Genomic DNA, 144,179 nt, shown 5'->3' with positions numbered 1-144,179 from the left:
GCTTCTGTGAAGGAAAATTTGAGCAATGGGCCTCCCACCCAAGAACAGTCACACAGGTACAGACTAGACTCTGTGTCTTATAAGGTCAGAAAGGACCTGAAATTATTTTTTTTTCAAGGAAAAATATGGCTTTGCAAAGTCTCCAGGAGCCAGGCTTGGTGATACATAACATTTAATCCCAGCACTCAGGAGGCAGAGGCAAGCAGATCTCTGTGAATTCTAGCCGACCTGACCTACATATGAGTTCCAGGTCACCCAGAGCTAGAGCTACATAGTGAGATCCCATCTTTTTAAAAAGTCTTCAGGGACTCATTTCCTAGGTTAAGAAAATCCTGCAGGGTTTTCTATTCATGTACACACTCTCAAGACTAAGTTTGTGCATGTTAGTGAAAAGCTTGTTGTATTTCATTCTGATTTTAGAACAGTCTTCATGAAAGGCATGTTTATTGGGAGAGAGTATAAGAAAATATGCAAAGTAAGGAAAGCAAGAAATCTGAAGCAGGACAGGAAGGCTGAGATGTAAAAGCCCAAACCGTTAGTGTAAATAATGTCAGAATAGTACTATTCCTTGGGGACCCTGGCCCAGATTAGAGTAAACAGGAAGCCAATTCAATAGATATGAACCCATTGATCTGTGCTTCAACTTAAATTTCAAAAAAAAAAAAAATTAAAGAGCTTAAAAAATGAGAGCATGTAGGAGGGTTAAATTAAACACAAGCCAGAGGAAGCGTATCTTCCAGGATTCTGTCCACCAATCCCCTGGGAAGTTTGAATGATGGTGATCAGACTAGTTGTCTATATTTTACAACCCCTAATGTAATAAAAATGTGGCAATAGACATCAATAACTTGCCTAAACCATTACTTAAACACAGATGTAATGGATGGGATTAGCTAACACCACCTGAACTCAATCTTGACATCACACCAGAAGAGACACCCAACCAGTGTAGACTTCCTGGTATGACATAGCAGGAAGGGTATAGCACTGTGACCTAGGAAATAATCTTACAACATATGAAACTGGAATATGACCCAGCCTTAAGGATCTGCCTACTGGAAAACCCAGATTAATCTTACAAAATATGAAAATGGAATATGACCCAGCCTTAAGGATCTGCCTACTGGAAAGCCCAGATTAATCTTACAAAATATGAAACTGGAATATGACCTAGCCTTAATAATCTGCCTACTGGAAAACCCAGGATAAAGAGAAACATGCTGGATGCTATCTTGGGGGTAATCAGCAAAATTGGGATTTAATGAGTCAGTATGAGTAGCCTCACATAAAGGAAACTTACCACCTAGCTTAGGTTCCTTAACCAAATTTAAAAACAAAAACCAGTTATATCTATGAGATCCAAAAGGAAATTTCGACATTAAAATATTGGTTTTATGACCTTAGTTTAAGCAATAACTTTTAAAATATGATACCAAAAAAACAAGAAAAAGAAAATATAGGGCTAGGGAGGTGGCTTGGCTAGTAAAGTGCTTGCTAGAGACATGAGCTGAATCACAAGACCCCACACAAAGGCAGAAGGAGAGGACCGACTCTACAAGATTGCCTTCTCACCTCCACACATGTATGTGCTGTGACACACACACACACACACACACACACACACACACAATTTTTTTAAAATACTTTAAAGAAGGTATGAATTAGAGTTCATCAATATTAAAACTTGATGCATTAAAATATTAGCACACATCTTGGAAGTGAAATAAATCCACAGAATAGGATAAAATATTTTCAAATCATATCTGACAGGGCTGTGAATCCAAAATGTATAAAGAACCTTAAAATAAAAAGTAAAAGTATAGTTCAATAAAAATAAGCAATAAAAATGGACAGCAGAGTTCTTTTTAAAATGCTTATATAAATGGATAATAAACACCCAAAAGATATGCCTGCATATGCAGTAGTGGCATAGATACTATATGAGTAACCAACCACTTTCTGATTGGGTTGAGGGCCTACTACAGGAGTAAACTCATGCTTTGTATTGTAAGCTCTTGTGACTAGGTATTGTATAATATTAGTTAAAGATGTGTTACATTTGTTTATGTTATGGAATATTTGTTTAACGATGCAAAGATGTGTTGCATTCTTTTGTGTTGCATTTGTTTAACTCTGTGAAGCTGTGTTACCTTGCCTGCCTAAAACACTTGACTGGTCTAATAAAGTGCTGAATGGCCAATAGCTAGGCAAGAGAAAGGATAGGTGGGGCTGGCAGGCAGAGAGAATAAATAGGAAGAGAAGAAGAGTAGAAGAAAGGAGCAAGAAAAGGAGAGGAGGAAGTAGGGAGCCAGCCACCTAGTCCCACAGCCAGACACAGAATAAGAAGGAACCAATAGATATATGGAGATAGAGAAAGGTAAAAGCCCAGAGGCAAAAGGGATGATTTAAGCTAAGGAAAGCTGGCTAGAAACAAGCCAAGCTAAGGCCAGGCATTCATAAGAAAGAATAAATCTCCATGTGATATTTAGGAACTGGGTGGCAGGCCCCCCAAAGAGTAAAGAGTAAAAACAAACAAACAAACAAACAAACAAAAAAACCAAAACCTCAACTACAACTAGGGAGCTCATAGGCCACAGTAGTGAATCTACTACTAATATTTTGCTAACTGGACATAGTTCAAATGGCCTTTAAAATGCATAGATTAGTAGAGCTTTCAATTGTCATCAGAGAAGCTTCAAAGTGCAGAGGATGACTGTCTGTGGAGTGCTGAGCCATAAACAGGACATCTATTTCATAGTCGCCCCTCAGTGTTCAGGGAATATCATGGAAGAGGGGGTGGAAAGATCTGAAGAGCCAGAGGTCAGGGAAGACTGGGCAAAATAGTGTCTTCTGGACATGACAGAACCTCTGCACTTATGAACTCATGGCAGCTGTGGTTGCCTGCACAAGGCCTGAGTGTATGTGCTCAGAGCCCAATAAAAGCCAGGAGTGGCAGCACTGGAGAAGAGCAGACAGAAGCAGTGAAGCTCACTGGCCAGCTAGTCTAGCTGACCATTGGTCTCTAGTTTGGTGAGACAATGAGCCTCATAAATTAAGGTGTGGGGCAGTTGAGGAATATGTCAACCTCCTTTAGTCTCTCAGTGAACTTGTACACAGGTCTACACACATGAACATGTAGGTACACATGCAGCAGCAACACACACACACACACACACACACACACACACACACACACACACGAGCCATCATCTCTTGGGGAGAGATATACTGTATTTGAGATGACATGATGGTGAGCTCCAACCTCTCAAAGTGTGTCTGTTACAGTTTTCTCAGAGTTCTGCATCCTGAATAGCTTCAAGGCTGCTGGTTGAGATGGTCCAGCCTCACAGACTATTTTAGCCAGGACTTGGCTATTTTCCTAATTTTCTCAGGGTGCTCCAAAAATTTCAGCACCCCCGGACAACAGGAAGCAATCTAGAGAACATAATACCCACATTCCCCAGAGGTAGGTTGGGTGGTTTTTGGTCATTCTGTAGGTTATGGATATTTGTCATCATTTAGGGGGGTGGTTACAAGTTGTTTTTAATAATGGTCAGGAAAAAAAGCTGAACAAAGATTAGATTCAGGGATCTTGTTCTGAAAAGAAAAAGGAGGAATATAGAAACAATAGGCTAAAAGCGTAGGTTATTGAATCTACTTTTAAACTAAAAAAGCAACTACTAGCCTTAAATATTTTACACTGGTATGGATTTTTGTATATTGATACAAATTTAAGGTTATTTTTGTTAGAGAATACTATACATATGTTTCTGTTCTTGTTTAAGATATTGTACCTCAACAGCTCATTTAAAAATGTAATGTAAAGTTTTAGTCCTTGAAAGCTATTTAGGATAATAAAGAAATTTATCTATAATAATCAAACTTGTAGTCATATTAGAAATGTTTTCAAGATTAAATACATAGATAGATAGATAGATAGATAGATAGATAGATAGATAGATAGATGGTCATTAAACACTTCAAAGACCTACATAATGTGGCATTTAAGATGTTTTAATAAGCTAACACTTTTCATGACCGTGAGACACATCTGCTCCTGACAGCACCAATTTATTTCAGAAAGGATGATGGGCATCAAAGAAACTCCATATGGAGTTTGCTTTTAATGTGGCAAAACTAGCCATTTGGGCAAAAAACTCTTCATGTCTTGAATGCTCACCATATGTTGTCCAAACTGGACAAGGAGGACACAAAGGAAAGATGCTGTTGAATTTTGCCAAGATAATGTGGGACAGTCCTTCAAATCTCTTGATTCATAGAAAAGTCTGTCAGATATTATAGGCCTATAGGCCAAAGATGGATGCCCCAACATTGCAGAGGAATCTTGGGGTGTCTGTCAGGGAAGCCAAATGTCTCTGTCATTTCTTAGTTTTGAAAGGTGCTTGCAATGCACTTCCTACTTACTCAGGTAATATTATATTCTTCTGAGGTCTTTGATGGAGTTGAAGACTAGATAGTTATAGTTATACTTTTCCTTAGTTATGACAGAAGATAAATTAAGTACAAAACTTTGGACTCATCAAGAGAAGATAAAAATGGAGTATTTTCTTTGAATTTGCCAAATACATTATATTGTAAGTGTAATTCTTATGTGATCTTTGTTCCTATTGTATGTAGTTGTACTATGTCAGAGTTAAAAATCCTTTCCTTTTTATTTAAACAAAAAGGGGAAAATGTTGCAAGACTTTTGAGTACACTGTGTAATGATATGTCACTATGATTGGTTTAATAAAAAGCAGAGCAGCCAATAGCTAGGCAGGATTTCCAGGCACAGAGGATGTTGGGAAGAAGGGCAGAGTTACCAGGACTGGGAGGAAGGAGTATGAGCAATACAGAGTAAATGTAACCAAGCCAAATAAAAGAGCATAGATTAAAAGATATGGGTTTATTGATGAAATTATTAAGGCCACTCCACACAGTTAAAAGGGAGGTTTCTTTTGAGGGGTAACTTACAAGTGAAGGGATAGGTAACAGGGTCTGGGAAAGGTGTGGCGCAGTCCAGCAGTGTTCTCTGGAGAACTCTGCTCAGTCTAACTCCAGCATGCAGGGTCCAGGAACCAAGAGAACTGGCACATCCAGATCTCGGGTCTTCAGGGTCCTCTCTTGGTCCCGCCTTGTAGGCATGACCATTACCAAAGCCTCAATACGAGTTGGAACTTCCAGATCAAAGATCAAAGCTGGAATGGCTACCCACTACATGGGTTAATATAAGTTAGTTAGAAACAAGACTAAGCTATCAGCTAAGCTTTCATAATTAATAAGAAGTCTCTGTGTTGTAATTTGGGAGCTGGATGGTGGGCCAGAGAAAGACTCACTATAACACCCAGTGTCTCAGTTGACTTCCTTTTGCCTTCAAATCAAGATGTAGCCAGCACCATGTCTGCCTACATGCTGCCATGTCCCATGATGATGATAATGGACTAAACCCCTGAAACTGTAAGCCACCTCAGTTAAATGCCTGTCTTTATAAGAGTTGCCAAGATCACAATATTTCTTCACAGCAATAGAAACCCTAACTAAGACACTTCCTTTGGATTGTCCTTTTATAAGCTAAGAGTATTTTTATATTTAATTTTGAGAAAACCACCAAACTATCTTTCAAAAAAGGTTATTCTATTTTGTATTCCCATTAGCTCTGAATAAGATTGCAGTTGTCCAGGTCCTTACAGCATCTGGTATCATCAGTGTTCTGGAGTCTTGCCATTGTCATATGTGTGTAGTGAATCTCAGTGCTATTTAAATTTCCATTTCTTTAACAACAGATGATGTATCTTATTGTTGATATGTGTACCATATGCACACCTGGTGCCTGCAGAGGTCAGACAAGGGTGTTGATCCCCTGGGACTGGAGTTACAGGCAGGTGTGAGCTGACATATGGGTGCTGGGACTCAAAACTAGGTCCTCTGCAAGAGCCATAAGAGAGCTCTTTGTGTGTTTTGAATAGCTCATGTCATTTGCACACACACACACACACACAAAGAATAGAGCAAAACAATGCAGTGCAGGAAGAGACCAGATGCGCTAGGGTGAACAGACATTCTCATAGACCAGTGACCTGCTTTACGGGAAACAAAACCTTGCCTTGAAATTTACACAGTGAGACTGTACATAATTGCATGAAAAGATCTGTTTTTTTTCCTGAGACATTTTTCATTCATTAGTATTTTCAAGTTTTTCATACTGTACACATTTCTTAAGATACATGATACCAGCAGCAACTGAAAACGAATGCCGAATTTGGTGCACATGTCTTATCTACCTCAAAGTAACAAAAGTATGTGGCAAAACACAAACCACCCATAGTGCTCCACGGCATCTGCACTCTGTCTAGCCAGCGTTTACCATAGTAAACTCTTGAGACCCGTTTATAAATGTCCTGGTATTCATTCTTTATAGTGAAGTGTTAAATACATCACATCTTATTTATTTTTAACGAATCAGTGTATTTTCTGTATTTAATTATAAAAGTTAACTTAGTTTTAAGTTTATTTGCAACTGCCCTTTTTTCCATTTGGCACTATGGTTTGTTGCCTGCCAAGCTGATGACGTCAGCTTGCTCTGAGGCTGTCCATGTACGTTAAGTAAAGTACTCACTGTGTATAGGAATCTGTATTTTGGAGGTGCTTGATCTATCTACAAAGAAAAATTAGGAATTTTTATTATAAAATGCTCCTAGAAGTCTTAATTGTGTTTATTTTTTAAAAACTTGTAATGTTAGACTTGTGTGCATGGAAGTAATTAAGGTACATCATTATTGTAGTTTAAACATTGTACATGATAAGCTTCCCCCTACCCCCGGTTTTTACTGTATGTTTTTATTGATCTATTCCCCATCCCTAGGCAAGCATGAATAAAATTAGGTTAAATGTAAAAAGAGAGAGAGCGAGAGAGAGCTCTTTGTGTGTTTTGAATAGCTCTTTTCCCAGATAAATCTTCTGTTACTCATCTCCTTCTCTACAGTGTTTCCCCCTCTACCCCCAAGCAGAATTCTTTGAAAGTTAATGAAATTTGGCTCACTGGTTCTCTCCTTCACGGACCTCATCTTCAGCGTTCATCAAGGAAAAGAGTCATCAGCAAACAGAAGACCACTAGCTGCTCCCCCTAGTGGCTCTTAGGAGCTTTATCATTTTGCACTTTACGATGAGGTTTGTGGTCTATCTGTAGTTGTTTTTGTGGAATACAATGTCTATGTATAGGTTTAGTTTTTCATGTTTGGATATTCAGTTATTTTGCTTTGCTAAGGTGAGAAAACCAGGCACCAGAGAGGTTAAGCATTTAGTTGGTTAAGCATTTGGCTGGTTTAGCGTTCAGGCTTTGGAGCAGCACAGTTCAGCTGAGAGCCATTGGGATGAGGACTCAGAAGCTTCCAGCCTGAGGAAACAGGATCACCGGAGGAACTAGCAAGGTGAGGAAGCTGTGGCTTGTTCTGTGTCTCTGATCTTCCAGCGTTCACCCCAATAACTGGCCTCAGGTTTGATTTTATTAACAAGTACCTTTAAGATTCCTACTTCACTTTGCTCCTGTATAAAAACAAACAAACAAACAAACATAAAACTATTGGCTTTATTTCACGGGCCTGTTTCTGAACTGTATCTACTGTATGCATTGTTCCACATGGTCTTGATTATTATTGTCTTCATGTGTCCGGTGGCTAGGTAATGTCAACCTTACTTCAATACTGCATTGTTCTTCTGCGTTGGGACTCTATTGGTTGCTCTTAGGCCTTTTCCTTCTCCACATAAACTTTATGACCAATTGTTGATATCTACAAAATGACCTACTTGGATTTTGATTGAGATTGCACTGCCTCTATAAGTCAAATTTGGAGTATGATATCCTCTTCCTAGCCATGAAATATCTCTTCATGGATTGTCTCTTCATTTATTTAGTTCTCTAGTTTCTTTCCTTTGATCTTACAGCCTTCGCATATAGATCTTATGTGTGTTTTCAAGATTTGTACTTAAGTATTTTATATCACAGGGTACCAAGACAGATGGTATTTTGTGTTAAGTTCTAATTCCACCTGTTCATTGTTGTAATATAGGAAAGTGGCAGTCTTTTGTACGTCACCCGCCAACATTAGCTTTATTGGTTATTAATTCCAGGGTGGTCTTTGCTGTTGATGATTGTTTAGAATTTTCTGCAGAGAAGTCTTTTATAAAGATTCATGTAGAAATTGTTTTAGGGGCTGGAGAGATGGCTCAGAGGTCAAGAGCACTGACTGCTCTTCCAGAGGTCCTGAGTTCAATTCCCAGCAACCACATGGTGGCTCACAACCATCTGTAATGAGATCTGGTGCCCTCTTCTGGCCTGCAGTCATACATGCTGTATACACAATAAATAAATCTTTTTAAAAAAAAAAAAGAAAAAAAAGAAATCATTTTAGATTACTTGGGTCAGCTTCGGTTGCAACTAGTAAACTATATTGCTATAGCAGGAAAACAGCCATGTGCAATATGTAAATAAAGGAGTATGCCTCTGTTTCAATAAAACTTTATTTCAGTATATATTTATTACATCACTACTTTACATATTTAGTTTCAGAGAGTAGGTAGATTGATGATTTTGACTCGTGAGCTGTGGTCTGCTGGCCCCTGATCTAGAACAACTGACCCTTTGGAACCTAGTTCCAGTTCTCTTTTCACTGGCCCAAGTCCCAAACACAACAAAAGTTCAGGAGCTTGCCACTGACTGGCTCTTTCTCATTTGTGAGCACTTAGAAGAAACAAAAATAGCATCCTTGAACTGAGACTTCCTGTCCATGAACTCCTCTCAGCTCAACCTCTATCTACAAATGACAGTTTGGTGGCCTCTTCAAATCTCTTTGTTCTAAAACCTGAAGAATCTCACCACCAGTAGTCAGGCTACCACGGAAGGGGAAATCTCATAAGATCCCCCCCCTCCAATAAACAAAAAAACTATAGGATGCCCAGGACAGCTGAGAGTAGGAGGAGCAGTCTTCCTAAGGGATGGTTTCCCTCATTGGCTAGCCAATACCAAGTGGTCAGCCCTGAAATCATATACATATAATTAACAGTAAATGGACTGTGGGAGTGCATTTTCAGGTTCCTTGTGGCTTTGCCCAGCAGGTCTGCATAGAGATGATGATTGGACCACGGGCCTGAGTGCAGGTGTCTGAGATGGTCGGCCCTGGGCTGTGCTGGGAGGAAGTCTTTTGCTCCACTCTTTGGCATTTCTATAAATACCCTGGGGCAGAGGCAGTCAGGGCCCATTGGAAAAGGTTCCAGGCCCTCTTGAAGCTATCCTGTATTTTCTATCTGTTTATCTCCACATTCTAAATCCTTCTATCTAATATTTCCTGCTGCTCTCACTCAAGAAAACTCTGGGAGCTGTGGGGTTGGTGGGTAACTGCCCCGCAATGGACTGAGCTGGTTGTATTGATTTATTTAGGCATGTGTGTATATACATGCAGCAACAAAAGTTAAAGGAAAAGGGGCCATGAGTCTGAGAGGGAGCAAGGGGAGGGTGTACATGAGAGGAATTGGAGGGAAGAAAAGGGGTAAATGATGTAATTATATCCTATTTTTTAAGGTTTATATAGTGATATTTTATTTGTATTGAAATGTGATTTTATTTGTATGTTAATGAAGTTGCCCTGAGGTCAGAGCAAGCCAGAGCAGAAGCTGGGCAGTAGTGGTGCATGCCTTTAATCCCAGCACTTGGGAGGCAGAGCTAGGTAGATCTCTGTGTGTTCAAGGACACAGCCAGCATGACAGACACACTCCTTTAATCTCAATACCAACCATGGAACACCTGGAGGTCTGTACAGACAGGCAGTGACGAGGAGGTCATGTGGCTGGGTTTACAACCAATGAGAAAACAGAACAGAAAGTCTATAAAAAAGGCAGGACACAGAAGTAGGTCTCTTGTGGAGAGGAAGGACAGCAGAAGCAGTGAAGGGTAAGGCTCTCAACTATTGCTCTGACCTCGTGGCTTTTAACTCTGCAACTGGCTCTGTGTTTCTTATTTAACAAGACGGTTACATCTACAGGTTTATTTATTTATTATGTGTACAGTGTTCTGTCTGCATGTATCCCTGCAGGCCAGAAGAGGGCACCAGATCTCATTGCAGATGGTTGTGAGCCACCATGTGGTTGCTGGGAATTGAACTAGGACCTCTGGAAGAGTAGTCAGTGCTCTTAACTGCTGAGCCATCTCTCCAGCCCCCTATATCCTAATTTTTAAAAATAAAGAAATTGAAAATCCTCTTTGTCCTGTGACATAAATAGCATTAAAACAGAACACACGGACTAGAGCTTTAGATGAAGTTCCAAAGGAGGAAGTGTTTCAGCACTAGTTCTGGGCATAACTGTCCTTGAGTCGGTCAGGTCTTAAATACTTCAATAAAACGTGAATTAATCTGGTGCCAGAATCATTAAACAAAGTAACTGAGTGGGTAAAAACATTGTCTAATATTTAAAGATCTTTCTGTTTCTCTCGGGCACATGGGTGCAATATCACACTGAATCTTACAAAGGCTCAGAGAGTTTCCCCACTACAGACCTTAGGCACACTGTTATGGGCTGTGGAAGACTAGAAGGTAAAGGATAGTGGGCAGACAAGAGACGACCAAAATCCCACACTGCAGTGCTTACCGGCTTTTGTTTTTGTTTTTCCTGTCTGCTATTTCCCAGGCTGAACTTAAGAAAGTTCTGAACAACTGAGGAGTAAGCCCTGGATGACCAGAGAGAGCTAAAAACAAAAACAACCCAAAAAGCCTTATATGCTTAGCCCAGAAACAGAAAAGGGAACTGCCACCTCCTTCCTCCCCTCTCTGTTTTCTCACACCTGCAATACCATGCAGTAATGATGGAGGCTGTGGCCACAGAACTGAACCTTCTTTTGCAGTCCAGGGAGATGGGGTTCCAAGAGGATGAGGCAATCGATGACACCCTCTGTCTCTCTTTCTCTTTGCCCCCAGTTGGTCCCATGGGCAGTGGAGTCAGATAACTAAAGCCTCAGCATCCTGGCAGATGATGATATAAGAAGAATTCAAGAAAATAGAGTTTAGGAAAATGATGCCCCCACCACCACCACTCCCATGCTGTTTTTGAAACACTGGGGTAACTGCCTAGCTGCAAATGCATGGAACTGATCCTCATCAACCTTCCAAAGACATGGGGGGCAGATGGGATGATGGATGGCTACCTAGACTACAGACTGACCACAAGGAGACCCATGCAGGAGAGCCAGCAGACTGACTCAGAAGAGATCACAGGAGGGAGTTGGCCAATCACATAACTGTTCCACACACAGAGCACGAAGCAGCCAGATGGTAAAGCTCCTGAAATGTCCTCAAAAAGAACTTATTTTCTGTGTAGTAATTTTAAAACAAAACAAACAGCAACAGAATGGCCAAGAGCCAGTGTTATTTCTTAAGGTCTTTGGGCGCAAGCGTCAGAAATACCCCAGTTCACTCAGGCAGAAAACCATTTTGTGTGAAGACTACTTATTGGCTCAGGGAATTGACAAGAACAGAGAAGAACTAGAACAGCAAGGTGATGAAAGGTCCTGAGGAGAACCTCTCACTGGCCTTGTCATCAGGGCCACTCAGTTCCAAAGGGCTGCTCAGGCTTGGCCTCTCAGGGCGGGAGGGTTGCTGGATGTTTTGGATTTCCATGGGGATGTCCAGAAGGACTAGGGGACAAGTGCAAACTGGAGAGATGTTCACTTGTCAGCTGTCAAAAAATAGGTAAAATACAACCATCGCCCTGTCCTACAGATGAGAAAAGCAGAGTGTAAGAGGCCTAGAACATGTGCTCCCGACTGCCAAGGAATTGCTGGAAGAGGCTCTGGCCTCCAGGGAGCTTTGTACAAGCCATGGTGCCTGCCTGAAACAAAGAAGAGAAGTAATTTGAAGCAGAAGTTCCCATTTGTGCCTGACTCTGCAGTTAAGACGAATGATAACCCAGTTTTGTTTTTCCGTTTGTTGTTGTTGTTTTTAACAGTTTGGAGTTTTATTTTGCCTTGGAAATATGAACAGTAATTTCTTTTTCAGTCTATACTGCCTCTGATATATCCCTAAGGAAGCAGTAATTGAAGCTTTTGGCCACATATCCATTAGCAATATTCTTGAGGCTTGGTCCTTGTGTGTCTGTGTTCTCGTGTAAACTATGTCTACCGCAATATTCATTCATTGTGTGTGCTCAGCAACATGTTAGCAAACTGCTAACGAGTCAGTTGATGAATGTGCGTCACATATCTGGTCCTACGTTCAAATGATTTTTAGACTTGATGTTAATAGCTGCTTTAATTAGAAAAAATAAAAAGATATGTAAACCCAAATGTGAAACTTCATCTTTGGCTATGTTCATTAAATTACAACTATGGGTCTTGTGTTTGTAAATCCCACTTATGCAAATGCCAAGGGTTTGGGCGGTGGGAGTGCAGCGGAGAACTGAGTAACTTTCCATTTATGCTGCTGTTAGGCAAAGGAGAAGATGTTACGTTGTTTTATTTTTAGCAGATGGTTTCAAGACTCCTGTAACTTTTTTTTTCAGTTAGAAAACTTGAATATATTAGAAAGCTATGAGTCCTACTGTTTAAGGGTTGTGCCGATAGAAGAGTTTATTGGAACTAGCCTGGCATGGGAGAGTTCATCGGGGCTAGGCAGGCATGGGAGGGGTTGGAGAATGTCTTAGTTAGGGTTTTTATTGCTGTAAAGAGACACCATGACCACGGCAACTCTTAGAAAGAAAATATTTAATTAGGGTGGCTCACTTAAAGTTTCAGAGGCTCAGTCTATTATCATCACAAAGGGGAACATGGCAGCATGCAGGCAGATGTGGTGCTGGAGCTGACAGTGTTACATCTTATAGGCAACAGGAAGTCAGCTGATACACTAGATGGTATCCTGAGCATAGGAAACTTCAAAACCAGCCCCCACAGTGACACACTTCCTCCAACAAGGCCATATCTACTCCAACAAGGCCATACCTCCTAATAGTGCCACTCCCTGAAAGACCCCCGGAGAGGTCTCCCTTCAGGAGAGACCCCCGGCTCAATGAGCACGCAGCGACCACCGATCAGATGCAACAGCACGAGGTTTATTCAAACACAGGTACCTGGGGCAACAAAGCCTCTCGGAAGACCAGCGCGCCTCTGGGTTGGTGGGATGGGTTTTTATAGCAAGAAGCGCGGGAAAGCATTAGTCAAAGGGTTCTGATTGGATAGTTTAAACAAGGCGCGAATGGTTACAAAGCTCTGATTGGACAATTCAAGTGAGGCCCGGATAGTCAAAGGGTTCTGATTGGATAGTTTAAACAAGGCGCGAATGGTTCTGATTGGACAATTCAAGTGAGGCGCGAATATATAAGCATAAATCAAATGGGGCGTGGATTCAGGCTCAGGGCGGTTTGTAGGTTTCCTTGGTAACCAGATATGTGTGTCGACTCAACCCCTATCTAGAATTCCAGCTGCTCTGGTTGCCTTCTAGCTGAATTCCTTTGTTCCCCTACGTGCCTCGCAAGCTAGGGGGTTTGCACAACAGGGCAATGCTTATCGGCTATCTGGGCTGCGGTGGGGCCATTCTATTTCCTGGAACTGTCTTTTGTTCCCTTATAAGCCTTGCAAACATAGCATTCCTATAGGGGTGCCGGGGGGTCTTTCATCCCTATGAGATTATGGGGGGTCAATTACATTCAAATTATCACAGAGAAGCTAGCCTGGAATGGGAGGTTTCATAGGAGCTAGCCTGGGATAGGAGACTAGGGGCTAGCCCACCATGGAAGAGTTTATAAGAGCTAGCCTGGAATAGGAGGATTCATGGGCGCTATCCCAGCATCCTCTGCAACAGTGAAACCATGACAGGATGGAAATGCATTGGATGGAAGGCCTTTGCAGGTTGAGAAGTGCCTCAGCAGGGCAAGTTCTGGCTGCACAAGCATGGGGACCCACACTGGAATTCTCAGCCACCACCTAGACATGGGTGTGGTTGTCCCCACATCTATACTCCAGCACTGGAGAGTAGAGATGGGAAGATTCTGGAACTCACTGGCCAAGCAATCTATCCAATAGGTGAATGTCAAGTTCAGTGAGAAACCTTACCTCAAACAAACAAACAAACAAACAAAAAATGAAGTGGAGAAGAAATCCAGTAGGAACTCATCTTCAGTCCTGCCCTTCATGTGTATGCAATGTACGTCTACACAGACACGTAAATACACAGAAACATGTATGCACACATACAGCACCTATGCTCCTTTGCAAATTTCTTTCTCCATAGCACTTCAAAAAAAGGGGGGGCTCCTGTCTCTCTAGTAGACTTCACTTTTTCCTTAAAACAGTAGATTCAGAATGTTCTTTAACAATCTGCAAGGGAGCATACTATCAATAAGTATATGACAAGGAAAATGGCAAACGTAGTAAGTGTATTTTTTTTTTAAGATTTATTTATTTATTATGTATACAGTGTTCAATCTGCAGGCCAGAAGAGGGCACCAGATCTTATTATAGATGGTTGTGAGTCATCATGTGGTTGCTGGGAATTGAACTCAGGACCTCTGAAGGAGCAGGCAGTGCTCTTAACCCCTAAGCTGTCTCTCCAGCCCCTTTATCTTTTATAAAATAAAAACATTCATACTTTATCTCCTCAGTGAAGCTTTCCTTCCAGCTTTTTTGGATGGGTTGCATCAGAAGTATTTTCCTCTGTAACTGTTTAAAGAAAAAAAGTAAAATAAATTTCAACCTGAAGGCATCAAGAAGTTCATTAAAAATGGGGATGGGGGACCAGGCAGTGCAGTTAGACCTGCTTCTCTCTCTAAGAAGAACCAGGCTGAAAGGGTCAACAAGCTCTCAGCTCTGCTGACCATCGTATTTGGGGCAATGGAGCCTAGGGGTAAGCTGGTGGCTTATGTACACATATATTCCCACACACATATATACTCGCAGAATGAGAATATATGTATGTGGGAATATATATGTACATATGTGTATATACATACATATATAACATGTATATGTATATATACATACACATATACTCATTCTGTGAGTTCTGTTTCTTTAGAGAACCCTTACTAATGCAGTTACTTTTCTGTTGCTGTGATAAAATATCAAACAAAAGCAACTTAGGAGAAGGAAGGTTTATTTTGGCTCACAGTTCCAGGATACTGTCCCTCACTGTAGGGAAGGCATGGCAAACAGAGCTCAAAGCTGCCATCACATCATCACCAGTCTTGAATCTGAGATGGGTGAATGTGTGGTGCAGCTGACCTCCTCTTTCTTCCTATTTGTTCTGTTCAGGGCCACAGTGGGTAGGTCTTCCCACATTAAATAACTTAATCAACATAATCCTCCATAGGCATGTCCAGAGGTTCATCTTTCCAGTGACTCTCCATGCTGTCTCACAGACAACAATAACTATCATGGCTGGATTAGCCTTCTCAATAACTCAAGTCCAGCTCCCAATCTTTCCAAACTCTATGTGAATCAAGGTAATCTCTAACTACTACCCTTCCTTGCTTCCACTTCTACTTAAGCAAAGGCTACCTTGTTGGAAGAGGGGCACATAAGCCAGAGATTAAGACAATCTGATCAATGTCAGTCTCATTAAAGAATTATTAGGTCCTCAAGAGCAGAAAACATCGTCAAATATAGAATGTAGGCAGAATATTTTGTCCCACCAGTCAGCTGTTTCACCAGCCAGCTCCCAAATAACCACACAGAGACTTATTTTTAATTATAAATGCTCAGACAACAGCCTAGGCTTAGTAACAAGCTCTGACAATTTAAATTAACCTATATTTCTTATCTATGTTCTACCATGTGGTGGTACCTTTCTTCAGCGTGGCATGTTCATCTTGCTTCTCCCCATATCTTCTGGCGACTCTGCCCTTCTTCTTCCCAACATTTTCTCAGTTTGGCTCTCTTGCCTAACCTCTTCCTGCCTAGCTATTGGCCAGCTGGCCCTTTATTAAATCAATGAGACCAACACATCTTCACAGTGTACAGAAGGATTATTCCACAGCAGAAGAAAGAACACATGACAAGGGATCCAAATAATGTGGTTATTAGCTATGAACTTAAAATACATATGACTAACATGCCCAAGTCATTAAAAGACAACTCTGAGGATATTGGCAGAGATTCAGGAAGCATAAAATAATCACAATCAGGGCGGGGAGGGGGGACACACAAGTAAGACTTCAATGAATGGACTGGACACCAAATTAGGCACAGCTTCAAAAACTGTGTCAGCCAGATGTAGATCAGAGGGAAATGTTTAGACCGAAGTATGAAGAGATGGCCGGAGACACAGAGTGGAGAAGAACAAAGGGGAAAGGAGCAGAGAAAATAGGTAGAGGAAGACACATTTGCAAAGAGAATGAGCTTCTGCATGCTGGTGACAGAGGCGAGACTTCACGTTCAAGCTGCCTAAGACATCCTGTGCAGGCTGACGCATCTCTCAACAGGGTCCACCGTCACAAAACTAACCTCACCAGTGGCAGCTGGTGGTCTCTGTAGAGGTCTGCCTCGCCTATCTTTAGAGAAGCCTGTGAGTGTTGTGTGGAATGTGTTTCAAACGTCTGATTGTGCTTTCGAGTCCTGAAGCTTTTCTCTCCTCATTTGGGTCACAACGACCAACTCCTGTCCTGTCCATAGTGCCTGCCTGCATAGAGACTTTGTATTCACCTACAGTTTCTTTTAGCTCTCAGTTGCTCACTATTGAAATCTAATATCCTCTAAGCACTTACACATAAAGATTCACACAAACAGACTTTGTACATTTCATTATTAAAACATTCCAGGGCAAAAACAAATGTACTTGAATCTGCTAATTCAGAGCGAGCGCAGCAAACCCTTCTATAAAATGACAGAGTAAATATTTGAGCTTCCTAGGGCACTTACAATCTCTCTTGTACCTTTAAAGCAACACCATCATGGCGCAAAGTAACCTCAGGCAGTCCATTAGCTACAGGCATGGCTGTGTCCCAAGCTTCATTACAGCCAGTATTACAGATGGGCTATAGTTTACCTGCCTTTAATTTAAGTGAATAGCAACTTCCCACTCTCTAGAATTTTTTTTTTTTTTTTTTAGATCTTCACTGTAATGGTTAATTTTTCTTGTGGATTGGATGCATGTAAGATCACCCAGAGGAGGAATCTCAATGAGAAACTGTCTAGATTGGCCTGTGAACAGATCTGTGAGTGACTGTTCTTAGTTGGGTTAGCTGAAGTTGGAAGACCTGCTGTGAATATGAATGGCATCATTTCCTAGGCTGAGCCTGAAGAGGAAGAGACCACACTGAGCTGAGCCCAGGCAGGCAGGCAGGCAGGCAGGCAGCAGTCCACTGCTCTCTGCTCTTGACTGGGGAATAGGATGTGACCAGGTGTTTCAAGTTCCTGCCACCTCGTTCTCCCTGAAATGATGGGCTGTCGCCTGGAATTGTGAACCCTTCCTTTCTTAGGCCACTTTCGTTGGGGGCAAATTACTACAGCGGCAGAAAGGAAGCTAAGACATTCATATGGCCGGCAATATCTTCTAACATCACAACACAGATTAGGCCATTGCCAGGCTAGTCTCTAGGAATCATTTCTAACATATTAATATAGCAAAAGTTTTCCAGTGACAATTTTTTAAATATTCTATTAATAGAGAAGCATATTTTATATGTTCTTTGGGTTTAGAGATACTGAATATGCTGCTGAATTGTGCATTTCAGAATATAAATTTAAACACAGCTGGAAAGAATGTAAAGGTTTCTCATTATGTTGGATTGCTAGTTTTTATAGCTTAGTCATGTTGGCAATATTTGAAATAGCAGTGCAGGGTGGAGTCATTACTGAGGATGGAGAACACATTCATACATGAAATGAGTTTTTAGTCTTTAGGTCTTTGGGTTGACTTTAAGGTACTCTGTAACATTATTGAATGAAAACATGTAGTGACATCCAGTATAGTCTTTTATCTTCAATTTCTTTACAGATGTCTGCAAAGCTCTTTTGCACATTTCATCAAAGCTTAGGTTTTTAAAAGCTGAATAATACTGTCTGTTAGCTTGGTTCCTATGTAATGTGACCAACTTTCCTGCAGACCTCACTGTCAGTAAATATTTGGAGCACATGATTTTTCCAGTTTTCCAATTTAAAAAAAGGTACATGAATGTTCCATTATTTTCTTCTCTCTCCAAGCCAGTTTACTTTTACTGTCTGGATGGCTAGTCTTCCATGCCAACCACAGTCCTTCAGAGCAGCAGGCCCCTGCTCTTAACAGACAACCCCTAACTTACATTGTTACAAGGGCTGAGTACATTCAGTAGAAATGCAAAGTGTTTTGAATGTTAGGGAATGGGAAGAATAAGATGTATCTGGTATCCCTGGGGGTGTCAGAGGACTGTGTTTGAAAATTATGGCAGTGAGAGCAGTGTGATGGTGGGCAGAGGGCCACAGGAGTTGAGTGGGATGGAGGAAGACAGAGTGCATGAGAATGCAATGTAAATCTCTCACTGCTAAAGGACAGGTATAAACAAAAGGGGAGGCTGGAACCCTCCATGGCAGACTGGAGAAGAGTTGGTGAGTGGCTCAGCAGGTAAAGGCACTCACTGTGCAAGCCTGATGACCTGAGTTCAATTCCTGGATCTCAGATTGGAGAGAGAACAGACTTCAGAAAACTGTCCTCTGATCTCTGATCTCCACTTGTTCTCTGTGGCATTAAACACACACACACACACACACACACACACACACACACACACACACACCAATAATAATAATAATAATAGCAATAATAATAAACAAGACTAAAATAAATAAAAAAGGATGAGCTTGTGCTTTTTTAATTGTGTGTTTTTAAAATAGGTAGACAGATAGATCTAAAGATAATAGATATTCACCCAAACTGACAGACGGATGTTAATGCATGAGCATGTGTGTATGCATATGTACACACCTGTGCAGGGCAAAGGCAGACAGCTGCAATACCTCAGTAGCAGCCCACATCTAGTGCCTTTTCTAATAGTGTCCTTCACTGAAGCAAATTGGAGACTGGGATGGGAAACAAGCCTGGAATATCTATGGTGCCAGATAGTAAGAAAGTGCTCAGAGAATGGAGGGCATGTGATCACTGATCGGCCTGTGATGGGAGCTATTGGCACAGGCTCCAGTGGACAAAATTTGGGGCAGAGGAACAAATTATAATGGTGGTGATAACAAAGGGTGTGTTGAAACCCCTGAGGAACCCTGAGTCCACACTTACATCATGGTGTGAATAATAAGCAATTACAGAAAGGGGGAGCTTTCAGCTCATAGAATAACAAGCACAGGTCGACAAAGGCATGAAAACAAGAAAGAAGGAGGGGAAGGCTTATTATTGAATAAATAACTAGAGGTACAGCAGCAGCAATAATGCAGACACATCTGGGCAAACCAAACTGTGTCTACTAGACAAATGCAGGGCAATGTGACCATTAGCAAAGCCAGTATTTGTCGTGGATTCAATCAAACACACTAACTGTGGTGCAAGCTATGATTTATTTACTCACTTCAAGCTTCGCTGGTATCTTTGTGGAGCTTGTGAGAACCCACCTCACTCTGATGGGAGTTGGCACATAATGGAGAAGAGTGGAGTGCTTTGTGGAGTGCCAGCATCTGGGGCTGAGGACATAGCGCAATCTGCTTGTCTAGCACACATCAGGTCTTGGGTTTGATCTTCAGTACTGCATAAAAACTGGCCATCGTGGTGTATGCTTGTCATTCTAGCACTCAGAAAATGGAGGCAGGAGGAGCAGAAGTTCAAAGTTATCGTCAGCTTCATAGAGAATTCAAGGCCGGCCTGGACTGAGACTTTGTCTTCAAAAGAAAGAAACAAACAAAAGGCTAGCATCTGGCATCAGTTAGTACAGGGCCACCACACACAGCGTCAATGAGGCCCGAGCCAAGGGAAGGTAAGCAGGAGCAGCAGCAGCTTTCCTCCCCCTTGCCAAGCAGCTTGCCTTGGTGGGCAATGGTATCATCGGGAGGAAAGAATGCAGCTTTCTAAAAGCCGCACTGAGAGCGGCAGGCCATCCATTCGATCCTTGTGATGAAACAGCCTTTATGATGACAAGGTGGTGTGCAGTGGCCCTAGGCAAGAGTGGCATTTGAGAACTAGTCTCCCTGAGGACAACTTCTCTGATGTGGAGAGCTATAGTAAGGCTGTCAGAGTGACAGAGGCGCCAGCAGGGAAGCCTGTGACAGCATGAGAGAATCCATGAGCTGGTCCCCCCTCCCAGTGCAATGACATGGCAGCTAAATACAAGGACCCTGTCCTAGGCAGTCACAGCCACTAGGAGGTGCATTAGGCTCACCACGGCCTCACCATAATGAGGGGGTGGAAAGCCCTGTTTCCAGGAAGTGCTTTCCATGTGGCTCAGGGTCTGCCTTAGAATTGTATTCAAGTTTGTGTCCCAGAGGTGGGAATGGACTGAGATGTAATAACCATACACTATCCTGCTCCCAGGGACTCACAAATTCTCTACCCCCTCAGGATGCTGACTAACATCCTGCAGCGGACACTCATCGGTTCTAGCCATGGGATCCTGGGGAGTTACATGCTAAGTGAATGAATGCTTACAGGCAAATATACCTTTGCCTCTAGATGCATTTCAAAAGGTGATTTATGCTTTTGCAAGAACTTGTAACACAGAACGACATAGTTAGGTTGCTAAGATGTGCCGGGCAGAGGGTCAGTTGATTGGAAGGCAGCTTTGTCACTCACAGTACCAGTCCTGAAGCCCTGACTTCTTCACTCAAGCCCAGATGCATGGCCTCCCACACTTTCCCACGCTGTTGGCATACAGACTTAGAAGAAGCTGTTCTCAGACTCACTGCATGGGGAGTCTGACTTCTCAGCTTCCTCCCTGGTGACTTCCCAACTTGGCTTCTGTAGGAAGAAGATCTGCTTTTCTCCCAGAGGAGGCCAAATGTCATGACAGGAAAGAAAAAAAAAAGCTGCTAGCAACAAGGGGCCCCAGAGCAAAAGCAAGGAGTAGGTTGGACCCAAGACCCTGACTAGATCCTTCTACTGGAATGGAGAGGGGGAAAACAAAGGGTTTGCTAAAGCTGATTCACTCACTCAAGAGACTTCTCATTCCAGTAGCTCTGCATGCCTTCCTTGGTTCTGTCCCCACCCCTGTACACCCCCTCACTGCTAGTTCTGAAAGTCAGTGAGTGATAGGTTAGCATGGTGTTCATCCCATGGTGTCACCTAGCAACGTGCTGTTCATAAATAGCCACAATCATCTCTTCTCCAAAAATGGCTAAAACTTCTCTTAAAGGCACCAGGCAAAACGCTTAGCTCTTTGGAGCTGGTGTGAAGTATTCCCGTCTCAGCCTTACTCCCAGCCTTCCTCTTCCTCCGCTCAAACTGACCTCCCAGTATGTTCATTGTTTACACATTTCCTCCTAGGGACCACAGCACAGCTGTTCATGTAAGTCTCCCAGTTCTTTTGCAAACTTCATTGAGCTAAAAAACAACTCGAAAGCCAAAAACAGCCCTTTCTAATCTTCACCTTTTGCACTTGAGAGGAAATCACACTAAAAGTAGTAGAATTAGAATATTAACTCTGAGAAAGAGTTGCCTCTAGGAAAGTTAAAAGTGTAATAGATGTACAGTGCTGTCAGGTGAGAGATTTCTCTTTCTATTAGAAGTTGGAATGAAGTCACTCTGAGAAGACAGAGGGCTCAAGCCTGCACACGAGGACACCATTAAGGCCCTAGGTAGCATGAGCTAGCAAAATGGTGCTGAGAAGGATCAGCCAGTGAGTTTAAAACACCACAAAGCTCCATATTTTGCACTGAGACTTCCAGAAAGAATTTTGGTCTGTGTGATAGTAGAGTGTGCTCCCTCATTTCTTATCAACTTGATATAAGCTAGTTTCATTAGGTAGGAAGAAACCTCAGTTGAGAAAATGCCTCCATCACATTGGACTGAGAGCAAGTCTGTGGAGAGTATTTTCTTGATTGATGTAAAGTCTGCAGTTTGGATGCTCAGAACCCATGTAGAAGCTTCACAGTCCTGACAGCTCACCTGTAATCCCCACACATGGGAGGAAGAGACAGTTGATGCAGGGTAAACTGGTTACCTACTTAGAATATTCAGAATTGTTGAGGCCCATGAACAGTCAGAGGCTCTGCCTAGGTAAACAAAATGGACAGAATGGACAGCCATTGAGGGGGATAACTACCATTAACTTTGGGCCTTTGCATGCAAGTATACACAGGTGTGAACGTGCGCACGTGCGCGTGTGCGCGCACGCACATACACAAACACACACACACACACACACACACACACACACACACACACACACACACACTCAGAGACCAGAAAAAAAAAAAACCCTTTAATCAGTACTCTTTGAGTACTGATTAAATATATATATATATGGATTCCTTCCTCACAGTTGTAGGGAGCTAATTTAGCCCAAGCTTAGTGGTTTTTCTGGGCATTCTCAGGTAATTATTCTGTGACTACTTGATGCTTTTCTTTCTTTCTTTCTTTCTTTCTTTCTTTCTTTCTTTCTTTTTTTTTTTTTTTTTGTTCTCTTGTATGGGACTCCAAATCCAGCACAAGGACTAGTGGGGAGATGTAGTTTCCAAGCAGGGTCTCCAAAAAGGTATTCAGCATGCAAAACTAGCCCTGGGCCTAGAGGAGCAGTTAGGTCCTTCAGTCTCCAGCACCTCTCTCCCACACAATACCAGGCATCCAGTGGTGGCACTGCCCTCTAAATGGGTATTGCCACTGATGGAAACGTATCACTGTGGGTGTTCTGATCTTAAGAGTACTGTGTCTCAATGGAGGACCAAGGGAAGAGGAAAATGTTTAATACTACGTGTTCTTTATTTTCTAAGGTGTCCCCAGGTTTGCTGAAGACATTGCAGAGCTACAGAAAAGGTTCAAACAGCTCCACGTGATGTTTTGAAATTCATCCCAACTGTAGGCTGATTGACCTGAACTGGGATAGACTGCCAGAATCCAGAAGCTTCAGCCATTTCCTTAGTGTCAAGATTCTACCTTAATGATCTCCTGATCCAGGCCCGAGACCTCAGGAACATAGTTATCTCTCCTCCTTTTGCAACTTGGTAGAAATATCTCCCACAGGACCTCCCTAAACCCACTTTATCAGATGTGTGGCATAACCTGCTGTCTTATTTGGGAGCTTCTTGCCAGTCATAAAATGGCAGTTTTCTCACACTAGAGCTTGTTTGTGTGGAAGATGATACCCAGGTGCTTACAGTACCTCTCAATGATGACCCAGGATACCCTCATAGTTTTGGTGTAAATGTGGTCCATGTTGGCAGGTCCTGGTACTGTTTTATTTATTGAGCTCTTGTCTGCTAGGGATCAGGGGGATAAACCTGAACTTGTCTCAGACAACTGAGTTTATGACTATTAAATAGCCACAGTCTTTAAGAGTCCGGTGCACATCCAGAGCTGTGAGCAGGTATGACTGCTAGCCAGAGCATCCCAGGATGGCTTTCCTGGGGAGGGGATGCGGCAACTGCTTGAAGTGCTGGTGGGAGGTGGTTAGGAGCAGCCAGTGGTGGCAGCTGTCAGGCATGGAGATCTCATGTGCCCTTGTGGTGGGAGGAAGCATGGGCTGAAAGACTTAGAGAAGGCCAGAGGAACAAGCTGCAGGGCTGAAGGCCAAGAAGGGTGCTGTGTCCTGACAGCCCCAACAAGAGGTTGTGATTTTGCCCTATGGACAATGAGAAACCACCATAGCAGATTTGAAGGTCCAGGGAATAGATTAAGGGACTAGACAAGGCACCCAGGATGAAGGATCGATAGACAGATACAGAAGTCTGTCCTGAGCTGAAGTCTTGATCTAAAGGGGTGGAACTGAGCCTTCTATTCTTACACTCTCTAGAAAGGATGTTCTCTCAGCGTGTGTTCTCTTTTGGCTAGCATGGGTATAGAATACTCATTTTTGTTTAGGAAATAGGGAGCTATTGAAAATAGTATTTCATTTTTCTATATAGGCAGGGCTTCATGTTCAAGGCATATTCACATTCAGCTTTTCATTCTGCCCTCAACAAAATTTATCATTTCAACTCACCCCTTAAAGATCCTTGCATTCACAATCTTGATCCTATTGCTATGTGTATTTCCAGGCACATCATCAAAAACCTGCAGCTGCTAAGCTCATTATGAAATCCTAGACTCTCTGAGGTTTGAGGGAACATTGGCTCTCAGTTACTACCATCCTACTTATTTTGCTGAGGCTCAAAGAGCTAGCTGAGGAAGAGCAGGGGTTCCAGTGAAGTAAAACAAGCAAAAATCCAATCGACACTCAGGCTCCCTAGTAATTACTGTATTATTTTCACGTTTGTTTTTATTTCAGTGCTTGGGATCAAATGTAGGGTCCCGTATAGTCTAGGAAGTTTTCTTCCACTGTTTATCTCAAACCTCTCAAAGGAGTATTTATTTATTATTCTCTGTGTGCATATCATGTGTATGCAGACACTGGTACTACACATGCATGTGGAGGTCAGTGACCAAATTTTTTCTTTACATGGGTTCCAGGGATCAAACTCATGACGCTACACTTGCATGACAGGTGTTTTTACCCAGTAAGCCCTATCTTGCCAACCCTCATAAAGGAGTTTAGAATTAAATGGCAACCATGTGTAGAATATGTATGCTTGTACACCTGTGTGCACATATATGGGAAGACACCAAATGAGGTTAACAGGGCATCCTCCTCTATTGCTCTTTAAATATAGTCTCTCATTGAACCTGGAGCTCAGTGATTTCTTCGATAGGCTATTCCATCCCTGCCCCTACACTGAGGTTAAAGTTGCATGTGGCTATACCTGGGTTTTGATATAGGTGTTCACTCTCAGGTCTTCATACTACAACAGCAAGTGCTCTCACCCACAGAGCTGAATGGCAATGTTAAGACTTTAATGTAGCTCAGTGTGTCCTGGTTGTGCTAACATGACAACCCAGTTGTCACGTCTGACAAGCCTATTATCTCAATCATCAAATGAAGTGTGGCTCAAAGCAATGTGTAAGACACTTCAAGATAGAAATGGCCCAGTCTCCTCATCCTGCCTCTCCAAGTGGGAACTGGCCCACACCAAGTACTTTCCTCAGCTGCCCTCCCTCAGAACTCAATACCAGGATAAAAAAAACATCCAAATGGGTGGAGTGAGCAGGTGAGTCAGAAATGTCTGCTCTGGCAGGGACCCAGGGCAGCTCTTCTGAGAGAGACTAGAAAGTTGCACATTGCCTAGAATTTAATGAACACCAGAAGCCTGTTCAATAGAGAGAGGGTGGGCCGTGCACTCAGGCAAACAAGCCAAACTCCCTAGCCTTAAAATCAGTCTTAAAACTCCTATGATCAGCTAGGGATGTAGCACAATGGCTAGAGTACTTGCTAAGCATGCACAAGACCCTGTTCTTGATTCCTAACACTATATAAAACTAGGCTTAGTGGTGTATGCCTGTAATCCCAGAAATCACGAAGCCAAAGGAGCAGTGTAAAGTTATTCTCAGTTGTATGGTGAGTTCAAGGGCAGCCCAGGTATGTGGGATCCTGTCTCAACAAAAACAAAAACTGGCTTGGGAAAGTCAGTCAAGTGCCTGTATTGAAAACACAAGGACCTGAGTTCATATCCCCAGAACCCACATAAAAAAGCAGGGGTGGTGTGGTGAGCAGATGGAGTTCTCAACTTGGCTAGGTCAGGGACCCCAATGCTTCAGACCCCTGGGAATGGTTAGGCCTTCTCCAGAAGAGGCTCAGAAGAATAGCAAAGCCTTTCCCTGGTCCTAGTATGGATGTGGACACTGTGTGTAGAAACTGCCAAGCACAGCCTCCCCTCCCAGAGGACTGCAGCCTGAGGCTGCTCCCTCTTCGACCTCCTGAGATGAGCTAGCCCAGATCCTCCCCTAGCTACTGGCTCTAACAAACTGGCTGAGTTTTCCTACTGCTGCTGGTATACCAGCTTTAGCATGCAGGGCCTAACCAATTCAAGCTTTTGAGTGCACATGCCCGTTATTTCTTCACTCCATGTTACCTCAGTTTGGTCAGTTTCTAAGCTGTGCAGGTAACAGCAGAACACTCCTGTAAACCTTGGTAGGGGGAAACAGATTACTGAGGGTGGATTCTGGAACCTCACTGGCCAGGAAGCCTAACAGAATCTCTGAGGTTCAGGGTCATGGAATGATCCTGCCTAAATAAATAAATAAGTAAATAAATAAATAAATGCAGATTCCCATCAAAGACATGTGTCAACCCTGAGTTATCTACATGTATGCATGAACAGCCACACACATGTGTACACATACCTACACACACACACAATTTTAAAAAGAAATCTTTAAAAGCCTAGGCAGTGAGTGCTTTGTGGGCTGTAGAGTCTGCCACAGCTACTCAGAACTACTCCGTGGTGGATGCACAATGCAGAGCATCCTACAAACACAAACACACATTTTATAATGCCAACTTTACAGACATTGACATTTGAATTCTAAGTCATCTTCATGTCATAAACTCATCGTTTTTCAACCACACTAACATGTAAAAACCTTAGAGTGCAGGCAGAATGGAAGCAGGTGAGCTAGCCTTGGCTCACAGGGCTGTAAAGAAAGATGGCCGGTCTGGTTGTCTGCTGGGAACTGGAAACATCGGTTCTGTGCTCGGGAAAACGAGCCACCTACCATTGCAGCAATGGTGCCACCTGTGTTCTGTGGCTGATGGCCTCAAGCCGGTAGTATTTCCCCCAGTGTGTGCTGAGTAGGGGCTCAGTCAGTAAAGCACTTGCCTTGGATGCAAGGGATCTAGGTTTACCTTTATATCCCGTGTGTTTGTTGTTTGTTTTTTAAGTGTGCTGTAATGTGCTTGCTCCATGGCAGCCGGCCTAGCTTACATGTCCACTTCCAAAACAGTGACAGCCTTATCCCCTCCCCCCAAAAAAACATATTTTTGGATGATGCCTCAGGAATGATGCCCAAGGTTGACCTCTGGCTTCCTCATGCAGGAGCATATGCACCTGCACACATATGAGCATGTACACCCATGCACATCTGTGAATGTACACACACACACACACACACACACACACACACACACACACACACACACTTGCACCTATTTTCTCCTCTGGTTCTCAATCTTCCTGTCTGTGCTTCCTTTCTCTGATCCCCACCCCCATCCTCCCACACTTGCAGTTTCCAGTTGTATGTAGAAAGGTGTGAAATGGGAAGCAAGCACTTTTCTGTTCCATTCATTCATACAAAAACTGCATGAACTACTTTATTAGTGAAATATTGTTATTTACCTATGCATTGGCTTTAATACATGGAGGTGAACCATGAGGAGAAAGAGACAAGAAACTGAACTCTATGGACCATTATTTGCAAACAGGATGGTTACGTCAGTTTCTCTAAAGACAGCACTCAGTAGATGGCTAGAAAGCCCAGTCTCCCACATCATGAATGAACAAAAGAAATAAAAGGACATGACCGCTCCTAGGTATGGTGGAGATTTATTGCAGATATGAGGGAATATGGAGATTTATTGTAGATATGAGGGAATAAATAGCCAGAGGCAGAGAAAGGGACAACTGGAAGAGTCCTGAGTAGACATGACCAACAGACTGAGCTGGGCCATGTGTATGTGGGGGATAGGCAGGAGCCAAGAGGTCAAAATGTAAACAGGACCAGTGTAGCCAAAATGGCTGGATTATACAAAGAGCAGTTGTGGGGAGGGCAGCCCAGCCCCTGGGGGTAAAGTTTAGGGTAGGGGGCAGGGTGTGCCAGCCAGCATCTGCTTTGATGTTAAAAGGCACCTCTACCTGTTTCGGGTTGAGACCCAACACACCATATGCTTACTTTCCAGTTTACTTGAGTCTAATCTGAAATTCTCATCTGCTTTCCTTACTTTCTTTGGCCTTATTAAGCTACTCCTTCTTGGATTTATTGCTTTGGTGTTTCAGTTTGGGCTCAATTTTACTTTCTTCTTTTAAAAACCAAATGTTAAAGGTACAAATTTTCTTAAGTACTGCTTTGGCTATACATGTTTCGATATTTGGTATCTGTTATTGTTGTTTAAATAATCCTAACTTCAGCTGGGTAGTGGTAGTGGCACAGGCCTTTAATCCTAGCACTCAGGAGGCAGAGGCAGGTAGCTCTCTGTTAAATTCAAGGCCAGGCTACAAAGCAAGTTCCAGGACAGTCTGGGCTGTTATTGAGAGAAACTGTCTCAAAAAAACAAAAATAATTAACTTCTTCCAAAATTTTACTATTTGCTTCGTGTTTATGTATGTATGTATGTATGCATAGGCATCTATATGGAGGTCCGAGGACAACCTGTCCTTCTACCACATGGGGCCTGGGTATAGAACTCAGATCCTTAGGCTTGGAGGTAAATGAACTAACCCTTAGTCCTTGAACAACTGTCATGTCCATAGTGCTAATCTTAAATTTTTATTATAGGTCTAATTTATTACTTTTGCAGTGTTCTTAAGGTTTCTTGTGTGTGTGCATGCATGTGTGTTCCTGTGTGGGTGCACAAGTACCACAGTTTGAGTACGGAGGTCAGAGGTTAGGTGTCTGTCTCCACTTCCACCTTGAGACAGGATCTCTTTGTTGTTATTTCTAGTGTTTATGCCAGGCTGGCTGGCTCATGAGCTCTCAGGGATTCCCCTGATTCAACCTCCCATTCTCCTAGAGTCCTGGAATTATAGGTACATGCTACCATGTCTGGCTTTACAGATCAAATGAGTCAGCACCCACAAGGCCTTTAATATTTCTTAAACATTTGAGATGTGTCTATAACCTAGCCTTTTGAAATTTATTTTATTGCCCAATATCATCATTTTCGTAATTTTTTTGTTTGAAAATAAAGTATGCTTCATATTTTTAAATGTTTTTATGTGTATCTTTTGCCTGCACGTATGTATATGCACCATGTGTGTACGGTGTCTGCAAAGACCAAAAGACGATGTCAGTTCCCTTAAAACTGGAGTTACAGGCAGTTGTGAGCTGCCATGTAGGTTCTGGGAACTGAACCCAGGTCCTCTGCAAGATCAGCAAGCACTCTCAACCACTGCGCCACCTCTCCGGTGCCATATTTTATAATTTGAGATACAGTGTGTATTCACTATGGACAGGTTTATTTTGGCTCAAGAGCTCAAGGATACCATTCATCTTTGTATAGAAGTCACAGCCCCAGGAGCTTGTGGCAGCTGACCACACTTTCTCTGCATCAGGAAGTAGAGGATGAATAAACGTTGGCTGGCGCGATTAGTTGGCTTTCCCCGTTTACAGTCTGGGACGACAGACAATGGAATGGTGCTACTCAGTTAGGGTGGGTCTTCCCACCTCAGTTACTCTAACCTAGGTAGCTCTTCACAGATACTCCAAAGGTTTTGTTTCCACGGAGATTCTAGATCCTCTCAGTCTAGATGGTAAATCTGGCAATCAAGATTAACCAGCAAGCAGGGGACAAATGAAAAGCCTAAGAAAAGAACCATTCACTGGAAGAAAGGGGTTTCAGATCTTCAGGAGACAAGTCTCTATGATCTTATGTAGGCCAGACCAATAGATTAGTTGTTGGGTGCCTGCTTATTGTGCTCAAGACAGTGAGCTCATTCTCAGAAACAAACTTTAACAACCTTCTCCCTCCAGAGGGAAAACGACTTTAATCAATTGCAGATCAAGCTGCAGGAAGTAATGGATGAGTGCCCACATTTGCTAAGCACAATAGACTTGAGGTTGCACGATGACCAGGAAGCAAACAGAGGCCTCTTTGTTAGCTCCTAAGGCATTGCACAAACATGGTACAGAGGCTCACCCTGACTTTCTACTGTCACCTTCGAAACATTCAAAGCACAATTCTTTTAGTGGCATTAATACTGAAGTCAGGAAGGATTTAGTTTTATTTATGTGTGTGTGCCTATATGGATTTATGTGTACCACATGCGTACAGGTGCCGGCACAGGCCAGAAGAGGGTGTCAGATCCTCTGGAACTGTAGTAAGAGAAAGTTGTGTGTTGTCTGATGTGGGTGCTGGGAAACAAAACCAGACCCTCTGTTAAGAGTAGCTAGTGCTCTTAACCCCTGGATCCATCTCTCCAACCCTGTACAGACTTCCCTCTGAAACCTTAATATTGCCTCAGTGTCACTGTCGACAAGGCAGAGGTGAAAAGAACGGAAGAAGCACTTACGTAAGTGGAGGGAAAACAACAGCAACAAAACGGTAACACCTGAACCTAGAATGCGATGGGAGTGGTGCACACCAGAGGCTGTACTGATGGGAGCTGTGCACACCCGAGCCTTATTCTGAGATGGGAGCTGTGCACACTTGAGCCTTACACCACTCCCATCTCAGTGCAAGGCTCAGGGTGATGACTAGGCCAACTGGATGGTAGCAGTGCAGCGGTCCATCGAGGCAGAGAAGAGCATGAACAAAGGTCTGAGGGATGAGGGCAATCACTGAGAACTGGAGCATCCTCAACTCTCTGGAAGAGACACACTTGGGTAATTCAGCATCTGGTTTAATGGAAGGTTGTTATGATGCAACTCAATGGCCTTGCAGAAATCTCTACATTTCCTTGACCTGTTACATGAAGTATACTTGTCTAAAGAGGGCCTTACATCCCTGGGTCCTGAGTCAATCTGATTACTTCCTCAGCATCTCCTTAAGTAACTGGTCTTAAACTCCATTTTCTCCTTGCAAGAACATCATTATCATTTGTTAACATAAATTGCTTTCATACTTTAACAAGATCTAGATACTTTAACAAGATCTACTAACTAGCAGGAAGCTCATGAATTTAAATTTTAAGGCAGAGTAAAAACACTGACTCCCCACAAAAGGCCTTCTTGGTATGAACTGACATTGCCTGAAAAAGCCACATCCCTGTCAGACTCTACAACTGACCAGAGAACTTTGTCATTACGGAGACTTGTAATTTTGGGCTATCCTGAATTCCTTCAGTAACTTTATCATGCCTCCTCTGTATCAGGTAAAACCTTTGGAATATGTATTAATTTAGCAGATTATTCTACCCTGAAGCTAAAAAATGCTACCAGATAGCATCTGAGACCTTTAGCAATGGTTTCCTCCTGCTACAACTCATGTGTTCAAAGTCTCCACCAGTGTATGTGGGGACTGCATTTATGGCTGAACTTTTGTTCTGTAATTTTCACAGGAGGAGGTGTCATTCAGGGTAACCGGAATCCATGCTCCTAGGCTATGTTCACCCAGACTTGGCCAAGATAAATCTCTCCTTTTCCTTTTGGCACAAGAGCTGTGTTCTGCATTGCTGTGGTCTTTCTTAGAAGAACAGAGAGGAGGGCTGTGTACGTGTGTACGTATGTACACACACACACACACACACACACACACACACACACGCACACACACACACACACACACACACACACACACACGCACACGCACACTGTTAAAATTCCTTTTTATAAAGTCTTCCTCTACAGACTAAGTTGGAAAATATTTTTAGAGCAGGAAAAGGTAGGGAAGAAAGTATGGAGGACACAAAGATCTAAGACACAACAAACCTTAAAAAAAATCGTATTGATGGTTCCAATCTGACAATATGAGTTAATAAGTAATAGAAATAGTTAAACCAACTTCAACTGATCCTGTCCTTTCTTCCCACTCATGCATAGCCTCTTAACTGTTAAAAACTGCTTCCTTAGTACACCAGCAACTCTGAGGGAAGAGGGACAGTAACCTTGCCATGTTTCAGAAGTAATCCCATCCCTCCCACCAACTCTACTCTGGTTCCAAGGACAGACTTGTGGGAAAGCGAACAGAAATGGCCCACCATTCTTTGAGGAGTGATTCGGGACTCACTGGAGATCACTGTTTTTCTTCAGCCTTCAAGGGGAAGTATCTGCCATTGCTCTGGTGAAAAAGAATCCCTCTAGGGAAATGTCACCAGTGAGTAATTCCACACTAGACTATGTCTAGCTTTTAAAGTGAGGGTCAGCCAAAGTGCCAGGCCTCAAGGATTCACCCGAGCTCCACTGCAATTCCATGTTCCCACTTTTCTGGGACTCTCCATGCCTCAGTAAGAGGGCTGAACAGTAGTTCAGGAATAAAGGGGAATAGAAAAAATAACTCCCTCATGATCTAATTCTAGAGTGAATACTTATTTCATATGACCCTTCTAATCCTATGAAGTGTGACTGAACCTGTCACAGACAGACAACTGCACCAGGACTCTAGTCAGAGACAAGGGTTCAGACCATGGTGTTCGCTCACTGGACCTCAGGAGCACTTCTTAACCTCCAGAGTCTCCTCTTAGGAAAAAGGACCCATACATTATAGTTAAGTAAGGATTAGAAGTGACCAGGTATAGGATACTTCATGGAACAATAACGTTCTAGTTATTCATGTTAGACAAATGGAGTTTTGAACCATCATTTATTTCAAGGATCTAAAAACTCAGATCTCAGAACAGTTAATTGTAACTAAATTCACTCCAACTATCAGACATTCACAGATTTTTAATCATTTATGTGCATGTGTCTGTATGAATGTATGCCACGCGCCCGTGTGTGTGTGTGTGTGTGTGTGTGTGTGTGTGTGTGTGTCTCCCCACCATAATGAGAGAGTGCATCAGATCCCCTAGAACTGGAATTACATGTCATTGTGAACAGCCTGACGTGGATGCTGAGAACCACTCAGGTCACCTGAAAGGGTAGCAAGCACCTTGAATCCCTGAGCCATCTCTCCAGCTATCTGGTTGTTTCTTCATTCTTCAAATGACTACAACTATAACACAATAACCTAAAAGCATTATTTTGGTGATATTATCACAACTGATACTGTCCTAACAGTCCCACCTTGTTTTTGACGTAATACAAAGGCAAGTGGTGTACACACACACGCACACACACACACACACACACACAGAGTTTGTAGCTTGTTAAACATCTGCCTCACATCTTTAAGGTAGCTAGTAACTGCAGCATGGGTACAAACCAGTAACTACGTAAATTAACAACAATTCTCTGGATTGAGGGTGATGTCATGAAGTCGAACCGTAGGGGAACTTTCAGTTAGAGAATATGACTGAAGAATGAAACCACATTTTAGATGGAAGCGCTTACTCCTCCTGCTTTCTTCTCTAGCGATTACCATCTTACACAGCATATGCTCTGAAGAAGTAAGAAAAAGCCCTTTTAAATTTCATGATAGGTTTAATTAGGTAATTCCAGGAGAGGGGAGATCACTGAAACAAATCGTCTACCATCTGAGAAGTCCAATTACATGGTATGATGGAACAAAAGCACTTACAAACTCATATGTGCATATTTACATTATATACTCACAACTCTCAAGCTAGGTGACTCTATGTGGGGAGATGCATTAGGACAGCAGTTAAACAGGCTTTCACTGCTCACTAGAAAGGATGCAGCTAGGCTCCTAGTGGGGGTAATATACACGTGAGGCACTTCTGAGGTCAAGGAAATAGAAAGCAAAACATCCTACACACTGGAAATGTTCACACAAAAACTTGTGTATCTTTAATACAAAGGCTTTCGACTAGATTATTCTTGAAATTTTTCAATCACTAGCAACTTTTTCAATACTAGCTTCTGGGACAATGGGCAACGTTAGTATACCAAAGCAACCAAAAGGTTGCTAACCGTCAGGCTGCTAGGCTACGAGTACCTTGACGCCCCTTGTAATTCTCCTTCCCTCCCCGCCCACTTTTTGGTTTGTATAAATCATCTCTGTCAGTGTGTGAAAGTTCTTAATATTTTTAGTTTGACTCACCATAAAACACACATGGCCCTCATATCATTTATAGCAACTTTCTAGTGTTCCCCCTAATACTTAGAAATGTGATTCTGGAAGCCCAGTCAAGAGTAAGAGCAACATTTTAGTGATGAATTGATTTTATCTGTTAACTAAAGTTCTCCAAGTTATTTTTCAGAAAAAACGATTACACTTGCTCAATGCACTGTTGGGCTACAATTAAAATTACTTTAAAAACACATTAATCGAAGTTACACATTCCAAATATAATCAGACATTCAATTTCAACAGAAGCAAGACCCATAAAACTCTTTCTATTGCCCATTTAGAGGAAAATACATGTTTTCTGCACGCTGAAGACTGACAGAGTATTGAGAAATACCTGTGTGCCGCTTCATTAAGGGGACAGGGAGAGAAGAGGAGAGCAAGACTCACCCAAGGACTCAGATGGCACTATACACATGAATTCAAAGTGCATTTGTATCATTTCAGAAGCTCATTTTAGGCACTGCTGAATAACCAATGAAAATAGGTAGTTTCAAGTTTTTCCCTTTAAATTTTAAGCCCTGTCTTATCATCACCATCTACTTAAAAACACACACACTCTCTGGAATTGTCATGATAAAATACAGGCAATTATGTTTATTTTTTAAAAATTCTCCCTGACTGGCACTGGGAAGAAAATAGGAATACCATTTTGGTAATGGCTTCTCAGTTAAAGGAACTGGTTGTATAAATGATTCGGTACATACATAAGTTTGACTGCCAGTTCCAAGTTTCAATAAATATTTTAAAACAGGATATGTAAGAAAAAAAAGTGCTTAAAATCTTCCAGCAACCAAAAAATGCATTTGAGGAAAGATTTATTTACATTCCTTTGAGCTGTTCCTTACCCCTGGTTTCTCTGGTAGGCAGTGGGCCACCCTCTGAACAGCCCTTTACTGGGCAGACACAATTTCCATCTCTCGGCGCTGGTCTAAAATCATCCAGCAGGTGGCACTGGAACTCCGCAAGTGTTCCTGCTCAACAAATCAAAGGCTTCCCTTAAGCCACAAGAATCACTGGAGAACTACTGACTGAGCAAACAAGCCCACCAGGCGGAATTCTTTCTGGTCATGCCATTCTGATGATTTTCAATATTTACTTGTACTCTAATAGTTTTGTTGAGCCATCTGCTTAAACTTTAGACACAAGAGGGTTTTGAAGGAAACGCCCAATGGCAATGCCCAATCTGTACAGCGAATGAGAAATCATTCCCAAATCCACCTCTACATGCTTGGGAATCGGATTAAACTGTCCAATAGATTCACATAGGGACTCAATATCGTCAGCTACTTTTCTGGACTGATTTGAATTCGTATATACTAATTACAAAAATCCAAGGTGGAAAAAAAAACCAATTTCATTACCATAGTTTTTAATGAAGAGAAATGTTTAAAACTGTAAAGAAAAAATGGGAACAGGATGGCAAAATCTTAGCAGCAAAGTGGTTAAACAAACTGAAAATATTAATGCACAAACATTAAAATATTAAAGCATGTATGCTGCGTATAAAATACAGTAGAGAACCAGGAGATGCACTGTAGTGACTAGTGCTTAACAGAAAAATGATTAATTTTGTTCTTCCCAGAAGTATATACACAGTTCATTTCCACGGCATTTCCTACATAGCCAGCAAGTTATTTTCTTCAGTTATTCACACCTTCCTCCAACCTGAATTATAAACTCCATACTTACAAATATGAATATTCATTCAGAAGGAAAACCTGTATTTCTATTTCAACAATAAAAAGGAATTTTGAAAGTTAACAGTCTGCTCTAGGAAACCAAGTTTATCTGAAAATGTCAGGGATGAAGATCATCTGTGTAGCAGCTTCCAAATATAGAAACAGTAAAAATAAGACTTAAAATTGCTGCTACAGTGTCCGATTTTGGATTTAGTTCATCCAATTGATTTTTAGTACAAAACTAGAAATAACCTCTTCTTCATAACATCTATAGTTATCAATATATTTTTCTTCTTTTCAATGTGAAATAATACTTCAAGATGATCTATATACATAATGTTGTCAGTTCAAGCTGTCATATAAATATAAATGCTTTCTTAAAAAAAAAGTATCTTACAGACAGAGAGTGTTATATATACATTGCTCAGTTTGATCTGGGGCAAAAGAAGACAGCTAACACAAGCTGAAGCGTGACACAAAAGTAACGGTACAGAAACGACACTGAAAACCTGCGTGATTTTCTATCACATCAGAAACTTTAAGCAGAGGGAAAAAAAGGCACACTGCTCAAGTGTCAAGGGAGTATTTTCAAAGAATCCCTCAGATGGTTAGAATTTTAATGTAACATTTAAAAAAAAAAGATAATTTGATCCCAAAACACTTTTAAATGGTTTGTTTAAACATACCATACCATTCTGTAAATCAAACATCCCATAATACAAATGCTCTTCAACAGGATGTGATGAACAAGATCTTCCATTCACAATGGCAGGTTAAATACTTTCCTGGGAGAGTTCTGCATACATTTTAATGCAAAGTAACTTTGCTCCTGGCTAGCTGAAATAAAATGCAGCTGAAAAATATTATTGTTATGTGAGTAATAATAAGCACAGAGGATTAAGCTTAAAAAAAAAAAATCAGTGAAACAGCTGTGTACATTCCGGTTTAGCAGAATGATAAATGGAGACTCAAGAAGAAACTGCTACACACTAACTATCCAGTTAATGCTCCTGCCTTGTAAAACCTTTATGAACTCAGTTAAGTTTTTTTGAAGGAGGAAACTCTGAAAGAAAACAACTTGCTGGTTGAACACCACAAAAACAACTAGAAACCCTCACTTTCTCTTCTATATTTACTCAGTCTCTTGATATAAAAATAAGTGTTATGTTTCCATCAGAACATTAGACAATTACATCTGTGCTTAAAAAAAAAGTTGGTCACTCAAGGCTATTAGAGTATTTTAAAGAGTTTAGAGTTCCAGAATGTACAGATAATAACTCAATATAAATTGCAGCCAAAGAAAAATGAGGATGAACATATCAAATCTTTCACATGGATACAAACGTTATTAACTAGATGAGTTAAATACTCAAAATACATGGAATGTGGTGGTAGATATATGCACATCTACCTCAGAACTAGGAAGGGCAAGAAAAGTTTAATATGTCGTAGTTCGTACCTTACATTTAGTTAAATATAAACATTTGTTATTTATACATAAAACTGCTTTCAAAAAACAACTAATAAATGATTTAGTTGTATTTGTTTTCTCTTTTAATTTCCAAGTATTAACTTTTCTGTACTGAAATCAACTGTCTCTTAGTGCACTTTTTAGTTAATGTCCTAAAAAATTTATCTTTAAAAAGTCCCGTCACCTAGTGCATAAATATAAAAATGCCAAAATTAATCCCTTTTAGTTGGATCATAATCTATGTTGACCTGTTGTAGTCAATAACCAGAAATGACTTTCTTCTGCAAATGCTCTATGATCTGTCCCAGAACATGCCATGCACTCAGGGAAACATCGGCACGGCTAGGATCTGTAAATCACAAGAACTGACGAGTTCTGCTTCCTCCAAGCATGGCCTCAATGATACCAGGCAAGATTCCATACTCCTTGCCAACAGCTTCCACAAATCCAAGTTAGCTAATTCCTGGAGATGAAGATTTTAAGCTCATGTTGGCCCTGGCCTGCTTCACCCAGCAGCCTTATGTTTCCCACCACAGCACCCACATGCCTCCCCACAGCGATGGCACATTCTCAAAGGGACGTAGCAGCACATACATGGTACAATGAAGGACAGCGCTACCAGGGCTAACCATCTTAGGCAGAACTTGTCATCACTAGTGTCACATGAACAAGGGTCAGAAAAGTCTCCCTCTGAGTCTGACATACAATGATAGAGCATGCTCTCTGCACAGAGCATGCAACTAACTTGATATATGCATCTTTTAACAGGATCTGGAGCATCCTGGCATTTTCCCCTGCCATTTTCTTCATGATTAAACCTTTCCTGGCAGTACACGCAGCGAGAACGTTCCCCATCCTCTTTTCTTCGTTTCGACTTAAATTTTAACGAGGGAGGCTGTGTCTTAAATACCACAGAGTCTTTCAGGGAACTTAACTTAGTTTCATCTCCACAGTGGTAGAGATAGTCTGATTTTTTACTGTCTTGTTTAGAAAATGGAATATTGGAGTCAGTATCATCTCTCTCCAAGTCATTTTTCCACATGTCTGGATGTCTGTAGTCTGCATACCGACGTATTAAGATATCTCGAGGATTTATTCTGACAATCTCATCCTCATCTTGAAAGCTGACGTGTCTGATTGACTTCAAAGGGACCTAGACAAGATAAAAATTGCAGAAAGGACTATGACAGTTAATTTTATGTCAATTTCATGGAGCGACCCTATCTAGGGATTCATTCACAGAGCTCGGTGAAAAAGTTTTGGATGAGATCAACACTTCAGCTGGTGGACCATATCCAATCAGATAATACCTAAAACTAAAACTATCTCTCTGGCACGGCAAGCAGGGAGCCTTTGTACTCAGGCTCCAGTTTTCTTCCATCTCCAACCCAATGGCTTATCTGTAGATTTTGGGTTATTATTTCTCTCCTGTACTGGAGATTGAGCCTAGGATCTTGTGCCTGCTAGGCAAGCACTCTACCATTGAGTTACACTAACTAGTTCTTTGCACTTTGTATCTTGTTACAGGACCTCACTAAGCTATCTAGGCTGGTCTTATATTCTCATTCCTCTTGCCTCAGCCTCTTGAGTAGCTGGTCTTATAGGTCTGTGCCATAAGACCTGGACTAGATTTTGGATTTATATTCCGTTATTGTATAAGTAAATTCATTACATGATCCACTTACTGGTTCTATTTTACAGATTTTTTTTTTTTTTTTTTAAGTTTCAAAAAGCTGGTTGCCATTGTAGTAACTTTAAAAACACAGAAACAGGTAATGATTCCTGACTAGAAATGTTTTCTGACACATGTCAGAGCCTCAGAAACTACTAGTAAAAATACAGCCTATAAGGTCCTGCTGGTGAGGACTAGGACAGAAACAAGAATGCGCTACTGGACACTGGGAGAAAGAAAATAAATGTAAGTGACGAGATCAATCGGTTTGGTACACTTGGAAGGTGGAACTTGGAAGTAACAATACTTGCAAGCAGAAGTGCTGAAAAGTGTGGGTGTGCACGGTTGTGCTTGCACACAATGATAAAGGATTTCCTAAGCAAAGTGAAACTAAAACTGGATAATTCTCAAGTGTATTTTTATTGCAAACCATGGGGAAGTGGAGAGGATACCGGGCACATGGCTGGATAAAGCAAAATGCTGCCAACATGGACTAAAGCAGGTAGTGCAGGATGAAGACAGAAGGTCTCATCTCTGGGTCTCTGCAAAACAGGCCAAGAGCACTGTGTGGCTATAGGCATACTCCATCCTTGCAGTAAAGAAGCTGACTCTGGAGGTTGGGCTGAGATGTGTTCCCACAGTTTAAGAGCGAAGGCTAGTCTTTTATTGCAGCAGACCATGCTACGGTATTCTAGGACCCTGACAGCAATGCTGATACTGGGGTCAGGATGAAGCCGGGAGGACCACCAACTCAAGAGGGCAAGAAGAGACAAACACAAAACCAAAGATGATTAATTCCAAGTCCTAAAATGGAATGAAATGCTTCTTATTAGGGTTTGGACTCCCTTAGGATGAACTATGACATCTTCATTTCAGTTTCTCAATTCTGTAATGGGACTGACTGTCTATTTTCTACTCTATACTTTTCCTAACATTGTATTCTAGAAGCTATCTTCTGTCTGGTTCCACAGAGAGGAATTTTGTCTCAAGATGAATCATTTCCCAGGGGTTATCTATACTTTGTTGAAATGATAGTTTAAAACTTGGGAATTAGAGTACATGTTGGAGTGGGACAAGCTTTCTGGACCCCTGGATGCAGGTGCTATTATTACTCTCTATGTGAGAAGGGCATATGAAGGCCAGAGTATAAAGTGAAGGAAGCAGTGCATAAATTAACAACATGAGTTCCTGTTTTGTCCTATTCTGAGGATGCAGAGTTAAAAGCCACTCAGGCTGAATAGAGCGCAGCAGATACATCCTGAGTAAGTCTCATGTACATTTCACTCAAGGGGAAATTAGACTTGGATGCTGAGCTGAGCTGCTGCATTTCAGACCAAGAGACAAATGACCATTACTTACCCTATTTTGGGACTTTAGGCTCCCACACTCCTTAGATATTTGCCTCTGTACATATTCCATACTTCGGCTCTGAATGTCCAGGCCTTGCTGACTGAATGGCATCTAAAATTCCAAAAATTTCTATTTTAAGTGACAGCAGTATAAATTTCTTACTTTAAACAAAACCAAGTACAACATACATTTCAAGCCTTTACACCTGATAGGTTGTAAAATCATGCCTAACCATCCTCTTCACCACTGCACACACCAAAACCCCATTTTGATAAAAAGCAGAATCAGGCTAGAGAGATAGCTTAGCAGTTAAGAATACTTGCTACTCTTACAGAGGACTTAGATTTGGTTCCCAGCACCCACACGATGGTTCAAAGCCATTTGTAACTCAGCTCCAGGCGATTCAAGCTGTTTTCTGGCCTCCACAGGAACCACACATGTATGTTTGCTGTGCATGTATGTTGTGCATCACATATGCAGGTAAAACATTCATACACACAAAATAAATCTTAAAAAAAAAAAAAAGGAAAGAAAAGCAGAATCACTTCCTCCCCATTTTACTCTAGGAAAGAATTTTCTGTTGTTGTAAAATGCATTTAAAATCCAATTTAGCAAGTAACATCTTGCACCAAACACCGCCCCCCCCCCCAAAAAAAAACCCATCAGGACCATCAATAAAACCAAACAACACAGAAGACAGATATGGCGACCCATGCCTGTGATCTCAGCACTTTGGAGGTGAGAAAGGAAGATCACTAGAGCTTAAGGATAACCTGGACTAGAAAATTACAGTTCTAGTCTAGCCTGGGCCACAAAGTAAAATCCCGTCAAAACAACAAAAATGGAAGTGGCAAGGCACAATACTCACAATGGTTTTTTTGGAGTGATAAAAATATTATAGAACTGAGTAGAAGTGACCGCACAATCTTGTAAATATATTAAAACCAAACTTAAATACATTAACAAGAGAGATTTTATGATATATGAATTACGTTTTTTTAAAAATGAGCGCAATGTCCTGATAAGATTTCTTAGCTTGAGTTGTAAAGAACATGAAAACTCAATAGATTGTGGTCAAAATTTTACCAGTTTACTTTTTAGAATTTTATAGTAAAATTAAATAGACATAAAAAGTAAAGGATATGAAGAACTTCCATGTTAATCATCAGTATTTCAGTCATTCTGTATTCTTTTTATTGTTTTACTGAAACATTCTGATCTAAACCCTGCTACACTTAATAATTAAATTGTAATTTGAAAATAGCAACACACATGTGTTCTATATGAAGTATGAGGTTTACAGGTAGAACATGTAAGAATTCAGGAATTAACAGGGAAAGAGACCAGTATGGATTAAAAGTTCTAGTAAGACTCCATGAAGGAAACAAAGAATAAACTATTTGTTAAATTATAAATAGGGGAACATTATAAAGAAGGAAGTATGAGGGAAACTTCTTGACTTAATATAATGACCTCAAGTTAAAAAGTACGTAGTCTTAATGGCCAAAGCTCTGGGGTAATGAATTTGCCTAGCACATACAAAGCCCTGGTTTCATGTAATAGTTATTTTATTTTATTCTAGGAATAGACTTTAAAAAGTAAAAACGTCCATTTTCTCTTATTATCCCTATTTTATTATCTCAAAATCACATATACACACCCCATATAAACACATACACATTCTGCAACTATCCAAGTTAATGGATCAATAATACAGATACAGTTCTCTCATGTGACCTGTAAGTAAAGAGACAAATGGACAATACTGCTCTTATACTCATTTAACAAAGGTGTTAAAATATACACTGCAATTAAGTGCTGCTTTTGAAAACGCTGGAAATGCATGCTATTTCTATTATCTTTAGGATAATTTATCAGCTCAAAAGCCAGAAGATACTTTTTCAAAAGGATTCTACTCATAATGGCAACAAAATAGTACAAAGGAGTGAATCTGACATACAATCCCTTTTCTTGAAGAAAATATAAAGTTAAGAGAAACAGAGAAAGAACTATATTGAAGGATGTACCATCTTCACGAAGGACACCAAAGCCTCCCTAAGCTAATGCACTGATTCAAAACAACTCAAATATAAAACACAAAAAGCTTTCTTTTTTAATCAAATTTAAACTGAACAAGCTGCTAAGTTAGGACACTTGCTGAACATTAACATTTCTTACAGAGATGGAATCTAAAGATGACAATGTGGTACAGGAACAGACAAAATGTTAACAGATCTCATCAGAAACACTAGAAACTGACCCATACATACAGGTAAACTTGGTATGTGACACTCAGGACACTATGAACCAGCAGCAAAAACTCTGATACAGGGACTTTTTGTATGTAACACACAGCACTGTGCACCAATAGGGGAAGCTCTAATAAATCAGTTCTATGCAGGAAATAAAAACAACTGGAGCTCCACTACAGAAGAAAACATGTCGAGCTGTGTTAAGGACAAAAGTCACAAAACTTTCACAACAGGGAGAAAAATGGCAAGGTAAGTACAGAGAGGAATTTACTAATTAACACCAGCAAATACACATAGACACACACACACACACACACACACACACACACACACACACACACGACAGGAACCACAGATAAACCTCAAAAAGGACTAGCATTCAGAGCATGCAGCAAAATAACATTTAGTTTACTACTCAATATGAGGTTTGAAATGACAGCATGTTCTTAAATAATTTATCAACAATAACAGCTATTTCCAATTACTGGAATTTGTATTGATCAATATACACTCCCTGTGCACAAAGCATACATTACTTATGTAGTCTAACTTGCAGCTTCTTAAACTGAGTGACCTCATGAAGTCACATATTTAAATGTGGGATTTGAAATAATAAATATAAAAAGGTAACAGCTGGAGGTTTCTGAGGATACAACCAGACCAAAAAAAAAATTAATTCAAAATCAAACATCATCAATCTGAGGCGATTCTGTCAGCACTTGCCCATGTTACCACTTCACCGCAGCCCTGAGTCTAAACACACACAAGGCAACATTGCATGGTACACGTCTTCAGGTCATGCCTAGGAACACTGTTTGAAACACTCTGCCTTAGATCGAAGACTACTGTTATGAATGGCAGTCTCCTTACTATATTCATAAAAGGCTTCCTGCACTTACAGAATCGTAACTGTTTAATTGTAAAATGGGCTTTATTATTTTCCTGCTGCCATCCCTCAGCATGTATCAGCACTCTATCTTTATTTAGACTGTACTGTTAACAGTATTTTATTTCAAAAGTTGCTGACTTACAAGTTTCGTTTTAAAAAGTCAAATTTTGGTAAAGGATTGATTAGGAGATTTACCTGCAAATTTCTGAAATGGCTCTAAACATATACCTGCTATTTTGTATTTGTGAGAAGTGGCATTCTCAGCATTGACAGTAATAAATCAAAATGTTGATCAATTCAGAATTTTTTTTTAAAGACACACAATGTTTTGCAGTATTAAATACTGCACCTGAGGCAGGGTTTAATTTTTAATTTTATGTTTCTAAGTGTTTTGTCTATACATTTGTTTATGCATCATGTATGTGCCTGGTGCCTGTAGAGCTAGAACGGGGCATTGGATTCCCTGGAATTGGAGTTACAGTTGTGGGTCCCCATATGGGTTCTGGGAAGAAGACTGGGGTCCACTGGAAGAGCAACCAATGCTCTTCACCACAGATCACTAGTTTATTTATGTAAAAATCTTATTAGTGCACACGCTGCATTCGTCTCTGGTAAATTTAAATGTTACCAAGGAGCTGTTTACAAGTCAATTTACAAGTTATCACTTGTATACCTATTTTATATCCATCCATACTTATGGTCACACAAACATTTCTTATGCAAAGGAGGGTTGCTAGAGGGGAATGTATAAGAAAGGCTGGACCAATTTGTCACAGAGTCCAACATAAAAAATGCACCTATGCACTCCCTAAGAAACTCATACATGCAAATAGCTGGAGAACAGAATTATCAAGCCTGGCAGAAAAAAAGGACCAAGTGTAGAGATCCAGAAAAGCAGAACACTAAGCACATAAAAACCAAAGAAACAGAGGTAAAGGTAAGAGGCAGGCTGGGATGCTTCTGGGTTGTGTGGTGGCTTCCTGGGTGCTCCGACATTTCACAAACCCCTGATCATGACTTCAACTCATAAACATTATCTTGTTCATGGTAAAAAACAAACAAACAAACAAACAAAACACCCAGCTATAATGACTTTCATGCCAGTTGGTTGAACTAAGCCTTAACTGAGTATTATCATTTTCAAACAATGTACTTATCTACACAAACCATTTAAGCAGCCCATGGAACACTAATGGAGCCAAAGACAAACAATGACATCGTCTGCAAGCATTTCTGGAGGGAAGACTCAAAGCTAGCACTGGGGACACTTTCCCACAGACCTCCTTTCTGCAGATCTCCTGGGCATACGCTTTGTCCACCTCTGTTTCAGACCTTTTTAAGGACATGTGCACAGGGAATCCCCTGAAAGATAAGATGCTCTCTCTCTGAAGGCAGCATTGTTTAGTGCCCAAAGAAAGGAAGACATAAGTAAAACAGTCAGGCTGGTTACAGTCTTGACTTCCTGAAGTCTAAGGTTCTGTTTTAATTTTTAGCATTTCATATAAATTCCTAGATATATTTAGATTATTTTCTTTTCTTCTCCTTCCAACTTCTTCTGTGTCCTCTGCTACTCCCTCTCAAATTCATGGTCTCTTATTCCTTAATTGTTATTGTTAAATAATACACATAAATTTAGAAATACAACCAGCTGAGTCCCTTTGATATTTCTCATGTGTTTGGGATTAGCTCAGCAGGGGCTTGTTCCCGAATTCTCCTTCTCTCTGTAGCCATTAACTACCTATAGCTCTTCATCGAGGAGTGAGTCCTTGTGAGAACTCCCCTATGCTGGCATGCCAACTGGTGTTCAGTTTTCAGGTCTTGCTTAGGCAGCCATATTGTTGAGATTTCACAGCTGCAGCTTCTCTCTCATATAGAGAAGACACTATAGTTCTCACAGCAGTTGTCCTAGTTTTCTGGCTCTTTAATCTTTCTTCCATGTTCCCCAAGCCTTATATCTGTGGGCATAAGAGTAAGTGTTTAAAATACAGTCAGAAATTAAACTGGTTTAGAAAAGTGGCAGTAGGGGGTTCTCCTCTAGGGCCTGTGACCTTTACCAGCCACAGAGAGTTGGCCAAATCCCCTCCTACTCAGTGGACCCAATGTCCAACTACACGACTGTTGGTTACTCACTGAATACAAGCACCACTGTTGCATCTTTCAGAATATTAACATCATCCCATCATGGGGGTATCACAACTGGGTATGTCTACTGATTACTTTTCTCCCTTGGCAGCTTGCATAGCTCCTTCAAATACTATGAGAACTAGTCCTTATAGCTCTAAGATCTATAATGCAAGCCTACTTTGTATATCTTGAGCAAACACCAACCTGATGTTTTAGGAAACAAGGACACCAACATGAAAATGAAGGTCATGCTATTACATTATATTGAGAAATAAGGCTCTTTGTGTCTTACCACACAATCTTGTGTCTTCTGGAGGAATTTATAAACATGGCAGCTAAATTTGGTAGCTATAAGTAAGGTTAACATTCTAGACTTTATAGTTCAACAGGGCAACTGTCCAGTCCTTTTGAAAAGGTAGCTTCTCTGTTGTAGAAAAGGATCTGTCATTAAGATAACTCTGAAGCAAACAACTAAACATTCAAGCAAAAAGTTTTTAGTGGAAGCCCAGATCATGAACTACTTACTGCATGTAGAGTATGTGCTAAGATGATAAGATACTGGTTATATAATCCTCTTGGATTCTGATTTTTTATGTATAATTTCCTCAAACTGAAGTATTTAAATCTTAGAAAAGGGACTTTAATGTAGTTATTTTGAAAAACACAATGAGGTTTCTGCTCTGCAAACTATGGGTTGGATTCTGTACTGTGGGAAATTCTCCATGATGCCTTTCAGATTATATCCAAATACAAATGGTATGGAATCCTAACACCATTGTGCTGAACACAAGAATGTTTTACTCTTGGTAAGTATGAAAGCACCATCATTTGTGGTGATACTGTGTCCCCCAATATATTGTGCACCCTAATAAACATATCTGGGGTCAGAGAACAGAACAGCCACTAGATAGACATAGAGGCCAGAAAATGGTGGCACACATACCTTTAATCCTAGCATTCTAGAGGTAGAGATCCATCCAGATCTCTGTGAGTTCAAAGCCAAAGTGAAAACAGGTAAGCATGGTGACACAAGCCTTTAGTCCCAAGAAGTGATGGCAGGAAGCAGAAAGGTATATAAGGCATGAAAACCAGGAACTAGAATCTGTTAAGCTTTTAGGCTTTTGAACAGCATTTCATCTGAGATCCATTCGGATGAGGACACAAAGGCTTCCAGTTTGAGGAAACCAGATCCGCTGAGGAATTGGTAAGGTGAGGTTAGCTGTGGCTGGTTCTGTTTCTCTGATCTTTTAGCATTCACCCCAATACCTGACTCCAGGTTTGTTTTTATTAAGACCTTTTACGATTCGTGCTACCATCATCAAACACATAATTTTGTATATTAACCCCGCAACAAATAAATGTATAGCTTTAAAGGAAACAAACCCATCACATTTAATTCCTGCTAACTGAGACAGTTACTATATAGCTCTGTCTCTAATCTTGGAGATCAGGACACATTTGAATTAGAAGAGACTAGGAATAATGTTTTCTTTATTTAACAAAATACTTTCCCCAAGTGCTTTACATATCACATTTTATCACTGTAGTTTCCTAACTCCTGGAGGCAGATTCCAGTACTACCCAATTTATAGACCAAAAAAAAAAAAAAAAAAAAAAAAACCCTAAACTATGGAGATGTTATAAGGCATGTACCTAACAAAGGACTTGGTTCTAAAATAATGCAAAGAATATCCCTGCAATTCAGTAAGAAGAGGCCAGGCAACTCAATGAGATGTGCAAGACTTTTTAGGTTCTTTATAAGAGAATTCCACAGGAAAACAGCTGCTCAATATACTAGCAATCGGGGAAATAAAACTTAAAATCACAATAAAATACTATTTATTTAAACCTAGTGACTACTTCAGTATAAAAGAAAGGTAGAGTAACACCAAGTGTCCCAGGAAATGTCAACTACCTGTTGGAATGCAAATGGGACAATGACTTCGAATTGTTGTTTTTGAGTAAAATTGACAATCCATATAAATGTTCTGTGTTTTGTCTCTGGTGTTTGTATAACCCAATATACAACTGTGTACCCAGGTTTGTGAAAAACACACCAGATTTTACAGTTTGAACATTCAATAATCTGGTGCCAGTTCTCTGCTTTTTTCCCTTTGTTTTTAATATGTTGTGGTTTTCTTGCAGATTATATACACCTTTGCTCATGGTGTTCTCTGTAATGGAGACTGCATGTCTCTTCTTGAAATCAAATGTGGAATTTCTAGCTTCCTTTATGTAACGGTTATTTGGAGATAGGCCTTTGGCTGATAGTTAGGTCATGAGAACAGAGCTCCTGATCTGACAGAATTAGTGTCCTTGTTAGAGCCACATCTGTCTTTATTTCTATCATTCCCAACCAACTAGGGACATGGCAAGAAGGCAGCAGTTGGCCAGCTAGGAAAAAAGGCCCTTACCACAGCCACTCCGTCTCCCTGTCACCTCGGCATTCTAACTGCTAGAGCTGTAGGATAAAAGAGACAAACAAAAACCTTGCTGTTTGAGTTACCCAGTTCATGTTGTAGCACAACAGCCTGAACTACGCTACTCCCTCTTCTCTGTCTGCAGCACTCACCTTCACATCCTGATGCCCTTTTACAGAGCAGTACATCAACCTATCTGTGGCCATACCACCCTGAATGCACCCAATCTCGTCTGACTAACATTAAGTATAAATCAATATTCTTTCTGGGTTTTGTTTATTTTTAACCTGGTAAAGAACAAAGGGTCTTGGTGCTCTTCTGTGGCACACCAGTTTATATATGCTATACATACGAATAGTACACATTTTCTCACCTGGCTGCCTTGCAAGTAGACTCTTCTGGCATTCAGATCTTCAAAGGGTAAAGGTCTTATGTCTGAGCTTCTGTAAGGCTCACTGGTAACAACTGTCTCTTGCTGGAAAAGGTGATCTTTCACTAGGGAACGAGAAGCGTCCTCTTCAGTGGTCTAATGGGAATAACATCAACAAAGAAAGACACTTCAGCACAATTAGTAAGTCTATGTCATTACCACTGCTATGAAAGGCAATTCCCTGAACTCAAAAGTACACAATCAGAATGCCATGCCAAAACAAGAGGAAATTTAGAACACTTAAACTTCTTATTAAAAATAACTAAGAAATGAAAGGCTACTGTTCCATAGAGATACAATGATAAAGCCTTTAATTACATTGAAAGAAATACAAATACATAGGTGATGAAGAAATTAGGAAGTAAATACAACAATTTACAAATTAAAAATATAAAGCACACAGTAAAAACTATACTGATGATACAGTGAACAGAAACATGAACAACAGTGGTCCATGACCATGCTGAACTTGCTAATGACTTGAACGTTTCATTAGTCACCATAGACTTAAGTGAGGAAATATACTTGACTAGTGATGGTCACTTAAGACATTATTTCAAAATATCACAAACAGAAATGTCTATAATAAAATGTTACATAAAGTAAATGTTACGTAAGTGAAAAGTAGCAACTATAAGACAAAGTCCTAGGTGTTTCCTTTTCAGTGTAGATTATATCATTTGCCATTAATGTGTAATTATTTGAGAAGAGATTTTGACAGTCAAGTAGAAATGGCTGAGTATTTTCAGACTCAAATTATCCTAAAATAATCTGAAATAATCACTATAGTTTTAGCAAATTTAAAGGTTCAAGATGTATATTTTGTTTCTTAAATAAGTTTTGAAGAGTTTGCTAATGATACTTCTAAAATAAACAAGTAAATTATATAAACTGACTAGGATCTTTTAAGTTTATAAATAAAACTTTATTTTTTTGCTCTAGAACCACAGTCTCCAGCTATTTAATTTTTCCAGAATACAATTTTCTAAATTACAAAATAACTGTAACATCTAGTAAAACCGTTTATGTAAAAGCAGCCATTACACCAGGAATCAAGCAGTTAAAGTTTAAAATATACATGAGGACCCAACTGCCAAGTAACGCCAACTATGTCAAAACCAGTTAATTCAAATAAAACAAACAAAACAAACAAAACAAAAAAGGGCAGTTTTAAATAATTCCTTAATGGTAAAAAACAAACAAACAAACAAACAAACAAACAAACCAAAAAAAACCCAAAAATGCAGTTTTAAAATGAATTAAAAAATTCCTTAATAAAAAACAAAACAAAAAACAAAACAAAACAGTTAAGTCACATTGTGACCTAATTCTCCTAACAGTTGTCCCAAACTATTATGACAGTTAATGCTAAATTATTGAAAGGAAGCTGGCTAAACACTGTTAGTCAGCAAACATTTTCTGTTAAAATACATTTGAAAATTGGGAAGAGCAAAAAAGAGAAAAAGAAAGAAACTTGTTTACCTGCTGGAGACTTTAAAAAACAAACTACCCAGCTACCCACAAACTGAATATAAAACAATGTAAAACACAAATGTCTAAGAAAAAGGACCTTGGAGGCTTTGATTCGCTCATTAAAATATTATACAAAATTTAAATGATCAGCCAAATTTTTACTATAAATTTGGTACAGTATCAACTTTAGAGCTGGTTGGGATACTTACAAGATAAAAATTTTAATAAGCATGAATTACAGCAACAAAAATAATTAAAGGTGATTATATGTTTAAGATAACTTCTTTGATTGTGTTATCTTTTACTAAAGTATAGCCTAATTGAGAAGTCATTTAGGAATTCTAAATTAAAGCTGGACATGTAGCTCAGGGTACCAGGACTTGCTTAGCATGAGCAATGCCCTGGATTCCATCCGCAGCAGAGCAAGGAAGCAACAAAACTTTTTGTTCAAAACAATAAGCCTTACTTATGTATCTGAACAAACACAAAACGGTTCTAGAGCCCAGTGCTGACTTGGCTAGAATTCTATACTTCCGTGAGTTGAGTGACAACTGATGAATTTTTAAGTATACCCTTAAATGAGTCTCAGCCAGCAAAACAACTAAAGCATCATTTGGACACGAGAAATGACCAAACAAGTGTTTGAAAAGTGCTATGCACACAATGTATAATGAAACACATATTACTTATATATTATGAAAATATAACACTTTAGACAATCCCGAACCAGGAGAAAGGTTTGATTATTTTTATGTTGTTAATTCTTTTTTAAGATATTAGGTTTATGCTTTTCTCTTTACTTTTGATAAAGAATCTTAATATTTTAAAGTATAATACAAATACACTCTACCAGTGAACCAGTCACTTTTTAAAAACCATAATGTATCTTTTCCCTTTCACCTGATACAATGAACTGCAATATTCTACACCCTTGCCTGAGATTTCCAGATTGATGCAGAGTAACTCTCTATGTCCATAAAATGACTCTGTAAACATGTGAGCCTTTCCAGCCACTTTCCAATCTATTTCCTCTTCTCAATACCCACTGTCTGACTGAAAGCCCCATTATACTTCTTGCTTATCTCATTTTAGTGTGATTCAAACTGATCTTTTCAGACTTTGGCCCATCATTTTCCATGAAGATTTTTTGATTTCTTTTTTCTTTTTTTATACTCAAAGTCCTATTAAGAGTCCCAACTACCAAGGCTGTAAGAGACTGGGCAGAACCTCCGGAATATCCTCCTAAGGTAATTAACTACACAGTCCACAGGAATGCACTGGGAAAGTTTAATAAAGTTCAATTTTATCTTACAAGCAAAGAAATGCACTACATTGCACTTGCTCAAGAATTTTATTTTATTTTTTTATTATTTTTTTGTTTTGTTTTTCAAGACAGGGTTTCCCTGTGTAGCTTTGCGCCTTTCCTGGAACTCGCTTTGGATACCAGGTTGGCCTTGAACTCACAGAGATCTGCCTGCCTCTGCCTCCCAAGTGCTGGGATTAAAGTGCATCACAGCCACCACCGCCCGGCTCAAGAATTTCATTTTTGAAGTTATCACAAATTACATTTTTGAAAAATGTGTGGCTAGATGATATTCAACAAAACCTTAATTATTAAATATATATACATATTTTATATATATATATATATTGAGAGAGAGACACACACACACACAGAGTAGTTAAAAACTGTATGCTCAGATTTTGTCATCTTATAAATTCCAAAAACTTCCATAATTCTGTTGTCCTAACATCATAACACACATTTCTGTATAATGTTTCTAGTGCCAGTTCATTTTAGAATTGACCACAATCAACTATTCTGTTTAAGAGATCTCCTCAGGTACATTTTTGCTTAAGAATAAACTAAGTCCCCTCATATACACCTTTGACTTTGAAGACAGGATCTCACTAAATATGTAGCCTTGGCTGCTCTGGGACTTATGTCATTCAGACTGGCCTTGAATTTACATAGATCTGTCAGTCTCTTGCTCTCTAGGGCTCAGATTAAAGGTGTAGGCTTTAATGTTTCTCATGCTTCCCTTAACTTTTTAATTCTGTACTTTTCTGAGAGTTTTGTCTAGAAACATCACTAATATATAATATTCTACTTAAGCAACCTCAATGAAATAATTGTGATCAAACAGTAAGAAAGGAACATAATAATGTCAAGACATATCTGGCAAAAATAATTATAGAAAAATTGGTCCATGTGCTGGCTTAGATAACAGAAGAGCATTCCAATGAAAAATTCATTTGGCTTAAAGGAACTTTTAAGTTTGTAGAGATTCTTTACTGTAGATATAGTTTTGAGACAGTAAGTAGTAGTTAGACAGTTCTTGCTAACTATATAAATCTTCATATAACCTGTTTTGTAAACCTATTTCTAGGATTCTAGCCCAAGACAACACTTTAGGAACGTGAGCAGAAATGTATGTGAAGAGTGGATAATCAAACTCAACCTAAGAAGCGTCAGAAACCTTCAGGGCCATGTGACAATGTGTCTAAAAGTGATGGTGTGTGCACGACACGAATACACTTCAGGAGAGAGCTAGGGCCATCCACTCACCTTACTCTCAGAAACAGAGCCTTACTAAAAGTAAAGCCTTTCAAACTCAGCATGTCAACAATTTGTCTCTTGCAGTCTGAAATCTATTTTTGGACCAACAAACGTTAATTGAAAGCTTTTAAATCATTTTGGCTATGGCATCTCATTTTACAAAATGATTAAACTGAGTGCTTCTCAATAGTGAAAAGAAGATGTGAGAACATTTAAGTTCTGACCAGCTGGTTTTTCTTTATGCCCTGAAGCATGACACCTAAGATCTTTTCTTTGTACAGTCTCAAGTATGTTATGAGGTATATTTTGTGGTTATATCAATAAACATTATCTTTTTAAGATATGTTCTTCTTGGGAGAAGTGCTGCCTTCTCTGATTGGAAAGACATTAAAAATGACACTGAGACAAATATAAACTGGAATTAATAAACAAAATAACCCCCACAAAATTTTAATTGCTTTATAGGAATAGTCTAAGAAAAGAAACCAAATAAAAGAACACAGTGGTTAAGGATTTTTAGTCACAACTTTAAACTTAACATTTTTCTTAAAAAATCCTTTCTTAAGTATGTTTGTGGTCAAGGCTGCAATACACACCAGAAGTAAAACATGACCAAGAGAGGACATTACACCAAAATGGGCTGGACCTGTTCTGGAACTAGTCAAAGGCAGTTCTCACGGCAGGTGATAAAGACACTGAAGCGCTGAGAACAGGAAGGTGCTCTGCCACCAAACCATCGTCTATCTAACCATTATGGCAAGGAATGTGGTCTTAGTATCTGTTGGATAAACTAATGAATATTGAAAATGGAGATTCCTGCTCTGACATTTAATCTTTTCAAGATATTAATTTAAATTTGACTTTTTTTACTTCCACTAAGCTGAAAAAATTAAAAAAACAGGTCATATTCTAGCTGTCATTACAAATAACTGTCATAAAACAACTTGTAAAAAGGTAAGTAATGCATGGGTCAATGAAATGGCTCGATCGGTAAAAGCATTTTGCCTCCAAGGCTGATGACTTGAGTTCAACCCCTAGAACCCACATGGTGGAAGAACCGACTGACTCTCAAAACTTGTTCTCTGATTTCTACAAGTGTACTGTGGCACATGTTCCCTATCACATACACACACATGCATCCCCCGACCCCCAACCATTATTCTCCACAACTCTGGCATATTATCACTAGATAAACTATACACCATTAAGGTTAATTAAGTTGTTGGGGTTTTATTTGTTTTTTGTTTTTCAAGTTTCAAACCTGAACAAACTCTCAGAACAGTGTTTTCTTGGGGGGGGGGGGGATAACGACTGGTTCAGAGTACTGGTACTTTCACTCTTCCAGAGGACTTGGTGGGAGGAGGGGTTGGGGAGGACACATCCTATTCCAAGCACATACGTGGAGGCTTATGACCACCTGTGACTTCAGTTCCAAGGGATCTGATTCCTTCTTCTGGACTCCTCTGGCACTGCATGCATGTGGTGTGCACACAAACACCCATACACATAAGATACAAATAAGGACCCTCTTTTGCTGTAGAATAGTCCCTTTGTAAAGTGTGAAGATCTGTTGCTGTGACTGGTTTAATATACAAGCTGACTGGCCAATATCTGAGCAGAATAAGGTTAGGCAGGAAAGCCAAACTGAGAATGCTGGAAAGAAGGGTGGAGTCAGGAGTCATCAGCCAGATGCAGAATGAGTTGGACACACAAAATGGGATAGAAGTAAAAACCTTGAGCCTCAGGGCAGCACACAGATTAATAGAAACAGACGAAGGTATAAGAGGTAGTTAGTAACAAGCCTGTGCTATTGGCCAATCATTTACAATTAATACAAGTCTCTATGTTGGTTACCTGGGAGCAGGTGGTTCAGGGCAGGAAAACTCCACCTACACTTTTTCTACTCATCTTAAAGAAGTTAGCTTCTCTGCTCACACACTGTTTGCTGTATAAGACATCTCCACAAAACTCAACAGCTTAAAACAATTTTCATAACATAAATTAAGTCAGAAATTTGGGAACAGCATAGATGTACAAAAGTAAACAATCTCTACCATTAAGCCAAATTTCTCATTGGAATGTTCTTTTGTTGTAAAAGTCCCATTTAAATCAATACACAACAAGTAAAGGAGATTTCCCTCAGTGTGTGAGGCCTTATCAACATAGATGATGGCCTGAAGAGAAAGGACTAGGGGTCTGGAAAGCCAGTTCAGTGCTGCAGCAGGAATTTGACCAAGTTCCAGCATGCTAGTGTGACCACTTGATAGATTTTAGACTTCCAACCTCTACAACTTCATGAGTCAATTCCTTACAAAAACAAACCTCTAGGCAGTGGTTCCATTGATCAGGACGACTAGGTAAATACAGAATTTGTGAAATTTGTGAGTTACTCACATGAATTCTACTGACTTCCTAAAGATGTTTATGTTTTATAACTCTTTTCAAGCCAAACTACTTACTTGTGAATCATTTTCTCCTCCTTCAGCCTCATTTTTTGATGCTGGGCACCCTAAAAAAAGAGGTCAAAGTTAATTAAGCATAGCATTTACATATATTTTGTCTTAGATTTTAGTATTAATGGTTGACTATGTCATTATAAAGATCAAAGATTGATTTCTGGGTTGCTTGGCAACAGATTCAAACACCACACTTGTAGTTGTTCCTGTTAGAATAATTAAAGTGACTGCTTCTATCATCTCTTGGCAAATTTCCACTTTCTTTCAAAGCTAAGCAGACTAGTTGTGTTCTATTTCTCTGGTTGTTTAAGTGATGTCAAAATGTGACTAATTCAGTATTTCTAAATTGTGTGATCCAGCAAACACATTCAAAAATCAAGATTTCAGTTGCTCAAGTTAAAAAAAGAAGTCAGTCTTGACTTATTATGGGCAGTTAAGGCTCCACTGACTGACTTGTCATACCTATGTCTGCATAAGCTTTTATGGTGTTGAGTGTCCTTAGTTACAATAAATTAACGTAAAATGATATGTAGTAGAAGAGTATACTGCATTTATGTTATGACACATAGCTAGCATGAAACAGGCATGAGATGAAACATAGCCCTGGTAAAAAGTAGTTTATTCTTTGGGATAAAAAAAAAAAAAAGTGACAGAAACTTACTAAGTTCAGAGAACTTTGATGATGATGATGATATTCAACGTTTAACAAGACAGGCTGAATACAGCAATAGTAACCTGCTTAGGCAAGTATGCATTTCCTCCTTAAACATAAACTGGCACAATAATGTGAACCTGATTTACTCCATCTGAGAAAAAGGAGTATTCTCTTATAAGTGTATTAGTACAGGCTTAAAAAAAATCAATTCTAAATTTAAAATATATGACTTTAAATTTTAATAGTTATAAATAATGATCTTCTCTTTAAAATACTTGTTTTATAAATCTTAGCTAAACAATTAGATTCAACTGGGGAGCTTTAGAAAATATGCCAAAATCAACCAGCTTCACACACTATCAAAAGATACTCAGTACTAAGCATTTTCAAGCTCATATCCAGTTTTCCCATGAGTAGTTTATTTCTTCATATTTTTCTAAAATACCCCTGTACTTCTCTATTTTCTGTCCGCTTGCTTTTTCAGATACAGTCTCATAACTCAGGAAGATCTTGAGCTCTCAACCCCCCTGCCTTAGTTCCTGAGCACAGGACTAATGGGCATGTTTGACCACACTGAGGGTTATTACAGTTTGATTCAGTTACTCTTAGCAAGTTTGTTTCTATTATTGAAGACCTTTTCCTTCTCCATTAGGAGAAAAAAAAAGTGGTTATTCTCTCCTATGGGAAGAGATGGGTTTAAATGCAGTTTCTTTCTGTTTAAGTAAACACACACCAGAACTATTAGAAAATAAATTCTCCATTTAAAATTTCCATGTTTGGGGCTAATCAGCATTTAACAGACTGGTAATATATTAAAGGGGATAGATGGGATTGCAGTCCCTGCCAAATCTCAACAAAATCACAGTTTTATAACTGAGTATCTAGAGTCTCCATATGTTTGAGTATGTACCAGGTTTCTTTATATCTCATTAAAGAGAAAAGAGTGTAATGGACCACGACACACACTGTTGACAGGCTCTTCACACTACAACGTTCAACTGCTATCGACTTCAACTTGCTTGACAAACATAAAGGAAGCCAAGCAGCCTTCTCACTGCTCACTACTCTCTTTACTCACTGTGTCCTTCAAAGTGTGGTCACAGAACACAAAAGCTTACTTGATTAAAGGACAGCAATTACTTTAGGTCAATGTTACAGAAAATATCTACTATACCTATATAATGTGTAAACATTCAGAAAATAGCAACCACAACAAAAGCCCTACCTTGAGAAATATCCTCTATAGCTCTTCGAATGCCTCGATCAAAAGCCCTGGCATCAGCAGGACTCTGAAAGGTAAGGCCGAACTTCTTTTCATCGATCTTCCAGTGGTGAAATGTGGGAGTGACCTTATTATAAATGAGGTCTTTTTTAAGCATACATTCCAAAACCACCTGCCAAAAGTCGGGTGCCAAAGTTAATGAGCACACAAAATCCATCTTCAGTAGCTATTGCATAAACACCGAGGACTAGAACTATGATGAGTATTTTTAAATAGACTGAGATATTGAATGTAATCTTCACAAAGTCAACTTAATAAAGGGACTAAGAGGATTAAAAAGATCATACAAGTTGTAAACAGAATGTGACTATGCTATCATTTAAAAGAATAAACACAGTGCTGCATACAAAATTTCCAGAAGAATATACTTAAAATTGTTTTTGAGAAAGCCTGGGAAATAGATCCAACAAAAATGGTAATGACAATTTAACTTTTGAAATCACTCTCCCCTTTGTTCCTTGTGCTTCTGGGTATGTAACAAGTGTTCCACTATTAATTACATCTTCCAGCCATTCCTTTGCTAAATTTTTTAAGAGACCCATTACAGAAGCAGATCAAATACCTATTTGCCATTTTAGTAGCTTGGTTATAAAACTTTTCTCCCCCTCTTTGAGACAAGGTCTCACTAAGTATGTCTGACTGGCCTGAAACTTCCTAGGTAGAACAGGCTGGCCTCAAACTCAGACTGCCTCTGCCTCCCAAGTGTTGAGATTAAAGGTTGTGTACCACCATGCCTGGCTCTAGCTTCCTCATTTTGAAAATACAGTAACAGTATTAAATACATCTTATAATTAGTGAATGAAAGTTTCGTGTAATTTGTGGGACAATACAGCTTTGTTTCTTCGTGTTTTATTTTTTCTGAAATGGTTTCTGGGAAGTAACAACAATAGGTAAAATGCCTTTCTCCCTTTTACTTAGGTTATCTATTTTTAACATTCTCTCTATAATTCTAATGTATACACTTTTTATTTTATTTCATTTCTGTTTGTCTATTTTTTTAGTGCTAGGAATTGTATTTAGGGCCTCACACATGCTGGCAAGTGATCTACCACTGAGCTACATTCCTAGCCCAACATTTTTGTTTATTTTATTCTGAACTGCAAGGAGGTAATTATTTGATGTCCCTTTAATTGCTCTTTAATCTTGGGTGCCTTTCTTAAGACAAGACTGTTCTTGTATGTAACACAGTGACCAACGTTAACATGGAGACAACACTTTAACTTAAGTTCATATTCTAATTTTGTCTGATAATAACATTTTAAAAACTTCCAATACAGGATCCATTCTAGGATCACACATTATCTTAGGTCTTTAATATGGGGGCCACTCTCAGCCTTTGTCTACCATAATATCCACAGAGTACTTTCTATCACATTAGCTATAATTATTACTACACAAAAGAAAAATTACACATCTTAGTTATTTTAAGATTACTCTATAAGGCCAAAAGAAAGCAATCAAAAGTCACCTAAATAACACTCAGATCATAAATCCTACTTTATTTCTTCACACTAGTCATAATGACTTCAAAGCACCTTGTTTCCTAGTCTGCTCATTCCTGGCACTCCTAAGACTAGGAATGCCACAAGAACAAAAATTTGGACTCAGCTTTTTGCCAAATTTCTGACCTCAGAGCAACATGTGATATGCATATATACACACCCATTATATGTTAAAAAACAGTGGTGAGATCTGAGCATCTTCTCACCACTGCCCTCTATTCCAGCTATCTCCTTCATTGGCATGCCTTTTCCACACACTGCTAACAATCTCCTTATACAGGGTAACTACTCTGCATGTGAAGTATTTTCTTTCTTTCTTTTTTTTAAATAAAAAGCATACTTTGTTTCAACGTTTACAGTCTTCCCAAAGCTAGGATCAAAACCAAAATCCTAATCATGGCTCCTTACAACCCAGAGATGGTTCTACTCCATCCCCCTCATTTCCTACCCTCTTCTTTGCTCCCTTTACTCATCTGACAATGACTCTGGAGAGACATGCGCAGAGACAGTGTGGTACAGGTCACTTTCTTTGCCTATACTTTATTAATACTTCCTACTTTAAGATCTCAATTCACAGCCAGGAAGTGGTGGTCCACACCTTTAAATAAGTTCAAGGCCCTGGTCTACAAAGTGAGTTCCAGGACAACCAGGGCTACACAGAGCTGTCTTGAACCCTCCCCCCCCCCCCCCCCCCCCCCCCCGCCACTCCAAATCTCAATTCACACATGCATTCATGAGAAAAGCCCTTCCTGACCCCTAGACAAGATACAGTCTGATAAAGTCTCTGACACTGTAATTTCAAACTGGTTATTTTTTACCACCTCCTTCACTGAGTCTATAAACTGGATGCTGTATTTGGCTATCACTATATCCCCCAATCTTTACAACACAGAAGCAACCTTATATATATAACAAACATCCTTCCTCAGAAAACTACACATGTGCATAGTTTCTTCAAAAAATTTGTAGGCTTCATGTGTTTTCCAGATCTCCACACACTAATTTAGGTTATACCAGGCTACAATTGACTTTTACAGGTTCTGTAGAGTCCAGTGGATAAACATTTTGGAATTTTGGAAAGCATTACTAAATCAGTATTCCATGCTGATTTACTATTTCTATACAACTATTTTTCAGAAACAGAAGTAGAAAAAGAGCCAAATTAAATTCTAGAACTCAAGAAGTAAATACTGTATTGGTGTTAATCACTACAATACTTGTACTGTAACTCATTCATGTAGGAAATGGAGTATTTTAGAAAATGTTAAACTGGATTGTTTGAAAACAGGAAGAATAAAAAAGTTTGCTTCTAGTTACTATGTAACATGTCACCAAATCTTAATTTTAATGCCTGAAAATATTACTGAATTAGCTCATTGGATTTTCTAAAATTAGTACTACTGTCCAACTGTTTCTTCTTAGGTAAAATCTCAATGTGATCTACACTACTGTCCACCACCAGTTCCCAAATGCTGTCTTCTCAGAGATACACACACACACACACACACACACACACAGAGAGAGAGAGAGAAAACAAGTTTTAAAGATGAACCTGAAAGAATACTGAAGAATGAAAAGAATAATGATGCAGTTTTTGGATATACATGAATGCTTATAGAGGAGAGTCTACCCAGAGTTGTGTAAACATGGAGTTCATGCAATACACCAACAAGTACAAGGGCAACATACTAATTAATTATGAACCAGAACTCAATTTGTTTTTACCTACATACTAGGAATTTACTTGCTGATACTACACAATACATTCAATGTAGCAGAAAGCTTCTCTTTAGGAAAGGGCTATTATGGTGGTAGCTACTGAGGGTTTAAGAGGAGTCAGTAGAACAGAAAGACAAGTTAGCTATTTATTATTACTAATCCCCAACAAAAACCTTTGTAGATAATCTTTAGCATATGCCCCTGAAGATGTGTTGTATCAAACAACAGTTACATAAATCTCAGATTCCATGTCTGAGTTAAGTAATTTCTTTCCCATTTAAGTCACACAAATTACAAAGCTCTTTCACATTTGACTGAAAGCAACATTAACTGAGGGAGACAAGGGTGGAGGAAGGGAATAGCAGGGAGGAACTATAATTATTGGAGCTTCTTTATAGGAGAAGACCCTGCATACAGGAAATGAGTAATTCCAAGTCCTATTAAAACTATTCTAAATGCAACTGCCAGACATCATAAAAACATGTTTTAAAACCATAAATAGTTTGGTTTGCTTATTTCGCCATCCATAAATGCAGTTATAGCTTGAAATGCAAGGCCAGGAGCTGGATTTGTGGGCAAAAGTGTTTGTGGTACAAGTGTAAGGACCCGAATAGACTATCTCCAGAACCCATGTAAAGACGAGCATGGCAGTGCACATCTGCAATCCCAGTGTACCTACTGTGAGTTAGGAAACAGGCAGAGAGTCCCTGGAAGTTCTCAGGCCTGCAAGATTGACATATTCAAAGACAAAACTATGAAGACAAATAAGGTGGAAGGCAAAAAGAATGTTGTCTGACCTCAAGTATGTATCGGGATGTGTATACGTACACACACACAGAGAAAGAGAGACAAAGAGAGAGAGACAAAGATTGTATGCTTCAAATGTATCTCTACCTAATTTCATAACTCAAATTCTTTTCCAGGACTTAGTTTAGGAAATGGGTGAATTTCGTCAGGTCCCCTTGATAACCTTAATTAATGAGTTAGTGAGACAGTAACACACACAAAAATACAAATACACACACACACAAACACACACACACACACACACACACACACACACACACACACACACACACAAATAGCCTCATCCTCATTTCTACCCCAAAGAAAAGCTTATATTAAGGTAATAAAATATAAAAAGCTATTGTATATATTAACACAATATTAAATCAATAAAAATAATTATAGAGAATACTTTCCTAAAATATTTTGGCAAGAATAACCCCCTAATTTGTGACTGATCCATTTAGAATATGGCTGTTAGCAAAGATCAAATTAAAGAGCCATGTTTTAAAAATTACATTACTATTGCTTTTTACTCAATCATTAACAAGTATACTTCTGTTAGAAAGTAAAAATGTATTATTCCTATTCTGTTAAGGTTAAATAGATGTTAATTATAAAAACTATATAAAACTCTGGTATTGTGGAATATTAGTTGAAGATGTGTTGTTTATGCTGTGGAATATCTGTTTAATGATGCAAAGATGTATTGCATTCTTTTATGCTGCATTTGTTTAACTCTGTAAAGCTGTGTTACTTTGTTTGTCTAAAACACCTGACTGGTCTCATATGAGCTGAATGGCCAATAGCAAGGCAGGAGAGAGGAATAGATGGGGGTGGCATGCAGAGAGAATAAATAGAGGGAGAAGATTAAGAGGGAAGAGAGAAGGAGAAGAGAGGAGGATGCCAGGAGCCAGCCACACAGCCAGCTGCGGAGCAAGAAAAAAAAAGTATATAGAATAGAGAAAGGTAAAAGCTCAGAGGCAAAAGGTAGATGCAATAATTTAAGAAAAGCTTGACAAAACAAGCCAAGGCTAGACACTCATAAATAAGAATAAGTCTCCGTGTATTTATTTGGGAGCTGGGTGGTGGGTCCCCAAAGAGCAAAGTGTAAAAAAAAATCAACTACAGGGCTGGAGAGATGGCTCAGAGGTTAAGATCACTGACTGCTCGTCCAGAGGTCCTGAGTTCAATTTCCAGCAACCACATGGTGGCTCACAACCATATGTAATGAGATCTCGTGCCCTCTTCTGGCCTGCAGCCATACGTGCTGTATACACAATAAATAAATAAATCTAAAAAAAAAAAAAAAAATCAACTACACTCAGGAATTTAAAAAATCCTGCTATTATCAATTTATTAAAATCCAATATTAAAGGAAAAGAGGAAAAATGGGGTCTCTGTGCTATTAAGTAAAGTTAAAGAAAAGAAGAGATGGATGGTATATTAGCTAATTTTCTCACTGCTCTGACAAAATACATGAGAAAGATAAATGAAGTCTAAGGAGGTAAGGCATATCATGGCAGGAAAAACACGGTGACAGCAGCTTGAGGCGGCTGGTCACTCAGCCACAGTCAGGAGGGAATAAGACGACTACCTGAGCTGTTTGGTCCCTTTGTACTCAGCCTGGGTCCCTAGCCCACAGGTCCCTAGCTCCACATTCTGGGTCTATCTTTCCTTCCTCCTCAGTTAAACCTCTGTAGAAACACTCTAGAGGTCCAGAAGTGTGTGTCTTCAGTGATTCCAAATCCAGTTAGGTTGACAAAGATGATTATTCATCACACAAGTTAATGAGCATGGATATTTTTAGTAAAGTGTCCAAAATAACAATATTGAGTTATGAAAAACAGAACAGAAACATAGCACACTCCCAAAGCATGATGAAAGATGGTGAAAAAGAAATTTGGTACAGTAACTTGTCAGGTCTGTGGGCCTTGCACCCAAGAGCAGCGGGATCCCATTCCATGTCTACCACGTACTGTCCAGCTTACTGTCAAGAATTAACTGAGGTAACACATAAAGTATTCAGAGTGGTATTAATTGTCAACTTTATAGAATTTGGATTCACATGGGAGATGGACCCTGAGCAGGCTGGTGGAGAGTTATCTTCATTACATTAATTGAGTGAGAAGATCTATCCTAATTGTAGATGGGGCCATGCCCTGGGCAAGGGATCTTGAACTGTATAAAATGGAGAAAGGAGCAGAGAACTAGAAGGCATTCACTGATCTTTGCTTCTTCAATTGTGAGAAAACAGATTTAAAGTTGGAAGGGTAAAGCTGATTTGGACAAGACCATTAAATTTCATCTGCCACCCACATGCTAGAAACAAATGCATGAAAGATGGTCTTTAAGGTGTGTAACATTTAAATGTTTATCCACGGTATAAAATGTATCTTGATAAAAGAATCACAGACTGCATTCTCTAGGATAAAAAGTGAAAATAACCTAATTTTCTAGTGAACTATACAACTACTTCTAAATGCCCAATGAATCAAGGAACTCAGCATGAGAATCAAACAACCCTAAGAATCAAAGAGGAAATAACTACATAGGAGTGGAGGGCAGTGCACAAGGGAAGAGTTTTGCATTTATAAAGGCTTGGTTTCCAAGGAACAGGAGGCAGGGGGTGGGATCCTATGTGGGACAACCAAAGCAGAATGTTTAAAATGAGTTTGTAACATAAAAACATTACCAGATTAAAAAACAAACAAACAAACAAACAGGAAGCATAAAGAACTTGATGTCAAAAGTACAAAATAAATATACTTTATTTTTTTAAAGAATTTAGAGCTCTGAAAAGATAGAGATTAGATGACTGGTCATAAATACAATTCGTGCCAAGGTGCCATGAGCCTTCTTGCAGAAAGAGGCAAGAGCAGCACTTAGAATATGCACAGAAGGGAAGACTGTAGGACCTATACTCATCCTGAAGAGAGAAGGAACAGTGGGAGGCCCCTCTCCAGGCATCTGTGCTACTGATGCACATACAGCAGCGTGGGATGCAGCATCTGCAGGGAAACTGGCAAAGGAGAAGAACAAGAGAGAACCTATAAAAATGTGTTTAACTCATCTTAAAGGATACACAGAGGTGATTCAAGGAGGAAGGACAACCTTTTCAACAAATTGTGCAGAGAAAAAAATCATAGTATTAACATCTTGCCCAAAGACAGAGAATCTTAATTTAAGTATCACACTAACTAAAAATTAATCTAAAACATAAAATACAAAACTATCGCATGTAGGACAAATTACAGGATATAGCCTCAGAAACCAGTCAAAAGAACAGTCTGTGGATTCGACACCAAAACTGCAGTCTGATGAAAGAAAAACAGATCAATGAACGTCACCAAAAGTTAAAGCTCTGTAAGAGCCGACTAGAGAATGAAAAAGAAAATTATAGGCTGGGAGAAAACATGTGCACAGCACATATTTCCACAGAGAGCGTAGAATCTATCTAGCGTAGAATCAACACTGAAGGCTCAACAGAAAGAAAGTACCCTAGTGAGGAAATGGGGAGGACAACAAATACTCAACAAGAAAGGAAACCATTAGCTACTAGGGAAACACAAATGAAAACAAACCTACAATGACTTTCTCACTAGATACCTAATTATTAAAATTGAAAAGTGAGTCCATGCAATCCTGACAAGAATGCAAATTTAACACAGCATGGACACTTTCAATATAAGTTTGGCAGCTTCTTATATCATGAAACAAATGATAGCCGGCCAGTGGTGGCGCACGCCTTTAATCCCAGCACGCGGGAGGCAGAGCCAGGCGAATCTCTGTGAGTTTGAGGCCAGCCTGGGCTACAGAGCGAGTTCTAGGACAGGCATTAAAACTACACGGAAAAACCATGCCTCAACCTCACCCCTGCCAAAAAACCAAAACAACAACAATAACAAAAAAACAAAACAAAAAAACCCCAAATGATTATCACAAAAGATCATTTATCCTAGAAAAAGAAAAGCTATGTTCACAAATAAATAAATGTATAATAAAGTGTATACAAATGCTCACAGTAGCCTTATCTATGAAATGGCCCTAGAAGAACCTAGAAGTCCTTCATTAGTCAATGACTAATATAAAAATAAACTATACTTAGATTACAAAATACTAACAATAAAAAGGCCAGACTTTTAAGGTGGGTTATGCTGAATGAAAAACAGACAATCCTGAAAGGTTGCATACTTCCAATTCCATTTTTATAGCACTTTGGAAATGACAAAAATAGAAATGATCCAGAGAACAATCAGTGCTTGTCAGGCTAAGAGTGATATGTATGTGGCTATACATATTAACAAGGAGTCACTGGCTACTTTGTATCATGCCTGTGAATGTTAATTTATGTGCTTAAACTCTACAGATCTAAATACAATAAAAACTGACTAAAGGTAAAACAAATCTGAAGGTAGTTGTCTGTATGAATATTCTAGTATATTATACAGTTTTAGAAACTGTCATTTATCATTGGTAAACTGAGTAGAGGATATACACAAGACTTCTTTACATTGTTTTTATAACATTAATAATCTAAATTCACTTTAATAAAGTTACAATATTATACTTTTTTTTTTTTTTTTTTGGTTTTTCGAGACAGGGTTTCTCTGTGTAGCTTTGCGCCTTTCCTGGAACTCAGTTGGTAGACCAGGCTGGACTTGAACTCACAAAGATCCGCCTGCCTCTGCCTCCTGAGTGCTGAGATTAAAGGTGTGCGCCACCAACGCCCGGCTATTATACTTCTATGCACAACACTAGAAAGACTGTGAATTCACAAAGAAAACAAGGGTCCTTAATCATCATTCAGAAAGATCGACTCAGTACCTAAAAAAGAAAAGTTACATGAAGAACTTTAAAAGACTCCAAGAATGGTAAAAAGGGAGATGGTGATTTTTATGTATATATGAAAAAGATTAAATGAATATACTCCTATGGCTTAACAATAAGCCATTTATACTTCTCTCTCCTCTCTCTCTCTCTCTCTCTCTCTCTCTCTCTCTCTCTCTCTCTTGCCAGAGCTGAGGACCAAACCTAGGGCCGTAGCGCTCTACCACTGAGCTAAATAAATCCCTAACCCCTATACTTTTCAAAGAATAAGCAAAACACATCCTACAAGAAAGTAATAACACTAAACTCTCTATATACAGTTATAATAATATAAGAAAGTCTGTTTGCCCAGAAATCTACCAACCAAGAATGAAGCAGGAAGCTGCCTGGAAATGAGCAGAGTCCCTGCAAATTCCTATGCTGTAGCTCTAGCCTCCACTGTGGCTTTCTTTGAAGACAGGGCCTGTGAGGAAGTGACAAATGCCAAATGAGGTGAGACACGCAGAACCTAAGTTGTTAGGAAGCCAGCGTCCTTGTAATGAAAGAGATAGCAGCACCCCTCTCTAGGCCAGAAGACTTGGTGAAGAGTCTGCCATGGAGGAAAGGCCCTCATCAGAAACATACACAGGCAACACCCTTGATCTGACTCTGCGACTCCCAGAACTTTAAAAACATCCATTTTTGTTGTTGAAGCCATCCAATCAATACTGTATTATGGCAACCTGAGCAGGAAGTCCAGAACACAGAAAGACAACAGGAAATGATTAAATACAGACAGGAATGATATTAATTAACCAGTCAACTAAAAGCGTGGATAGTAGGTTACAATTTAGAGTCTGATGATAGAAGTGGAGAAAGGTAGTATTCAGCACCAATAATTTCAGTTGAAGATTTGGACTTCAATTCAGTAATTAAGAAGGCTACAGAAGTTTCATAGCCTTGACAGAAGTGTAGCATCATTTCAATATAGCAGAATCCACAGAACAAACTCAGTAACTAAGGCACTGACTGGTGATCATCTTTTAAAATACACAATTCAATCTTAAGAAATGTGAAAGGTCAAAGTATGAAAGGTGAAGTTGTCTCAAAGAGGAAATAAGGGCAGCCAGAAGGGTAACTGGCCAACAACTCCCAATCCTAACTTTCAGGAACCAGGTACCACAAGGCTCCAGAAGACAGCAAACTGTAGGGCTTTTCCTCTTCAGGAGGTATCAGCTACATTAAAAAAAATCAACTGCTCTAAAACTACTTCTGAAAGAAAGTCACAAAACTTATGGGTGCCCACAAAGATCCTGAAGGTGTAACTGACTTCTGTATCTGTGCACTGACCCTGCAATTCAAAGGTAACGATGGACTGGTTGAACACTGCTGGCATCTGTCCCAATTCCATTTATTCACAGCAAAGCTGATTTTCTCAAAGTACTCTATCTCACCCAATTCTATTTTTGACCTGTGGCAATAGAATATAAATCTGCTCTCTACCTTTACTTAGTCATGTGAGCATCTACTTACAGTCTCCTATCTGCAGAATTTTAATTAAACTTTTAAAATATTTATTTTATGTGCATGAGTGTTTGCCTGCATGTATGTCTATGTACTGTGCACATGAGTGTCATGCCTGGTGCATAAGGTCTGAAAAAGGATCTCCCAGAGGTGGAATTACAGATGGCTGAGAGCTGCCATGTGGGTTCTAGAAATCGAGCCTGGGTCCTCTCAAAGAACACCAGTGCTCTTACCCTGGGGCTATTGGTTCCATACTTGTAAGAGTAGATATATATTGCTTTAACTGATCCATAAGTACTCAAGCAATAACATGAAAATAACTGATGATCTATTCTTGAGAAAAATGTAGCTAGACAGATGAAAACAAAGATGGCGAGGGCCAGATTGTTTTCTTTTGAAGTAAGAAAATAAGATTCTCCACAGGAAAGTTATTGGTAAATACAAAGGATTATTAACTCCAAGCCTTAAAAGGTTTGCAATGGTAAACAATATGGATGCTAAAAAGAACTGAGTAAAACTGGGCAATGAGAAAAATTAGGAGTCTTATCTGTGGCAACATAAAAAGATGCAGAGGAGGATGACAGAAACAAAGTACAAATAAAAGCCCGGTTGAACAAGAAGAGGTCACAGTTAATTCCTAGGTGAATGACTACTGTTAATAAATATTTTGATTCCACTTACCAAATCCAAAAAAGTCCAAGATTTGATATAGCATACTATCCAAAACTAACATCATAATTGTATCCTACTTTAAGAATGCTCAAGCTGTGGAAACCTAAACATACAAACTAAAGTATAAATCATCTTCACACAGATGTTACCCAATCTTTTCCGTCAACCTGCCATTGGCTACTCAACTTCCCCACAAAAAATAACAAAAAACCTTCCTACACCCTTTCTTCTAGCACTACCTAGCATATTGTTTATTCAATATTTACTTATCTTTCAGTAGAATGTATATACTCTGAGAGCAGAGATCTTTCATTTACATAATCCCAGTTCTTTTAACTGGATTTGGCACAAGCATCTACTGACAAACTATGTATTACATGGTTGGAAAGACAGTTCACCTTTAAAAACATAGTATTAAAACAAGTTATAGTATATGGATTCAACAGGCTCTGGAAATATGTGTGTATATACAAATAAATATGTGCATGCAATAGCAACTGGTGAAAAAGCAGGCTATGAATTAGAGGGAGAGGTACACAAGAAGGTTTGGAGGGAAGAAATGAAAGGAAAAAATATAATTCAAATACAATCTCAAAATATTCTAAGCTTTTAAAATGTAGTTATTAAAAGGACATGCTGTATGATTTTTGCTTTTATAGTGATATAAAAACTCATCAACTTATTGCCCAGCACAGAATGGATGAGAAAATAATTTACAAGATAGGAAAAATAAAATCAATGCTGATAAATATTAATAAAAATACTAAAGACAGAGGAATTTAGTGAGCTTAGGAGAAAATTACAGGCAAAGTAATTGAATAGGCATTAAATCTTAGGGCAAAAGAGGAATGTTAGGAAAATACAGAGTCCCAAGTGGATTAGAATAGCCCTGACTACACCAACCATATCAGGAGAACCTGCTGGGAAGAAGACCAGAAGGTCAAGAAGACAGAGAGCCCTCAAGAAGGTAAGAAGGCCCAGAGGTGGAAGAGCTGGTACGGAAATATAGGAGGAGGATGGGCAATGAAGACACTCTATATGGAGTTTAACTACTTCTTGGCAATTTTATCTTCTTGGCAAAATAGCCATTTGGGCAAGAAACTGTTCTTGCCTGGACTGCTTGACAAAATGTTGTATCGACTGGACATGCAGGACCCACAGGACAGTGACCACTAAACTTTGCAAGGCAAAATGGTCCTTCAGGTTCCTGCTTCGCAGAAGAAACTGCCAGATATTCTACAGGACAGAAAGAAATGACTAAGAGACTCTAGCCCTATGGGCTTTAGATGGACACCCCAACATTACAGAAGAACTTTAGGTGAACTGTCCAGGCAGCCAGCTTTCTCTGTCATTCTAGATTTTTGGAAGTTGCTTGCAATGCACTTCCTGTTTACTTAGGTAACATTTTATATATATCTGGGATCTTTGATATAGTTGAAGACTAGATAGTTATAATTTTCCTTGGTTATAATAAAACATAAATTAGATATGAAACTTTAGACTCACAAATATAGGATAAAGTATTTTCTTTAATTTTGCAAAATACAAATAGACTAGATATTGTAGCTGTAATTCTTGCTTGATAACTGTTCTATTGTATGTCATTTTACTATGTTAAAGTTAAAAACTTCCTTTTTGATTAGACAGAAAAGAAGAAGTGCTGTAGAATGTTGTTCTGTATGCTGTGAATGTGTATTGCTCTGATTGGTTGATAAATAAAATGCTGATTGGCCAGTAGCCAGGAAGGAAAAACAGGCGGGATAAGCAGACAAGGAGAATTCTGGGAAGAGGAAGGCTGAGTCAGAAGTCATCAGCCAGACACAGAGGAAGCAAGATGATATGGCAGAACTGAGAAAAGGTACCAAGCCATGTGGGTTAATTTAAGAGTAAGAGCTAGTCAGTAATAAGCCTGAGCTAATGGCCATACAGCAGTTATAATTAATATAAGCCCTTGTGTGTTTATTTAGGTCTGAGCAGCTGTAGACCAGACGGGACACAGGAAAACTTCCAACTATAAAGAGTTGCTTTGGGGAGCAACTGTGAAGGTCAGAGCTGAAAGTGAAAGTCAGAGGCTGTGATCTGCAAGGTACAGCATCAGCAGAGGAACTACTGTATGTGGGCGGCACACAGAAATAAATAGCACAACACCTCTCCTCCCACTTCTCCCCTCTTCCTAACCTTGATATTCTAGTTCACACAACAGTGTCTTTCAGGAGACAGGACTGCCAAGAAGGCCTAGACCTACATAAAAGCTGGTAAAGTCCTTTAGCTTTTAGTGGCACACACTCCTATAGTATGGCCATTTGACAGTGGAGTAATTCAGAGGTACCATGGGAAACTTAGCAGGAAATTCATGTTTTGTACTTTTACCAAGTTCAACCCATAGCAGAAAGATACCGGTGTTTTAAGATTTCCCTAATATTGAAAGGGGGTCAGTGTCATTTTAAACGAAGCAATGGGCATTATGTAATTATTTTATCTTCTTGGGAAATACTCTCATTTTGTCATGGTCTCCAATAGATAGCAAAAAGCCCCACTTTAAAAAATATTGTTGTTGAAGAAATGAAAAACTATTTTTAATGAAACTTCATTTTCATTAATTGTCTATCCACAATCTACTTATTAATTCTAAAAATAATTCCTTGATCTCCTCAGCAACTTCCCACACCAGAAACATATGTCTTTCCTTTCCTCATTTCAAAATTACCTTTGTCAATTAATGTTTACATTAGTAACTATTTTCTAACCTTCTTGTTCTTGTTTTCAAAGCACCTTAAGCAATTCTCCTGTTTTAGGAAGGTCTCACTGTATCTTCCTCTTGCCATTGTATAATCTTTGGGAATCATAACAAATAATTACAAATCAAAGGCTGGAAAAGTCAGTCTTCTCTTAAAGCAAGGCTCTGTTTACCACTGGAGGGGGAGCTAGCTTTCTTTAATTCAAGGGTCTTATAAGCATCCTTTAATATTACCTAGCATGTCTCTCAGTCAGCAGTGGCCATGTGCAACTCTTCTGACTATTTTCTAAGGGGTACTAGTTCATTCAAGAGTCTAAAGAACAAGAACTTCACTTCTATAATTCAAAGGGACTGAATTCTAAGAATCAGCCCACAAAGGAGTACAGGATAGTTTCTAGCAACTACCTAATTATCACATGGAAAAACTATTAAAATACTATGTTTATTTACTAGGAAAACCTTTAAAAGAAATTAATTATTAATTTGGAAAGAATTTATGGATTTCCAGATTTTCAGAGTAAGGAAGCCTTTGAGAAAACAAAACCAGACCCCCCCTCCCCAGGGGGAGGAGGAGGAAGGTATAATAAAACCAATCAACAAAATAAGTCATAGAAATAGACACTGTTATCTTAGAAGGCCTATTATCTCTTGATTTCAATATTCCTGTCTTCTTTGCCTTGAGACTGTATACTTCAATATTTTTCAAGATATGCCCAAGAGTTATTGTCTATACCTTTGTCCCTAAGTCCCCATACCTAAAATGCTTAGTAACAGCTAATCTCTGAAACAAACTTATAGCAACCTTACAACTGAAAGCAATGTCTCCTTGAGGTCTACATCTGATCTGCTTATTATCCCTGCATCACAAGAAGCCAACAGGTGAAACAACAGATGCCTTGATTCCTGGTCAGTACTTCTGGTAGAAAAACCCATCTAGTTCACTAGCTATCATGGACAGTCCTCTATCCCAGGAGGAGGTTCTGTGCTTGCATATGTACACTCTCTCTCTTTCCCTAAGTCTCTGATTTCCTATTGTTGAAAACATACTGAACACTCTCTCCATCAACCTGAGCTACTTCAGACCAGCTTCACTTCAAATTATACTGCTTGGTCCTTAATTAACATTATGTAAACCATCTCAATTAATATATTCAAAGTTTTATCTTATATTCAGGTCATCTCTTACTAGCAAATATCCAACTTTTATTCCACATTTGACTTCTATTTAAAAAAAAAAAAAATATTACCAAAGGTACCACAAGAAACATCTTAGATCCTTTCTCTTTTCACAGTTTCTAAAATCTACAACTTATTTTTTAAATACTTAATTATCAAATTAGTAACATTATACTCTAGGACAGACTACTTACAACAGCATTATGATTGCTACTTAGCATCTCCAAGCTTAAAATATGCAGACACCATTCTATGTGTGTACAGAACCACTTTTAAACTTTATAAGGTGACACATTCAATTTATTCTATTTTGCTCTGATTCCAACTGGAGTTTTCCATAAAACTGAACATATTCTAGTTAACTGTGATCCACTGTGCCATGTGTACCATTAAGAAGTAATTATAAACCCACAAAACAGTGGTCTTGGGAGGATTTCAAGGTGATTTAGGATAACTCTAACCATGGGAGAAATTTGGGCAAAGATTAGTTTAGCAATTTTCTAAGCTATTGAAATGATACTTCAGTAAAAAACATGATGAAACCCAAATCCCAATCTAAAATAAAGTTGCATTCAAAATTTTCATGCACAAAAGAATTATTTAAATCTCAAACATCTCTGAAAAAAGTAACAGAGGCTAAATATGCTTATGAACTCATCTACAAATATATCTAAAGGGATTTCTAGTTACTTAAGATCTTAAGAAATTTTCAACACTATTTCTATTTTCTTCTACATATATGCTCTTTCCTTGATACAGAAATGACCCTAACATAACTCAGCTTCTCCTATGTAGTAGTTTTTGGTTCTCAGGTAAAATGAGAATAAGCCTTCCACACTTAATTAAAAAAGGACAGATAACATCAAGCACTAGAGTACCATTTTAAAATCTATTTACACACACACACACACACACACACACACACACACACACACCAAAAAACAAAAACAAAAACAAAAACAAAAAAACCCATATACAAAGGTGGAAAATAAGGAGTGGCCAGTAGGTGATCTTATGTGGCTAAAGAAATTTATGGGGAGCCGGGCATTGGTGGCGCACGCCTTTAATCCCAGCACTCGGGAGGCAGAGGCAAGCAGATCTTTGTAAGTTTGAGGCCAGCCTGGTCTCCAAAGCGAGTTCCAGGAAAGGCGCAAAGCTACACAGAGAAAAACCTGTCTCGAAAAACAAAAAACAAACAAACAAACAAAAAAAAAAAAACACAAAAACAAAAAACAAGAAATTTATGGGGAACTAAGAAAGAAAACCTGAGATCCCAAGAGTCTAAGGCAGAAGTAAGCAGTTTCTCTGCAAGGGACTAATTACACACTTAAGGCCTCTGTGGCTGCTACTAAACTGTCTTTATAGTGTGAAAACAGTAACAAACATAAATGAATGACTTCAGCCAAACTCCAAATAATTTGTATGGGGCTGGAGAGATGGTACAGTACTTAAGAGCACTGACTACTCTTCCAGGGACACAATTCCATTCCCAGCACCCACATGCAGCTCACAACTACCTATAAATCTAGTTCCAGGAGATCCAATACCCTCTCTTCTGGCCTTTGAAGGCACCCAGATATACATATAGTGAACAGAAAAAAAATGCAAGGAAAATACTCATATACATAAAATAGAAATAAATTTTTTTAATTAAAGACTTTATTTATGGACACTAAAATTTGATTTCACATAATTTTGTAAGTCACAAAATTATGATTCTTTGACTTTACTAACCCTTGCTTTTTGAGAAAAAGTCTGTGTGGCTCAGGATAGCATAGAACTATGTATTCCAGGCTGATCTCAAACTCATCATACTCCTCCTGCCTCAGCCTGCTAACAATCAAGGTTACCATGAGCCACCATGATCAGCTTTCATCAACTCATTGATATTATTTAAAACAAACAATATCCCACCCCCACCCCCAAAAGAAACATCATTAGCTCATGGTCTGAATAAAAAACAAATAAAAAGTACAGGTGGCATGCCTGAATCTGTCCTTCAGACTAGGAGTCTCTGGCCTAATGAACAAGGAGAAAAGTGGGGGAGGCTAGAGAGCTATTCATGAACATTCTGGAGTTAATCGAAACAGTAAAGCAGTAGCCCCATGCGATATGTATACATTACTGTCAGATCCAGCCAGACACAGTCGCAAATTGCTGTCTTTAACATAAACATAAAAATGACTCCCAAGAAATAATCATTGAGTCACAAACAAAATTAACTAACTCTCACATAAATGGTATACCAGTTAGAATTTTAAACAGATAACTCATTTCTTCAGAAAGTATCCTAAAATTACAGTAATAGCTACATTAATCATTACCATTTTGTCCCTGAGTCTCTCTCCACGGATAAAAAAGTCCGCACAGCCATTCTCTTCCTGATGAGGGACTCTGAAGACAGTGACGCTGCTCAGTCCGCTCCCTCCAAGTGGTAGCCATCCGCCACTTGAGTCATCTCTGGTCATCACCACAGCTCGCACTTGTGCATAACTATTACTAAAAGAGATGCAGAGACCAGGAATTAGCTTTTCCATAAACAACAAGAAAGCCAATGTGTTGGTCTTGTTTAAGATGCCAAAGACCACAGTAATTACTATGTAGTAACTAGTATGTTCATTACTTACTTCCATAATAAGCCATAGGGAAAACCTAATTGAAAGGGGGAATCCACAAACTGAAGGTTGTTCTTTATTTTGAAAGCTCAAATCATAATAAGACTACAGGACTCCTATTTCAATGCATCATTTGGTAGACAGCATATCTGGATCACCCTGTACATGTATGATCACAGACCCCAGACAATTCGTCACCTTGCCTCTGTGTATTCATTTGCTGCAACATTACAAGGACAAATTACTACTGGATTTTACTTTAGCTCATTTAATTATTCCTAAGTTCCCAACTGTTCTAGAATATATTATAAACAAAACATTGAAATAAGCATGCTTAGACTTAGAAGTCCATTTTTAAAAATTTCTACCAATGAATGGAGAGCCTACATAATTTTTTATAAATTACAGAGGGATAAATATTCTGTTTATTCATCAATCAAACATACCTGCGGACACCTTTCATGCCTTCATTTTGCTAGATTCTACTCTTAAGAGACTAGTTCCATTTCATATTGCTCTCCCAAATTAACAATGTTTTTTTACATAAAATCTAGGATATTCGCCAGGCAGTGGTGGCACACGCCTTTAATCCCAGCACTCAGGAGGCAGAGGCAGGCGGATCTTTGTGAGTTCAAGGCCAGCCTGGTCTACAGAGCAAGATCCAGGAAAGGCACAAAGCTACACAGAGAAACTCTGTCTCGGAAAAAAACAAAAACAAAACAAAAATCAAGGATATTCACTTATTGCATTAAATATCCTATACAACTGACATGTAGCCCTCAGTTTAAAAGTATTTACCAACTATTAATAAACCATTTCTAAGTCTGCATAATAAATCATGCAGGGGCTAGAGAGATGGCTCAGTGGTTAAGAGCACTGACTGCTCTTCCAGAGGTCCTGAGCAACCACATGGTGGCTCACAACCACCAGTAATAAAATCTGGTGCCCTCTTCTGGCCTGCAAGGACACATGCAGGCAGAACATTGTATACATAATTAATAAATTAAAAAAAAATCATGCAGACATAGAAAAGTATACTGGGGGTTGGGGATTTAGCTCAGTGGTAGAGTGCTTGCCTAGCAAGCCCAAGGCCCTGGGTTTGATCCTCAGCTCAAAAAAAAAAAAAAAAAAAGAAAAGTAAAGTATACTGGATACAACTTAGATCTGTGAATAATTATAAATATAATAAGCTGAAGTTCTACACAATACTTCTATACCTCTTAATGTATCTCTGCATGCTCTAAGCTGCTGCTTGTCATTCCTATGGTACTACACTTGTCCAAAAGTCCTTCCCTTGCTTCTGATGTTTCCATTACTTTTCTAATTTTTAAAAATTATAAACTCTAATTGTGAAATTTATTTATATTATTTCCCTCTTCCCTTTTTACTCCCTTCAACTCCGCCTGTGAAAATCTTTGTTATTTCTTTTATTGAGGTAACTTCATACACAGTACCATGCATCCACTTTAAATACACAGACACCACCAAAGTCTACAGATGTGTGCTATGCAGCTCAGTACAGGTGTTTGTGTCCCTGCAGAATGCATTGCTATCTAAACCCAAAGGTGAGAGTATGTGGCAGTGGAGTATTTGGGTCAGGAAGGCAAGCCCTCATGATTGGGGTGATCAACCTTAGAAAACAAACTCTTAAAAGCTACCTCATTCTTTCTCCCATGTGATGACATAGCTAAAAGAAGGTCACCTATGCTCCTGAAAGTGAACCCAAACAGACAACTTAATCTTCATGTTCTCATCCTCCCAAAGTGTAAAAAAAAGAAATGTTTATTGATGACAATCCATCTCACCTATGCTTTATCTTGTAGATGCACAAATGGACTAAGATATACAGAAGCACCATGAAAATTTAAGATATTTTTGCCACACCAAAGAATCCCCTTTGCCTTCTGTTTTTACTTATAACATGCAGACAGTTTGGCCCAGGCTAAATTTTCATATAAGCTGAAGCAAGTAGTATTACTATCATTATACTTTTTAACTCACTACACTGCTTTAGTGTACCAAAGTAAACTTGACTAAGTAGTCCCCTAGTTGAATCATTGATTTTTTTCTTACACTGAGGGAAATCTGGATCATTCCAGTTTGTAAGCCATGATCAAACTCACACACAGATCTCTTTTTCTATAATCCTGTTTTTGAGACCGTGTCTCATACAACCCAGGCTGGTGGGGAACTCACTACGTAGCTGACAAGGACCTATACAAGTCTGTTATTAGCAATGTTTTCATTTCTCTTAATTACCTAGAAGTGCAATTATTAGGTCACAAGGCAGTTGCATGTTTAATCATATAAAAAGTTAGTAAGTTGTTTTCCAAAGTAGTTGTAATTATACATTTTGTCAAAAATGACAGCTTGTGTTCCATATCCCTACTAATATCTGGGGTTTTCAGTATTTTAAATATCACTGTATTGTGTACATTATAGTGCTATTTGTCAACTATTCTTGTTGTTTTTCGAAAGATTAATGAGAACTAACACCATTTCATTTGGCCATGTGCTTATCTTCTTCTTAAGTCTTTTCATCTCTCTTTTTAAAGACAAGGTCTCATTATGTAGCCCTGACTAGCCTGGAATGAGCTATGTGGAGCAGGCTGGCCTCAAATACAGAGATCCACCTGCCTCTGCCTACTGAGTGCTGGGATTAAAATTATGTGCCACAATGCCCAGTTTGCTCATTTTTAAATTAACTTTTAGAAGCTCTTTACATATTCTGGACACAAGTCTTTTGACAAAGAATATTACACTGCCCAGTACTGTGATTAAGAGTGAGGATTTGGTTGACCATGATGGAACACACCTTTAAGCCTAATACTCAGGAGGCAGAGGCAGACAAAACTTTGTATGATGGAAGCTGGCCCCATCTAGTCAACGTAGCAAGTTCCATGTCAGGCAAGGCTACATAGTAAGACTGTCTAAAAAGAAAAGAGAAAAAGAGGAAGAAGAGGAAGAAGAGGAAGAAGAGGAAGAAGAGGAAGAGGAGGAAGAGGAGGAAGAGGAGGAAGCGGAAGAGGGGGAGGGGAAGGGAGGGGAGGAGAAGGAGGAAAAAGAAACATGTAGATTGTAGTCAAATGTACGTAAGTTGGATCTAGGTTTGGCTAAATACTAGGTCTGCAACCTTTGGAAAAATACCAAAGCTTCTGTGCCTAATCTTTGAAGAAACAGCACCCATCTTTACTACAAGTAAACAGCGCCTAACACATAGTGAATGCTGTATTTAAGCAGATGACAAAAAACATTAAACTAAAGTTGCCATTCTGGTTATCCAAAGCCAGACAGTGACGACTTTCTATCGCTAGTCAACGTAAGTATACAGAAGCTCTGATGGCACTGGCTTTACAGGGAACCACTCGGTGTCTACACTTCTTAGTACTTAGCTCCTCTTTAGTCTCTTGCCAATCTTCCCTTCGAACTGCTCAGAGACATAGCAGCACAAATGATTAACAGCTTCTCGAGGCTAGATTCTTTAAGGTACATGAAGGAGTTCTTAAAAGATTTTCTTCATTCTTGTTTTTAATTTAAAACTAATACGTACCAAAACTTCTGATCTCTGCTCTCTATTTGAACAACTGTTTAAAAGTATTCATTCACATAAAGTAGAAGAATTAGCTACTACAGTGTAACACAAGACTGAGCACTTTCTAATTGAACAAAGACTTATTTTCCATAGACCTGGAAACTAGAAGTCCTGGATCAAGAAACAGGAAACTTTTTTGTCTCTTTACAGTCCAGTTCTTTTGCTCCAAGATGTTGCCTTAAACCCTGTGATCTCCAGAAAGTAACACTGGCCCTAAAAACTTCTATATTAAAGGCTTGGTGGTTCAGCTGATGCCACTCTTAGGAGCTGAAACTTTCTAAGTGGGACTAACTGGAAGAAGTATGTCATAGGAGCACAGTTTCAGAGGACACACTGAGATCCTTGTTCCTTTCCTCTTTCTGCTTCCTGGCTCACTAGGAGTTAAGCAGCTGTTAGATGGTGATCTCTCTGGCATATGATCTGCTCTACTACAGACCCAAAGTACCTGGGCCAAGTGATCATCTACTGAGATCTCTGAAACTATGCCAAAGTAAGATGTCTTCCTTTAAAGCTTATTTTCTCATGTAGTTTTCAGAGCAATGGAAAGATGACTAGCACAGACAGAAAAGTTAACTCGGTACTTGGAAATAGTAGGAGCTCCTAGTAACCCAGTCATCTCTCAGCCTCACACCCAACACACATCTATAATGAACTGTAAAGCTCTTTAACCATATATGTATTTTCTTTTCTAGAGACAGCATAGATTTAACCACTTTTCAATTAATGTAAGAACCATGGCTACACAAAACACAATTTCTTGTACTACTCTAGCTTCTCCTAGGACTAGCTCACAAGTATTTCTCATCTAGCCTATCTGTACTTATGCTTTGGCTGACTGTCTTAACATTTGTAAAATAAATTCTTTTCCTAGTTTTTCTTTCCTCTCTGCCTCTAACTCTTCTACAATATACCAACTGACACATATCTTTATGTGAGCTTACTAAAAGGTTTACTTAAATTTCTGGCCTCCAACCAACAATATAACAAATTTCTATTGCCTTAAAGTCACTGGTTCTCTGGTACTTTGTTCCAGCAGCAGCAGGAAATGAATACAAAAGCATGAAGGAAAATCTTGAGATATGAGAGTAATCTGTATACAGGAGAGGAAAATAACCATTTTCCTACAGCAAATTATAATTAACTGCCCTTCTTATCCACAAATCGAAACCTCTTAGAATTCTGTAAGTTGTATTCAGTACAAGAATTAGCTCGCGCTCGCGATCGCGCTGTGTGTGTGTGTGTGTGTGTGTGTGTGTGCTCGAGCGCTTACAATGGCAAAATGTTTTTGTGTTTTCTTTTTACTTTTCATTATGGCATTATTTCAGGCACACATTTGCCATTCAACTATTAAGACAGACAGACACTAAGAGAACCACATTACAACTCATTAATCTATTCACTTAACTAGGGAACACTACTTATATGTCATGTACATAAACAAAATAGGAAATTATGTTCCTTTTTCTGTAGAGGCTTCACACCTCTCCAGTAAAGACTTAACAAATAGAAATCACTAATATCCCCTTTATTTGGAAGGGGGGTAAGACAAGATCTCATATGTAGGCCAGGTTTCTTTCAAACTTGGGGCCTTCTCCCTCAGTTCCTGGGTGCTGGGGTTTTAGGCAAGTACCACCACATTTGACTTAACAGTCAATAATTAAGCCTCTACATATGTTCAAGATTATTACTTGCTACTGCAATAACTGAATGCAAAATGCAGTAAGCTTGGGTGGGGGAGACTGATTTGTGTTTCATCTTTCTCAAAACCTTACTGTACTAATCCTAAAGAAGGTAGTTACTTTCCCACTTGAATAAGAAAATTAAGGACTGAGTATGATTAGAAAATTCCAAGTCCAATTTACTCTTCTGCACTAGTAAGTTTAAAAGTAGAAGAAACAATTCCCATATAGTAACTATCAATCCAAAGTACCAAATGGCATTATGTTCAATACCAAGTCAGCCCTCCTGGCTTTCCAAAATCTATGGTAGTGAAATCACAGGCCAGGAGGGAATTTCCTGTTGTTTTGCCCTAAGGATTCAGACAAACCAGACAAACTACTTTCTAAATATCTGTGTTTATACACATAGACTAATACAGTTCTTGGCCTTGGTCAGAGAAGCCTCTTTCTGAAGTAGATGAGTATTTAAAGTATTTAATTGCTGAGAATCAGTGACTGCTGAGTACTCACTCCAAATGGTATATGTATGTCATGTCCACTGAAGTCCAGGAAATAGAGCAAAGAACAGCCGGAATGACTACGGGAAGAGAAAACTGGGGAGAGGTATGGGGGGGGGGGGGCTGTTATGGAGACAATCATGTACACAGAGTAGCAGTAACTTCCCTCTCAGGAAAAGGGAATCACTCTCAGCAAGGAAAGACCAGAGAAGAGTGGAAGAAGAGAGAGACACGAGTATAGGAAGGGGTCAGAGGAGAGTCAGCAAGCAAAGAAAGAGAGGGAAGATAGAGGATAGTGGAGTGGGAATGAATGTAATCATAGTGTATTGTATATAAGCATGATACTAATTTTCTCAAAAAGCAGAATGAGTAACAGATACTAAAGAGAACTCAAATAACATATGATGTTTATATGCATATATCTATATGTTCTATATGCCTGTGTATTCTAGTATGGTTTCCGTTGCTGTAAGAAAACACTGACCAAAAGAAACTTGGGGTAGAAAAGGGTTTATTTGGCTTATAGGTTAATCTGCCATGAAGGGAAGTCAAGGCAAAAACTCAAGACAGGAACCTGGAGGCAGGAATGAAGCAGAGACCATGAGGGAAGTTGCTTCTTATACAACCCAGGACTAATCTGCCCAGGGGTGGTACCACCCATGATGAGCTTGACCTTCCCACCTCAATTATGAATCAAGAAAATGCCCCACAACCATGTCCACAGGCCAATTTTATGGGGACAACTGAGATACGCTCTTCCCAAATAACTACTTTACTCCCTATATTTTCTTCTATCAGATTCAGGGTATCTGGCCTTGTGTTGAGGTCCTTGATGCCATCTGGAGATGAATTTTGTGCAAGGTGATAAATATGGATCTATTTACATTCTTCACATCACACATTCTATACATCTAGTTTGACCAGCATTATTTGTTGAGAATGCTACTATCTTCTGTACAGTGTGTATTTCTGGTTTCTTTGTTTGACCAATGGACCTGAATTGAAAACCCAAATCTAATTTTTTAAATGTTTCTACATCCTAATTTTTAAAACTACACTTTGAAGCAAAAACATCTAAAGTTTTAGAGCAATGCCACCAGTTAAATATGATAACCTTGGGCTCTCCCTATCTCATTTTCCTGGCCTGTAGAGTAGGGTAATGCCTATTATTACAGTATTGTGAGGAATAAATGAAGACACGATGTGAAATGCTTAGCACTGTGTGTGCTCATACTCATGTGGCTAGTAAATCTTATAATGATCTGATTAAATTAACTTTCTATGTTAATAATGAGCATTCTGGAAATGTCTCATTTTTGTATTTACTATGGTTTTGTGGAAGAAATCCAGGAGGTAGTGTCCTTCTCAAAATGTAAGATTATTAACTATAGCTAAGAATCAATAATTAATTTTCTAAATCTGCCACAAACTGTATATTTTATAGAATGGAAACACATCTAACCAAGTCAAGCATCTACAAAGTCCTCAAAGAGGAGAGAACTCCTTTTTTTAAGCTGAAGAATGAATAGAAGTGTTGAATTACCTTTTTAGAATGAACTTCTTACTGACAATATCATCAACTATCCAGAATACATAGTTAAAAACTATGATAGCTGGCATGTGATGCCCATAATCTCAAATCTGAATAATAAAGCAGAGCAATCATAATTTCAACACCAATCTGAGCTACATAATAAGATCTTGTCTTTAAAAAAATAAATAAATAAAAAAGACCAAAAAAAAACAGAATGAGAACCATGGGAAATGGATAAGTCCATAGAGTACGTACCACAAAAGAATAATGACTTAAGTCTGAATGTTTAGCACCCATGTAAAAAGCCTGGCACAACAGGGCACCTGTAATCCTAGCACTGCGGCGATGAAGAAAGGAGGATCTCTATGATGTGATAACTAGCCAGGCTAGCTGGATGAGTCGGCTCCGGACTCAGGAGGAGATCGTCTCATGAAATAAGGTGAAAAGCAATTAAGGAGAACCACCGACACTGATCTCTGGCTACATATCTAGCATTCTCAAGACCCTGTGTTGATCCAGCATGGAGAAATGATGAGAGGGAGTGTGAAAGAGGGGGGCCCCTAAAGAGATGCCAACATTAATACTAAAATTCAGGGTGAAATAAAAACATTATACAACAGCACAGTAAGATAAACTTGACTATTATACATTCCTACACAACAAAACACCATAAACAAGGTGATAAACAAGGTAACGAAAAGTAAGCAGCAAATTGATAGTAGCAAAATATCACACACACTTTACTGTTGCTACTGATATAGAAAATTGCCAACTAAGTAGTTTAAGACAACACACATTTATACAGCTCTGTGACTTGGAAGTTCATAGTTTCACTGGGTAAAAGCCAAGGCATTAGCAATGCTGCAATCCTTTCGAGATGCTCCAGGAGAGAAATAGCTCCTAGAGGCTGGTAACATTCTTCAGCTTACAGCCCCTTCTCTCCTGTATGAGTCTCCCTGAAATCACTTCTCTCTGACCTCCGTCCCAGTTGGGAAAGCTTACCACTTTTGGAAACCTATGGGATTAGACTGAGCCCATTCAGGTAACCCAAAAAAAGCTCTCCACAGCAATGCTAACTGCAGTCACACTTTCAAGGCTGATAGCATATTTAAGAGTTTTGGGTTTAGGGAAAGAGCCTTTTTGAGGCAGGGGAGAAATGAAAGATATATTATTTGTTCTCTCTGCCACAAATAACACAAGCAAGCAAGCAAGCAAAAGGCATTCCTCTTAAAAACTCCAAAACTCTATACTAGTATGAAATTTTCAAGAAACAAACTTAACTTAAAAAGTGACAAGAAAAAGAAAAGGCAACTCCAAAAATCAGTAAACAAGGCAGATAATTCAAAGTTTGTGAATAACACCCATGGGCCATTAAATAAAAAAGAATCATAGTTATAATTAAAAGGATGCAAATTAGAGATGACCAAATATCAAGACATTTGCTAGTTCAAGAGACAGTGAGAATATGAAAATATAAATTAGTATGGTAGATTTTAAAGATATTTTATGAACATCCATCAAACTTTAAAATGTGAACATTCTCTTACTTTCAGCAATTCAGCTGCTCCCTCCTTCCATAATGTCCAAACCTACTACTCCCTACATAGTGCAAGTAAGTACCCTCTGTCAACCTGGAAGAACTGATGGCTCTGTTCCTATTCACTACTTATACTATCCTATATCTCACTCACTTGCTCCAACATAGCCTGGTATTGCAGTCTTTCCCACACTCCTTTCTGGAACACACAACATGTACTCCTTATAAAGGTGCTATACACATCTCATAAAACAAAGCAGCTGTTCTATGGAAATTGAAGGGGCAGCTCAAACAGTGTCTTGCCTAAAAAAAGGTTGATGCTCTCCTGTGGGATATGTAAAATGTAGACATCTCCTAAGAGAGCAGCTAGGAAGAGACAAGCAGGAGAGGAGATTATTGTGCAAATGTTTCCATTAAGTGGGATGTGAATCCAAGACTCAGATAATGGATATCTGACGGCTAGTGTGATTAATAGACTTACTTAAAGCAAAAAGCAGATACCACTTCATTTTTCTAACACAGGTTAATATAGCTCTCTGAGAAATTCCTTTTTGCCAGCTAGGAAGAAGGCACACAAGTCTGTTCTCATTTCTGTTTCTAGTAAAAATTATATTGCTCAGTCATTATTACATGGTATTATCTGTGTTACCAAAGACATTAATGACAGTTGTGGGTTCATAGATAGGATGAAATAATACTTTTCTGGCTATATGGAACAGCAGCAAGAGCATTTAGTGATAGATGACTGTTGACGGAGATTTGCGGCTCATCCTGAGAAGGGAAGTCCTTTACTCTCAACATTGGAAGGTGGCTTTTGCTAAGAATGGAGCAGCAAAACCTGTTCCATTCAATTGCTAGGACTTCTGAAAACACTGTGAGCCCCTCTGAGGTTCTGTGCATACAACTTCATTTAGCAAAGATGAAAAGCACTTACTTTTCCAACTTCATCTAGGGGCAAATACTTAGCTATATGCATGCTAAAAGAGCCCACATAACATCTTGGCGTTTAATGGTAGGTAAGTGAAGTAGGCTGTAAGCTGCCAGCTTTAGGGGAATACAGTCAAATTGGGGATACAAAACAATATGGAGTCAGTGGCAGGGACCCAGATTCATCAACAGACTAACAAGGAAGAAAACTGAGTATGTCCACATAGAGTATGTGTCCTAAATATGAGCAGCACCTGAACATCTTAGAAGTGCCTCCAGGCATTCAATAAATACCTGACTCAACAGGTGAAGATGAGAGTCACAAAGAACAGATAAAGCAGACATTAAAATAGCTAAACAGCTTCTTCTAAAAACCTTCAAGACCGACTCTGGCATGCGGACACTAAAAGGTGACTTACTCAAAATGAGAATTCAGTCGGAATTTAGTACTCCTCAGTGGTGTGCATACAGAGTGACATAATGCTCCTAGAATTTTATCCACAGAAGGCAGTTTAGAAACTTCCTCTTAAGAGGCCACAGTTGTCTGGAAATAGAAGCTGTGAAACTGTGGGACCTTTGAAATTTTAAGCACTCCTTCCTCTTAATGCAATATAAATCGATTTAATTTTCACTGAAAATTTAATGTCTTGCAGCAACACTGTCCAATAAAAAAACAAACAAAAAACAGACTTCAAGCCACATAACTAAAGAGAGCAGCACTGAAAATGGTGACTACATTACTCCAAACATAAACACCAACAGACTGAGTAAAATGTGCCCAGAATCAACTGTTAGAACTGTAGATACAGTGACTAAGCAAACACAAAGTCAAAGAGAAAAAAAAAACAAACAAAAACAAAATCTACCACCAAGGCTAACCTGAACTACATCAGTAAGTTCAAATAGCCTATGTCACTATGTCAATTTTGATGACTGCTCTGTAATTACAGGAATATAAATCAATAGGTACAACACTGGAAATTTATTTTAAAATGTAACGGGAGTGGCTGGAGAGATGGTTCAGCAGGGAAGAACACTGGCTGTTTAAGGGAACTGGGTCTGCTTCCCGGTGCCCACAGGGCAGCTCACAACCCTCTATAAATCCAGTACCAGGGGATCTGACACATTCTTCTGGTTTCTGCAGCACTGTACACATGAGGTACAGACATATACACTAAAATAAAAATTTTTTAAAAATCTTTAAATTTAAGGGGACAGTACAGAGAAAGACAGCACTCTAATGCTTTTTTAGGAACCGAAGTACTCATAAACAAATATTCTTGCCTTTGTATTTTCTCCTATATAAAAATTCATACACATTCTCACTATTGGTTGAGGCTATGAAGCCTTCTCGTTTATGAACTCTAGGCATTTATCTTACAGTTTTTAGAATGCCTGTGATGTCATCTATCCACTCTTAATGGATTGTTTTAGCTGAACTAAATAATCAAAAAGCCATCAACTTGAACCAAGTAAGACTTCACAAAAAAGAAAGAACGTAGATTTCTTTATCGGCACTTTAGCTCTTCAGTTACAGTTTGGTGATGGTGAAATGAGCCCCTGTAAGCACAGGTAGGTAAAAGCTGAGCTCCACTGAGAAGCCAAAACGTCTGTTAACAGTCCCACAAACAGCTTCATGTCATGACAAGGGAAGAATGTTAACTCTGGCTTTCCACCAAGCCTAAGTCAGCCAGTCCTACCAGTCCCACGCTATTCATCAACAGACAAAATGTCACCTAATAACAGAGCTGACAGTCCAGACTGCCAGAATTAAAATCCACTCAGTCATTTTCCACAAAAAAATGGATTTGCTTAACTCTTTATTGCTATCTAGAAGGGAAGAGCCATTGGATAAACAGGTACTTTCTTACAAATATACCTTATTTAAAGAAGAACTTCCTTGGGCAGTTCAGTTTGTTAATATTAGTTTTCAGAATATGGACACTGTCTGGTTCTATACAGAATCTATTTAATGATACCCTGTCCATGTATGATGCATTGATAAACATCGGAAGAAGTAACTAGTCAGTTCTCACACATAGATTTTTAAATTTTTTTAATATTCACTAATATTTATTCATTTATTTGTATGTGTGTGTAGCAGTTCCTGTACCACTGTGCATGCCTGGAGGTCAGAGGACACCCTACTGGGGTCAGTTCTCTCCTTCAACCACGTAGGTCCAGGGATCAAATGATGTCACCAAGAATGGCAGCAAGTGTCTTTACCCATTGAACCATTTTGCCAACCCCCATTTTTTCTTATGGTGATTTATAAATCTGCAAAATCATTGCTTCTTTTAAAAAAAAAAAGTCACTGGAAGAGGAAAAATAAGAAAAAAGATTGTAAAAAAAAAAATACTCTGAAATAATAGCAAATATGTGTCTTGGATCTAAAAGTGGAGAGCAAACTGGAGAGTTCACAGATGTGGACAGAGGAGAGCTAGCACCAGGTAGTTCCGAGAATGGAAAGCCAGGATACACATTTCCCTGAATCAAACCTTCCAAGGACAGTCTGATGGCTGATCTCATTTCCAAAAGAAAAGAGATCCCTTTGAGTACTACAACACAATCTCTTCTGGCAGTATTCTCTAAGGTTTTCTTGCAGCGAGATATCCTTAAATTAACTCTTCTATTTGTCCATATCTATATTAATACATAAGTGTACCTAAGTCAAAGGATAGCAAGTAAGTCTCAATATCTCAGTGGTAAGACACATGCCCATCAAGCCAGCAATCCTAGGTTTCATTCCCCAGCGCGCGCGCACACATACACACACCACACATACACACACACACACACACACACACACACACATGATCTTTGAACTTCCTTTCAGATCCAATCAAAAAAATATATTTACATTTACACATACTCTACCAAAACACAAAAATAAATCATTTTATCTCATTCTTCAGTGTTCTGGGCTGCTGGATTCCTTTGGTGAAGAAGTTAGAGGACTCTCCTGAACTTACTGATACACATATAAGTACACAAGTATCCATGTACAGATATAATATACAAATGCCAGCGAGACATTTTACACATCCTCTGCAATTGAGGTTCTCAAATGTAGTAAAAACACTTCAAAGAAAAGGGACTTATTTGTAAAATACATTGAACTTCATTTTAAATTTGTCTCTAGCTAAGGGTTGTTCACTGACCGCCACCTCATCAGTTTTAGGTTCATAAAATCCTTAAGAGTACCAACAAAGGGTCTCTTCTCAGTGTTCAAAATCTTGGAATTGAGTTCCACTGTTTAGTTAATTTGTCTGTCTTGGTTTATCTGCTAATTCCCGAACCAAACACTGAAAAGGTCTGAGAGTGAGGAGGGGATGACTCTCTGAAGAGAAGAAGAGAGGCACTCTCACAGATAAAGAGGCAAAGTGTGACTGACAGACTAAAGCTGCAAATGACACTGACTTCACTAGAAATGTGGTGCAGGGTATGTAAAATACATATGCACTACCCAGGTGTGAGGTGGAAGAGTCTAACCAACAAGAAAAATGAATTCAACTGAATAGAAATTTTACCAGTAGATGGCCTTATATATTTAAAAAAAATTATTCTAGGCTTCAATGCTGGAAAATGATTAAAATCTAAGAATAATTACACTAAAAAATAGACTCAAGAAAGCTTGGAATAGCCAGAAAGCAGAGACAGAAAGGCAGCTAGGAAGATGTTATTTGAATCCTGGTACTATTTTAATGCTGAAGCCTGGGACTACAGAGTATCTTTATAGACAGAGCGAGAAGGTAGAATTCTAACTCTGTTCCTTTCAACAAAACTCAGGCTTAAAAGACGAAGGATGAGACAAAAGCTACAGGAATCAGATAACCGGGCGGCGAGACTACAAACCTGTAAAGACTGAGCCCAGCAGGGTGAAGGGAAGTTGCTAGCCCAGAATAAGCGGTCAGCATTGGTACGGTTTGGGTCACAACTGTCTCCTAAAGGCCCCGTACTGTAGGGCGTGGTCACCAGCCTGGGGTGCTCCTGAGAGATGGTGGAAACCCTCTCCTATCCTACACCCTTCGTCCCAGGAACTGAGCAGCTTTGCTCTGTGACATGCTACTCTCATGACAGGTCCAAAGCAACAAAGCCAAGCAGCAACAACAAGATGAGTGGCACATGCACTGAGAACGTCCACAGGCAGTAACAGGAAGCTTGAGGGACCGTGCCTAGTCACAGAACACTTGCTAGTTTTTCAATTGGACAGTCAAATTCACTCAATTTTTTAAAATAAAATAATATATTAAGGCTTGCTTGTTAAAGGGCTTGCCATAAAAGTAATACCCAAGTTTGGGTCCCTAGAAGTCTGGAACTAGGTGGGCACAGCAGTGTGCACCTGTGATCCCAGCACTGGTGAAGCAGAAACAGGAGGCTCATTGGGGCTTGGTGGCCAGCCAATCTAGTCACAGTGAGCTCCCAGTTCTGCAAGAGACGCTGTCTCAAAAAAAAAAAAAAAAAAAAAAAAAGGGAAACTGACCACTGAATGTTGACCTCTGGTCTCTCAACACATGTATGCACATATACACACACAAAAACCAATGCATTAAATACCAAATACCCAAGATAAATAAGACACAGTTCCTATCCTCAAAGTACTCAAAATATAGTGAACTTTAATAATGTAAGGAGAATAATTTTCTGAGGAGTTTAATTCTGATGGAATTATTCTATGTATTTAACAGAGGCTCTGGAAGTAAACCTGTGAGAAAGATTGTAAGTCAGGCTAATTTTTGAAAAATACTCCTTTTAAAAATCAGTGATAGGGGGTTGGGGATTTAGCTCAGTGATAGGAGTCATGATACACAATATAGGAGGGTAATTTAAAATGTAATTAAAGTCAAGACAATGGTTTTGTTTAAAATTCAGACATGAATCCTATGTTTAAGTATAATTTGAATGCAGAAACAATAATAAACTGGCATAATAAATGTGAAACACTCATTTATTCAGTAACAGGGACTCATAAATTAGGTTATAAAATCCAGATTCTGGTATCTTTTGATGGATCCAAACACTTTAGAGTCTGCTTTTTCAAAAGAACTAGTCGCTGTAAGCATCTGAACTTCCTCAGTGCCCTACATACCTGCAATAGTGTCACAGGTCTTAACATGAACAAGAAACAGTAGCTGAGTTGGATAACACTTCAGTGCTGGAGGATCCCACCTTCTGATGCAACATTTCACTCCAGATGCTGCCTTGTAGGGACGGAGGCCCAGTATTGGGAAGGTTTCAAACCATTTAGAGAAGTTGGACATCTTGCTCATGGGAAAGCTCCTGGCTTCTTAAATGGAGGCTTACTTAAACGTGGAGGACCATGTGCACTCCACTTTCCAGTCTGTCTTAAGGAATGATTCTTCAGCACAGTAAAAATATACATGTTTCAGCCATTTTCACTTTGGCATGAACCTGGCTGTAAGTTTTTTGTTTGTTTGTTTGTTTGTTTTTTGAGACCAGGTCTGATACTGTAGCCCAGGCTGGTCTGGACCTCACTAAGTAGCCAAGCTGCCTCAAGACGTGGCAACCTGACTCGGCCACATCATGTCCAGCTCAATTAAAGCTACAGAACAATAAAAACTACATAAACCTAGCACACTTCAGAATCTATAGACAATGTAATGTAAACAAGAAGCTTATCACTCTATCCTAATGACTTAGCTAAATTTAACTCTAATGACTTTTTTTCATTTCAGTGATGAATATTTAACCTTTCAATATTAAATCCAAAACTTAAAGACCCCAGTAAACTCATTAGAGGGTCTACCTTCTTACTACTCCCAAAGTTCCCTCACTGTATTTCAAACACACATCTTCTATCCCTTAACAGCTTTCTTCTACCCGTTATCTCCATTTGATTTACCCCAAAAATATGTAATTAATTGGACGATTGCTTCTTCAGTATCAGCTGGAGTCCTCCCAACAGTAACACTGACACCTCCTTGCCATCCTAATACTTATGACTGAGATAATCTAATTAATTTAAATATTTTTGTCCATCTCCTAGTAACATGGCCAATAATTCATATAAAGTGGGCCTTTCAACTGTATCTCACACAATATCATATGGGATAGTAGATGTTCAATATGCAATCACTGAGAAAATAAAAAAAAGTATGAGAAGTCCTAACCATCTCAGTTCATTAGCATGTCATTAGCATTTCATCAGTCTCTATGAAAACAGTAAAATATTTTGTGAAAGTTTTGTTCCAAGCAAAGGGAAAATTTCAATATGCAATATTGATCAGTAAGTGTTGTAATATTAATTCAACCTCCATTCCTAAAACAGCTGCTAGAGTGCAGCTTCTCCCCTTTTTTTAATAATTTATTTTTTAAATTTATTTTATGTGCATTCATGTGAAGGTGTCAGATTCCCTGGAACTGGAGCTTCAGACAGTTGTGAGCTGCCACATGAGTACTGAGAATTGAACCCAGGTCCTCTGAAAGATCAGCCAGTGCACTTAACCATTGAGCCATCTCTCCAGCCCCAGGAACATCCCTTTTTTAGGTTAACTTTTTTCTGTGGCAGGAAGCCTAACATTCCAGAAGGACCTCTAATAACAGAGAGGTTAAAGCAGGTTCATTCTTACAAGCTAGTCAAAAGCCATTCAATATGGAAATGTCTCAATTTGTGTCATTCAGAGAAAAACATCTCTGATCTTTCCAGGAACCAGGTGCTCTGCATCCAAGCAGCCTAAGGAAGAGTAGAATATTAACAAGAAGGAACAAAGGATTTTCCTGGTAGAAGATTATCTTAGACAAAGACCACACAGCAAGAAAATGTCTAAGGTGAGAAAACAATGCTGTAAGATACAGACAAACCAGTGCATACATGGTAAAAATAAGGCTGCTCTTTACTAAGAAAAACACTTTTTGAGCAGGGAAATGTAAAATCTACACTTAAAAAAGAAAAGCACTGTCTTGCAGATTAAAGTAAAAAGTGGGGAGGAGCCAAATGAATGAAACACAGCTGAAATATAAAATTAGGAAAGTAACTGGAAAAAAATGGGTTAGAAAAACCAAACGGCATGAAGGCATACTCTGTGCTGCTCAGTGTGCTTCTGAAGCTTAAGTCTGTAAGTTGTACTTCTATGCATTTTTCAATTGACTCTGATCTCTGCAGTAAAGGCCTGTCAGATATTCTAAACAAAGAATTAATGGCATAATCACCTCCACTCTACCCATCACTCCATGTGGCCTATTCCAGGACAGCACTATAATACATATGCTGTACATCGTTGTTATGTTCAGCTATACCTCTCACATCAATGTTCTATGGCAGGAAATATAAGATTCCAGAAGGACGACCTCTAAGGACAGAGAAGTACAAGCAGGTACATTCTTATAAGGCAGGCAAAAAAAGGGATACTCCACTCCAGCAGTTGTCTTAAGACAGATGTGCTGGCTGAGTTAATATTATAACACTGCACTGATTAATTTGTAAGCTCATAGACCCTCTTTTAAACTCAGAGTGTCTGGTAGAGAATAAACGCTAAACAAAAGTCTTAATTTTAATAGGGGAATGCTTTTCTTGAGTTTTTACTGTATATGCTACATATACACAGGGTAGGGGCGGTAGAACTTGCCTATCAAGCAGCAGGAGCAGAATAAACATATAGTATTTAAAATACTGTAGTCCAGATGAAACCGTGAGGTTCCTCAAAAAAAAAAACAGCCCTTAATCTTAATATACATGTATCAGAGTAATCTAATGTGTTTATTATGTCATTGGTTCAATCCAAATGTTTGAATACATTTCTCATGCCAAGGGCTAATAATACCCTTTAAAACAAAACAACAAAAATAGATGAAATGAAAACTGCAGACATGTAGTCTGAAAAATATATAAATGTACTCTAAGTATTTAGTATGAGATTGCAATATCAGATCTGTGGAAAACAGAATGTATGTTCAGTAGTATTAAAGTAAAAAGCAAACTTTCTGGATAAAGAGCTAAAAGTAAAATGTAATTATATTAGAAATTTTCATAACTCAGAAGTTGGAAGCTGAAGGATCAGCTGAAGGTCAGCACCAGCAACAGAGTGAGTTTGAGGCCAGCATGAGATACACAGACTTTCTCAAAAGAAAAAACAAACAAAAACAGTATTAAAGAACAAGCAGAGAAAAGGCAATTTACAAGATGAACATCACCGTGTTCAACATCACTAAGAAATCACTGAAGTAGAAATTATTTACAATTGAGATGACTTTTTCAACAACTGAAATATAATAACAATATCAGTACAATCCATTCTTCTACACTTATGAGAATGCAGGTACAGTTTGGCAACACCACCCCCCAAATACATTTAAAAACTATACATACATACACCCCTCAGAGCCAAAAATTTTACATCTAAAAAATTAATTCCATAAAAACAGAGAGATACTCAAGACTATGCATAAAGCAGTTTAATAAGGAAGGGAAGCAACTTACTAGAGGCTCATTAGCCAGAGACTAAAAGTAAATCTTCTGTAACTAAGTGTTATTATGAGGCACACTGTATTCAAGCTAACACAGTAAGTACGAGGAAGTAGACTTTGAAACAGCAGGAAACATCATGATCTCAGTTTGAGATAATTTCTACAAGTGGATTTGTTCCTAAGGAAGAGTCACAACATATCGTAGTGGTCAGAAGATACAGAGGTTACTTTTTTCTTCTCTCACAACAGCAAAAACAAGGAAACAAAATAATCTGAGCTCTAAACATATTAAACTGTCCATTCGGCATTGAAGATTTCAGTAGCCTATTATGCTTGGGAAATTGGGTTCAAGACATGTTTAATTCTGACAATAATGCCCACTGACAGGACTGCATCTTGTGTAAGAGCCAGAGCAAGGATTCAAACCCCTGTCATCCTGGTTCTGCTCTGTGCCTTAATTAGATGTGCCTTGGATGAAGTGGATATTCTCTATTAGCAGCGGTTTTATTGATGTAAGTATAAGCACATAGCACCTATTGAAAAAAAATACAATTCCATAATCACACCCCCAAACATTACAACCTCAAAACATGTGATTGTACTCCACAAACATTCATCTCCAAGTGTTTACCATTCACAGCTGCCTTGAACTTCTCATCAATCCCTCAATGTTCAGCTACTCACAAGTTCATGGAATTCACTAGATGCTACAAGATCCTTTGTAACAAGGATCAACACAGGCTTCAAATCCGCCTCATGATTCCCATACAAAGCAGCAAGAGAAATGTGGTTTAAGAGCAAAAAGGTTTGACAGTGAAGCACTTAAATACTACCAAACCATGGTTGTTACTCAGAGGGGGAAAGGAGTTTGACACACACGTGCGTGTACACACACACACACACACACACACACACACACACACACAGGCATCACTAGGGGGAAAAACATTTAGTCTAACAACTTTTCATTTCTGAAGTTTTAATGAGTCAAAGATTATACTAAAGGCATACAGAACACACTTTCCAAAGCTACCAACCAACAGACACAGATAATTCATTCTGAGTATTTTCAGGACCCACCAATCAAACCATTCTATTACTGCTTATCTGTTTTGTCAACAGCTTTTCTAGCAAATAAAACTAGAATGAATCAAGGATATTAAAAAAAACTGGAAAGAATCAAGGATGTTAATCATGACTTCTACATCTGAATAAGAAATTTTTAACACATTCCTTAGTTGTATTTACAGACTGTGTAGATTATGTTGTAAAGCATTATGAATGCAGTAATGCTAATGCCCACCAGATTATGACAATTCCAAAAAGGTCAAGTTGATTTCTTAAAATAAGTGAAAGCTTTTCTATCCACAGAAAAATATGCAAACACACACAAAAAGTGTATGAGGTTTGAACACAGGGCCCACCACATATGCTAGGCACAGCCTCTCTTTCTCCTGTCCCTGAGCTACGCGAAGAACTAATAATACTTGCTGCCTTATCAATGGATAAACGTTTGCTGCACAAGTCTACAAACAAGAGGAATGGAATTTGGATCCCAGGCACCCATGTAAATGCCAGGCGGTTGTCGGGGCGTATCTGTAATCACAACACTTCAGAGGTGGTGACAGAATCCCTACAACAAGCTGGCTGGCTAGACTAACCCACTAGCTTAATAGGTGAGTTTAGGGGTCATCAAAAGACCCTGTCAGCTCAGTAATAAAGTGGAGAGTCATCAAGGAGGACACTGGACACTTCAACCTCTAGTGCATATTCGAACTCATACCCCCTCAAAAAACAAAAAAAACAAAAAACAAAAAAAACAAAAAAAAATCAAAAACAAGCGAGCCTGTGGGCAATTTCTGTGGCACAAACCAAACCTGCATGTAGATGTAACCGTCTTGTTAAATAAGAAACACAGAGCCAGTTGCAGAGTTAGAAACCAAGAGATCAGAGCAATAGCTAAGAGCTTTACCCTTCACTGCTTCTGCTGTCTTTCCTCTCTACAAGAGACCTACTTCTGTGTGTCCTGTCTTTTTTATAGACTTTTTGTTCTGTTTTCTAATTGGTCGTAAACACAGCCACATGACCTTGTCACTGCCTGTCTGTACAGACCTCCAGGTGTTCCATGGTTGGTATTGAGATTAAAGGCGTGTGTCTGTCATGCTGGCTGTGTCCTTGAACACACAGAGATCTACCTAGCTCTGCCTCCCAAGTGCTGGGATTAAAGGCGTGTACCACCATCACCCAGCTTCTGCTCTGTCTTGCTCTGACCTCAAGGCAACTTTATTAACATACAAATAAAATCACATTTCAATACAAATATCACTATATGTCACTTGTTCTTCCCCAAGTCTGTATGCTGTTCTGTCAGAAACAACTAATGGGGGTCAGTTAATTTTTTTCTCCACTTATAAATTTCAAGCTGTGTCTTTTTTATACACACCTTTTTGGAGAGTGGAAAAGTGAAGAAACAGCAGCATATTACGTATAGAGGGCTAAAAGCATGGACCCTAAGCTACTATAAGGAACCTTAAAAGACCTAGACCAACTTGACAAAGCCCAGCACTCCATTTTGAAAAAAATTCAGATGATCAATCTTTTCTCTATGGAACTATGATGATTTCTGACTTCCTAAGACAATCCATTCCACCGTCAGACAAACCACATCAGGAACTTAGCTCCTGGCTCTGTACATAAAACCAAAGTCTGCTCTCTTCCTTTAAACTTCCACCTGCTCAGTCTACTTTTACTCTCAGGAGCAGAGTGTGATTCATTCTTACCATGTGAAAAAAATCGTGAGATTCCCACTATCTGGAGCTAGTTCACTGACAAGTTTCCTCAAAGCTCCGTTTGATGAGTCTTCATCTACTCTACTTTCTGAATACCACAGGACACAAAATAGAGGCACAGGTAAATGCAAAAATGAAAATAAATTTAGTATTGTATGTCTGTGTATCATATTTACACATTAACTGAAGATTCTAAGCCACCTAAGAACACAGAAAAGGAAATAATCACAATCACCCCACCACCCACCTGTACTAAAGCACGGGCTTAAGAGGAAAGTGGCGAAGTAAACAGGATGTTTTCAGCAGCGTCTCCAACGTGCACTGCATAGGGCAGAAACACTAGTGTTCAACACAGCCTCACTCAGGGCGAGCATGTAAAGGGTTTAGAATTGTAGTGGCTATTTTCAGATTTGAAAAGCTATATACATTTTAATATATTTTAACTAGGCTGTGTCCAGGAAAGGCAAAAACCAAAATTATTATTAAAGCAAATGGGAAGCTCGGAGTGATGGTGCATGCTTTTCATCTTAGCACTCGGGAGACAAAGACAGACAATCTCCTGTGAGTTCAAGACCAGTCTGGTCTATATAGTGAACTTCAGGTCAGGGTATGTAAAGAGACAAAAACAAACAAACAAACAAACCAAACAAACAAAAACAAAAGGAAGGAAAAGAAAATACAGGAAAATTATATCAGTATCTAAGTGGTTAAGTAGAACAAACCCTGCCTTGAATAGGAGTCTAAGTTCATAGCCCAACTCTTACTACAACTTTATCTGGATTTTCTGAGAATTATCTTTAATTTCAGCTTAGTTTTCTCCATCTGTAGTGTAGGCTAAATAACACTGTGGACTTACTCCAAAGCCAATGAGCACGCTGGGAAGTTTTTAAATACAATTTTCTAATGAAAAGAACTAGTGCTCCTTGGAAAGGTGGTGACTCCAAAGTGAGGACAAGCAAAACAGGCACCAAGCCTACACATCTGTGACACCAGAACGTAAGGACCCAAAAACTGAAGAGTTATCAAAGGGACAAAGAACCAATACGCTGGTGCTTCCCAATGGCCAAGTCCAGGGACACTGACATAAAAATGCTGACAACGGGCCAAAGGTCATACTAATATAAGTATGCATTTTAACGAGAAGAGAAGACCTTCTATCATAAACCAAATTATTAAAAGAGAGAAACCATGGTCATAGAAAAATCATTTGGCAAACTCATAGTAATTATTGTAGATCAGAATTATCAACAAATGAAAAAGTAGTGAATATATGCAAGAAAACAGTATTTTTCAGGCATCAAAAATCTCTCCAAAAGCTGCTTATTTATTACAAACAGAACGTAACAGTTAGGAAACCTGGCAAACATCTTAGCCAAATGTTCCATTGGTCTCACCAACCTCCTGAACGAATACAGTACTACCACTTTCTAACATGTGCACAGGTACTGGTGCACACCTTGAGTTGAGGAACATTCTACAAATACCTGCCCAGTACTCTTCAGGCAGTGTTAAAATCATAAAAAGAGAAATTAAAGAGCTGTTTCAGATCACAGGAGACAAGGCAGAAGTAACAACTTACTGCAACATACAATCATGAATTAGGGCAACTGGTGAAACTTAAATAGTACTGATAGATATTAGCAGTGTCCTAGACAATATTGTCTATGTGTTAACTGTTTCATTTGGCTATGCAAGATACTAACATTTTTGGATACTAACTGAAGATATGTGTATATACTTTGTAAATCAATCCCTACTTTTCGAGGTCTAATATGTTTCAAAAGAGATACTATTTCCCTAACCTTACCCAACTGCTTTGAGATTATGGGGAAAAAAAGTGTTAGCAGATCTCAGCACCTGTTTCTGGTTCTGATGCTCCAAGAAGCAGACACTTGCTCTTTGCAGTCACGCAAATACACCCTCAAGTCTATAGGAACAACCTGAACTGTCTGTCAACTGTAGAATTCTAGGCCTAAACCAAGGGCATCAAAGAATATTTAGATTCCTACTTTAAAGAGGGAAAAACTTTTTTTTAAAAAAAGAATTAGCTTTGTCAGTGAACATAAGATACTAAAATATACAACTTTTATGAAGCAAAACAGCAGTATGAGTAGCTATAATTACCAAGAAATGCCACCTATCTTCTAACAGCTCCCCCAAGACAACCCTTAAGAATATGTAGGTAGACAAGGGAAGTAATGACAGATGAGTATATTTAGCTCACCTCTTCACTGTTTCTACCTTCACCTTTTACCCATAAAGATTTCAGTTTTCAAAATAACTGAATGGAAAGGGAGAAGTAAATACAGTTCAGTCTGCTCATGACCAATTAGAGGAGTATGCAACTCCAAACCTGTTCTTCACCTCAAATAGCCTTTTGTCTTCTGATCAGAAAACGAAGCTTTTTGGAGCATAACTTTGAGAGCAGCACATTTCACACTCTTACATTAAATGCTGGCCCAACTGTGCTAATTGTCATATATTAACAATTATAAATTAATGCACTTCAAAGCTCTTTCTAGTGAAGGAATATCAGAATATCTATCATAATAGATATTTCACCTACAATATACAAAATATAAAGGTACAAAAAGACTACTTCCACAGTACTCATTTGCTCTTTTGCTCCAAGCTGTAACCAACACTTAAGCATTTAACTTTTAAGTAAGACAAAATTTACCCTGCCATATGAACTTTAAGATATATCAGTCATCAAGATTGTAGTTACATATCATAAAACTTGTTGTCAGCACCAATCTACATCAGTGAAGATGATGAGCATCAAAGAAACTCTGTATCAAGGTTACTTTCTTTATGGCAAAAGTTAGCCACTGGGCAAGAAACTGCTCTTGCCTCAACTGCTGACAGTTGCTGTCCAATTTGGACAAGCAGGACACAAAAGAAAGTGACTGCCAAACTTTTCCAAGACAAGGCAGGACAGTCCTTCAAAACTCCTGCTTCACAGAAATGTCTGTCAGATATTCTAGGCCTGTAGGCTGAAGATGGATGCCCCAATGTTAGAGGAACCTTTTATGACGGTCCTGGCTATTTCTGTTATTCCTTAGTTTTGGAAGTTGTTTGCTCTGTACTTCCTGTTTACTCAGGTAATATTTTATTCTTCTCAGGACTCTGGAGTTGAAGTCTAGATAGTTATAGTTAGACCTTTCCTTGTTACCAAATTCAAAAAAAGAAACTCACAAAAGAGGTGTAAAGTACCTAAGGTTGAGAGACATTAAAAAAAATAGTTTTGGGTTGATAATTCAAGTTAGGATAGAAAGTGAAAAAACTTTGGACCCATCAAGATAGGATAGATAATGGAGTATTTTCTCTGAATTTGTCAAATGCAAATGGACTGGACATTGTTAATGTAATTCTTGCCTATATATATTTGTATATAGTTACTGTACTTACTATATAGATTTTTTTTTTAGTTAAAACCTTCAGTTTTTATTTAGACAAAAAGGGGGAAATGTGTGATATTTTGACTGTGTTCTGACAAATAAAGCTTGCTTGGAGTCAGAGGGTAGAGCAAGCCACCAGCTGACCATAGAAGTTTGGAGGAGTGTAGACAGAAAGGAAACAGGAAGTGGTAAGGCAGGGCTGAGAGAGGATCTATGTCCAGGAGGAGCAGTAGAAGTAGGAAGCAACTGTGGCTGCTCCCTGTTCTCTGATCTCTCAGGTTCTTACTCCAATATCTGTATTGGGGAATATTATTTTAAGGCGTGTTACTTCTGTTTATACTGCATTTGTTTAACTCCGTGAAGCTGTGTTACTGTGTCTGTCTAAAACACCTGATGGTCTAATAAAGAGTTGAACAGCCAATGGTGAGGCAGGAGAAAGGACAGGTGGGGCTAGCTGATAGAGAGAATTAATAGAAAGAGATCTAGGAGCGAGAAAAGGAGGAGGACATCAGGAGCCAGCCATTCAGCTACACAACCAGCAACAGAGTAAGGTATATAAAAAAATAGAGAAAGGTAAAAGCCCAGAGAAAAAAGATAGATGGGATAATTTAAAGTTAAGAAAAGCTGGCTAGAAATAAGCCAAGCTAAGGCCAAACATTTATAATTAAGAATAAGCCTCCATATGTAATTTATTTGGGAGCTGGGTGGTGGGCTCCCTAAAAGACCAGAAACAAACAACAAAATATTTGACTTCCAATTTTTTACTGATAAAGATTAATTAGATTAACACTTCAGACTTCAGAACTGTAAAGGTACGTGCACATGAAAAAATGTCTCATAAATTATTTCATTTCAACACTTTTCTCATCTTGGGGGAAACTGTACAACCCTCTCAGTTAAATCTTTATCTCCAAGCCCTACAGTACAAAGAACTACCACTATTTCTAATAACTGGAGAGAACTGCTTGAGAGAATGACCCTATTCATCTATTCATCTATACCCCAATATTTACACCCAGAATACCACAGCATACATAAAAAAAGTTAACTCCTTTCCTTCCTCCAACATTTCATAAATGCTCAACAAATGCTTGCTGTGTTACCTCATTCAGTGACAACACTAATGACTGTGCCAACCCTAGAAGCAGTACAAAATGTGGAAGATGAACTATATTTGACTAATAAATGCCACAGCATCCTCATTTCCATCTGTCTGGCTACTGCTACCAGCCCTCCATTCAATATCCATGAATGATCAAGCTCTGTAAGTCTACTACACCGAAACATTTAGTGACCTCTAAGATATGGAGAACTTACATAATGGCTTTCAATTAAAGAACATTTCCTTACTGAAGCAGATCTAAACATTTTTTTAACATGACCTGAATACTTTAATGTCAATGACATTTAGATTATCATACATAGCACAGGGATAATCATTTATTAATAGGTTCTGGCATTTTGCCATCCAGTAATAAATTCTTCTAACATTAGCATTAGCATTTATCACAGTGAAATGATTACTTTAAATAACAAGTAAACAAACAAGAATCTGGTGCTATAGAAATGGCTCAGTGATTAAGATTACTTGCTGCTCTTGGAGAGGGTTGGAGTTTGGTTCCCAGCACCCATGTTAACAGGCAGCTCACAATCACCTGTTACTTCAGCTCCAGGAGATCCAACGCCTCCTTCTGATCTCAGTAAGCATCCATATACAGGCATACAAATAAAGATAAAATTAAAATTAAAATAAGAAGAAAGACAAGAGAGATAAAGCAAACCAACGGTAACATAATGCACTTTGCAATTATCAACCGAGCACCCAGAAGATCATACAGACGTCTGCCTTCATGAAAAACTACCTCAAGGAAACAACCAAGAATATTAACAAAGCAGCCTGACAAGAGGGTGTGCACAGACAGCTGGGGGAGGGGGGGTTCAGTGCATTTCAAGTCCACTCCAAGTTGGTTTTTATCATTTTTAATCAATATGAAACAATGCACATGTGTGTAAATCACTCCAGACTTTTAAATTACCTAAATGGTTAGTCCATAAGAGTAATTAACTGAAAATAGAATTATATAATAGAATAAGTCTTACTCAACTGTTTCACATTTTTATAATTAAAAAAAGGCAAAGTAAGACAAATAATATCTTGAAATTAATGATGCAATGAACAGGAGAATAAGTCAAATTACATAACAATTAAAACCAAAGTGCTAGAAATCATCAGAGCGATCTTACTCATCTTAGCATCGGGGAAACTGAGTCTAAAAATGGGTTTTCAAATGATTACGTATCAGACAATGCTTAATACTTTATGGGCAGAATGAACAACCGTCAGCATTCACTATCATGAACAAACTCAAATAACCCCAGGAAAGAAAATGCAGTGTGTTAACAAAAGGTATATTACATACCAATACCAATGAATTAAAAACTGCATGTTAAAAATGCTTAAATATGCCGGGCGGTGGTGGCGCACACCTTTAATCACAGGCGGATCTCTGTGAGTTGGAGGCCAGCCTGGGCTACAGAGTGAGTTCCAGGACAGGCGCAGAGCTACACAGGGAGACCCTGTCTGGGGTGGGGGGGGAGCTTAAATATGCAGCTGGAGAGATGGCTCAGTGGTAACTAAGTGTAGTAATCTTATGGAGTTGAGTTCCCAACACCCACATCAGGCAGCTTACAATTGCCTGGGACTCTCAGCTCTGAAGAATCCAACACTTTCATTCATCCTCTCTCTTTCTTTTTAAAACACAAAGTTAAACAACATTCTGGTTTGATGCATTAATTAAAGTTATTTGCAGCCGGGCGGTGGTGGCGCATGCCTTTAATCCCAGCACTTGGGAGGCAGTTCGAAGCCAGCCTGGTCTACAGAGCGATCCAGGAAAGGCACCAAAACTACACAGAGAAACCCTGTCTCGGAAAAAAAAAAAAAACAAAACAAAAAAAGGTTATTTGTTACATAGTCTTGACTTCTACCTAGTTTGTTTGTTTTTATTCAAACAAGCCTGATTTTAAGTTCTGGATTTATACTTATTCAAGACCTTAATTCATCAATAAATTAGTTCCTAAACCAAGTATATAGTTATATATCCAAGGAGGTTATTTCTGAATTAGCAAATTAATTATCTCAGAATAGCAGGTTAAATATCAGAACTAAAGATAATATATATTAATTTATTGCTACAGTTTTCATGATCAAAATTGGCTGCCTATATAGAAGGTGACAAACTCTTGGTTGGTCCAATTAAAGTTCTAACAGATTAAACCAAGAAGGGTGAACTTCTGGCTAGCAAATCTCTCTCACCACTAAGATCTTAGCTGGTTTGCAGCTTACAAAACATGAGTGTGCATTACCTCTTGAAATAACTGAAACTGAAAAGGCTAACTTCTCCCATGAAAGTAAACTTTTGACCCCTGTACAGTGATATAAACTGTTAGGAAGATGGCCCTTTCCACCTAAAGAGGTATTACTACTGTTTTCTTTTTTTTGTTTGTTTGTTTTTCCAAGATACAGTTTCTCTGTTTAACAACCCTGGCTGTCCTAGAACTCACTTCATAGACCAGGCTAGCCTCAAACTCACAGAGAACCGCCTGCCTCTGCCTCTGAGTGCTGGGATTAAGGGTGGGTTCTGTATCTACCCACTCTTTCCTCAAACTTTTAACAGAACACGGATGAAAATGTTCACAATATATTAGTATTATTTTGCTTGTTAGACAGAGGCAGAGGTAGGATCTCTGTGAATTGGAGGCCAGCTAGGGCTACATAATGAGACATGGCCTCTAATTTAAAAAAAAAAAAAAAATTGTTTTTTTCATTCCACTTATCACAGACACAAATTTCATAGACCTAAAGACTTGAGTTCTAGACTCTTGGGGTACGGTTAAACCAAACTTGTCACAGAACTATATCCAAATGCTGGAGAACACTACAATACTTTACCTGTGTTAACTTGTGAAACTAAATAGATATGTTATTAATATATTTTGATAAATGGCCAAGTGAAAATGACTTTGTGGTGTTCTTGGTCATTAAGTAAAGCTTAGAAACTGGCATAATGTTAGTGTGTTCCTTATAGACCTCCTCAAGTCAGCATTTAAGCCCAGTAGCTTTTTATTCACTTTTCCAACTAATCCATGGTAATGGGGTAGGATGGTTAACTTCCTTATAATCCCCAACTAGCTGGGGTTAGGAGATTATTTAAACCTGATGAATCTCAGAAGAAGCTGACATTTATAGTGGGACCTCCTTTCCCAATGACAACAAAATGGTTAGCCCAACTTAAAAGTTTCTGATGTACAGATCAATTGTCTGCAAATTGTATCTTTTAATACAAAATTCATGTGTTTACTTTACCATGCTATCAAGCAGGATTTACTTAAATATTACAAAAATAATATAACAAAATTAGCAAAATCAAATGACCTAGTGTGTCTACCATTGATAACATCAAAACAAATCATACACTATTAGCATCAAAAAGGCCCATAATGCTTAGTTCAAACTCCTTCAATCACAAAGGAGCCAACTGTGACCAAGAGAGGTTATCACTCACCCTTGATCACAGAATCAATTACAAGAAAAATGCCTGACAATTTCAAGTTTAATGTTCTTTGTATTATACCACAGTGCACAAAACAGTTAAGTTAAATAGATGTGCAAATGACTTCTGAATAATCACTTTAATTCTATTTATAATGCAGTATTTTAAAAAAATTCTTGATACCTTAAAACATTTTTTCTAAACAAATCATTTCTACTTTACCACCCAGCACATTTTTAAGACAGTTTGAATAGAATTTCATTTTCTGCATTTAAAACTGACATAATTCTCAAAGACAGATGGACAGACATTTCAAAGCCTAAGTATTCTCATATACTAAATTTTTCTTTTGTATATGGTAATTTAATAAAGAATTAAGACATGATATTCCTAGATTACCTCAAAGAAAAAATAGAAACTGATGAAGAAAAAAAAAATTCAAGGTCAAACTAATACTGTTCAAAAAAAGAAAGCCCAGAACAAACAAATTCCAGTATTAGACTGGTAAACATCCAAGTATATCACACATGGACATACAGTAGCTACTAAAAGTCACGTTCTAGAAAGATAATTAAAACACAGCAAAGTATTTACATATATTAACCTACCATAGTATCCATTGTGAAACTCCACTCCAGTCAGAGAGGGTGTGTGTGCATGTGAGTGTGTATAAACACTAGTTACATAATTCTTAAATAAAGCATTTTTCAGTGCTTGGCACAAAGTGAAACATCCAATATATAAACAACATCATCAAAATCACAGGTAAAGGAGTATCCATGAAATTACATAAAAAATCATAGTCCTTGTTATCTCATGGTAGCATAGCAAGTAAATTATTCATCTCTGAACTATAGTTTTTGTTCTTGCATTGGCAATTTTAGTCCAAATGCAACTCTTTGAGAAGGCTGGAGAAGAAATGCAAACCTCTCTGTATGACCCTTCCCAACACTTAGTGAGACAAACCTATTAGTCAAGTTCAAGTTATCCCAATCAGAGCAAGGTTGTCAGTCTTGCCCCTTGGATACTTCTCAGTCACCAGTAGCAGCATTTGATTAATTAAGGGGCCTATAATTTTTACCCTTTCCCCATCAATGACCTTCTTTATCCCTAGCCAGTTTCTCATATTTGGCACCACGGAGAAGCTGTAAAAGGAAGAAATTTTCAGATCTTCAAAACTGATAAACATAGATAAATGACTACCCTTTTATTGATACAATGCATAGCTCAAAGGCCAACACAGTGATTACTCCAGAAGTATCTATGATAGTTTTAGGTCTCAACTATTATTTCCAGAATTGGAGGAAATCTAACATGTCAAAAAAGAAGCCAATTATGGCCTTAGGAAATAAAAAGGGTAAATTTTTAAAAGATAACAATAATTCTTCCCATAATCTTTCAGCCTATTTTCTAACAAAACTAAATGATCCCAAATGCATAAAATATCACACACACACACACACACACACACACACACACACACAAAGTATATAATAAGCATTATGAAGTAAGGGGCAATAAGAGACATAGAAATGAGTAAAATTACATTATGGTTTTAAAAATCTAACTACAAGCCGGGCAGTGGTGGCACACACCTTTAATCCCAGCACTCGGGAGGCAGAGGCAGGCGGATCTCTGAGTTCGAGGCCAGCCTGGGCTACAGAGTGAGTTCCAGGAAAGGCGCAAAGCTACACAGAGAAACCCTGTCTCGAAAAACCAAAAAATAGAAAATTAAAAATAAATAAAAATCTAACTATAAGTATGGCTCAAGTACACAATGACACACAGCAGACTGTTGGAGAGCATGGCACAATTAAGTCTTCTGGGGAAAAATTATTTCCACAAGATTTTTTTTTTTTTGAAAAATTATTTTGAGCATGATAGCATATAGTTTAAAAAAAAAAACACAATTCAAGACCAGAAAGCTTTATATGAAAGAGGAAGAATGAAGTTGGAAGCAGATGAGCAAGCATTGAGGTCAAATGAATTCTAAGCAAATTCTACATTACGTATTCATGATATCCACATAAACATATTACTTGAATAACTGTTACAGAGCTTCCCAATGTTTCTTTCCATTCAGTTCTAGAATACTTTCTAACTATATGTGTATAATGTATGCATAGACATATACATATATAAGACAAATGAAAGAAAATTCATATACTTGCGTACTACCACTGTGAGGCAAATTTTTAATGACGCATTAAATGATATAATCACAAAATTTGCTTTTGACGGGAGAAATGCTTCTAATTCAGATTTATCTCAAGTGATTCAATTCTAATTAGCCTCTTCTAAAATTGCTGTAATCCCAACTTGATATTAAAAAGCCCAGTACACTGACATGGCAGGCAGTTCTGGCTTATTTAAGCACCATAAACAAAATCCTTGGTTTTTCAGCTAGTTCACTCCTCCAAATTTGGCTTTGGCCAAATTGGCAAAAGGCATGTAGTATGATATTCACTCAACAGCAAATCACAAAGATCCTTAAGTATTCCATAATATATCCTTAAATGTTCAAAATTTAATTAAAAGGCTAACTCATTTTATATATAATATGGTACATCTTTATTCAGTTTCTACAAAATGAAATATTACCTTCGAAAATAAAATCATGTGTGGTAGTTCCTTTATTTGTGGCATAAAGCAGTTTTTTTTTTAGTTTACTGTCTTTTGAAAATTCATTTAAAAATGCCTTTATTACATTTATTTGTGTGACTGTGTTGGACACGCAGGTGCCACATAGATCAGAGAACAACTTGTGGGAGCAGGTTCCACCATATAAGTCCCAGAAATGGAACTCAGGTCACCAGGCTAGATGGTGTAAAGTGAGTTTAGCAGCTGAGCCATCTTACCTGCCCAAAACATCTTATTTTTTAAACATGAATTTGAGGCAGTCTAATGCTCCATCCTATTCTCATTCATTTCCTCATTTGACTTGTCACTGTTAAGACAAAGCTTTCTACGTAATACATCTTCCACTAATTCTTGATTAGATATGCAATCTCCTCAGCTATTTATCTACCAAAAAAAAAATTAAATTCAAATAATGGTTCAGAATGAGGATTCTAAAAGACCTTATTCTATTTCAGTACAATGGCTATCTATTAATTTTTAAAAGTCAACACACTCTTCAAAAAATTAGTGATTTTCATTTTCTTTCAAAGGCTAAAAACAAAGAAAAACGAAGCAATAAAATGTTCAGCACAATTTCTACTGTAATTAAATCCCAATGAACTATGGCTTAAAGAAAAAAAAGAAAAATACAGGGCCATTTTAAACTATACCTAAACTACTATATCTCTTGCTCTTTCATAATGTATGATTACAAATAATGAATTTCCGTTTCCAAACTTCACCTCCTACGTTAAAGATGAGATATACAAATGACCAGATTAAAATCGACATTCCAAGAAATCCACTCTGTGGTTGAGCTAAGGCACAAGTAAACAATGTCAGCTTTAGCAGCAATGATTACCAGATGATCACTGTCATTTTTCCGACGTTAATTAAAAAAATATATTTTTTACTCTATAAAGAACATTTCAGAGAAAAATATATGCTAAAACAGATTACTCTTTTCCTACCCAAACTAATACTACAAGGCTCCTAGGGAACAATGTAGTAAAAAAGCAGGATATATTTGTGAAAATAATTTTAAAAATCTGGATGAATAATTTCCAAATTGTTCTGTTTCAAAGCATCAATATCTTGAAAATTAAAATCATCGGAAATATTTTTTTTATTTTAGTGCAACAAAGGTTCCATACACTGAGATCACTCTCACACACTTACTTGCACTTTCAATTTACCATAGTACCAAAAAAAGGCCCGTTTTGAAACAATCTATTATAGCCTGCATGAGTCCACATCCCCTGGTTTGTTCCTCAGCCGCAGCAAGGCACTACTACTTTCTACACTATTAAACTGGTAAGACATCCTTGCCCACCTCTAAAATAGATCTTAAGATTTTCTCCCAGCTGCTTTCTTCCAAGATGCTAATAAAAGTTCCAGTCCTTCCCTTCAGCATTTTCGCAGTTTTTCTCCTAACCCAGTACTGAGACAGGCTTCTTGATCTCGCTCAAAATAGGTCTAGTCTGCGGAAGGCAGTGACAGTGTACTGCACTGTGAATGGACAGCCAGGTATTTTATGAATGGAGGCGATCACGTGATCCCAGCACCTCCCCGAACTGATATTTCCCACATAACTGTGTCAACATTCTGAGAACTGGGGTAGTTGTTTGTGTGTTCGTATGTTCTAAAATTTAATCTAAAACTTCTAATTCTCCTCACTTCCTGAACTCAAAAATCTACATAAAGACAAACAAGCTTCGAATGTTTTTCTTAGGAAACCCTTTCAAGTTGTCCAAGGTGATGGATGTTTAATTATTTCTTTTTATGAATGAAGTGTGCTATGCAAATGAGGGCGATTCACAAAAAAGAGAGAACATGGCGGCCACTTCTGCTTCTAGACTGCACTGACTGCAGCAATCCACCTCCTTCCACACCCGCTCCCTCAGAGTGTGCTTTTCAAAGAGGGGGGAACACTGCTCGGCATTTTTCTAGCTATTTTATATTAAACAGGCTTCAGCACTGGCCTTTAAAGCCTTCTCGAGGAGGTCCGAGTTGAGGAATGTACTTTACTTAAAGGAATGCATCCTCATTTAACTCTTCATAATCCTCCAGAAACAAACAAAACTTGAACTCAATTACAAGGAAACGGATGCCAATATTCTGCCCCAAATTAACTCTCTTCTCAACAGGAAAATCTTACAGCACCATTATTCCTCCAAGCGGCTGCTACGTTAAAGCAAAATGTTTTAAGAGGCACAGTGCTTCGTTTGGAAAACATAAGGACAGCCCAAATAAGAAAAAAAAAAAAAAGAAAAAAGAAAAAAAAAAAGAAAGAAAGAAACAACTTAAAGTCATGGAATGCTCTAGATGAAACTGATGAAGTCACCAACGCGTTCGGCAATGTAAACGGTGCTTCATCACAGACGAAAGCCAGACACTAGCATGCAAAATTCTCAACTGCTCTGTTCTTGATGAAGACAGGTTCAATATGCACAAAGGTTAAAAAAAAAAAAAAAAAAAAAAAACCAAAACAATAGCTCAACATCGCCCACACTCCAGGTGTCCTTAATCCTACTTAATTCTTAAAATGTTTCCCTAACCCTATTTTTTTTTTTTTAACCAGAATAGCACAGGTCGTGAGTTTTAAAAAGTGGGGCAGGGGGCGAAGGCTTAATCTGCATTTAAGAGTCACTGAGTCATCGAATTAGGATTCGAGAGCAGTTTGCGGCAGGAGGTGCTCCCACACCTTAGTTTCCGAGCGAAATAGCCGTAAAGGGAGGGTGGCTCGGTGGTCAAGGTGTTGGGGGTGGGGGGGCATGTGTGTGCAGGAGTGAAGGGCAGGCAAAGGGTACTTTCTACTCCACTTTGAGCCAGCCCACGGTACTCCGGCTCGGAGACGTCCGAGGGCTCGGGCGCCTCGGCTCTGCACTCGATCGCCTTTCCCCAGCGGGGAGGCGAGCGCGAGGATGGGGAGGGGGGCTGCCATTCAAGCACACGGCCCGACAGACACAGCGGGCATCGATCACCCCCGGGGCGGGACGGGCTGGGGGAGGGGGCTGCCCACCCGGCTCACCCAAGCCGGGGCTCGCTTACTCGTTGTCAGAAGTCGCCGTCTCCTCGCTCATCTTTCCCTCACCGTGATCCGCTCAGGAGATGGAGGAGCAACAGCAGGCGGGGAAGCAGCGGCAGCGGCGGCACCGAGGGGCGGCGGGCGGCGGCGGCGGTGGAGGTGGTGGCGGCGGCCGGCGGGGCGCGCGGGCAGCGGCTCGGGGGCCTCACCATGGTGGACGCCTCACCCGGAGCGGCGCCCCGCGAGCCGGGCAGCCCGGCCACCCCCGCAGGGGGGCGGCGGCGGCGGCGAGCGCGGCCGTGGCGACCCCAGCGGTGCGCTGCGCCGAGGCCGGGTGCGACGCCGAGACGGCGCGGGCGAGCTGCGGGCGCTGAAGGGACGCGGCCGGCGGCCGAGGCGGTGCTGCTCTCAGGGGCGCGACGACGACCGGAGGGCGGCGGGGGCCGGCGGGGGGCAGCCGAGCGCTGGCTGCGGGCGGCGGCGCGGTCCCGCCGAGGTGCCGCGCACCATCTCCCGCCTGGCCGCCGGCTGCCCGCGCGGCGCGCCCGGTCGGCCCTCGGGGGCTCCCTCAGGCGCGCTCCAGCTGGGGGGCCGCAGGCAGGGCGCGAAGCCGGCCGTCCGAGCCCGAGGGCGCAGTGCCGAGCGGCGGCGAGGAGAGCCGAGAGCAGCGCAGCTCCGCGGGCCCGCTCCTCACGCCCGCGAGAAGGGAGCCGCGAGGGGGGCGGCGGAAGCTCTCACGCCGCCCGCTCCTTCCGCCGCGCGAACCGGGGGCGCCCGCTGGAGAGGCAGGCGAAGTAGTCCCTCGCGACTTCTGGGGCGGCGGGGCTCGCGCGGGAGCGGGCGGGCGGGCGGACGTGGGGCGCGGCTGCGAGCGGGCGAGCGGCGCGGGGCCTCTGAGGGCTGGCGGGGGGAGACCTCAGAGCCGCGGCCCGCAGACGAATCACTGCAGCTCGAGATCGTGGGCAGCATAACAAGTTTCAGAAAAGTAGTTCCCTCCTCTCCTCGCTTCTTCCCAAATCGTCGGGCAGCGGGAGCGGGGCGAGGAGGGCGGCGGAGGGATATGCCGCTGCACCGCGCGCGTGTGCGTGCGCGCGCTCCAAACTCTTGGCACGCCGCGAAAGGGGGCGGGGGTGGGAGCTGTGAGCAGAGCTGCTCCGGGACTGGCATTGTTGCGACGCGCAACTCCCCGTTACTCGGCCTGGAATACCCAAGTCGTCTGTCCAAACAGCCGGCATACGCCGTGTGTTCCGGGAGGAAATCAGAAAGGCCACTCCGTTCTGCTCAGTCCGCGTGCACGCGCGCGCGTGTGTTGTGTTTTCCTTGCAAAGAATGGAACTGGCATGAGTTCATCTCGAGTTAGTGGGGGTTACAGGCTGGGACTGCAAAGCGAGCTCCTCCTGCTGTCCCTCTAGTTGCATTGCTGCAGTCCCCTTGCTGCTTGCACGAGGGAGTGAGAAGTGTGTGTGTGTGTGTGTGTGTGTGTGTGTGTGTGTGTGTAGAGTTGATTTCAATACCTCGCAGCGCGACTCTCACTGCGCAAACAGTATGCAATGCAAGGCATTCATCTCTGAAAGCCCGAGTGCTTGTTAATGGAGAACGGCTTCCATTGAAGCCCGGGGTAGGCGGGTTACATGAATCTGGCGCATCCAGCAGCACAGGAAATAACTCCCGCTGCGAGTGCGGTTGCATAACGATAGCGCAGGAGATGCCTGTGTAGCACGAACTCTGCCGAACGGAGGCGGAACGTTTGTGGGATAGGCAGCTGTCACGTTTGCATAGTCAGAAGACAATGTATGCAGTCGTCCCAAGAGGTCTTTTTTTGCATAGGAACCTTCTAGGGTTGAGGGCTGGAGCCTGGGATCTTTGTGACTAAAGGGCTAAGAACTCCGGGCTTTATAAAATTATCTCTTCTCTATCTACAAAGTCAGCCTATATACAAGATGGCCTGGGGGACTGAATTCCAAGCGCTCCCAAGTTCCCGTCACGTCTCCCCAGGCGGTTCTGCTCTAGGCTTCTCACTTTGTTCTCAAGTTTACATGACCCCTAGGGAAGGAAACTTGCAGCTCCAGCCACCTTGAGGGATAGAACAATTCCAGAGGAAGAAGAAAGTGAGAGGGCCTCCCAAGGAAACCGACATTCTCCTGCCAAGGGTTTCCAGGAAGCCTCAGAATTGCTGCTCTCCGGATGAGTACACACTGGTGTGCTAACAAGATTGTGCACATAAGGAGTGCCAAACGTATGTTTGAGGAAGGAATGAGAGCGCAACCCAGCCAGCCGTGCACAAAAATCCATACCGTAGATCACTGAGGTTTCTTTATATAACTGCCTTCCGGCCACGTCTGCCCGATTGTTCTTCTGAAGGAGGAAGCAGCCGTGGTGAGGATGGGAAAGAGAAGTGAGTGGAGCCTGGGATGAGATCTCTACCCGTACCATTTTGAACTTGATTGTGATATGAAGAACCTGAAACCCGGAGCGCTGGTGCTAGTCTGTCCTCCAAGTACTGCCACTAACTGACTTTGCCCACTCAAGTTGAAATCAATCTGGGCCTATAATTCCAGATAATGAGGGGGATGAGGCAGGAGGATTGCAAGTTCAAGGTCTGCCTGGGTTATAGAACCAGTTCAAGACCAGCCTGGTGAATAAGACCCTGTCTCAAAATAAAAATTTTACATTAAAAAGAAGCCAAAGATCTGGCCTGGTAATAGAGTACCTGGGCAATATACATGAGGTTCTGGGCCAAGGCCCCAATACTGAGGAGGGAGGGGAGGTCAAATCCCTCCTAGACTTTTTCCTAAGCAAGTCACTTAAACTCTGCCTAGTGCTGTGAGGTAATAGCACCTGTTTCGTGGAGGTTTTACGTGGATTACTGTGGATAGCAACACACGTAAAGAACTTAGAACAAATTCAGAGGTGATAGCAGGGCCAGTTCTCACTATGATTTCGTAAGACAGAGGTATAAAGCCCACATCACAGTGCTGGCACGTGAAGGTTAAATGTGAACCTCTCGGTACTGTTCATTCAACAAATAGCCATCTGTCGTCTTCTGTGGACCCCAGCAGACACATGACCTGGCCCTCGGTAAGCCTTCAACAGTGATAACCATCAGAGTGATGATTAAGGACCAAGTTGGCCGTGTGCAAGGCAGCTTTCACTTTTGAGCAGGCACAGCTGGCTGAGGCTCCTGTGCAGCACAGAAATAATCAGACTCAGCTCTTGGGGAAGATGAGCAAACTGGCTTTGTCTACCATACACCAAGCAATGTCCTCTCCACTTATACAGAGAGAGAGCTTACTGAAAGGCTCAAAATGTGGTCAACAGCCTAAAGTAATACTCCTCAGCTTATTCTGTGCCCTATGGACAAGACACAGTGGGTCATCAAGCCATCAACTCCTTTTAGTTAGGATTCTTCTGTGTCCATTTTAAGAGGACATTTGTAGTTCCCACAATTTACCAGTAGTTGATGATGTTACATATATATATGTGTGTGTGTGTGTGTGTGTGTGTGTGTGAACATGTATATATGTATGTGTATGTATATGTATGTGTGTGTATGTATATACATATATCCCTGACCTATATAAAATATATAACTTTAAATATTATATATAATATGTATAAAATGTATGTGACATATATGTAATATATTATATATTTATGATATATACTATAATATAAAGTATATTTTTTTTAACTGTGGAACAGAAATGATCTTACAAGGATGCTCAGAGCCCAGCATCTGGGTTTCTTGATGTATAAGAGATAAGGCAATTGATTGGTCAGGGCCCTGGAGTGGCTCCTGCATGGAGTTTGTTCTCACATGGCTGAGAGGGGCAGGCAACATGTCCCACACTGGTGGTGATCAGTGTGTGGCGATGTGTGGCAGGAAGACTCTGCTGCTGCAGGCTCTTTCAGCTTCAGCCCATGGTCAGGACATTGGATGCCTCCAGGCAGAGTTTGCTGCTGAGCCGGACTGGGCGCAGTTCCACCGGCCTCGGAACTGCTCTTAGTCTTGGAGGGTGAAGTGGGCGAGTTGGCAGAACTCTTTCTATGGAAGTCTGATTTAGAGCCTGCTCCTCAAGCCTGGCTACCAGAGGAACAAGAAGCTCTCCAAGAGGAGCTTAGGGATGACCTTGTCTACCTGGTCCCATTTGCAGCCCGTTGTCATACGGCTTTACCTCAAATAGTAGTCTCCAAAATGGACACCAATTAATGATGTTACCCAGTCCATCTGTCCAGCGGTTCTGCCTGCAAGTACACAGACTTGCCCCGTGGGACCATCTCTGACGACCAGGCTGTGGGGTGCTGCAGACCCTTCCCCTGAGTTGAGAAACTAGGCCTCTACCTAGAAACGCAGTGTCTGAACAGCAGAGATGGACTTTGTTGTGGTCTGGTCTTACTCAACCATGAATCTGCAGCCCAAGAGTCTCCAAAGGATAGTCTCCTGGTGTTTCTCTTTCAGCAAATGGTTTAAGGAAAAGAAGGGGGGGGGGGGTAAGCAAAGGCGATATGCAAGACCTTATTTGCATCCTGATTTGAAAAATATTTTAAGATAGATGATTGGGGAATATTGAATACTACCTAAGGATTTGATGAAAATAAAGATTGTCCTTTATGGCTATGTTTTTTAAATCCTTATTTTTCATATATGTAAACTACAGTAGTACAATTTAAATGATATGGTATCTAACAGTTACTTCAAAATAAAAGACTTAAGAGACTAGTTTAGGTTCTTCAAGGGAGGGGATGTTTATATTTTCCCAGGCGGGGCGGGTGGGGTGGTAGCAGGAGGATGGCCACAATTGCTGGATCCCACAGGTGGCTGGCTACTCTGTACTTTGTCCTGGGCTTCTTAAAGTTAGCCACACCCATTTAACACCAACCAGTTAAAGGGGAGTGGCCATAACCTGAATATTTAAGTCAAAGGAACCCTTCCCTCCCTAAGATGCTTTTTGTTACATTTGTGATACCAACAGAAAGGAAACCGGAATAATTATGAGTCGTGCCAAGAGCCAAAGAGAGAGGAGCAAAAACATGATTGTCAAGTGAGGCTGGGACAGGATGATTTCAGAAAAGCCACGTCACAGGTGGGTTCTAAGTTTCAGGCAGGTAATTGTCCCAGTTTTGTTAATACATTGCTTGTCAACTCAACAGGATCTAGTGTTACCTAAGAGACATGTTTGTGAGGGGTTTTCTAGGTTAGGTAAACTGAGGTAGAAAGACCCACTTTAACTGTGGGTAGCACCGCCTCACAGGTTAGGGTCCTGGACTGAATATAAAGAAGAAAGCTAACTGAGCACCAGTACCCATCACTTTCTGCTTCTTGCCTGTAGATGCCTCAAGTTCCTGCCACTCTGTCTTCCCCCACATGATTGGCACAGCCTGACACTATAAGCTTTTCCTTCTGAAACTGTTTCTCTCAGGGTATGTTGTCACAGCAGTGAGAAACAGAGCTCACAGAGGTGACAAGGATGGAAAATGGTGCCCTCTCCTCTGCCCTCACCCGTCTTCCCCACTCTACTCCATAGGAACCATCTTCCCTATGAACTCAGAATTTGTCTTCTGAGGTTCTTTCCTTTTTGCCTTTACTATTTATACATTATTGTTAACGCATTAATAGCCTTTTTTGCTAGTTATCCTTTTTATGAATGTATATTTGTTTCCTCAGTTAAACTTTAGGGACTTGAAAACAGAGGCTAAGTTTCCTGTTGTTTATTTGTTTGTTTGGTTTTTTCAGTGTACTTTTTAGCAATGGTTTTAGATAATAGAGCTTCCAAGGCAGAAGACTGTGCTGAGGTCTTATCTACATATAAAAGTGAAGTTGTGTTGCCTGTTTGTGGGCTAAAACCAGAAGTTCCTCACACTTCCTACTGTACTGGAATACATGGTGGTTCAGCATTTCACACACGCTATGTCTGGTCCTCTTCACTGTCAGCGGATATTTGCACATTTGGCAAGCCTGAGAGGAGAAAGCCATGACAACATGTGAGGTTCTCTTGGTACTTAAAGGACTAGTTAGTTTCCTTCTACTGCCCAAATTCACTAGCATTGCTCCTTTGCAGTTGTTATTCATCAGAGTTTACAGTTTGACTAGTTCTTAAAGGACTATTTTCATGTTGCAATATGCTTGGTATAATCTCTCTCTCTCTCTCTCTCTCTCTCTCTCTCTCTCTCTCTCTCTCTTCTCCTCCTTCCCCTTCTCGCCCTCCCTCCCTCATTCTCTCTCTCCCTCCCCCTTTTTCCCTCTCCCTTTCCTTCTTCCCTCCAATCCCTCCTTTCTTCTCCCTCTCCCCTCCCTCCCTCCCTCCCTCCCTCCCTCCCTCCCTCCCTCTCTCTTTCCTCCTTTCTGTAGTATAATCAATCTCTTGGCTAATGAGCCCTACCCGGCAGTGGAATTACTACATAGTAACCACGTTTCTAAATAGTTCCCTTGCCTCTAGTGTGGGTCTCTCTTCTTCACTGAGTTTCCATCTTTTTTCAAACTCATGTAAAGTATGAAAGGCAAGTGTGCTGTTTTCTTTTTCTCCCTAAGGACTGCAATTGTTAGTCTGGTTGTATCCGGTATGTTTGGAATCAGTTTACTTTTAATGCTATAACTGCCTTTTACAGGAAGTTTCCACAGGCTTCAGATGAGGACAAGGGAAATGATCAGTCTGCGATTTCCTTTCTGTTTAGTGTAATCCTAGCAGGGAGGGTGCTTAGCAGAGCCTGTGCTACTGAACAGAGCACCCCCCTCTACCACTGTCCTCCCAGAGGGCTGCAGGATTCCTACTCTAGAAAGGTTATATTCCCTTATAACAGTCATGAAGGGTTGAATATGCATCACAAGAGATTTCTAAGGCTATGTGCATGCAATACAGATTTATTAATGGTATAAGAAAAGAGTCTAGGTAGTACTCAGATTTTTGTTTTATAGCATCAACTTCCCCTTTAGTGAGTAATAATTAACTTTTGTATAGGATTTTAGGGTCCTTTAGGACCTAAACTTCTATGTCTTTGCCTGGTAAGTATTATTACTAACCACAAGTTACAGAGATATGGGACTGAAAATCAGAGAGGTTAAACTGCTTGTCACGGGGTTCCACAAGTAGTAAAGATGTAGTTGGAGCAGGAAGTGAAATCACGTGCTTCAAAAACCTATCTCCCTCCCCCGCTCCTGTGTGTTTCAGTATTTTATAGAATATTTTGAATATAGGCTCCTAGATAGGATTTGCTTCCATTTTGACTCATTGTTCTTTTGGATGATGGTTTAGCAGGAGAATGCTAGCTTTAGATAAAGGGAGATTAAATTCCTTGGTTGTTATCAGTTGCCTTCTTTGGGTCTCAAGTTATGCCATCACTTCTCAGGGTGGACCCCAGAGACTTCTGAGGTCTCTTTTATAAATTAGTAGTTAAATTAGAGCCTTAATAGCAAGCATCCTTCCATCAAAAGCAAAAGTATCTGGGTATCTGGTGTCTTTGGGCGGTGCTAGCAGCATTAACAATCATGGTGGCTGGAAGCCATGTGTGGCTATTTATTCCTGGGGATATTAGGGACATTTCAAGTGCTCAATAGACATAAACTTAGTGGACAGTCAGTATAGAACATGTCTATTATCACAGGAAGCTCTCTTGGACACCTTAGAGTGTAGATGTGTTGCTATAAATAATACAGGGACTTATTTTGTTATTAAAACAGACATATAACAATAATTATGCCTTCAAATGTGTTATTACTGGCATGAACAGGGACACTGGATTCCCTCTTTTGATATCCTATTATCTATTCATTTCCACTTACTAAAGGTGAAAGAGAGGATAATTTCATAATTAAGGTCTTTAATAAGCCCACAGGAGGTATCTCTCTGTTGGGGAACATAAATTCACTTATTTATTTGTTTTATAAAAATACTTAAAGCGTCCATCCTTGCTACTCGGAGCTGCAAAGCATCACCTGAAGTTTGTTAGAAATGTCAGCTCCTAGCCTCCACCCCATCCTTAACTGGATTAACAATATTCCCCAGAGAACTCATCTGCACCTTGGTGTTTATGAAGCCTTCATGCAAAAATGAATCTGTGGATAGTAGTATCCTTTGCTAACACCAACGGGAACATTGTGTCTCACACTTGCTGGACTCTGAGAATACAAAAATGTAAGGTAATCCCATCACGGATCTGGCTCCTTTCCTGGTCCCTCCAAGCAGAGCCTTTGCTCTGTTGTTCTTTGCCCTCTTATGCAGTCTGTGACTTAGACCCCCCTCCCCGCCCGCCCCCCTCCCCCCCCTTCCCCATTACCTTGTCTTGCCTCACCTCTGGGTGGGACACCGCTTACCTGTTTCCCTGCAGTCCTGAACTCGGCTTGAGAACTGCCTCCCAGTGAAGGTAGAGTAGACAACAGACCTCTGGGGACATCTATGAGGGATTTTTTTAGGTTGGGATCATTGATGTGGGAATGACTACCCTCAATGTGGATGGTAACATTCCATGGACTGGGGTTCTGGGATGCATAAAAAGGAGAAAGCTTGCTGAGCACAGACAGTCTCCTTCTCTGCTTCCTGATGGTGGAGGCCATGGGACCAGCAGCTTCAAATGCCTGCTGCCATGCCTTATCCACTATGATGGACTGTGGAGCCATGAGCTGAAATAAACCCTTCCTTATGCAGCTGTTGTCAAGTTTTCCCCTCCACCCAACAATTCACAGTAGAGCTAAGACAGGCCCTGCATCCTTCTTCTCTCTAAAACTTACCTGACTCACAAACAAACAACAAAAAGGCCGTTCTTCCCCCCCACCCCCTAGCTCCCTCTGCAATATTACTTACAATTTAACTTGGTCACTCATGGCTGGGTTTGTATAAAGCTTAGTATTTGTAACACAACTCATTTGAAGTTTCTTGCAGTTCTACATGTTGTTTTAATTGTCAAAAAACAAAAACAAACTTAAAGACTCTTCATTTACCAACATTGCTATATGTAACAATTCTTTATCTGGTGGACAGGATGTATGTGTATATATGTGCAGTTGTAAGTCAAAACCATAATGTAGATGTTTGATGGACAGAAATGGAAGCTAAAAGGAAATGCTAGTACTTGAGAGGAAAAAATGTTATTTCTTTGAAGCAGCACCTTGTGCTATCTAAATGTTTTCTTTTAAATGTTTATTTGTGTGTTTGTTGAGGTTGTAGGGGGCATGAATCTGGAGGGTAGACAACTCATGGGAGTTCTTTGTTTCCATCTTGACGATCTCAGGGATGGAACTCAGACTGTCAGGCTTGGAGGCAAGCTCCTTTACCCACTGAGCCGTTTTGCCCGACCTTCCTTTCAGTTTGCAAGCTTTCCATAGTTATACTGTAGGACTGAACAGCAGAAAAAAAAGCTATTGTAACAGTCTCTAAGAGCCAGCTAGGGGTGGTGGCACATTTCTATAACCATGGTGATGAAGAGATTGGAGCAGAAGACTTGCCTTGTATTTGGGGCCAGCCTGGGCTACATAGTGAATTCCAAGCTACCCTGGGCTACAGACTAAGACCTTGTTTCTAAAAAAAAAAAAGACTATGCAAGATTAAACATTGAAATAGTGCTCATGGGTCTTGAAGCTAGAGAAAAGAGGTGACTACAAGCACAGGGTGTGGGATCTACAGAGCTGCTTCACGTCCTCAAGGAACCCCACACTCTTAGGAAGATGTGCAAACACAAGGCAAACATTGAGTCAATAAAATATGCCATGTGACTAAATGCCTAGCAAGTAATAAGTTAACTATTAAGACTCTCTTCATCTGAAACCAAGTTTTATTAATATCCTCAAATGTGTCCATTTTGGAAATTTATTTTATTATTGTATGATGCTGTACTTTTATATAATAAAAACACTCATACAAACTGGGTGTGGTGGTGCATGCCTTTAATACCAGCAGGCAGGTGGATCTTTATGAGTTTGAGGCCAGCCTGGTCTACATAGCAAGCTCTAAGACAGCCATGGCTACATAGGGAGACCCTATCTCCAAAAGAAAAGCAGAAAAAGAAACCTCATGAAAAATTGAAAACCAATCATTTACAAGCTAAAATCTCTGGTTCTAGTGAGACCTGGCCAGTCACCTCACCATAAAGAACTACCTTCATTCTCCTGAGACTGAACAAGCAGACACGGCTTTCCTTTACACTAAAGAGCCACCTTCAGCTCTCAGGCTCTTTATCAAAGGCCCTACAACACTTCACACCCTATTCGCTGCTGCCTGGGCTTTAGCCAATCTTTGTTTATTTCAAGTTTCCTTCCTTTGTTGCCCTGTCCCAGACTTCCTTCTGGGTCCCTTGCCAAGCCATGCCACATCCTTTGAACAGTCTCTTTTTACCTGTCTTGTTGTGCTTACATATTTTAATCTCCTGACTGTTTCTACAAAATGATTGTTTTGGAAAAATAAAATTGCTTTCTGCAAATATTTGGCCCAGCCTACATCTTAGCACTTTGTAGCTATTCTTGTTTTGGGCCATGAAACTATTCTTAACTCCATTTACTTAGTATCTATATTTAGTTGTCTGTCCTTTTCATGCTTTTCTAAAATTTCAATATTCAAATGTATCTATTTGTTGTTATAAGAAAAAAACAAGTGAGTTCCGGGATAGGGTTTTGTTTGTTTTTGTTTTTTGTCAGCAGTCAACATGACTGTGATAATTCACTCCCCTTGGTAGGACAACTTTGACTTTGTAACAGTATCTGGGGAGTTCCTGTGCACTGAAGTGAAAAGGTATCATTAGAAGGCCTGACACGCTTCATCCACATTTATGGAATCTACACTACAACAATGTAGAATTCATTGTTATAGCATGAGTATAGGTGTGTTTGTGTATGGATATACAGGCCATAGCACACATGTGGAGGTCAGAAGACAACATTAAGGAGTTGGTTCTCTTTCCATATTTCTGTGGCTTCCAAGGATCAAACTCAATTCGCCATGCTTGCATGGCAAGTCCACCTGCATGCTGAGCCATCTTCCTGGTCCCCATTTGCCTTTTACTTTCCCTAAAATATCATTTACTTGGAAAAGTACTTGTAATAGCTAGCTCATTTAGTTGTAGCAACTACCATGCCTTGACTCAGCATTTTTTTTAAATTATTTTTACCACTTTCACTTTTAATACATATGTTCTTTGTAAGACTGAAGTATTCATTAGTAAAGTACTCTTCTGAAAATATCTGAGCCACCTAGACTTTACTAGTGAGCAGTATTTTGGTTTAACCCTCAAAGGACTGGCTCATCTTTATAAACTCACAGAAGATCTCCTTATGAGGAGAGTTCATTTGTTGAGATAATCACTTTAAATACAACATTCATACTAGAGATGAAGTAAACACAGTCCTTGACTTCAAGAAACTTGCAGTCTAGTGAAGACATTGACCCGTTAAAGACTGTAAGTGAAGAGCTGAGTGAAGTATCATGGGAGCAACAGGCTTGGCATCACAAAATAAAGAATTAACAGTAAGTCACCATGAAGCATTATTGTGAAACATAAATAGGAACAAGGAAGTGAAAAAACAAAACAAAACAAAACAGCCTTGAACTTGACTCTCTCCATGTGTGCACAGAGAATGTGCACAGAGAAGTGCTGCCTGCTGTTGTGTGCTTCAGCTTCCCAAGGGCCAGCTGGTGCCCAGAGACCTGACAAGTGAGTGGTTCTCTCTTCTGCACTCTGAGACACCAAGGCCACACCACTGAGTGAGAGACTATCATGGTCCCCTCCCCTCTCCCCACCTTGGAAAATACCTACCTGTCTGGTACACACAGTGACCCATAAGTATGGACCTTGCAGGCTTGGATTTTTTCAGCTGTCTTTCCTGGCAGTGTTTTGTCTCTTTGGTCCTTTTGAATTAGGATGACAATCTAGTTAGTACCTAAAGACCTACAGAAACTAACCTGATACATAATTAAATGTGTTTTGCTTTGATTCCTAGATCCCAACTGCCTGCAGTTGTCTTTTGTGTGACTTCTGAATGCTCAAGGCCACCTGCCTGGCCTCTCCAGCACCCATCCCAGGGCACTTTTCACTGCGTCTTCCCGGTCCCTTTTCTGAGTGCATGTAAAATTTCTACACTACCTTTATCTTTGTGGGGGTCTCATTTTATTCTTTAAAAAATGTTCTAAAAGTTTCTAATGCATGTTCTCAATATTAAATTAAGGAGCCAGGAGGCCTAAACTGGGCATAATGACCAGTACTTGGAAGCTGAGGCAGGAGGATTGCTGCCAGTTTTTAACGAGCCTTGGTTCCATAGCAAAATCCAGGTCCAGCCTCAGTTGTGGGCACATTTGAGGCCAGACTGAGACTCTGTTTCACCCGACTCCCCACCCCCCCCCCCCAAAATAATAGAAAGAAACCAGGAATCTTACATCCTAAAATATATTTTGTTTTCCTCAAATATCTAGACTACACTATCAACAATGTTAGTAGTTGGAAAAATCACATGCTGTGGACTAGAAATCTGAAGGAAGCTCATGTGAGCCTGAGACATCATGTGTAATTCTAAACAATAACTCCCCCAAAAAAGCACAAAACAATATCAAATGGAGACATCACAATGGCTTCTACTCAGATCGAATGGACTTGGAGTCTTCCATCCTGTGGTGCTTAGTGTTAACTGTCAACTTGATAAGACCCAGAATCACTTAGAGGATATGCCTTTGGCACAGAGTGATGGACTGACTGTCTGGGTTAGACTCACCTCCTGGCATGTCTGTAAGGAATTGTCTTGATTAGGTTAATTGAAATGGGAAGGCCTGCCCACAATGCCCCGGGCTGGGATCCTGAACTGTACAAAACAAGAAAATGAGCTGGGCACAAGTAGTCCCTGTTCTCAGCTTGCCAATTACAGATGAGATGGAACCTGATGCCTCAGTGGCTAGGACTTTCTGGCCATGATAAACTGGATCCTGGAACTGTGAGCAAAAAGAAACCCTTTCTCCCTTAAGTTGCTTTTGTCAGGATGATTTATCACAGAAACAGGAAAAGAAACCAAGATACTTGCCCCCTAGGAATCCCAGAGAACAAAGAAAATGATACTAAATTGCTTTTGAAATTAAATTTTAAAAAATTAAATCAAATGTTCCTTGTAAACACTAGGAACTCTGTCAGAAGTTACTGCAGAGTCAGAGAACACCAAGTTTACACATCTCCAGAGTACTACTGTTAGTAGTTGAGAATATAAATGTGCATGCAGTAAACATGGGTTTGCTTATACCACTATTGTACCACACACGTGTATGCTTTATAGCACTGTTTATTCTTTTAAACAATTACATGGTAGTTTGTAATGTGGTTATACAGTAAGGTAGCTGTTGTGGAATATTTTTAACTATGTAAATATGTGCTACATTTTTTTATTCTGCAGAATATTACTTTGACTGTGTAAAAGTATGCTACATTTGTTTTTGCTGCATTTGTTTAACATGTAAGAATGTGTGTTTAATTCTGTAAAGATGTGTTGCATCTGTTTCACCTTGTCTGCCTAAGGCACCTGATTGGTCCAAAAAAAAAAATGCTGAATGGCCAATAGCTAGGCAGGAGAGGGATAGGTGGGGCCACCAGGCAGAGAGAATAAACAGGAGGAGAGCTCTAGACTCAAGAGACGAAAGAAGGAGGAGAGAAGAAGGGACACGCTCTGAGCAAGAAGCCAGGCAGACAAGAGCCAGCAGACATGACAAAAGGTAGATAAAGAGAAACGGGTTAGTTAAAATGAGCGATCCAGAAACAAGCCTAAGCTAGGCAGAACATTCAAAGTTAATACTAAGTCTCTGTGCCATAACCTGGGAACTGGTTAGTGGCCCAAAAGAAAAAGCTGGGTGCAGGTACCTGCATCTGTTTATTGATCTGTTTCTCTATCAATCATTGCTCATTAGTAGGTTTTATTTTTTCCTGTGAGAAATAGTACTTTCATGAAATTTTGTATATTTACCTTAAAGTATACTCATGCTTAAAGACAAATATTTCTCTCAGAAAAAATTTACCTAAGTGGCATTCCTAAGTTAAAAAGGAAGAACAACTTTCTTTCTTTCTTTCTTTGTTGACAGGCTCTTTCTGTGTAGTTCATGTCTGCCTCAGCCTCCTGAATATAAATACTACAGCTGACTTGAGAATAAGTAATTTAATTAAAGACAGAACTACATGGCCCTCCCTCTAAAGCATGTTTTTTGTTTTTTTTTTAAACCAATTGTTTTCTCATTAGTACTGAATGACAGTACCATTTTCTCTGTCACACACATAAAGGATATTGATCTCTCTTCATTTTTATTAATGTGGCACCCTACCCAAATACTCTATTTCTGCTTTGTTTTGTTTTGTTTGTACTTCCCTAATCACCAGCTTTAATGTCATTGACATTTCTTCTTCAATGAGCGTCATGATTTACCTGCTTCTCATCTATTTCTTTGCCTCAGTTTCCTGTTCTGTATCCTTGGCTTATAACAAAGTAGCCATAGTGACACTTATTACTCCAATCTTATTTTAGGATGGTGATTTTGTTGTGTTGGGGATTGAGTTCATTGGTGCTAGCCAAGTGATCTACAACTTAAACATGCTCACAGTCCCTATGAAAACACTTATTTATTTTATGCTATTAGTAGAAGGTCATTGATTTTGTTTTCTGAGAAAAATAATGGATAAATAAGGGTGTCATTTAGAAAGGCTTTTCAGGGGTTTTCTTTCCAATAGTTAGTGTGATTTCACATTTTGCTCTGGGCACACACAATGCACCGTGCATTGTAGTCACACCACAATAACTGCTTATTCTCCAGGAAGGAATTCAATAGAGCTGTTACAGGTACATTTGTTGCCCCAGCACTAAGCTGTTCAATCAACTCCTAGAAGCAAGTACCCAATGTCTTCTTCCCCAAAGCAGAAATGAGCAATAACTTTCCAGAGAGACACCAACAGATGGGTGTTGCTGGACTCTGCAAGTATGACCTATGTTCTATGCTGGTGGAGAGGAAGGTAATAGTTAATGTTGTTGGATGCTCAGCACCTGCCCTTGTCCAGTCTCCCTTGCTCCATATATGTCCGTGGTCGTCTCACCACAGAGAGGTACTCTCTTTGGCATCGTCCTCCTTTCAGTAGGAAGGAAATGAAAGCGGATGGGGGTTAAATAAGCTCAAGCTGGTTTCACAAGAAAGTAGCAGAGTCCCGATTCAGAGTCAGGCCATCTGGTTTCATGACCACAGTGCTGGGACTTCATGACCAGTGTGTACCTAAAACAGTATCAGAGAGGAAAGAAACTATAAAAAGGACATAGACAGAGACAAGAAAAAGTGACTGTCGAGGGGGAAACCAGAAGGGAGAAGAAAGGAAACAGTGAGAGTAAAGAAAGGAAATGGTGAGAATTCCTTCTGCCATCCTATCCACCGATTGGACCCATGGCTAACGCCAAGCTCAGCAAATATGCCGCACTTTCAAGTTGGTTTTCCTCAGCCTCTCTGGCCCTCTGCACACCCATATGCAGAAATCTTTCTTCCAACTTGAAAACATCCCCCAGCTTCTCACTTCACTCTACTACAGTCTCCAGAAACTCTAAGGGACCTGAACTCCTTCAAAGAAAGGTCTAATACAAACTTCTAAATAGTTAGAAGAATATCCTTGAAAACACTGTGGAAAAGCCATCATACAGTTCAGAATTGGGTTTCAGGGGCTCACTAATTCACTGGACCCACTTATTTTAAGCACAATAGAAAAGATAGTAGAGAATCATTTCATCCAAGTGGCCCTCAGCTGAGAACAATTCCCCTCTGCCCCCAACCCCAAAACACACATCCAGAGGACACTTGGTGATGTCTGGAAATATTTTTAGTTGTCACAGCTCAGGGGCTGAGTGGGAGGGAATGTCCAGGGATACTCCTAAGGACAGCCCCTCAAGGCAGCAAATTATCTGGCTCAAGATGTCAGCAACAACAAGGTTGGAACCCCGTTTTCTGAGAGAAAGTGGTACCTAGGCTCTCTCTGATAATATGGAATCTGTCCTAAAACAAAGTCTAGAGGACACACAGAGTTTATTTTTTTTTTCTATCCATTTTCTATTTTCTTTCCTTTCAACTCCTTCCTGATTGGCCTTAATTCAGACGATTCATTAAGAAAAAATACACAATAGAAATAGTATAAAGGCTTAAGCCAATGTATTTGGGTGCAATTCCTTGCCAGAGTTTTCTCTTTGGCCATAGAATTCTTTGGATAAGTATTATGTGAATGATATGATTTGAATGTCTCTTTATAAAGCCAGGGATTAAAATGAAACACAGCAGATGTTGAGATAACAATAGCTAAAATGAGAAGCTTTATTCTACTTAAACTATCTGAAGAATAATTATTACCCTCAAATTAGGCTACAATATTTCTTACCTTAACAAAATTTTACAGATTTGAAAATTTCCTCTTATATATTTATGAATGATCATCTACAATGTTTATATAGGGAATTATTTTACATGTTTAATGGTAGTAACTGAAATTTACATGCTACTTAAAATTTTGTGTGCTACATATTCTGTTCAGTCGTGCGTGCATTAGGTCATGAAGCGTCATAAATCTTTTTAGTGGATGTGAAAACTAGGAATTCAGGTGAGGGGTTTACTCAAGATTGCATAAGTGAGTTGTGGTGGATTGAAAGAAAATGGCCCCCCAAACGAGCGGCACTATTAGGAGATGTGGCTTTGTTGGAGAAGGTGTGGTTTTGTTGGAGGAAGTGGTCACTGTGGAGGTGGGTTTAGAGGTGTCATGTATGCTCAAGCCACACCCAGTGAGATAAACCACTTCCGGTACACTTGGCTACTTCTCCAGCACCGTGTCTGCCTGCATGCCACCATGTTGTGTGAAACCTTAACTAACACAAGTAAAAGCACAGTAGGACTTGGATTAATGTTCTCTGAGTCTGGCCAAATCTAATATTATTAATGCAGCCGATTCTGCCTGTCCCAAGATCATTTTAAAAAAATCAACTATATCCCCATTGGTAACCTTAAAATAAGTAAACAAAATCAAGGTACAAATACTATAAATACATTGTTCCTAGTAATATATTATTTTAATTGTAAAAGAACTCTAAAGTAAAAGTTTTAAAAATGAATGCAATGGGGGTTGGGGATGTAGCTCAGTGGTAGCATGCTTGCCTAGCAAGCACAAGGCCCTGGGTTTGGTCCTCAGCTCTGGCAAAAAAAAAAAAAAAAAAAAAAAATGCAATGAAGAGCAAATAAAAAGTTCTAATATTTTTTTCCTAAATTTCAATGGATGTAGCTCTGTGTAGCCCCTGAGACTCTTCTAGCCTTTTCAGAAGACCACTGGAGTTGTAGGGTCATTGTTCTTTGCTGCATGCATCAAATTAGGACACAAGGCTCATCTGTGTTTCTTCAGAGGTCCCACTAAAAGTGTCTTCTTGTCTGATCAGTGACAAATGCCAATCACAATGCAGAACCACACATAAAAACAAATGAGCCAGTACCAGGCTATGGTTCTCATCCATCAGATAGTGCAGCGTGGCAGGCAAGCAGGGCTCTCTTTATTACCCATCAGGAAGAAAATTCAGACCTACCACATGACATCAAAAGTTTCCCCACACTTCATTACAGAAGACCTTTATCTCAGAGTCCCAATGAAATTGTCCTCTAATTCCATTCCAGCACTGCTTTATATATGACTTGTTAAAATATGTAGTAAGCTCACTCACTAGCTGAAACTGCAAAGCTCTTCTACTATGCAATCAAGAGACCGAGTAAGCATGAAGGTAAACCTTGGGGGCATGAATCGTAAGCATCAAGGTAAATTATAAGCATACTATGTAGTTACTTGATATAATTTGGCCTACCAATTTCTAAAGTGTCAATTCTTTGCTTCCCTTTCACTTTTTACCAAGACCTTTTGTGGAGGTGGAACCTGTGGTTTCTTGCCTGGGACAAAGATATGGTATGGTGAGTGCGGTATTCATCTCGAGCCAAAATTGAAGGGGACAGCTAACAGATATTTTAATTCCTTTTTAAAAATAAAGAGTAAAGTTTAGATAAAATACATGAAGCTGAGTATCCAGATTTTAAATAGTGACAGTGAGTGCGCCTGCCTTCCAGCTTCCTCAGGATTATGGAAATAGCAGCCATCCTACCTGTTTTCTGTCTCCCTTTCACATTCAGGTATGATAACTCATGCCCTAACTCCCTGATGGCCTAACTTAATCTATAGTTGTGGTCCCCATTCTAGGAACTCTCCTTTTGCCAGACACTCTTTTTTTTTTTTTTTTTAAGTTTTTCGAGACGGTTTCTCTGTGTAGCTTTGTGCCTTTCCTGGATCTCACTCTGTAGACCAGGCTGGCCTCGAACTCACAGAGATCTGCCTGGCTCTGCCTCCTGAGTGCTGGGATTAAAGGCATGCACCACTACCGCCCAGCCAGACATTCTTTATAAGTTTGTTTCAGTTAAATTGCTTCCAGTGGTGCGGAATGCTCCTGTCTGGCTACCCACTAAGCCTTCACAGCCCTTTAAATCAACTCTTGGGCATGATAAAGATGTGTGAACATATTGGGCAGAACTATTTTCATCTCAATTAATAGATAATTCATTGGCCAAGTGGCTGATTTAATTTTTAGAATAAGGAGCTTAATATTAACACAATGATTCTGTGGGATCACTTTACATAAAGGCCAGAGATGCACCAGTTCTCAGATTCAACTGGGATCACGAATCTGCAAGTGAGTCTGTCTCACTACTGTACCCAATGACTATGCCCTCCTTCCCTCCTTCCTGGCTATGTTTACCACTCAGATTAAACTGCTGAAGGTGGCTACCAATTAGTTGCAGGTTGGTACAGTCTCAGCTTCAGACACCAGAAAGAGGTCAACAGAACCTTTCTAGCGCTGCTGTGAAACTCCTTGGAAAAATCTCCTATCGGCTCAGTTTAGGAATGCTTCTGCCTGGACTAATACTGTCCCTCAGTCAGACTTGACTGATGTGGTGGTAAGTTGTGTGATCCCACTGTAATTGCACAGATGATGGAGTTGGATAGGCGCAGGTCCCCTGCTACACTAGAGCTTGGCAAACATAACTACCCATACTTGCCAAAGGCATCACTTAGTCCATGCCCTTCATGTAACCAATGATGAAAGAGGCTCAGGAAAGTTGGTTTCCCCAAGGCTGGTGAGAAAGCCAGAACTGGTTCCCAGGTGTCCTGAGGGCCAGTTCCATGTGTTTGTATTCAATAGACATCCATGAGCATTCACTGAGGACCACACCCGGAAACACCAGCAGCAGAATTTCTTATCCTGGCCATACCACTTCTTAGATCAAACCAGTGCTATTCTACTTCCCCATATTCACAGTAGTTACCTCCTCTTCCACCACCCCAAAACCTGGCCAGAGGTAGGCACTCAAGCCAACACCTCACATGTGCTTAGTCAATTATTCTACCAGTGGGTTGCCTCAGTGCTAGACAGCTGCTGCTGCTGCTGCTGCTTCTTTTTCTTCTTCTTCTTTTCCTTCTCCTTCTTCTCCTTCTCCTTCTCCTTCTCCTTCTTCTTCTTCTTCTTTGTCTTCTTCTTCTTTGTCTTTTTCTTCCTTCTTCCTTCTCCTCCTTCTCCTCCTCCTTCCCCTTCTTTTCTTTATATCTTTGCCATAATCCCTAACCTTCTTTATTGAAATTGTCAGGATTGGTCATCATGTTTCCACATGCCAATTGACTCCAGTATCAACTTCTCTAAAATCCACATTGAAGAGTGCCTGACTATAAGCACAGCCATGAGAGCCATAGTAAAAACCTACAGCAGGCTTTTGGAAGGGGGAGGGTATTTTCATCATGTGAGAGGCACACTGTATGTTGAGAAGAGGAAACACATCATTATTAGTAATTATTATACCCCATTCAGTGCTTTGCCTCAAAGAAACATTTATATTTAGAGATTGAAAGTTCTTAGAGAGTTGCTTAGAAGGGTTAAGAGGGAAAGGAAAGATAAGGCCATAGAGGAAATCAACTCTTAGTTTACAGTCAGATATCATGTTTTCCATTTTCTAGTTAAGTGACCTTCAGAAGTTCACTCAGCTTCTCGGTGCCTTTCTTACTAATTTATAAAATAATAGAGACTGGATAATATGTACTGAAGTTCCTTACCCCACCATGTTCTTTAAAGGTTTTCAGAAGCCACGTAAGTAGAAGTTTCATCCCAGTTTCAAAAATATCCTTTTCATAACAAGCGGTTATACAGTGCTGCATGTCCAGATGAATATAGCCCACACTTCACTCTCTAGACGAAATGCAGTGGCTTAGTCTCTGAATATCAGTACTGGAAAGCTTTGCCCTGCTTTGTCCCTATCATATAAGAGTGCCTCTTTTGGTGGCTAAAACTTACCTTCCATTGGCTTTACAAAGAACAGCAAGCCTCCAAGTGACTCTCTGCCCAACTCATGGCTAAAGTATTTTGAAGCATAAACCTAATTAATCTTACCAATAAAAACCAGATATTGGGGTAAAAAACTTGAAAGAGGAGCAAGGGAGCAGCCACAGTCACTTCCTACCTCTCCAGATCTTTCCATCAAAAGGGCTGAAATCCTGTCCCCACCCTGCTTATCACTTCCTGTTTCCTCTCTGTATAGACCTCCAGACCTCTATGGTTAACTAGTGGCTAGCTCCGCCCTCTGACTCCAAGCAAGCTTAGTCAGAACACAAACAAAATATCACACAACAGTATTACAAATATGTGATGAATATAAGCTGCAGTTCTCCACAAATGGCATACAACAGAAATTTCAGAAAAGAAGGATAAGAAGATGTCTTAGTTACTTTTCAATTTCTATATAAGAAAAAAATCATGACTGAAGCCACTTATAAATGAAAGTGTTTAATTTTGGCTAACAATTCCAGATGGCTAGTCCATGACAATCATGGTAGGGAGTATGGCAGCAGGGAGGCAGGCAGGGAGGCATGGTGCTGCAACAGAAGCTTAGAGCTTACATCTTGAAATATAACTGTGAGGCAGAGAGAACTAGCCAGGGATGATATAGAAAGCCCACCTCCAGTGACACACCTCCTCCAACAAGGCCACACCTCCTCCAACAAGGCCACACCTCCTCATCCTTCCCATACAGTTCCACTAGCTGGGGGGGGGGGGGTATTCAAACATGAGCCTATGGGAACCATTCTTATTCAAAGTACTATAGAAGAAAAGAAATCTTATCCCCTCATTGGATAAGACTTCTGTGCCTGCCTAATTACATTTTCTAGGTTAGCACTGACTTCTTCATAACTTGGCAATTCATTTAGATAGTTACAATTCTGTTCTTTCTCATATCAGAACATTTTTCTATCTGCTATCTGATTTTATTTGAAAAAATTCTTGAGCCCAGTAATTTTATATTACTGTGTTCCCTTGACTACAGCTATGCATTGATGGGTCCTGGAAGAGACAGTCTGTGAAATGTGCCAGTTCCCAGAGACAGCCACCGTCTCTGCCGCTCAGTCTGGATAGACATTCCTGGAAGCAACCACTCAGGAGTGCTACTTTTAGAAACAATAGCAGCTAAGATCTGCTGCCGCCAGAGCCAGGACACAAGGCTTTATCTTTTCTGAGTCTCTTGGCTAAGCTGCTGTTTGAAGGTGCTTGCTGAGCTGATAGTTGAGTGTTAGACTCCATGCAAAATTATAACCATCAGGGTTTTTCAGTCATCAAAGTATGGAATGGCCTCAGAGCTAATCTTCTGGCATAGCAGGCTGGAAATGGACATTCAAATCCTTAAAATACATAAGATTTTATCTCAATAACAAATTGTCCTGACCACATAAACATTTAGTTCCCGATAGCACATAGGAAACATTCAATGAATATTAATTATTATTATGAAGGGGCCTATGTATCATGATTTATAATGATGAAAACTTAAATCTCTCTCTCTCTCTCTCTCTCTCTCTCTCTCTCTCTCACACACACACACACACACACACACACACACACACATCTCAGTATATATAATACACTGGTAGGTAGCCACTAAACAGTGTGCCAACAATGCTGAATTTGAGGGTGTATCAAAATTAACCAAAGAACCTGTTGAAGGTGAAATCATCAAGCCCCGCCCAGGATATTCTAACTATTGCTAGAAAGATCCATAAACTCAGTAAAGAAAACATTAATTTTGCTTAAAGCGTGATCCTTTAAGTCAAGAGAACTGCCCGCCATCAATAGTTTCTTGTTCAATCAACCTTTATCTTCCTACAGTCCTGTTTTTAAAGGACATTGTAACTCCTTCAGGTCATTGGAAACAGACTTGATTATTATCTATATGTTATTCAATGAGGTAGTGTCCCCTCCCATATTGATGTCATTATAAAAAGTGTCCTTCACCTTTTTATCACATCATTCCCTCTGTGTCTTTGAATAGTTCTCGATACTTATTTCTTATTGATCTCTTTATAGAAATGGCTTTAGGACACAAATAGTATTTCTTCCAAAGAAAGAGAGCCATTCAGAATGAGATTTCATTCTCTGGATGGTCTTTCAGTCTGTTTTCTCTGGGGCTGTTTTCACAGTGAGTGCATTGAAGGCAGAGGGCAGACTGCAGGTGAGCACTGTGAAAGCATTTCACATCCACCTCCAGAGGTTGTCCTTGGAGCTCCAGCCTCAAGGTAAATAAATAACTGTGCACCTTTAATTCAGCTTGCCCAATGCAAGGTACGAATTCAGAAGTGACTGACACAGCACAAGTGTTTTTCTATATGACACCATGTGTCTTAGGATTTCTATTGCTGTGAAGAGACACCATGACCACAGCAACTCTTATAAAGAAGACATTTCATTGAGGTGGCTTGCTTATAGCTTCAGATGTGCAGTCTATTATCATCATGGTGGGGAGCATGGCGGCATCAGGCAGCCATGGTGCTGGTGGAATAGCTGAGAATCCTATATCTTGCAGGCAACAGAAAGTCGACTGAAACACTGGGTGATATCCTGAGCATAGGAAACCACAAAGCCTACCTCCACAGTGACAAACTTCCTCCAACAAAGCCATACCCACTCCAACAAAGCCATACCTCCTAATAGTGCCACTCCCTATAAAATCATGGGGGCCAATTACTTTCAAATTACCACACCAGGCTTCAAAGAACACCATGAGCATGCCATGCATTGATATGGGAGATTCTAAGAGATTTCTTTTTTTTTCTTGGATGCTTTCACTGTATACCATTGTTGCCTGAGATCATAGGACCAATACAGACTGATTCAGTATAAAATGCTCATATAATGCATTTTAGGAAGTGTGTTGAAGTCCTAGTTTTTCTTAGGAAACAACTTCTCTAACAACTGGAACAAGAATGTAATGCTTATTTGTGTCAAGCATGTATGACTCTGATCACTTTCTTTTAATACTGAGTTCTTACTTCTCTATAATATTAATCATCTAATTTCATTTTTTTTTTCTTTTGTGAGTGGTTATGTGTGCATATGTGTGTCTAAGCACGTGGAGGCCCAAGTTGATGTCTGGAATCATCCTCCACTGCTCTTCCAATTTATTCATGGAGGCAGAACAAACCCAGAACTCACTGATATGGCTAGTCTGGCTAACCAGCTGTCTCCACCTTCTGAAGCTGGAATTATAGGCAGGTTACCACACCCACCTGCTATTTCTATGGCTTCTCTCTGTAGGTGAGCATGTATGTGGAGGCCAGAGGCTAGTGTCAACTGTCTTCCTCAAGCTCCCCTACCCCCTTACATTTTGAAGTAGGGTATTTCTCTGAGCCTAGAATACATGGACTTGGCTAGACTGCCTGGACCACAAGCCCCAGAGATCCTATTGCCTTCAACTCCTCAGTGCAAGATTACAGGTATGCACCACCTGGCTCTTTCCCCAGGGTACTAGAGATCCAATGCAGGCCCTCCTGACTACCTGGCAAGCATTTGCTTACCTTTGCTTACTGAGTCATCTCCTTGGCCCCTGGCCCTTCATTTCTTAATAGAATTGCTTCTGAAAAATTCCAGCTTTGACTCAGACTAAGAGGAAGAACGTGAGTTCCTAATAGAGCCAAGAAATCTATGGAGAGCAGGGTATTGTGGAGAACACCCCAAGTACAAAATGAAAACAGAAATACTGCCTAGCAGGGAGAAGAACATTCTAGAGGGAGGAAGTGTAGAGATGACTGAGAAGTGTAGACTTGGACTCACTGGGATTTGCCAAGGTGAATTTTGTTTGAATAGTCATTGCTGGGCTCACTAAAGTAGAGCTCTTGGCCTGGTCAGTCTTATTCTCCATTAGGACTGTTCAAGTAGTTTCAGGCCCCAAACCCTATTGACTATCCACATCTTTGATAACTAAGCCTTAGAGCCTGAGAGTTCTGGGTTGAACTTTAGCTCTGATACTTATTAGATGTGTAACCTTGAATACATTCCTTAGCCTCTCTAACATTCCTAGTCTGTGCAGCGATATCACATAGTTTCTTTGTGATAATCAAGCGAGCTAATATATGCACATCATTATCATAAGAGTGGAGACAAATATTAATTACATCACAGATGCCATTATTGTTTATCTTTTTACTCCCATAATTACCTGTTTATGCAATTTAATAATTTATTGGGTGAGCTCTTTAAATGAAACACATATACTATCAATCAGATAGAGGTATATTTCAAATAGAGATGTGTTTCTTTCCAGGGGTTTGAGTAATTTTAATGTCCTAACTTATATTTTATAGCCAAACCAAAAAGAACAATACAGAAACATAAAAATGTATTACATAGCTTCTACAGTAACTAGCATAACCTAGTGACATACATGCTTGTGTTTTTACATTAGTAGAATATGATATTATTTGGTAAGATTTTGTTTGTTTATTTATGTATTTAGATAGGGTCTCACTGTGTAGCTCTGGATGTGCTGGAACTCACTATGTAGACTAGGCTGGCTTTGAACTCAGCCTGTCTCCACCTCCTGAGTGCTGGGACTAAAAGCATGTGCTACTATCCTGGGCTTTGTTCCTTCTTTGGAAGGGTTAGTTTCTACAGAGATAAAATAATTAGTTGAAAATGGAGTATTTTAGTTCAGTTGTAAAGACCAAAGGAGTATGAAAACTCTCAGTGCCCTGCCCCTCAACCATGAACAGGTTTAGGAGTGAATAAAGCTAGGTGGCAGGTAACTGTCTCTTGATGACTTCATTATTCCACTTTAGCTAAGTAAATATTATGTGTACATATATCATACACTAAACATCAGGGATTCAAAAATCAAGGTGTCATACTGTAACCCTGGAAAAGAAAAATTAGATTGTAAAGGTGTTGAGCACACGGGCATTGTGCTTTTGAGGAATGTGACTGTGCACATATTATTACAGTCTAGTGTCTCCTCAGTCTGTCTTGGCTATAAAATCCTGTGCTTACATGCATTTTTCAGATTGCTGGTTTATTCAGTTAGGTAGATACTTATTTTTCATCTTATGAATGACAGCCAAATTTCATGCCCTAGAACCAGGGACCTGGGTGAACCATTAGCTAGGACCCTGAAAACTAACTTTCTCTGTTGCAGAAGCAGTTGTTGTCATCAAATTGGCGTCATGCCTAGAGCAGGCTGTGTGACTCAGTGACAGTTGCAATCAGAGCGTGGAGCTGGAGACAAAGAGGTCATAGATCAGGAAGTCACAGTGACGATGGCCAGCAGGGGTTGGATGTTTTGATATGAGTGCGGCATTGTTGTTGTTTAAGAATTCTTTTAATATCACTCACTAAACACACCTCATCCGGTTTTGTTGCCTGAAATTTAAACACATTTTGGTGTCTCAAATACTCTGATCAATTCTACAAGGTCATTCTATACTAAAAGCAAACTTCAAACACTGAAATAGCCATTCAGCCTTTCCGGTGATTCTAGATCTTTGGTTCTTAGGTTTAAATGCTTACTCTTACTTGAATCACACCTAATTTTTAAAGTCCCTTTGATTTACTATTCACCCCAGGCTAGATTGGATGCTTTATAATTGGTTTAACAGAATTGATTTCCAAGAGAAATCGTCAAGCCAGCATTTTCCCGTGTTTCAAAGTCCATATTTTATTTTATTAAACAATGAAGTTTCATATCTATATCTGGTTTCTAAGAGTTATGCATGTACATGGCTAATGGTCATATGTATTTGCATTGATTTAATAACTATGATCAACTTAAGGGAGGTGAATATAAAAATGCTAAGAAATATAAATGAGGATAAGACATAAGATTTATAGCTCAGTGTATTCCTTTGTAGTATATCAACTCTCTGGCACTATAAGGTGAAAATGCTTTAATAATAGCAGAGACATCCTAAATTGTGGTTGAATAAAACTTTGGTAATACTAGGTGTCTTAGTCCATTTGTTCTCATATACAAATATGCGAGGCTGAGTCATTTATATATAGCTGAAAGTTATTTCTCACAGATGGAAGCTGTGGTAGTTTGAGTGTAGTTGGCTCCCATATGCTCATAGGGAGTGGCACTATTGGGAAGTGTGGCTTTGTGGGAGTAGGTATGGCCTTGTTGGAGGAAGTGTGTCACTGTGGGGGTGGGCTTTGAGGTCTCATATGTGCTCAAGATACCACCCAGTGAGAAATACCACTTCCTGTTGCCTACAAGATGTAGGACTCTCAACTACTTCTCCAGCATCACATCTGCTTGTATGCCACCATGTTCCCTACCATGATGATAATGGACTGAACCCCTGACACTCTAAGGGAGATCCCTTAATTAATTTTTTTTCCTTATAAGAGCTTCCATGGTCATGGTGTCACTTCTCAGCAATAGAAACCTAGCTAAGACAGAGGTTGTAAATTTCAAAATCAAGATGTATTTGGTCTCTGGTTTCTGTTTCCAAAGTGGTGCATTGAACATTGTATCTTCACTTGGTGTAAGATGCCAAAGCAGAAGTTCAGTGTTCTCTTGACCTTCATTCTGAGGACCTTCATCCCATTCAGGATGGAAGATCCTTCAGGACCTAGTCTACTCCTCAAGGCCTTGCTTCTTAGTGTGTTTCATTGGAGATTAAGTTTCAACATGAATTTTGTTGAATGTAGTTCCAGATAAAGACAAATACAATAAATTTAGGACAAAAAGAGAGAAGAGTCCAAGATTCTGAAGTAACATCTTCACATAAGTTTAAATTATTGAGGCTTGGGGAAGCAACTGTCTTACTGCTGTGGGCTTAGACTTTGCAGTGTGTTGCCTAAAAGGAAACTCAGAATCAGTGTGATGAATAACACTGATTGGGTTTGGGGTCAGACGAGACCCTGGTTGGTTTTTATTTCTGTCTCTTATGTGGTCAGGAACAATTTACTTAACCTTTGAGACTCAGTTTCTTGATACTATCTACCTCACCTGATGGTTGTAAGACCAGAGAAATGTGTGTGCTTATCACCTGATTCCCATATACTAAATAACAGCTGTTGTGATTAAGTCATTATCTCTGTATCTAAACAATCACAGATAAAGGAAGCTTTGCCAAACTCCTACTGCATCTAACTTTTCCTTTTCTCATTACTCAGGGGACAAGTTGATAAGCTGTCCCTAAGATAGAAAGCAGCCAGCACTAGAGGAAAGACCAGCCTGGAGTCTTGTTCCCCATGGGCTTTGCACAACTGAGAAAACGAAGCCCATTGATTTAATTTATACCAGTGCTCTTAGCACCAAGGGAAGTCATCCTCCGAAAGAAACAGACAAGCTAATTTCCCAAGGAGAGAACAACAATTAGCTAATTCATGAACGAAGGTTGTAGCTACAGAACACTCATTTGGCCAAAGATAGTCCGTCCCTTCTTAGCTCACACCAGCAAACCAAGATTCCCAGGCCACTACAGAAGTTGCTGCTTAAGGATCGATCCTACCATGAATTACAAAGAGATGTTTGTGATGCTACAAGATGTTAGTATTTGCACAAAAACAGAAAGCCAAGCCTGGAAGGGATTTCACAGCTCATTTGTTCATACTTAAAAAAAAATAAAAAGATATGGAAACTGAAAAGCTCAAGGAAGGAAATACTATAGTCAGTTGTCTATGATAGGATACAACATTTCTCATTATGATCCTACTCCTATCCCTACTCCTAGCCAAGGTGCTGGGGCTTAGGCAGAAGCAGAATGTGTGTGTAAGGGTTCGGAAAGCCAGTGGCCTTGCTAAATGTAGATCTGGCTTCTGCTTATGTAATTTTCCTTGTGTTTTCAATTATTTACAGGGATATATTATTTATATACGTCTAGAACTTGTGCTTTTAGCACTCAACAAGCAGGAATAATTTATAGGCTTGTGAGAGCTTCCTGTCCTTCCCTTTCAGATAGGGCTCTTTTGCATTGTTAATTAATTGTTACATTTCAGTCTTGTGCAACTTCCTTTCCTGGCAGTCCTGTGGTAACTGGCCAGAGAAGAGTTATCTTCACATGCACATTCCAAAATCCAGGTTGATTTTCTTGTCGGTCATTTCTCAACCTTCAAGAGCCCCATGGCATGACCCAGCTGATTAAGGCCCTAGACACCGTAAGTTTCTACCAGAAAAGGAGCTTGCTTTTTCTCTGGGGAAGTAGAAGTTACTTGTTTCAGCTCCCCTCCCCCATCTTGTTTTTTTAAATAGTCAAGTTACTGAACTGCCCTCTCCTCCACCTTTATTCCTCCTGCTGCTTGGCCCTGACTTCATGACCAGTGTCATCCGGGCTTCTGACCATGCAGGCTGTCATTCAGGTGAAGGCCAGAAGACCCACATTTTGCTTTTTTTTTTTTCCCAGCCGCTACTGCTTACTCCCAGGTGGTCCTAAGTGGCTCTTTGAGAGTGCTTTGAAGGCTGTCATCTCTCTCTGCGGCGGCGGAAGCCTGGGTGACAGCCGCTAAGAAGTTAACTTGGTGCATTGGAGAAGTGGCTGTCTGTGAAGAGGCAATATCCTGGTACCCTGCCCTAATCTTGTTTCTCTTCGAGGACAGGATGCTTGAAGGCCAGAAGTTCCTGTTTGGGTGGGCTAGTAAAAAACTGATTAGAACTGAGATGGCCACCACAGAGACTGCCGGACAACCTGTAAATTCATTTTAATTCTATCTGCATGCACAGAGAACTCCTCCCTGTGTGCAGCACCATGACAGTTGGCGATAAAAGAACCAGAAAAGGAGCAAAAGAGGTAGTGTCCGAACTCCGGAAAAATCGCCACCAATCGCCAGAAAATACATGAATGTTGTAGCCCCTTTAGCATACTCATGCCCTCATCTTTATTTCTCTTAGACTGTATGTTAGTTATTTATTTTGGTACTCTTACCCCTCGAGGAACACGTCCTGAACACGACAAATCCACAGAAGAGCTGTTTATTAATATAGGATAGAAAGAGACGTGACAGGCCTGTGTGAAGCACACATGTGAGTGAGGAGAGGAGAGAGAGAAGAAGAGGAGAGAGAAGAGGAGAGACGAGAAGAGAGACCTGTGCAAAATGGCGCCGGCTTTTTAAAGAGTACAGGACCACATGTGGCTACTCCACACATGTGCGCAGATTACATGGCCGCACGCGCTTTATACAATCATGTAAAGCCACGGAGTCCTAGCCCAACCGTGTGGACATACTGTGATTTCCTATCACCGTATCTATAACCTCCTGACCCCAGCAGGGTGAGAGGTGACTTGTAAGTATACCTCTTACTTCTGGTTGTGACCCTTGGTGATGTTATTGGATGATTCCGGAGGAAGGATGACTCAAGTTGGGGTGACACTGGGGTGAAGGCCCAAAAGATCACCTCATAGTTACGAGTTTGGCATGCTGGCAATGCAGGCCTCGCTTTTCTCCATGGAGCAAATGGTAAGTTCCTTGGTTGTTTCTCTCCAGCCTGGAGAATGCAGCTCTCTCTGTGCCTGTAGCTTTTGGAGAGGTTAATATTGCAATGAGAGCAATAGGTTTTTCTCAGTGGAAAGTGGGGAGACACAGCAAAGTATTCATACAGAGGCTCTGTGTGTATGGCTACTATCACTCAAGGACATGAGACCTTTGGCTGGGGCAGAGGGAGGCCTCAGAGCTTGGCTTTTTTTTATTTTAATTTTTATTTTTTTGGATCCCTTCTTTCTCTTTGACGGAGCCATGAGGTGAGCAGTTCATTCTAGCTGGCAACAGAGTACCTTACCACAGCTAGGAGCCTTCACGAGGACACAGACCATCCTCAGGACTGTCTTGACATAGAGATACTACAGCCTAGCAACCAAATAGTTCTTAGGTAAAAGAACCACTCAAGGACATTTTTCTTTCCTCAGCCTTGTCAGTTTTTCATTTGCTACTTCATGGCATGGTAATAGTCATCAACCAAACACTGGCTAGTGACTGACAGTGATAGGTAGATGAATAGGCATCTTAGTGACAGCCATTGAACTCTCCAGACCTAGGCTTGTTCATACCAGGACCCCCTTCCGCTATGTGACATATGTTTTAGGAGGCCTGACAGCAACTGTCAGTCAAGGCTTAAGAAATGTGCTGGGATGCGTATACTTCATAAATGTGCCAGGAGCCCTAACAACAGTTGTCAAGGCTTAAGGAATGTACCACAACACCACTGGTTAGGTACAACCGGCCAGCCACAGCACAGGCTGTCTGGGACCTCCCTCTCAAGAGTTGCTTTATTTTTTTAAGCATACTGCAGGATAGATGCCAAGAGGTTCTAGTGCCTTGTAAGGACAACTAGACAGCCAGAGAATTCTACTTAGTACTAGCCAGTTAGGCCAAGTAGGTGGTAGTTGACTGTGTAAAAGTTGAAGGAGAGGATCCTGGGAAAGATGTTATAAATGCCCCAGGAAAATTCATTTGGCACAAGATGTGTATTAGCTCCATATTTAAACCGTCTTAAATATCGAGTAATTTTTTTTTAAGGGCCTCAAAGTCTGGATGACTATAAAAAAGACTTCGTGTGTGACATCCTAAGGCTGTATCTTGAAGCTCAGCTAACAGCTCCTCATGGATCCTTTGAGGAATGCTTAGCACAAGGCTAAATTGTATATTAAGTAAGCAAAACTAAAAGAGACAGGAAAGTAGCGCTTCAAACTTACTCTGCATTCCTCTTGTCATGGCCCCTGGGTCATATACCTCAGGCAGATCCGGAAGCTTTTCCAAACCTGTCTGGATGTTAAAACACTCACCCTTTTCTTGATAAAGATCTAGAGATCTTCTTACCTCTTGTTTATAGCCAGAGGTTAGGGCTGGCTTAGTTCAGAAACCTTGAGGAAGAAAGGGAGTGTAGCATCTGACTTTCCTCTTCTCTGCCTTCCCTTCCACTCCACCCCCACCCCGGCCCACTCCCAGGATCCTTCAGGACAAAGGGAGGCTCAGGAGCAAAGTGAAAAATAAAAGGTCTTATTGAAGCAGGGTACTTCATACCCGTAATCCCAGTGTTTAAGGAGGATGAGGCAGGAGGATAGCTGCAAATTCCAGCTCAAACAAACCCAAACAGAAACACAAACAAACCAACAAAGCATGGAGTTTTAAAAGGATAAGGTCTCCCCTGAGAGGGGCCGTGTTACTGGAGACTTATTTCTTTTAAATGATAGACGCCTCATTCTGGATTGTTCCTGCATAGGGTGGTTCTGTGGGTTTCTCCAGAGATGCAGTTGGGGCTTTTCTAGTCTGTTTGTTGTAGGAGATCTCAGCCAAGCCTTTCATGACTCTCCCCAACTGGACATTTTCACTCCCCCAGCTCTCACAGGATATGCCTTCTGAGAGAGGCCTGCCCCATCAAGCTGCAGTCTGTAGCAAGGACTTGTCTACCGAAGATATGTAAGTACTTTCTGGGATAATCATTTGGCTCCTTGGAAAGGTTTGGAAACTTTGCTGCACAGAAACCTGGAAGAATGTCTTGTTCCCATGGGAGCCTGTTTTTTCTTTGCTCTAGCATAGCAGGTCATTCCCGACACCCTCCGCAATTGTTAGTATTGACAAGGTGTGCAAGGTTGTGGCTTAAAAGTGAAATGTTGGGGTGTCAAGTTGTCAAGGAGTGGAATTGTGATGCCTTGTCTTGGTTGTCAACTTGATGGGATTTAGAATTGGAAACAAATCTCAGGGCATATGTGTGAAGGAGTTTGTAGGTGTGGTTAACTGAGGTGGGAAGACTCACCCTACATGTGCGCAGCTCATCCCTATGGGCTGGGGTCCTAGACTGGATACAGAGGAACAAAGGCGACCAGCGCCAACCCTCACTGTGTTCTGTTACCTGGATGTGGATACAATGTGGCCAGTCATTTTAAACACCTGCGACCATGCCTTCCCGTGTGGATTGACCATAGTCTTGAACTATGATTTAAACACACACACACACACACACACACACACACACACACACACACACACACACAAAACCTTTTCTTCCTTAAGTGGCTTTTGTCAGTTATTTTGTCCAGGCAACCAGAGAAGTAATTAAAACACCTTTTAATTACTGGCTTTTACCCTTTCTTTCTAGGCAGTACACGTGCATGGGTGTGTCAGGTTCCAGGGTACACCGGCCACCTCATTGACTAGTTTTTCACTGTTCTGGTATGGGAACAGTAGGTAACGAGCTCTGAGCGTTCACTACTGACAAGGACTGAGGGGAGGGGAAGAGGCCTTGTCTCCCTCTGGGAAGCCTCCCTCCTCTCCTAAATGTGTTTTTTCTTTCTCTCTGTTGTCTTTCTCTGGGGAACGCCACGGAGCACTAACTCAATGTGAGCATGACATGTCTCTAGGCTCTCTCCTCCTTCTCTGGTCAATCTCTAATAGCTTCTTAGATAGAGACTGAGGGTGGATGATGTGCTAAGAGATACTATATAGGGTTCCTTTCACTGCAAGAAAGTTTTGAATGATAATATAAAACTGCCATTTAGAACGTGGGATAAATGCTGCTTACTGTTGTACGTGTTGAAACAGCCAAGATTCTAAGACAATAGAAAAAGTCCATTTAAATGCCTCTGCCCTCTCTCTTATAGAGAGATCCTTTAAACTTTTTTCATGGGTTATTCTACATTTATTAATTTGGACATTGTTTTCTTCTCTTAAAAACATCCCTGCAACAGCACCTGTCATCTTACATACAGACCTGCTCTAATTCTTATGGTCTACATTATACCATGTAGATGTTCCCGGGTTTCTGTGATTGCCAACAATGCTAAAGTAAATAGTCTCTGATTATTTTTGGAAGCATGTCTGCAGAACAAATTTTTGGAAGGGAATCACCAAATTTATAAGTGAATTTTAATATATCTTGTCTGTTTATCAACTCTTTCAAGCAACTACACAAGCCATTAGGCTGTGGAAAGTCCATTGTCCATGCAACACCAGTCAGGGGCAGCAGAAACACTGGCATGTTAGTCTGTCTGACAATCAAAAAGATGTTACATTGATTTTTATCTTCCCTTTGTGTCCACTGTGAGCAAGACTGTGGTTCTTGCCATATGTTGGTCAGTCTTTTGTCTTTTTTTTTTTTTTTTTGCTTTTGCTTTTTTTTTAATGTCTTTTGCTTAATTTTGTATTCATAATTTTTGTATTGATTTTTAAAAAGCATGTCATATGTTAGAGACATTTGTCTTTTCTGGCATGTCAAATGCAAATGTTGCCTCCAGTTCTTTAATACGTTTGCTTTATGTGTATCTGGTTTTTCAAGGAAGTTTTCCAGTTTTCTACAGTAAATTCATCAGGTTTCCTGCTGGAGCATCTGGATTTTATGGCATCTGTAGGAAAGCTGTAAGGTTAAAAAATATTTTAACCCATTTTCTTCTAGTGGCTTCATGACATATTTTTCAGTTGACTTTGTGGGATACATCTTGAGGTAAATAAAATAAAATAAAATAAAATAAAATAAAATAAAATAAAATAAAATAAAATAAAATAAATAAATAAAATGTGATGTATTATTTGCTTTTAACAGATCCATGATCTCTTTAATTCCTTTTGCTCTGTTTGACAGTGGTAGATAAAGATTTAAGTTTCTTTTTATTTTACAATTTTTTCGCTTTTTTTTTTATTGGTTTGTTCAGACAGAGTTTCATGGAGCCCCACCTGTTTTTGAACTTGCTGTTCAGCTGAGACTGGCCTTGAACTCCTGCTCCTTCTGCATCCCCAAGTATGTTGGTAACAGGTATGCACCACCACCTATGAGCCCCCTTTTAAACACAGTTTCCTATAGCTAAATGCAAAGAGAGATCATAAAGGCAATATTTTGTTGTTTGAGATAATGCCCTTTGTGGACTTTCCAGGAATCGTAGCCCCAATCTTCCAGGTATTTGTTTCAAGGACCAGCATTTGTTTGAATGGCAGTTACAGTCTGTTTCAGATCCAGTGATGACAGAGACAAGTGTAGTTTCTCCACATCAATTTTATAGCGGATGCAGAGAGGGGAAGTAATAGGCCTAAGGTCACAGAGCAAATTAGGGTGTTGAAATCCAAGGTCCTGGGCCATTTAGCCCATTTCCCTGATCGTTGGACACCATCATGTGCAAAGCACAGGTAGAAAGCATTCTTCTCCTTATTGCATTACTCAATAAATTACATAATCCACAACAAACACAGCCAGAGGGCAGTGGAGAGGGAAAGCTCAGCCCATTGAAATGTGCAGATGTTTCAGTGAGTTGGGAAAATGGCCCGCTCACCGAGATCATATATAATTGACAATGTGAGTCAGACTTGGGCATCATTCAAAATTAATCTTAGCCCCTTAATGAAATTGCTGACTGTTTTGACTTGTTCCCCTCTGTCTTTTCCAAGTTGCCTGACAGTGTGTTACAGAGACAGTCTTGTTGGTCTGAGGCTCTGTTCTCAAATGCTGAATTATGGAGTGCATTAAGGAGCTGAGAAGATCTGTTTGGAGAGGCAGGAACCCAGTAAAGCTTCTAATTTTTCCATGATGACTGATGGATTTGGAGCACTCTGAAGGGGTGGCTGTATAATGCTAAGTGTTTAACATGCGCCAGCTTTGTCACCTGACGTGAACCCTTTTATTCCAATCTCCCAGTCTTCACACACTCAGCAAGGAGTGGAGTGGGAGGAGGGGCTGCTGCCAAACTGGGGTGGGGGGAGAGGAGGAGGATTTCTGACTTTGGAAGCAGGGAGAGGTGAGGGGGGCAGTGTGGGCAGGGGCAGAAAGGCACTGAAGAAAACCTGCCTGTGTCTTAATTACCTGGCATAGTCCCTGTGTTGGTTTCATCGGTCATTGGATCTCTTCCAAAAATGTTGTTTTGCAAAGGGTGTGTGGAGTGAAGTAGGCTCGTTGGTGAACAGGCTATTCCTTGCCAACAACAGGATATGAAAGAGTTCAGCTCCAGGAAGGTCCCTGTGCCTAAAATGGTGGGGGGAAAGTCGGAAATGGCCTCCATCTGACCAGCTGCTATTTTCTCTAAACTCAAGTGGCTCTGGGGATTGGTCCCAGCACCTCATATACTGGGAGGCTGTGTTTCATCTCAGGTGCCTCAAGTTCTTCAGTTAGCCTGTGGCTTATGCGGTCAGTGCAGACAGCTCCGACTCCATTGGCGTTACAGGCAGCGAGTATGCTTGTCGCAGAAATGGCTCATTCCTTGATGTGCTTTCAAGTGCTGTGCCCTATGAATCCTGTTGGCAAGAAAACCCTCCTCCACCCTAGCACTT

At 39.9% G+C, this 144,179-nt stretch overlaps 1 protein-coding gene across 1 annotated transcript; it reads right to left on the bottom strand.

Annotated features, from left to right (window-relative positions):
* Positions 1 to 33,183: 33,183 nt before the first annotated feature.
* Positions 33,184 to 109,509, bottom strand: Spred1 (sprouty related EVH1 domain containing 1). The gene is made up of 7 exons (XM_036184529.1): positions 108,667 to 109,509; positions 73,776 to 73,950; positions 56,470 to 56,638; positions 54,593 to 54,642; positions 48,044 to 48,196; positions 39,995 to 40,096; positions 33,184 to 38,116 (listed from the first exon to the last, which is right to left on the bottom strand). Exons 1-7 carry the CDS (start codon positions 108,696 to 108,698, stop codon positions 37,469 to 37,471), a joined length of 1,329 nt encoding a protein of 442 aa, XP_036040422.1. The 5' UTR covers positions 108,699 to 109,509; the 3' UTR covers positions 33,184 to 37,468.
* Between the last annotated feature and the right edge of the window lie 34,670 nt (positions 109,510 to 144,179).

The sequence above is a fragment of the Onychomys torridus genome, chromosome 4 (assembly GCF_903995425.1).
Source record: "Onychomys torridus chromosome 4, mOncTor1.1, whole genome shotgun sequence".
NCBI lineage: Eukaryota > Metazoa > Chordata > Mammalia > Rodentia > Cricetidae > Onychomys > Onychomys torridus.
The sequence above is the reverse complement of the archived record's forward strand: the minus strand, read 5'-3'. Positions and strand labels throughout refer to the sequence as shown.

Coding starts and splice junctions, on each gene's coding strand:
- Spred1 (XM_036184529.1), bottom strand. CDS start 108,698: ATGAGCGAGGAGACGGCGACTTCTGACAACGA. Junction 73,951..108,666: donor ACGGCGACTTCTGACAACGA/GTAAGCGAGCCC, acceptor CATCTCTTTTAG/TAATAGTTATGCACAAGTGC. Junction 54,643..56,469: donor TATAGAGGATATTTCTCAAG/GTAGGGCTTTTG, acceptor CTCTTTTTTTAG/GGTGCCCAGCATCAAAAAAT.